The sequence below is a fragment of the Pseudophryne corroboree genome, chromosome 7 (assembly GCF_028390025.1).
Source record: "Pseudophryne corroboree isolate aPseCor3 chromosome 7, aPseCor3.hap2, whole genome shotgun sequence".
Classification (NCBI taxonomy): Eukaryota; Metazoa; Chordata; class Amphibia; order Anura; family Myobatrachidae; genus Pseudophryne; species Pseudophryne corroboree.
Window position 1 is genome coordinate 501,516,507 of NC_086450.1, and position 122,282 is coordinate 501,638,788.

General features: G+C 50.1%; 2 protein-coding genes and 1 long non-coding RNA gene across 6 annotated transcripts; 2 read left to right on the forward strand and 1 right to left on the reverse strand.

Moving 5' to 3' along the window:
- The first annotated feature begins 18,702 nt into the window (after window positions 1-18,702).
- MVP (major vault protein) lies at window positions 18,703-43,142 on the forward strand. Of its 4 annotated transcripts, none has more exons than XM_063935282.1 (17): window positions 18,703-18,783; window positions 23,729-23,881; window positions 24,073-24,268; window positions 28,380-28,500; window positions 28,576-28,707; window positions 30,247-30,341; window positions 35,747-35,983; window positions 36,476-36,601; window positions 36,714-36,872; window positions 39,384-39,622; window positions 39,708-39,905; window positions 40,882-41,026; window positions 41,116-41,327; window positions 41,453-41,569; window positions 41,928-42,054; window positions 42,147-42,335; window positions 42,452-43,142. In XM_063935282.1, exons 2-17 carry the CDS (start codon window positions 23,760-23,762, stop codon window positions 42,581-42,583), a joined length of 2,547 nt encoding a protein of 848 aa, XP_063791352.1. In that variant the 5' UTR covers window positions 18,703-18,783; window positions 23,729-23,759; the 3' UTR covers window positions 42,584-43,142. The 4 variants fall into 4 exon arrangements, with proteins under 4 accessions (XP_063791352.1, XP_063791350.1, XP_063791353.1 ...); XM_063935280.1 differs by lacking the exon at window positions 18,703-18,783 and adding an exon at window positions 18,808-18,943; XM_063935283.1 differs by lacking the exon at window positions 18,703-18,783 and adding an exon at window positions 18,808-18,943 and having other exon boundaries at window positions 23,748-23,881.
- A 2,080-nt stretch (window positions 43,143-45,222) lies between these two features.
- On the forward strand, window positions 45,223-68,529 carry LOC134945786 (uncharacterized). Its single transcript, XR_010182149.1, has 4 exons — window positions 45,223-45,333; window positions 45,647-45,821; window positions 63,098-63,207; window positions 68,432-68,529. It is a non-coding gene; the product is annotated as an uncharacterized LOC134945786 (long non-coding RNA).
- TLCD3B (TLC domain containing 3B) lies at window positions 63,577-120,648 on the reverse strand. Its single transcript, XM_063935284.1, has 5 exons — window positions 120,340-120,648; window positions 108,842-108,925; window positions 76,465-76,669; window positions 69,054-69,149; window positions 63,577-66,786 (listed from the first exon to the last, which is right to left on the reverse strand). The coding sequence occupies exons 1-5, from the start codon at window positions 120,462-120,464 to the stop codon at window positions 66,460-66,462; spliced, it is 837 nt and encodes a 278-aa protein (XP_063791354.1). The 5' UTR covers window positions 120,465-120,648; the 3' UTR covers window positions 63,577-66,459.
- Window positions 120,649-122,282: the final 1,634 nt, after the last annotated feature.

Here is a 122,282-nt window from a genome sequence, read left to right on the forward strand (position 1 = left end):
AAAGAAGCTGCACAATACAGCTAGTTCCCAGGAACAGAAGTCCTCCCCGGCTTCCTCTAAATCCGCCGCATGACGCTGGAGCTCCACAGGCGGAGCCAGGCCCGGTGGGGGCGCGTCTCCGAAATTTCAGCCACAAGTGGGTTCACTCACAGGTGGATCCCTGGGCTATAGAGATTGTGTCTCAGGGATACAAGCTGGAATTCGAAGTGATGCTCCCTCACCGTTACCTCAAATCGGCCCTGCCAGCTTCCCCCATAGAGAGGGAAATAGTGTTAGCAGCAATTCAAAAATTGTATCTCCAGCAGGTGGTGGTAAAGGTTCCCCTCCTTCAACAGGGAAGGGGTTACTATTCGACAATGTTTGTGGTACCGAAACCGGACGGTTCGGTCAGACCCATATTGAATTTAAAATCCCTGAACATATACCTGAAAAGGTTCAAGTTCAAGATGGAATCGCTCAGAGCGGTCATCGCAAGTCTGGAGGAAGGGGATTTTATGGTGTCTCTGGACATAAAGGATGCTTACCTTCATGTCCCCATTTATCCACCTCATCAGGAGTACCTCAGATTTGTGGTACAGGATTGTCATTACCAATTCCAGACGATGCCGTTTGGTCTGTCCACGGCACCGAGAATATTTACCAAGGTAATGGCAGGAATGACGGTGCTCCTGCGAAAGCAGGGAGTCACAATTATCCCATAACTTGACGATCTCCTCATAAAGGCGAGGTCCAGAGAGCAGTTGCTGATCAGCGCAGCACGCTCTCGGGAAGTGTTACAACAGCACGGCTGGATTCTGAATATTCCAAAGTCGCAGCTGATTCCTACGACGCGTCTGCCCTTCCTGGGCATGATTCTGGACACAGACCAGAAGAAGGTTTTTCTCCAGACGGAGAAGGCTCAGGAACTCATGACACTGGTCAGAGACCTCTTAAAACCAAAACAGGTGTCGGTGCATCACTGCACGCAAGTCCTGGGAAAGATGGTGGCGTCATACGAGGCCATTCCCTTCGGCAGGTTCCATGCGAGGACCTTTCAATGGGATCTGTTGGACAAGTGGTCCGGATCGCATCTACAGATGCATCGGCTGATCACCCTATCCCCCAGGGCCAGGGTGTCTCTTCTGTGGTGGCTGCAGAGTGCTCACCTTCTCGAGGGCCGCAGATTCGGCATTCAGGACTGGGTCCTGGTGACCACGGACGCAAGCCTCCGAGGGTGGGGGGCAGTCACACAGGGAAGAAATTTCCAGGGTCTATGGTCAAGTCAGGAGACTTGCCTTCACATCAATATCCTGGAACTAAGGGCCATATACAACGCCCTAAGTCAAGCGGAGACCCTGCTTCGCAACCAATCAGTGCTGATTCAATCAGACAACATCACCGCAGTGGCTCATGTAAACCGCCAAGGCGGCACAAGGAGCAGGGTGGCGATGGCGGAAGCCACCAGAATTCTTCGATGGGCGGAGAATCACGTATGAGCACTGTCAGCAGTGTTCATTCCGGGAGTGGACAACTGGGAAGCAGACTTCCTCAGCAGACACGACCTCCACCCGGGAGAGTGGGGACTTCATCAAGAAGTCTTCACGCAGATTGCAAGGCGATGGGAACTGCCACAGGTGGACATGATGGTATCCCGCCTCAACAAAAAGCTACAGAAGTATTGCGCCAGGTCAAGAGACCCTCAGGCGATAGCTGTAGACGCACTAGTGACACCTTGGGTGTTCCAGTCGGTTTATGTGTTTCCTCCTCTTCCTCTCATACCCAAGGTGCTGAGAATCATAAGAAAAAGGGGAGTGAGAACAATACTCATTGTTCCGCATTGGCCAAGAAGGACTTGGTATCCAGAGCTACAAGAAATGCTCACAGAGGACCCATGGCCTCTGCCTCTAAGACAGGATCTGTTACAACAGGGGCCCTGTCTGTTCCAAGACTTACCGTGGCTGCGTTTGACGGCATGGCGGTTGAACGCCGGATCCTAGCAGAAAAAGGCATTCCGGATGAGGTTATTCCTACGCTGATAAAGGCTAGGAAGGACGTGACGGCTAAACATTATCACCGTATATGGCGAAAATATGTTGCTTGGTGTGAGGCCAGGAATGCTCCTACGGAGGAATTCCAGCTGGGCCGTTTCCTTTACTTCCTACAGTCGGGAGTGACTTTGGGCCTAAAATTGGGGTCCATTAAGGTCCAGATTTCGGCCCTATCCAGTTTCTTTAAAAAAGAACTGGCTTCTCTTCCTGAAGTTCAGACGTTTGTAAAGGGAGTGCTGCATATTCAGCCCCCGTTTGTGCCTCCAGTGGCACCTTGGGATCTTAACGTGGTGTTGAGTTTCCTGAAATCACACTGGTTTGAGCCACTTAAAACCGTGGAGTTAAAATTTGTCACGTGGAAAGTAGTCATGCTATTGGCCTTAGCTTCGGCTAGACGTGTGTCAGAATTAGCGGCTTTGTCACATAAAAGCCCCTATCTGGTTTTCCATATGGACAGGGCAGAATTTCTGCCAAAAGTGGTGTCATCTTTTCATATGAACCAACCTATTGTGGTGCCTGTGGCTACTCGTGACTTGGAGGATTCCGAGTTACTGGATGTAGTCAGGGCTTTGAAGGTTTATGTAGCCAGAACGGCTAGAGTCAGGAAAACTGAGTCGCTGTTTATCCTGTATGCATCCAACAAGCTGGGTGCTCCTGCTTCAAAGCAAACTATTGCTTGCTGGATCTGTAACACGATTCAGCAGGCTCATTTTGCGGCTGGATTGCCGTTTCCAAAATCAGTAAAAGCCCACTCCACAAGGAAGGTGGGCTCTTCTTGGGCGGCTGCCCGAGGGGTCTCGGCATTACAGCTTTGCCGAGCAGCTACTTGGTCAGGTTCGAACACTTTTGCAAAGTTCTACAAGTTTGATACCCTGGCTGAGGAGGACCTTGAGTTCTCTCATTCGGTGCTGCCGAGTCATCCGCACTCTCCCGCCCGTTTGGGAGCTTTGGTATAATCCCCATGGTCCTTACTGAGTCTCCAGCATCCACTAGGACGTTAGAGAAAATAAGATTTTACTTACCGGTAAATCTATTTCTCGTAGTCCGTAGTGGATGCTGGGCTCCCGTCCCAAGTGCGGACTTCTTCTGCAAGACTTGTATATAGTTATTGCTTAAATAAGGGTTATGTTGTGGTTGCATCAGGGTTGATCTGATGCTCCGTTGTTGTTCATACTGTTAACTGGGTAAGTTTATCACGAGTTATACGGTGTGATTGGTGTGGCTGGTATGAGTCTTGCCCTGGATTCCAAAATCCTTTCCTTGTACTGTCAGCTCTTCCGGGCACAGTTTCTCTAACTGAGGTCTGGAGGAGGGGCATAGAGGGAGGAGCCAGAGCACACCAGTATCCTAATTCTTTCTCAAAGTGCCCTGTCTCCTGCGGAGCCCGTCTATTCCCCATGGTCCTTACGGAGTCCCCAGCATCGACTACGAGAAATAGATTTACCGGTAAGTAAAATCTTATTTTTTTTAATGGATTAAGCCACTTAATATTTATGTGAACACCAAGCACAGGCACGTCTGGGGTCACCTGAAAATAGTATATATTAAGTCCTGTGAAATAATGAGTTCTCTCTAGTAACAATGAAAAATCTCTGTGCAAACACTAAGTGCTATTAATATTATGTGAATCCTTGGTGCATAGTCACTGGGGTGTTTTACCAACCTTTTACACCTTTGGTTACATGTGAAGAGGATTGAAGGCCCCAAGTTTAAGCTTACCATACTATCCCTTTAAACCGGGACGCTCGTGTATTACACAGGTTCTGCGGCTGATTAAAACCAGATGACACGCAGGCTTGACGTCAGCCAGCCACAGAACCTGTGTAATTCATGAGTGTCCCGGTTTAAAGGGATAGTATGGTAAACCTACCCAAGCTTATCCGTGGTCCGACTGCTGCCGGCCAAGTTCCTGATCGCAATGATTCTGCAGCCCACAAATAAAGGAGTGTGAAATAAACTATAAATGATAACTATTCAGGCCTAAATGGCTGCATGCTCTCATATTTATAATGATTTTGTCTTTAAATTCGCACAACAGACATTTCATAGAAAACCATTAAAACTGTTTCCCGTTTATTCTAAAGCTCACGGTAGCACAGTGGTTTGCACTGTTTACATGGGTGTACTCCAGTTTCCTCACACACTCAAAAATCATCGGTAGGATTAATTGGCTGCTCACAAAATGAACCCCCCCCCCCCCCCCCCCAGTGCAGGGTTTCTCATACCCGTTCCTTCTGTAACCTTAGCAGCGCATGTTTTCCAGATCATCTAGCTGGAGCACAGGTGTGTGAATTGGCTAACACAATAGATCTACAGGTGACACTGATTGTTCCTGGGGATAACTTGAAAACATGCACTGTTACTCTGGGTACACACTAGATGATAAAAAGAACGTTTGCGGCCGATACAGACACATTGTTCGCGATATTGTGTAGTGTGTATGCACTATGTCGCTGACGATGTGGGCTCCCACACGGCATCAGCAACATCAGCCATGCATGTCCGACGTGCGATATTGCCAGCTAGGGCCAATCTGCTAAATGCAGTTCCCAGTAGGGAACTACAAGGACCAGGCAAAAGAGATGAGACCACCAGTTGTTAGGCGCAATACCTCCATTCCCGACAGCAGCCGCAACCTCCATACTTTTTTATGGGGGATGTGATACTGTAGGGTTTGCAAAGAATTCCGTAGTTTGGCCTCCCGCAGCTAACACCATCTGAAGATGGCATTTGTGCCGCTGTAGTCTATGGGCTGCACTTCACAAACTTAGCCAGCAGAGGCTTTCTCTGGAGCAGCAGTCCACACATGTGCATCAGTCTCAACACAGGTGTGAATAGCCTGCTGATGCGTTTTATAATAACTCAGAGCGTATCCTTCTGGAGTCATTGTCCCTGCGTGTGCGCTTTCATACATACCGTCGCTAATACCACACCCAGATTGCATTGCAGATTGATCAATAGGATCAATACGAGATACAACCATGAATCACACTTTGAACCACCACCTTAATTAATTGCAAGATTTATGCAACGCTACAATAAATACAAATAAAAAGACCATGCTTACACACTACAGCAGTGTTTGCCAACCACGGTCCAGGTTTTAAGGATAGCCACACTTAAGCACATAGGATATCAGTAGGACCTCAGTTATTTTGATTTAACTGTCTGTGCTCTAACAGGGATATCCTTAAAGCCTGTTGGTGTGCTTTGAGGACCGTGGTTGGGAAACACTGCTCTACAGGATTTAACTCTCCTAAAATACTTGCCGTATCTTTATGTACCTCCTGCGTCGCATTGTGTTCATTTAACCACCAACTCGGACATCTTTCTCCCATGCATCTGGAGAGGAAGTCATGGCCCTCATTCATTCCTGTCCCCTCACCACCTCCCCACTTGACCCTATCCCCTCCCGCCTCCTCCGCTACCTCTCTCCTTCTGCTTGTTCCTATCTTTCCCACCTTCTCAATCTCTCCCTCTCATCAGGCACTGTCCCCTCTGCCTTCAAGCATGCACTCATCTCTCCTATTCTTAAAAAACCTACCCTTGATCCAAACACTCTCTTCAACTACCGACCCATTTCTCTCCTCCCTTTTGCCTCCAAACTCCTTGAGCGTATTGTCTACAACCGCCTTACTTCCTTTCTTTCCTCACACTCACTGCTTGACCCATTCCAGTCTGGCTTCCGTCCTCTCCACTCCACTGAAACTGCCCTTACAAAAGTATGCAATGACCTCCATGCTGCTAAATCTAAGGGACACTACTCTCTACTTATTCTACTTGATCTCTCTGCTGCTTTTGACACTGTGGACCATCCTCTCCTACTGCAAATCCTTCACTCCATTGGTCTGCGTGACACTGCCCTCTCTTGGCTGTCTTCCTACCTCTCTGACCGTTCATTCTCTGTCTCCTCACATGACTCCACCTCCCCCTCACTTCCACTAACTGTAGGTGTACCCTAAGGTTCTGTCCTTGGTCCTCTTCTCTTCTCTCTCTATACGTCCTCACTAGGTAAGCTCATTAGCTCTTTTGGTTTCCAATATCATCTCTATGCTGATGACACCCAAATCCATCTTTCCTCTCCAGACCTCTCCCCTGCTCTCCTCACTCGTATCTCCAACTGTCTCTCTGCTACCTCTTCCTGGATGTCCCAGCGCTTTCTTAAACTTAACATGTCTAAGACAGAGCTGATCATCTTCCCTCCCTCCCGCATAACCTCACCTCCTACAATCTCATTATCTATTGATGGCACTACTATCTCCTCTAGCCCCCAAGTGCGCTGTCTTGGAGTAATCCTTGACTCCTCCCTCTCCTTCAAACCACACATTCAGCACCTCTCACAAACCTACCGTTTTCATCTAAAAAATATTTCCAGGATCAGACCCTTTCTAAACCCAGGATGGTCATCTCCAGACTGGACTACTGTAATCTCCTCCTGACTGGCATTCCTGACAAACACCTCTCTCCACTCCAATCTATCCTCAGTGCTGCTGCCCGGATCATCTTCCTCACCAAACGAACTACGTCTACCTCTCCTCTCTTACTAGACCTTCACTGGCTCCCCTTCCCTTTCAGAATCCATTTCAAGCTTCTTACACTTGCTTACAAAGCCGTCACCCACTCCTCTCCCATCTACATCTCTGATCTTATCTCCCTTTACACTCCCACCCGTCCTTTTCGCTCTGCTAATGCACGCCGACTCTCCTGCCTACGGATTACTTCCTCCCACTCCTACCTCCAAGATTTTTCGCGTGCTGCTCCACTTCTCTGGAATTCCCTACTTCAAACGGGCTCTTAAGACCCACTTCTTCACCAAACCCAGCCAAATCTCATCCTAACCCTCTGTTCCACGTTCTCTATCTACCCCATCTGTGTCACCCCTGTCTGTCTACCCCTCCCCTTTAGAATGTAAGCTCTCACGAGCAGGGCCCTCTTCCCTCATGTGCTTATCCTTTTTCTTACTTTAATAATCTTCAACTGCACCACATCCAGAAGTCTTCTGCCACCTGATACTTATTCCAGTGTCATCTGCTGATGTAACTGTTTATTTACCCTGTACTTGTCCTATACTGTCATCAACTGTAAGTTGCTGTTTTCCTGTTTGATTATTTCTGTTTGATTATTTATGTACTCTGTAATTGGGCGCTGCGGAACCCTTGTGGCGCCATATAAATAAAGGATAATAATAATAATTTGCTCCTCTATATGCAGTGTGCAAAGAAACGGTGTTCACTCTTTTTTTGCGCTGGTCACATATGCACTGAGATATAAAGTTTATAAAACGTTATTTTCTAGTTTTGAGCCAATGGACCATAAAATGAATATAATGTATAACTTTATAGATAAAATATCACACAATAAAGCATATGGCGAGTGAGGACAATGACAGTATTGAATAGGTATTCGAAATATTTGTCCTTTGGCAAATGTTTATCAATACATTATGCGTGGATTTTTTCTGTTTTAAAATAAAGTCTCATACCGCATGAAGGTTTAGGAGCCCACTGGTGGTATGTGTTGCAGGGTACCCAGGTATACCCTGCAAGGCTTCTCAGGCTTATACCCAATGCAGGAGGTGATGCGCTGGTAGTCCAGGAAAAAGGCACTGGCAGGTATAACCAACGAGTTTTGGGATAACATCCCTTTCTCAAGGCTGTGTCCTGTTGTGTGCCTGGTTTGTGCCACGTTGAGTATAGGGTTTAAACTGCTTTAGATTCCTATATCCAATGCAGGTGAAAATGGACAATCTCATGGTTAGTTTGTCAGATCAGTGCTAGGGATCACTCCATGGAAACTGGATGTTTTGGTGAGTCTTGTTTGCCATCCTGACAATATAGCAGTAAGTTGTTCTATCTGAGATACTTTGTGAGCATCATCTTGGAGATGCCAGTGTGAAATTGGTGTTAGAAGTGGGATCTGCACCTACGCTTCCAAACAACCAGGAGTTGTACCTGAGGCCAGACAGTTGGCTGTAGAAGGAGAGGTTGTTAAAAAGGATTCAGTTGGAGGTTATGGAGCAGTCCGTGTGGTACACCACAATCGTAATCATTCCGAATCCAGACAGGACCATTTGATTTTGCATTTTTGACATACATTTATTAGTGTTTAGTAATGAACAAGTGGAAATCCAGCCCGGGTAATTATTTAACTACCCTAGATTTGAGAAATGAGTATTAGTGCCTAATTAACTTTTTTTTCTTAACCATAACAATGACATGCAAGGGAAACACGCAAAAAGCACGATCCTTGTTGACCTGTCAATCCAACATGTAGTTACAGCAGTAGTTGTTTAACAGGTAAATCACTGTCAGAGTCATAGTTTGTTATATGTAATGAAAGAGCAATTTCCAGATACATTAGTTTGGTGGGCGGCTGCAGAATTTCAGGCCTTTGCTGCGTTCTGTTGGTCTCCAGTATGACTGGCCCTAGACTTCAGTGTATGGCGACTCCTGTAATGAGCTACCTCTAGTATGGGGTTTGGGGCTGTGTTGTCACGGGTCAGAGATGAAGTTTGTACCAGAGACGTAAACTACTGTACCATGGGGAGCAGCTATGGGAGAAAACGAGCGCTTGGTGACAAAACGCGCTGCAGTTATCACCTGCTGGGGGAGGGAAATAGCCGGTTGGCTGTGTAGTAGGCTGAATCAGGCCCAGTCTCCTGCCATTTATGCCTTAAAATTTGGATTTTTACCTGTCTAGACCTGTGAACTAAAATCAGTGTGAACTGCCATTATCACCCGCAATAGGTCAACGTTGATTTCTAACTGAATAGCAAAAAGTGGCGGAATGTTATGCAGTTCTCATGGCTTATTGAATCCGCCGCTTATACCACTTTCAGACATAAGACCTGGGAAATATACCCAGGAATTTCCTGGGTCTCAGTCTGAGAACCCGATCCACACTGCACCAAATACCCAGGAATTTTCCGAGTCTCAGTCTGAGACCCCGATCCACAGTGCACCAAATACCCAGGAGTTTCCCGGGTCTCATTCTGAGACCCTGATCCACAGTGCACCAAATACCCAGGAATTTCCCGGGTCTCAGTCTGAGACCCCCGATCCACAGTGCTCCAAATACCCAGGAATTTCCCGGGTCTCAGTCTGAGACCCCCGATCCACAGTGCACCAAATACCCAGGAATTTCCCGGGTCTCAGTCTGAGACCCCCGATCCACAGTGCACCAAATACCCAGGATTTTCCCTGGTTAGACGCGTTCACACTGAACCCGCGTGTGCCATGGAATTTGATGTGTATGTAAAGGGGACACCTTCGTGTATGAGATTCAGCCTTTGATATTGCATTCACACTAGAGTAATTTCTGTTAATGAATGAATGGGTTGTGATCACCTGAAGGATACACAGACAGGTGTGCGATCTCTCACACAGAAACCATCCAGCAAGCTGCTCTGTGATCCTGTAATATACAGATGAATGACGCCTGCAGCCTGTACGTGAACTGCAATGTGCCCAGTGAGTTAAATACACCTGGAAGGGACGTGCACAATGCAAATGATGGACAAAGAAGTCTCTGCTGTCCTGTCAGCACACACCCACAGCTTAGCAACGGTAGCACAAGGTGTGTCAGTATACACAAGCTTTAACCCTACCTGTCGCTCTGTTCAGCAAAGCTTTGTACTCATAGGTCAACTTCAGCTCACTCCCGAGTTTGGGCAGAAAGCCCAACCGCAAGGTGCCCCCTACACCCTGGTGAGGTGACTGGTGCTGATCAACCAATTAAATACAAGAGGGTATCTCCGGCAATGAGGAGGACACTTTATAGATCACAACTTCTATGTGACACATCTGCTATTAAAATGAGTCCCTTATGGACCCTACACACTGGCCGATAATCCTCAAAGATATGAACGATCTCGTTCATTAATGAACGAGATACCGTTCATATCTTTGAGTGTGGAGTCACCAGCGATGAACGATGCGCGGCCCAGCGCTCGTTAATCGCTGGTGCCCCGTCGGCTGTGCATGCAGGGCAATATGGACGATCTCGCCCATATTTGCCTGCACTTCAATGGAGCCGGGTGACGGGGGGAGTGAAGAAACTTCACTCCCCCCGTCACTGCTCCCCCCCCCCCACCATGTTTTCCCTCTAAATTCTACACACAGTACCCCATAATGACAACGTGAAAATGTTTTAAAAATTTATTGAAAATAAAAAAACTAAGAAATCACATGTGCATAAGTATTCACAGCCTTTTGGCATGAAGCTGAAAATTGAGCTCAGATGCATCCTGTTTCCACTGATCATCCTTGAGATGTTCCTACAGTTTAATTGGAGTCCACGTGTGGTAAATTCAGTTGTTTGGACATGATATGGAAAGGCACACACCTGTCTATTAGGGAGGCCAATCCCGGGATAGGGATCAGCGGGATCCCGGGATTTGGGCCCAAAAATGCCGGGATTCACGGGATTATACTGCGCATGTGCGGCGGGAGGGTGGGTGTGTAAGTAATAGTACTTACTAATATTAGTTGGGCGGCAGCCATGAACAAGTTGAACGTGGCGGCACTTCAAATGTAGCGCTGGCCGCCAGCCAATCAGAGCTGGCGGACCGGCAGCCAATCAGGGAAGCGGCAGCCAATCAGGAGCGACAGCTGCGGCCGCTTCCCTGATTGGCTGCCGGTCCACCAGCTCTGGTTGGCTGGCGGCCGGCGCTTCATTTAAAATGCCGCCGCGTTCAGTGTGTTAATGGTTGCCGTCCATCTAATAGTAAGTACTATTACTTACACCCACCCTCTCTCCCTCCCTCCGTGCATTCAGGGGTGCTCCCTACAGCCTTCCTCCCTCCCGCACCGCTACCAACCCTCCCTGCCGCGACCTACACCCTCCCTCCTGAGTCCCGCACAGCTACCTACACCCTCCCTACCTCCCGCACCGCTACCTACACCCTCCCTACCTCCCGCACCGCTACCTACACACTCCCTACCTCCCGCACCGCTACCTACACACTCCCTACCTCCCGCACCGCTACCTACACCCTCCCTACCCCCCGCACCGCTACCTACACCCTCCCTACCTCCTGCACCGCTACCTACACACTCCCTACCTCCCGCACCGCTACCTACACCCTCCTACCTCCCGCACCGCTACCTACACCCTCCCTACCTCCCGCTCCGCTACCTACACCCTCCCTCCAGCGCTGCTCCCTACAACTTTCTCTGATCCCTACTGCAATCCCGGGATTGACCGTTTTTCAATCCCGAATCCCGGGATTGAAAAAACGGCCCGGGATTGGCCTCCCTACTGTCTATATAAAGTCCCACACTTGACAGTGCATGTCTGAGCACAAACCAAGCATGAAGTCAAAGGAATTGTCTGTAGACCTCCGAGACTGGATTGTCTCGAGGCACAAATCTGGAGAAGGGTACAGAAAAATATCTGCTGCTTTGAAGGTCCCAATGAGCACAGTGGCCTCCATCATCCGTAAATGGAAGAAGTTCGGAACCACCAGGACTCTCCCTAGAGCTGGCCGGCCTCCTAAACTGAGTGATGGGGAGAAAGGCCCTAGTCAGGGAGGTGACCAAGAACTCGATGGTAACTCTATCAGAGCTACAGCATTCCTCTGTGGAGAGAGGAGAACCTTCCAGAAGGACAACCATCTCTCCCGCATTCCACCAATCAGGCCTGTATGGTAGAGTAGCCAGACGGAAGCCACTCCTTAGTAAAAAGTACATGGCAGCCCACCTGGAGTTTGCCAAAATGCACCTGTAGGACTCTCAGACCATGGGAACAAAAGAGATTGAACTCTTTGGCGTGAATGCCAGGCGTCATGTTTGGAGGAAACCACGCAACGCTCAACACCAGGCCGATACCATCCCTACAGTTACAGATGTTTTCAGCGGCAGGAACTGGGAGACTAGTCAGGATAGAGGGAAAGATGAATGCAGCAATGTACAGAGACATCCCGGATGAAAACCTGCTCCAGAGCGCTCTTGACCTCAGACTGGGGCGACGGTTCACTTTCAGCAGGACAATGACCCTAAGCACACAGCCAAGATATCAAAGGAGTGGCTTCAGGACAACTCTGTAAATGTGCTTGAGTGGCCCAGCCAGAGCCCAGACTTGAATCCGATTGAACATCTCTGGAGAGATCTGAAAATGGCTGTGCACTGACGCTTCCCATCCAACCTGATGGAGCTTGAGAGGTGATGCAAAGAGGAATGGGTGAAACTGGCCAAAGATAGGTGTGCCAAGCTTGTGGCATCATATTCAAAAAGACTTGAAGCTGTAATTGCTGCCAAAAGTGCATCAACAAAGCATTGAGCAAAGGCTGTGAATACTTATGTACATGTGATTTCTCCGTTTTTAATGTTTAATAAATTTGAAAAAATCTAAAAAAAAAACTTTTTTTACGTTGTCATTATGGGGTATTGTGTGTAGAATTTTGAGGGGAAAAAATAAATTTATTCCATATTGGAATAAGGCTGTGACATAACAAAATGTGGAAAAAATGAAGCACTGTGAATACTTTCTGGATGCACTGTATTTCTGTGTACTTCTGTATCCTCCTACCCTACAGGCCGCAACCTTTTCGTTCATTATTGAACGAGATAACGTTCATATCTTTGAGTGTAGAGTCACCAGCGATGAACGATGCGCGGCCCCGCGCTCGTTCATCGCTGATCTCCCGTCGGCTGTGCATGCAGGCCAATATGCACGATCTCGTCCATATTTGCCTGCACTTCAATGGAGCCGGGGGACTGGGGGAGTGAAGAAACTTCACTCCCCCCGTCACTGCCGCCGGGGTCGCCCGTCGTCCGTATCCGCCGTCGGGCAGATCGGCGGCGGATCTTTAAATGTTTAGGGCCCTTAACTCTCAAACAGCAATAATCAATAGTCAAATGATTTTATTAACTACAGTGCATCCAGAAAGTATTCACAGCGCTTCACTTTTTCCACATTTTGTTATGTTACAGCCTTATTACAAAATGGAATAAATTCTTGTTTTCCCTCTAAATTCTACACACAGTACCCCATAATGACAATGTGAAAAAAGTTTTTTTTTTTTGTAGATTTTTACAAATTTATTCAAAATAAAAAAAACTAAGAAATCACAAGAAATGCATAAGTATTCACAGCCTTTGGCATGAGGCTGAAAATTGAGCTCAGGTGCATCCTGTTTCCACTGATCATCCTTGTGATGTTCCTAAATCTTAATTGGAGTCCACCTGTGGTAAATTCAGTTGTTTGGACATGATATGGAAAGGCAAACACCTGTCTGTAGACCTCCGAGACTGGATTGTCTCGAGGCACAAATCTGGAGAAGGGTACAGAAAAATATCTGCTGCTTTGAAGGTCCCAATGAGCACAGTGGCCTCCATCATCCGTAAATGGAAGAAGTTCGGAAACCACCAGGACTCTCCCTAGAGCTGGCCGGCCTCCTAAACTGAGTGATGGGGAGAAGGGCCCTAGTCAGGGAGGTGACCAAGAACTCGATGGTCACTCTATCAGAGCTACAGCATTCCTCTGTGGAGAGAGGAGAACCTTCCAGAAGGACAACCATCTCTCCAGCATTCCACCAATCAGGCCTGTATGGTAGAGTAGCCAGACGGAAGCCACTCCTTAGTAAAAAGCACATGGCAGCCCGCCTGGAGTTTGCCAAAATGCACCTGAAGGACTCTCAGACCATGGGAAACAAAAGAGATTGAACTCTTTGGCGTGAATGCCAGGCGTCATGTTTGGAGGAAACCACGCACCGCTCAACACCAGGCTGATACCATCCCTACAGTTAAGCATGGTTGTGGCAGCATCAAGCTGCGGGGATGTTTTCAGCGGCAGGAACTGGGAGACTAGTCGGGATAGAGGGAAAGATGAATGCCGCAATGTACAGAGACATCCGGGATGAAAACCTGCTCCAGAGCGCTCTTGACCTCAGACTGGGGCGACGGTTCTCTTTCAGCAGGACAATGACTCTAAGCACACAGCCAAGATATCAAAGGAGTGGCTTCGGGACAACTCTGTGAATGTCCTTGAATGGCCCAGCCAGAGCCCAGACTTGAATCCGATTGAACATCTCTGGAGAGATCTGAAAATGGCTTTTCACCGACGCTTCCCATCCAACCTGATGAAGCTTGAGAGGTGCTGCAAAGAGGAATGGGCGAAACTGCCCAAAGATAGGTGTGCCAAGCTTGTGGCATCATATTCAAAAATACTTGAGGCTGTAATTGCTGCCAAAAGTGCATCAACAAAGCATTGAGCAAAGGCTGTGAATACTTATGTACATGTGATTTCTCAGTTTTAATGTTTAATAAATTTGAAAAAATCTAAAAAAAAAACTATTTTCACGTTGTCATTATGGGGTATTGTGTGTAGAATTTTGAGGGAAAAAATGAATTTAGTTCACATAACAAAATGTGGAAATATTGAAGCGATGTGAATACTTTCCGGATGCACTGTATTTCTGTGTACCTCTGTATCTTCCTACCCTACAGGCCGCAGCCTGCAGACCATCCCTCTTCCTGCAGCACTGCCGTTATTTCAGTTATACGGCTCATCAGTAACCATAGCAGGTGCACAGTGAGCATGGCTCCCACCGTCACACAGCGGAATGCTGTGCCTCTTACCCATCAGTCTCCCCGGCACTCCCTACCACAAACACCTCTGCTATAGGCATTAAATACACAGCCTGAAATGTGGCCAAACCTGATCTATTACTCCCAGCGATGGCCGACAATTACACTGAGCTGCAAAATCCACAGAGTAAGACATGGTCCAATCCCTGCAGCCCGAATTCAGATCCGCGTATTTCAGTTATACAATAACATTACTGACCACTTATTTTTATAACAGCAATCTCCTAGTCTGCAATTAACTGGAGTTAAAGGGTCAATTGTTTTTTAAACATCAGCTGACAAACTAAAGCCAGGCTGCGGTTATTGGCTTGGTTAATGATTGGTTAACCAGTTCAGCCTCGCTTGGTGTACTGGCGATGTTTGTATCCAAATGCTGGCTTGGTAATTCTGCATGGACGATTTTTGTTGGGAACCCGTGGTGACATCCCTGGTGGTACAAATGGGTGTGGTATTGAAAGTCGACAGTAACTAGGTCGACAATGTCTAGGTCGACCACTATTGGTCGACAGTAACTAGGTCGACAGGGTCTTTAGGTCGACATGTTCTAGGTCGACAGGTCAAAATGTCGACATGAGTTTTTAATGTTATTTTGGTGTCGTTTTCTTCGTACAGTGACCGGGAACCCCAATTAGTGCACCGCTTCGCTCGCCATGCTTCGGGCATGGTGCCTTCGCTCAGCTACCGCTTCGCTCGGCACAGAATACCGATCGTAGTCCACCTGGATCGTTAAGTATGAAAAGGTTAAAAAAAAGAAAAAAATTGTGAAAAACTCATGTCGACCTTTTGCCCTGTCGACCTAGAACACGTCGACCTAGAACACGTCGACCTAGACACCCTGTCGACCTAGTTACTGTCGACCAATAGTGGTCGACCTAGTTACTGTCGACTTTCAGTCCGGATCCCGTACAAATAATACAACCCCTCGCTAGTACGCGGTAAGTAACCAAACACTAAATTAGTCTTGGCTTTATGTACCCGTAAGGGAGCGATCTTGCAGTTTCCACCACACTGGCGATCCAATTTACCCATCTGTCCATGCCATCTGAGCGGGTGGAGATAAAGAAAAAAATGGCGGCAAAGACTCTCTGATGCTATGGTATAAACATCTGATTCTGGGAGGTGGGTTAGTCCAGCGAGCGCCAGAGTTGGACAACAGCAAGAAATTTGTCTGGATTGGATACCCGTTGACCTCTGGGTGTCTATTAGAAAGAGCTAACATGGGGATGGGGACTGTTTAGAAGTGAGGAAGGAGGACATATGTGTCCATAGTGGTGTGATATTAAGGCACCACCTAAAAAATGTGATAAGGGCCACCTTCCTCGTGACGTTGGTGCCAGCGTAGCTTCCAGATAGACGGGAACGTTTGGTGGGTTTAAAGGAACCTAGGTATAAGCAACGATCCACTTAAAGCTCTTTGTACATCTCAAGATGGAGTGTGCATAGGAAGTTACACCAGATCAATCTTCCAATGAGAGAGGCACCAACTTCCAACTCTGAAGTGCCTGAGGTTTGGCAGGGGGGAGAAGACCACAGAAGACCCAAAGCTGTAATTACCAACATTACAGTTTTTGAAAAAGGGGGATGGTTACTGTGCGTTGTGTTCATGGCTGCATCACGATGGGGGTGAGTAATGTCCCCCTGCATTATACCTATATCCCTCCCTCCGATAACTGGGCGTGGTTAGGGGTGGCACTGCGCCAATCTGGGGGTATAGTACTGCAGAATAAATATTTGCAGAGTTGTAGTTAGAGTATGTTGATAAATAGTCCCATGTTTCAATCTGGGCGCCCCAATAAGTTATTGCCTGGGTATCCCCTACACTGCACAAAAACCATGGGGTCCAGGGATGGGGAAGAGCCCTATAGAGATGCACACACGTGAAAGAGGAGGGTCTGTCTAATGACGTGGCCCCTTAGTACTGTAGTTATTGTGTGGCGGTCACTAGACAATGTTACACGTGTTATAGAAAATAATTTTCCAAATAAAGTCAGGAGGGCACTGTGCGCCTTATGACCCCATAATGACACCTGAAAACATGGGGGCACCCTTATTTGAAAGAGGGGTGTTATTATCTGGTAACCACCTGTGAACACCGGACAATATCATCCGGAGATATGGCAAAGATAACATATTCCATAGATGGGAAGAGAGCTCCTCGTCACCCCTATACTGGCCTGTACACACCTGGGGACATCCCTGTTTGGGAGAGGGAAGTTTGCCTCCTTAGTAACTATTGTGTGCGGGTGTAACGCGTGTAGGGTGTAGTGTGTGTGGGGTGTAGTGTGTGTGGGGTGTAACACGTGTGGGGTGTAACGCGTGTGGGGTGTAGTGTGTGGTAGTGTGTGGGGGGTGTAACACGTGTGGGGTGTAACATATGTTAGCTCTAATGCCTGTGGGTGTCAGTGATACAGATGGGATGTGACATAAGCACGGCAGAGGTGACACCCCCCCCCTGCAGCAGGGGTAAGGGACCTTCTCAGTGTAACGGCAGGGGTGACAGACCCCTCAGGAGGCACGGCAGGGATGGCAGACCGCTCAGGAGGCACGGCAGGGGTGACAGATCCCTCAGGAGGCACGGCAGGGGAGACAGACCGTTCAGGAGGCACGGCAGGGGTGACAGACCCCCTCAGGAGGCACGGCAGGGGTGACAGACCCCCTCAGGAGACACGGCATGGGTCACAGACCCCCTCAGAGGCACGACAGGGGTCACATGACAGACCCCTTCAGAGGCGTGGCAGGGGTGACAGACCCCGTCAGAGGCACGACAGGGGTCACATGACAGACCCTTTCAGAGGCGTGGCAGGGGTGACAGACCCAGTCAGAGGCACGGCAGGTGTCACAGACCCCCCTCAGAGGCACTGTAAAGTTGGGACAAGTGATAGCAGACACTGGCTCCTGCCTCCTATAATATGGTATCCGGATGATAGGTCGACAGACAGTCAATCACTATTGGGCGACATGCATTGGGTCGCTGTGGCCGGAGACCCTGTCAGCCACATGGACAATGGCAGCCATGGCACGTAAGGCGTAACCCTCCATCCCCGGCGCCATTTTTAAATAGACGAATTCGCGCTTGGTGCCATGTTTTAGAAATGCATGTTTAATAATGTGTTATATGTTACATCACTGCGCAGTGCGCAGTTGGAGAATGACTGCACGGTTATAGAACTGCATGGACAGAGCACTTATGAGAAAAGTGTGAGGTATTTTGCTTCTAAAAGGCCTTGACAATTGTTCTTGAGACATTTTTGCATAGAAAGCTGTACCCCCCCTGTGGTACTGTGTGTAGAATTGAGGTAAAAAGAGGAGGCCTGTGAGCCTCCAGGTGTATTATACCATTTTCACTCTGCTGTAAAATCTTGCTGTATTTCTGTTGCCCCTAGCAATAGGGAAGGGTCTTTTTCAACACTGTTTGGGCGAATAAAACATCTTCTGCCTCAAGACGACAGCTTCATCTTGTGACCTGCAGGGCTAGGCCAAACCTAGCTCCGTTCTTCGGCTGTCCAGGGTGCACCCAGCGTCTCCAAGCTCCGCCTTCCGCCTGCAAGCGACTATTGGGGATTCGTCAACACCACACAGGGGTGGTAAGACAGCGAGTCAACGCATACAGAGCAGACCCGTAGTTCCAGAGGCCACGGCAACAAGGAGTCTGGTGGTGGCAGCAGCGTGGTACACGCCCATGGCGCAGTGGGCGGAGTCAGTAACAGGCGGTTACTGATGGTAAGCGGAAATCCCCTATTTGACGGGTCCCGTGTGACCTAAATCTCCATTCTGTGACTGGGGACGGGACGCGAGGCGGTGAGGGCTTTCGTACGGAACCGTCTGGCTGCAGTCGCCGTGGGCCAAAGGTTGACACTGACAAAAGGTCGGCATGACAATGGTCGACCCAGGAAACAGTTGACATGAGTTTTAAAAGTTGACATGGGGATGCAGGGCACTAATTGGTGTTCCTGGTCATGTTACAGAGAAAACACCAATTTAAAAAAAAAAAAAAACCCGCATGTCAACCTTTTTGTCGACCTAGACACTATCGACGTTTTTCAGGTCGACCCATAACCCTGTGATATAATGTAGTGTATAGCGGGCTATGGCGGCTGCTCTCCGGTCGGTGGTGACATAGGGAGAGGCCGCCTCCTCCCCCCGCTGCTGCAGGCGCAGGACGTCGCCAGGTAATCGGGGCTGCGGCCTTCTCCAGTCCCCAGTGCAGCGGGCGGGGCGGCCCCTCAGTGAGAGCGGGCGGGGGCGGCTCAGTGCTGCGTACACTGTAGTACTAGGAAGTTACTGTCAGTGCCCGGCCTCCTCTCGCAGCTCCCGCACGCCGCCGCCTCTGTATGTATATAGGGGGTGTGATGTATGTAGTGTATGTATATAGGGGGTGTGATGTATGTACTGTATGTATATAGGGGGTGTGATGTATGTAGTGTATGTATATAGGGGGTGTATAAGAGCTGAGTAAGGTACATGGGAGTGTATAATGTATAGCAGGCATGTACTGTATGTATAATGGCTGTATCACCTATAGGTGGTGTGTGATGTGTGTGGTATAGCAGGGCATATACTGTACAGTGTAAGGGCTATATATAGTATAATAGGTGTATAATGGCTGTATAAGCTATAGGGGAGTGTATAATGTGTAAGCTATAGGAGGTGTACAATGTATAGGTTTATATAAGGGTTGCATAATGTATAAGCGGTGTATAATTTATAAGGCTATATAAGGAATAAGGGGTGTATAAGGTTTAAGAGGGTATTTTAATGTATAGGGGAGTGTATAATGTATAGGGGGTGTATAATGTGTAGCAGGGTATACAATGTATAGGGGGTGTATAATGTGTAGCAGGGTATATAATGTATAGGGGAGTGTATAATGTGTAGCAGTGTATATAATGTATAAGGGCTGTAGAGGTGAGTATAATGTATAAGAGCTGTATGGGGGGGTGTAATGTGTAGCAGGGTATATAATGTATAGGGAGTGTATAATGTGTAGCAGGGTATTATAATGTATAAGGGCTGCATCATTTATAGATATATATGGTATAGAAGAGTGTATAATGTGTAGCAGGGTACATAATGTATAAGGGCTGTATAGGGGAGTGTATAATGTGTAGCAGGGTATATAATGAATATGGGCTGTATAGGGGAGTGTATAATGTGTAGCAGGGTATTTAATGTATAGGGGGTGTATAATGTGTAGCAGGGTATTTAATGTATAGGGGGTGTATAATGTGTAGCAGGGTATTTAATGTATAGGGGGTGTATAATGTGTAGCAGGGTATATAATGTATAGGGGAGTGTATAATGTGTAGCAGTGTATATAATGTATAAGGGCTGTAGAGGGGAGTATAATGTATAAGAGCTGTATGGGGGGGTGTAATGTGTAGCAGGGTATATAATGTATAGGGGTGTATAATGTGTAGCAGGGTGTATCATGTATAAGGTCTGTATAGGGGGTGTATAATGTGTAGCAGGGTATATAATGTATAAGGGGTTTATAGGGGAGTGTATAATGTAGCAGGGTATATAATGGGTATCCGGACTCCAGGTCGACACACCTTAGGTCGACATGAACAAAGTCGACATGGAAAAAGGTCGACATGAGTTTTTCACAATTGTTTTCTTTTTTGGAACCTTTTCATACTTAACGATCCACGTGTACTACGATTGGAACGGTAATCTGTGCTGAGCGGAGTGGAGCGAAGGCACCATGCCCGAAGCATGGCGAGCGAAGCACTAATTGGGGTTCCCGGTCACACTACGAAGAAAACGACACCAAAAAAACATTAAAAACTCCTGTCGACCTTGTTCCTGTCGACATTTTGTACATGTCGACCTAAGGTGTGTCGACCAAGTGGCGTCGACCTAAGGTGTGTCAACCTTTTTGTTGTCGACCTGGAGTCCCAGACCCATATAATGTATAAGGGCTGTATAGAGGGTGTATAAGGAATAGCAGGGTATATAATGTATAGGGGAGTGTATATTGTGTAGCAGGGTATATATAATGTATAAGGGCTGTATAGGGGAGTGTATAATGTGTAACAGGGTATATAATGTATAAGGGCTGCACAATTTATAGATATATATGGTATAGCAGTGTGTATAATGTGGAAGTGCTGTGTGTGTGGTATATATGGGTATGTGTAAGTGTGTGAGCAGGGCCCTCTTACCTCTCTGTCTCTCTGTTATTACCCAGTCCTGTCTTATTACTGTTTTATTTGCCATTGTAAAGCGCAACGGAATATGCTAGTGCTATATAAGTAACTGTTACTAAAATGGCATACATGCCTGGTATATACTTTAAGAGTGGCTTGTGTAATGTATTGGGGTATATAGTGTATAGCAGGGTGTAAATGTACAGGGGGTGTATAGTGGTGTTTGTATAAGGTAATTAGTGTATAGGGGTGTATGTATAATGACATGGGGTATGTATTGGTTAGTGGGACGTATAATGTATAGGCGGGTGTATAATGTACAAGGAATTTATAGTGCATAATGATTAGTGTATAGGTGGTATACATTGTGCAGGTAATTCTACTGAGATAGGATATAAGGGGTTATAATGTATAAGGTGTAGGGAGCTCTGTAGAGATGGGCTGCAAGAACCTGTATAATCTGTAGGTGGTGAATTATATAATTTGTGGTATATAATGTACAGGGAGTTCTGCAGTAATGTGCTATAAGATGGCGTATAATGTATAGTGTATATAACATGCTCAGAGTCTGCAGGGATGGGCTGTAGGACGTGTTAAATGTTTTGGTGGTGTATTATATATATATATATATATATATATATATATATATATATATATATATATATATATATATATATATATATACATACATATAAAGGAATTATTCTGTGTGGTGTTGGTGATATATAATGTACCGGGAGTTCTGCAAGGAATAGTGTATAGTGAATCAGATTATAATGTTTAGGTGGCATATAACGTACAGGGAGTCTGATAAGATGGTGTATAATGTTTAGGTGTCCTATACCATGCAGGGGAATCTGCTGAGATGGTGTATAATGTATAGGAGGATTATAATATTTAGGTGGCATATAACGTGCAGGGATGGGCTATACAGGAGTGTATAATAACCCCCATCTCTGCCCATACGGGAAATGCTGCACCCTGAGAGGCCGGACGCAGAATCTGCTGTGTGGATTTCTCCTGAGCGTCCTGCAGCATCCTGATTACTCCCCCCGCAGCAGCCGCCGGGGTCAGATGACTAAGTGGTGACTCTGATGATCAGAATGTTACGTGGGGAGAGATCTGCTCTGTATAATCGATAGGACACTAGAATAATGTGTACTTAGCTTCTGCTCCTGTGTAGGTAGATGGGTGGGTTCCAGGTACTCCATGGAAGAGTGTTAGAGACAGCTAGTAGCGGGTGGGATTACCCTGACCCCCGCTGTGTATGTAACGCTGCAGGAGATGACCAGATACTCCTATAGGAAGGTGCTGAGCGTGCCAGGTGTATGTGTACCTGTGCTGGGGAAATGTCAGCTGTAGCGTATACTGACTGTGTAATGAATGTTGCTAGGTGTTCCCGGGGGCGGTTCTGCTGCCAGGTGACCTGATCCTGCTCTAGTATAAATGTAACACCTGGAGGCAGTGTAACGTCTGGGCAGGTGTGTCTCATTACACCTGACAGCACCTTCCGGATCTTGTCTTCATATTCATTGCTGTGTCATCCTCTGAGCGTCTGCTGGATCCTTCTGTGCCCCCTATCTTCTGATACTGTGAGTGCCATCCTGTGCAGTGCTACACCTCCTGCCCTGCCATCCTGTGCCCTGCTCCACCGCCATACAGTCCTGCACCTCCCGCCCTGCCATCCTGTGCCCTGCTCCACCGCCATACAGTCCTGCACCTCCTGCCCTGCCATCCTGTGCCCTGCTCCACCGCCATACAGTCCTGCACCTCCTGCCCTGCCATCCTGTGCAGTGCTACACCTCCCGCCCTGCCATCCTGTGCCCTGCTCCACCGCCATACAGTCCTGCACCTCCTGCCCTGCCATCCTGTGCCCTGCTCCACCGCCATACAGTCCTGCACCTCCTGCCCTGCCATCCTGTACCCTGACCCACTGCCATACCCTGTCCTGCCATCCTGTGTCCTGATCCACCGCCATACAGTCCTGCTACTCCTGCCCTGCCATCCTATGCCCTGATCATCCACCATACACTCCTGCACCTCCTGCCCTGCCATAGTGTGCCCTGATCCACCGCCATACCCTGCTCTGCCATCCTGTGCCCTGATCCACTGCCATACAGTCCGGTATCTCCTGCTTTGTCATCATGTGCCCTGATCCACCGCCATACCCTGCCCTGATCCACCGCCTTACAGTCCTACACATCCTGCCCTACCATCTGTACCCTGATCCACCGCCATACCCTGCCCTGCATCCTGTGCCCTGATCCAACGCCATACAGTCCTGCACCTCCTGCCCTGCCATCCGGTGCCCTGATCCACCGCCATACCCTGCCCTGCATCCTGTGCCCTGATTCACCGCCATACAGTCCTGCACATCCTGTACCCTGATCCACCGCCATACCCTGCCCTGCCACCTGATCCACCACCATACAGTCCTGCACCTCCTGCCCTGCCATGTTATGTTGTGCCATCCTGTACCCTGATCCACCACCGTACCCTGCCCTGTTGTCCTGTGCCCTGATCCACCGCCATACTCTGGTCCTGCACCTCCTGCCCTGCATCCTATGCTCTGCCATCCTGTGCCCTTGTCCACCGCCATACTCTGCCCTGCCATCCTGTGCCCTTGTCCACCGCCATACTCTGCCCTGCCATCCTGTGCCCTGATCCACCGCCATACTCTGCCCTGCCATCCTGTGCCCTGATCCACCACCATACTTTGCCCTGCCATCCTGTGCCCTGATCCACCGCCATACTCTGCCCTGATCCACCGCTGTAGAATCCTATGTCTCCTGCCCTGTCGGTCTCTGCTCTTCCTTGTCTCTCCTGTCCTGCGTCCTTTACCTCCTGCCCTGTGAGCGTCTGCTGTGTGAGTCTGCCCATTGCGCTGTGTGCGTCTGTATGTGCGTGCTGTGTGCTATAATACCGCTAGATGTGAATACTCAGTATCACTATACTCTGTGCTCAGTCTTTCTCCGACACTTCAGACCAGCTTGACAATGAGTGAGGAGTCGATCATCCGTATCCCGCCATACCACTACATCCATGTCCTGGACCAGAACAGCAACATCTCCCGCGTGGAGACCGGACCTAAGACCTACATTCGGCAGGACAATGAGAGGTGAGCCCCAATAACACGGCGTTGGTGCGGCTGCGACCCCAGCAATTGCCTCATCGAGGTACAAGGGGCAGAACTCTCTCTCTGCCGGTCGCCTGTGTGTCTTTACAAGCGTGCAATGCTCTGCGAGTAGAGTGATATAAGGATACAGAGCTCTGTATGTAAGGTGGACTTAATGTCGCAATGTTCTGCAGGGTCCTGTTCCATCCCGTCCGGATGGTAATGGTGCCGCCACGCCACTACTGTATCATTCAGAACCCGGTGGTCAGGGACGCCGCACGCAGCGCGCAGTTTGACGACATCGGACAAGCGAAACTGCGGCACGGTGACCAAGAGATCCGGCTGGCTCAGGATCCGTTCCCGCTGTATCCGGGGGAGGAGTTACAGCAGGTACGTCGCCGCGGTTTACCGTGTGCTTTGTATTAATGGAAAACGTCAGAGAATTCCTTGCTGGGTTTTTCTGTCCTTTATGGATAAAAGTGAAGAGTGAATTCCCTGCAGACCTGTGACCCTCGTGCTGCTGCTTCCACTGAATAAATCAGTACGGAGTATAACATTGCGCAAGCTAATAGCATTCATTTGCTGCAACACAGGCGTGGCTGGGAATCGGCACTCCACCGCTGTGACATAGTGTATAGCACCTGGTAATAAGACACACCTGTGCCTCCTCGTGTACATACCACAGTGTGGGCCTAATGCTGAGGTGAGAATAAAGGAAGAGCAAGTAACTGTGTACCTGGTGCAAACCTTCTGCACGCTACATGTGTTATGTTTGTATGCAGGGTAAATACTGGCTGCTTCTGTATGTAGCCCACATATGCTGAGCAGCAGTATTGTTACACAGCAATGTAGATCTGAGCTAGGACACGCCCCTCCCACATTTGCCCATGTTACATCTGCCCCACCTGCAGCACAGCATGGTGTTACCCCGGTGCACAGTTACTGGCTCTGAGCTAGGACACGCCCCTCCCACATCTAACTCTCTCTGCCCATGTTACATCTGCCCCACCTGCAGCGCAGCATGGTGCTACCCAGGTGCACAGTTACTGGGTCTGAGCTAGGACACACCCCTCCCACATCTAACTCTCTCTGCCCATATTACATCTGCCCCACCTGCAGCGCAGCATGGTGTTACCCCGGTGCACAGTTACTGGCTCTGAGCTAGGACACGCCCCTCCCACATCTAACTCTCTGCCCATGTTACATCTGCCCCACCTGCAGCGCAGCATGGTGTTACCCAGGTGCACAGTTACTGGCTCTGAGCTAGTACACACCCCTCCCACATCTAACTCTCTCTGCCCATGTTACATCTGCCCCACCTGCAGCGCAGCATGGTGTTACCCAGGTGCACAGTTACTGGCTCTTAGCTAGGACACGCCCCTCCCACATCTAACTCTCTGTCCATGTTACATCTGCCCCACCTGCAGCGCAGCATGGTGTTACCCAGGTGCACAGTTACTGGCTCTGAGCTAGTACACACCCCTCCCACATCTAACTCTCTCTGCCCATGTTACATCTGCCCCACCTGCAGCGCAGCATGGTGTTACCCAGGTGCACAGTTACTGGCTCTGAGCTAGGACACACCCCTCCCACATCTAACTCTCTCTGCCCATGTTACATCTGCCCCACCTGCAGCGCAGCATGGTGTTACCCAGGTGCACAGTTACTGGCTCTGAGCTAGGACACACCCCTCCCACATCTCTCTCTGCCCATGTTACATCTGCCCCACCTGCAGCGCAGCATGGTGCTACCCAGGTGCACAGTTACTGGCTCTGAGCTAGTACACACCCCTCCCACATCTAACTCTCTCTGCCCATGTTACATCTGCCCCACCTGCAGTGCAGCATGGTGTTACCCAGGTGCACAGTTACTGGCTCTGAGCTAGGACACACCCCTCCCACATCTAACTCTCTCTGTCCATGTTACATCTGCCCCACCTGCAGCACAGCATGGTGTTACCCAGGTGCACAGTTACTGGCTCTTAGCTAGGACACGCCCCTCCCACATCTAACTCTCTGTCCATGTTACATCTGCCCCACCTGCAGCGCAGCATGGTGTTACCCCGGTGCACAGTTACTGGCTCTGAGCTAGGACACACCCCATCCACATCTAACTCTCTCTGCCCATGTTACATCTGCCCCATCTGCAGTGCAGCATGGTGTTACCCAGGTGCACAGTTACTGGCTCTGAGGTAGAACACGCCCCTCCCACATCTAACTCTCTCTGCCCATGTTACATCTGCCCCACCTGCAGCGCAGCATGGTGTTACCCAGGTGCACAGTTACTGGCTCTTAGCTAGGACACGCCCCTCCCACATCTAACTCTCTGTCCATGTTACATCTGCCCCACCTGCAGCGCAGCATGGTGTTACCCAGGTGCACAGTTACTGGCTCTGAGCTAGGACACGCCCCTCCCACATCTAACTCTCTGCCCATGTTACATCTGCCCCACCTGCAGCACAGCATGGTGTTACCCAGGTGCACAGTTACTGGCTCTGAGCTAGGACACACCCCTCCCACATCTAACTCTCTCTGCCCATGTTACATCTGCCCCACCTGCAGCACAGCATGGTGTTACCCCGGTGCACAGTTACTGGCTCTGAGCTAGGACACACCCTCCCACATCTAACTCTCTCTGCCCATGTTACATCTGCCCCACCTGCAGCGCAGCATGGTGTTACCCCGGTGCACAGTTACTGGCTCTGAGCTAGGACACGCCCCTCCCACATCTAACTCTCTGCCCATGTTACATCTGCCCCACCTGCAGCGCAGCATGGTGTTACCCAGGTGCACAGTTACTGGCTCTGAGCTAGGACACACCCCTCCCACATCTCTCTCTGTCCATGTTACATCTGCCCCACCTGCAGCGCAGCATGGTGTTACCCAGGTGCACAGTTACCGGCTCTGAGCTAGGACACACCCCTCCCACATCTAACTCTCTCTGCCCATGTTACATCTGCCCCACCTGCAGCGCAGCATGGTGTTACCCAGGTGCACAGTTACTGGCTCTGAGCTAGGACACACCCCTCCCACATCTCTCTCTGCCCATGTTACATCTGCCCCACCTGCAGCGCAGCATGGTGCTACCCAGGTGCACAGTTACTGGCTCTGAGCTAGGACACACCCCTCCCACATCTAACTCTCTCTGTCCATGTTACATCTGCCCCACCTGCAGCACAGCATGGTGTTACCCAGGTGCACAGTTACTGGCTCTGAGCTAGGACACACCCCTCCCACATCTAACTCTCTCTGCCCATGTTACATCTGCCCCACCTGCAGCGCAGCATGGTGTTACCCAGGTGCACAGTTACTGGCTCTGAGCTAGGACACACCCCATCCACATCTAACTCTCTGTCCATGTTACATCTGCCCCACCTGCAGCGCAGCATGGTGTTACCCAGGTGCACAGTCACTGGCTCTGAGGTAGGACACACCCCATCCACATCTAACTCTCTCTGCCCATGTTACATCTGCCCCACCTGCAGCGCAGCATGGTGTTACCCCGGTGCACAGTTACTGGCTCTGAGCTAGGACACACCCCTCCCACATCTCTCTCTGCCCATGTTACATCTGCCCCACCTGCAGCACAGCATGGTGTTACCCAGGTGCACAGTTACTGGCTCTGAGCTAGGACACACCCCTCCCACATCTCTCTCTGCCCATGTTACATCTGCCCCACCTGCAGCGCAGCATGGTGTTACCCCGGTGCACAGTTACTGGCTCTGAGCTAGGACACGCCCCTCCCACATCTAACTCTCTGTCCATGTTACATCTGCCCCACCTGCAGCGCAGCATGGTGTTACCCCGGTGCACAGTTACTGGCTCTTTTTCGCTTTGCCCCCAGCTTAGAATAAGCCCCATAAAGTGTACAGCTCTTTATGGATTTTGCACCAGTCTGCCTAAAACCCGGCGCGTTCCTGCCTACTCTCCGCTATTAGTACGCCTGGCACGTGGAGAGGTGAAAGCCATCAGAAGCTGCCACTGGGCAAAAAAGTGCAAATGTCACATTTATGTCCGCCCTCCTAACACTTGCAAGTCGCCCCTTCCATTACGTACAGGAGTTTTCCGAATGCACCGCTAACTTTACTTTCATTTACTTTTCAGACTTAAATTAAAAGTGAGGGCACAACATTCCATTCTGCATTGCACACCAGGCAAAGTGCGCCTGACTAGATGGAAGTGCAAGGTCTGAGGTGTGCCCCATTAATGGTTTAGGGTGAGATCTGTTATCCACCAGCTCCGAACTGGTACAAAGTTTGCATTCTCTTTCCAGCACCTTCTATAGGTGAATCTACTCCTCCCAATGGCCAATACAAATGCGCCCATCTCGCTCAGTAGACCCGTGCACTGCGGTGGAAATCTAGGTGCATCAATTACTTTCTGCTCCTCGGCTGTTTTGCGCCTGTAGAAATGTTTTGAAGATAAATATGCCAGTGACGGAACCCTCTGATTATCAGTCTTGTGATGTCTGCTATCTCTTCCCCCCCTCCCGTTTGGCACAGGGCATTACCCCTCTGACGGTGGTCCTGGCTAACACCGCACTGCACCTGAAAGCTCTCCTGGACTTTGAGGATGACAATGAGAAGTTTGTGGCCGGAGACGAGTGGCTCTTCGAAGGACCAGGTGAGTAGTGTTCTAGACTGGACCATCCCTTCTCCATCATCCGCTGAGAGAGAACTGACGTCTGACCCCACCTAGGTACCTATATTCCCCGGAAGGAGGTGGAAGTCGTACAGACCATACAAGCGACTGTGATTCGGCATAACCAAGCAATCCGTCTGCGTGCCCGGAAGGAGTGCCAGGACCGAGAAGACCGTGCGCGGGTTACTGGTCAGTGTTTGGCTGTCTTTATAGAGTAGTTCTCTCTGTCCTTTTCCTCTTCTCTTATCCTCCTACCGATCCCAGTGTATCTTCTCCCTCTCTTTCCTTCTCACACTCTATAGCCCTCATGATCAGTCACCTCCCAATGGTTTCACAATATCTTTAAAGTTACGCTGCAGTCATTTTCAGGAAGTCTTGCAGGGCCGCCAATCCGGCGATGGTTGTATAACGATGCCCAGAAGTGGTTACAGATCTGGTTTTACTGGTATTTAGTAATTGAGATCTGCCACCTTTATATCAGTGATTTGCCCCCTAGGCAGCTTATGCCATGTGTAATATCTGACTGGGGGTAAATGTTATGGAGGCCGGAATGACAAAATAGGTGTGACCTGTGCGGTCATTGTCAGTCGTGGATGGGGAAAGTCCCAGTATGGGAATTATAGTGGAGGAAAGAGATATTATATGTGTCTAGTGATGTCAGCCAGGGACGGAGATAGGTCATGAAATATATTATTACTACTATTCTATATAATGTACACCCTACTGTAAATTATAAGGATATTAGAAGCTTTGTGGCCTTTTGGACGAGGCTCAGGGATTTTACACTGGTCAAGGATCCCCCGGTGACCTAACATTGGCCCTCATTCCGAGTTGATCGCTCGCTAGCTGCGTTTAGCAGCAGTGCGCAAGCTAGGCCGCCGCCCTCTGGTAGTGTATCTTAGCTTAGCAGAAGTGCGAACGAAAGCTTAGCAGAACTGCTCGTAAAAATTTTCATGCAGTTTCTGAGAAGCTCCAAACCTACTCCTACCTTGCAATCACTTCAGTCAGTTTAGTTCCTGCTTTGACGTCACAAACACGCCCTGCGTTCGGCCAGCCATACCCCGTTTCCCCAGGCACTCCTACGTTTTTGCCTGACACGCCTGCGTTTTTCAGCACACTCCCGGAAAACGGTCAGTTACCTCCCAGAAACACCCACTTCCTGTCAATCACTCACCGATCAACAGAGCAACAGAAAAGCGTCGCTCGACCTTGTGTAAAACTGCATAGTTTTGTGTGAAAGTACTTCGCGCGTGCGTACTGCGGCCCATACGCATGCGCAGAAATGCCGCTTTTTCAACTAATCGCCGCGCTGCGACCGAAAGCAGCTAGCGATCAACTCGGAATGAGGGCCTTTGGCAGTAGTGTACAGGAGGGGTGGCCCGTTATTCCTTATATGCACACGTTTCCCCTATGAGCACCGAACGGAGTGCACTAGTATATAGATGTTATTTACAGGAGTTTATACCTATATTAGAGTTTTGTGTATTTATACATTTATTATTGGTTATTATAAATGAGAGGGAAGCCAGGGAATATATGTAGCAGCCGTGTGAGTGTGAGGAACCATTTTGACCTAGAGGTGAATACGGTACAGACCCCCGTCCCCGTTTTGCATTCATATCTAATCGCTTGAAGCTGAAGTCGTTCCTCCCGCTCTCCTCCCCCGTCTCTCTCATTGTGCCCCGGGCGGATGAGAACTGACTTTTCCTACCCCTGTCTGTGTTGTAGGGGAGGAGTGGCTGGTCAAGAAGGTCGGGGCGTATCTTCCTGGAGTATACGAAGAGGTGGTGGATGTTGTGGACGCATTTGTCCTGACAGACAAGGTAACTGCCCAATGGTGGGGTGTAACCGATCGTTGTATGAAGGTCAGGGTCCTATGTAGTTGAGCATTCTGTTGGAGGCGGAGGGATAACGGGGCTTTCAGCTGAGACTAATAATCCTATTTATTATCGAAGACTTCAGAGCGAACTTCAAATACGATCACGGACCGTTGGCTGATAACGGTGGAAAATGGCGTCTGAAGTTCTCCGCTGTTTTTATATCACGTTCACCTTGTGATCTTTGGTATAAGTAGCGCTGGAAAAAAGTGGTGATACAACATATGTACAGATGCAGCCGCCGTCATCTATCCCGCGGCACGGGTACACGTGTCGCAGGTGTGACTTGCTACGTCGGGCTGTGACTATTCGCAGCCCCCATGCATTCCTATGGATGTGTGCGTGCCATAGTCGCAGGCACACTAGCCGATCCAGCTTTGCCGCAGAGAAGGGCATTCTGGGGCAGATTTATTAAGTCTGGGGAAGTGATAAAGTGGACTGAGATAAAGTACCAGCCAATCAGCTCCTAACTGCCATGTCACAGGCTGGGTTTGAAAAATGACAGTTGGGAGCTGATTGGCTGGTGCATTATCACCTTCCACTTTATCACTTCACCAGGCTTAATAAATCTACCCCAGAGTGCGTTACAGCTCGGAGTATCTACATGATCCCGATCGGATATAAGACTTCACTCGGCGCCGGTGTTTGTGTAGCTTTCTGCATCAGCATGGCCTGTTCAGCAGCACAGCACCGTACGCACTAGCAATCTCCATGTATGTGCGCATACCTAATCTGACACACGTGCGGATGCTTATTCGCTTTTTTTGGCGCATGCGCGGTTTGCAGAAATCTGATTTCCACTTGTGTCCGACACAAAATCAGGCCCTGACTGTTTAGGCTAAAGCCTCCCGAGGTGGGAGGAGAGAATCGCGGTGAATGCCTGGCACCGAGGCATCCGGGTAATAACCGGTTATTGTACCATATTGGTAGTTCCGTTTCTCCTAACTGCTGGAGGAACCGTCGCTACTGTATGCCCCCGTTACCCACCTCGGTAATAACGGAGACAGGTTAGTGAGTAATACAAAATAGGAGGTAGAAGCGGATAGACGTAGAAGGTGGTAAATGTTCTAGGAAGAATCATTCATTCACATCTCAAACAGTCAAAGGTGACAAAGACGTGTAATTACTTTACTGTGCCTTTATCTGCGGGAACCGTCACTTAGATTATACAGGCTGGTCATATACAAACGAATCTCCAGATAACATTATGTTCCCTTCCCGACCTATGCGCTGACACCTGCGCCGCCCGCGGACTGTCACAGTTTACATAAAGCACTTTTCTTGTTATTGTTATCAAGTCCCTATTAGACGGTGTGTGCGTAATTCCAGCTGCAACATACGGACGCAAATAGCTGCAGCGTTTCATTACGGTATTTTATTTTATACATTAATAATGTATTTAATACGAGAAACATGTATTCCCTAAGTCAGAGGCTCCCAAACTCACTCCCTAATGCTCTCTAAATGTCACGTCTGCGTGTACTGTAGCCACGTCCGCCCCAGGTATATAACATGAACTCCTAGACGCCTTCTGCATATTACTGACTGGTCATGTGACTGTTACAGCCGCTGGTGAATCACACTCGAGTCCCAAGTCCGATGGCTCGCCCTCATCCACCTCCATAATAGGACTGTGGACTCTCCAGCTGACTGTAAAGTAATTATTGTCCTGAACGGTAAAACACCCAGGAGACAATAAGGGAACTCCCCCCCCCTTCCCAGGCTTTCCGGAGATTCTACCTATTTCTAATCTGCCTATTGCAGGGACTGCGTGCGTTATCCAGCAGTGGAGCTACAATGTGTAATACTGGCCACGTGTTACAGTATATTAGCTGATACCCAGTGCCCTGAGAATACCCGCGATGCCCATTAATAATCTGAAATTCATCAGATCACTATTGGGCAAGCTGTTAATTGTGGTCAATAGATGCCTGTAATCACCTGACGGCTTTATAACAAGGCAGAGAAGTCGTCAGAATGGGGGCACAGAGCTGGGGCTATGCTAGCCTGCTGCCCGTCATTCGTCAAGGCAAACCTCTGTATATACCACCCACCGTCATGATATCCTCAGCAAATCTTACAGAAGAGGGCTCCTGTCACTGTTAGTATGGGCCCCTGCTGCCTTACAGAAGAGGGTTCCTGTAACTGTTAGTACGGGCCCCTGCTGCCTTACAGAAGAGGGCTCCTGGCACTGTTAGTATGGGGCCCTGCTGCCGTACAGAAGAGGGTTCCTGTCACTGTTAGTACGGGGCCCCTGCTGCCTTACAGAAGAGGGCTCCTGTCACTGTTAGTATGGGCCCCTGCTGCCTTACAGAAGAGGTCTCCTGGCACTGTTCGTACGGGCCCCTGCTGCCTTACAGAAGAGGGTTCCTGTAACTGTTAGTACGGGCCCCTGCTGCCTTACAGAAGAGGGCTCCTGTCACTGTTAGTACGGGCCCCTGCTGCCTTAAAGAAGAGGGCTCCTGGCACTGTTAGTATGGGGCCCTGCTGCCGTACAGAAGAGGGTTCCTGTCACTGTTAGTATGGGCCCCTGCTGCCTTACAGAAGAGGGCTCCTGTCACTGTTAGTATGGGCCCCTGCAGCCTTACAGAAGAGGGCTCCTGTCACTGTTAGTATGGGCCCCTGCTGCCTTACAGAAGAGGTCTCCTGGCACTGTTCGTACGGGCCCCTGCTGCCTTACAGAAGAGGGTTCCTGTAACTGTTAGTACGGGCCCCTGCTGCCTTACAGAAGAGGGCTCCTGTAACTGTTAGTACGGGCCCCTGCTGCCTTACAGAAGAGGGCTCCTGTCACTGTTAGTACGGGCCCCTGCTGCCTTAAAGAAGAGGGCTCCTGGCACTGTTAGTATGGGGCCCTGCTGCCGTACAGAAGAGGGTTCCTGTCACTGTTAGTACGGGGCCCCTGCTGCCTTACAGAAGAGGGCTCCTGTCACTGTTAGTACGGGGCCCCTGCTGCCTTACAGAAGAGGGCTCCTGTCACTGTTAGTATGGGGCCCTGCTGCCTTACAGAAGAGGGCTCCTGTCACTGTTAGTACGGGCCCCTGCTGCCTTACAGAAGAGGGCTCCTGGCACTGTTAGTATGGGGCCCTGCTGCCGTACAGAAGAGGGTTCCTGTCACTGTTAGTACGGGGCCCCTGCTGCCTTACAGAAGAGGGCTCCTGTCACTGTTAGTATGGGCCCCTGCTGCCTTACAGAAGAGGTCTCCTGGCACTGTTCGTACGGGCCCCTGCTGCCTTACAGAAGAGGGTTCCTGTAACTGTTAGTACGGGCCCCTGCTGCCTTACAGAAGAGGGCTCCTGTCACTGTTAGTACGGGCCCCTGCTGCCTTAAAGAAGAGGGCTCCTGGCACTGTTAGTATGGGGCCCTGCTGCCGTACAGAAGAGGGTTCCTGTCACTGTTAGTATGGGCCCCTGCTGCCTTACAGAAGAGGGCTCCTGTCACTGTTAGTATGGGCCCCTGCAGCCTTACAGAAGAGGGCTCCTGTCACTGTTAGTATGGGCCCCTGCTGCCTTACAGAAGAGGTCTCCTGGCACTGTTCGTACGGGCCCCTGCTGCCTTACAGAAGAGGGTTCCTGTAACTGTTAGTACGGGCCCCTGCTGCCTTACAGAAGAGGGCTCCTGTAACTGTTAGTACGGGCCCCTGCTGCCTTACAGAAGAGGGCTCCTGTCACTGTTAGTACGGGCCCCTGCTGCCTTAAAGAAGAGGGCTCCTGGCACTGTTAGTATGGGGCCCTGCTGCCGTACAGAAGAGGGTTCCTGTCACTGTTAGTACGGGGCCCCTGCTGCCTTACAGAAGAGGGCTCCTGTCACTGTTAGTACGGGGCCCCTGCTGCCTTACAGAAGAGGGCTCCTGTCACTGTTAGTATGGGGCCCTGCTGCCTTACAGAAGAGGGCTCCTGTCACTGTTAGTATGGGCCCCTGCTGCCTTACAGAAGAGGGCTCCTGTCACTGTTAGTACGGGGCCCCTGCTGCCTTACAGAAGAGGGCTCCTGTCACTGTTAGTACGGGGCCCTTGCTGCCTTACAGAAGAGGGCTCCTGTCACTGTTAGTATGGGCCCCTGCTGCCTTACAGAAGAGGGCTCCTGTCACTCTTAGTACGGGGCCCCTGCAGCCTTACAGAAGAGGGCTCCTGGCACTGTTAGTATGGGCCCCTGCTGCCTTACAGAAGAGGGCTCCTGTCACTGTTAGTACGGGGCCCCTGCAGGCTTACAGAAGAGGGCTCCTGGCACTGTTAGTATGGGCCCCTGCTGCCTTACAGAAGAGGGCTCCTGTCACTGTTAGTATGGGCCCCTGCAGCCTTACAGAAGAGGGCTCCTGTCACTGTTAGTATGGGCCCCTGCTGCCTTACAGAAGAGGTCTCCTGGCACTGTTCGTACGGGCCCCTGCTGCCTTACAGAAGAGGGCTCCTGTCACTGTTAGTACGGGCCCCTGCTGCCTTAAAGAAGCGGGCTCCTGGCACTGTTAGTACGGGGCCCCTGCTGCCTTACAGAAGAGGGGGGGTAATTCCAAGTTGATCGCAGCAGGATTTTTGTTAGCAATTGGGCAAAACCATGTGCACTGCAGGGGAGGCAGATATAACATGTGCAGAGAGAGTTAGATTTGGATGTGGTGTGTTCAATCTGCAATCTAATTTGCAGTGTAAAAATAAAGCAGCCAGTATTTACCCTGCACAGAAACAATATAACCCACCCAAATCTAACTCTTTCTGCACATGTTATATCTGCCCCCCCTGCAGTGCACATGGTTTTGCCCAATTGCTATCAAAAATCCTGCTGCGATCAACTTGGAATTACCCCCGAGAGCTCCTGTCACTGTTAGTACGGGGCCCTGCTGCCTTACAGAAGAGGGCTCCTGTCACTGTTAGTATGGGCCCCTGCTGCCTTATAGAAGAGGACTCCTGTCACTGTTAGTACGGGGCCCTGCTGCCGTACAGAAGAGGGCTCCTGTCACTGTTAGTAGGGGCCCCTGCTGCCTTACAGAAGAGGGCACTTGTCACTGTTAGTATGGGGCCCTGCTGCCTTACAGACGAGGGCTCCTAGCACTGTTAGTATGGGCCCCTGCTGCCTTACAGAAGAGGGCTCCTGTCACTGTTAGTATGGGCCCCTGCTGCCTTAAAGAAGAGGGCTCCTGGCACTGTTAGTATGGGTCCCTGCTGCCTTACAGAAGAGGGCTCCTGGCACTGTTAGTATGGGTCCCTGCTGCCTTACAGAAGAGGGTCCCAGTCACTATAAGCATGGGGTCCGGTGTGTATTTGGGGAGCTCCTCCTCCACCCCTTGCAGTAGACATTCCGTATGTTAGTTCCATACAGATCACTGAGTGTAGTGAAATCTCTGATGTATGACCTGTGTTGTAGAGAGCTCTGCACATCCGTGCCACCAAGACGTTCCGCGATGAGAAATCGAACCTGCGGCGCACAGGAGAGGAGTGGCTGATTACCATGGATGACACAGAGGCCTACATCCCCAATGTCTATGAGGAGGTGATGGGAATCGTGGATATTACCACTCTGAACAGCCGCCAGTACTGTGTAATCCTGGACCCCGTGGGGGCTGATGGAAAGCCTCAACTTGGACAGAAGAAAGTTGTAAAGGTAACGTGGGACCCCATTATCTGCTGCTTATAGAGTTCATGACAATGAACGCAGCCTTATCCCCAGGTCTGTGTCATCTACCCATTCCCTGCAATACCTCATGGCCCCAGCATTTACACGTAACACTGTATAAAATACTTATATTATGCTAGTGATTACAAATTACCATATAATGTGGAGGTCACAGCTTAGAGTATAAACTTTTATTTGTTCGGCCCAGCCTGGTTGTCTGGCCTTGTAGCTAGGCGGGCCAGCCCGGGTCACTGGCCTTGTAGCTAGGCGGCCCAGCCCGGGTCACTGGCCTTGTAGCTAGGCGGCCCAGCCCGGGTCACTGGTCTTGTAGGTAGGTGGCCCAGCCCGGGTCACTGGTCTTGTAGCTAGGCGGCCCAGCCCGGGTCACTGTCCTTGTAGGTAGGCGGCCCAGCCCGGGTCACTGGCCTTGTAGCTAGCCCAGGTCTTTTTGTTAAGATACATGTTTCTCTTTCTTTACAGGGAGAAAAGTCTTTCTTCCTCCAGCCTGGTGAGAGCCTGGAGTATGGAATCCAAGATGTCTACATACTGTCAGAGGAGGAGGGCCTGGTCCTGAGAGCCTTGCAAGTCCTAGAGGAGAAGGATGAGGTATGGAATAAGAACAGGAGACACAGCCCATGTAAAGTCGCACTTATATGATTTCTTTCCCGAGCATTTTCATTCCAGATTTCACTGATACTTTTCCTGTATCTGCTGCTAGGATGGGAATGAGGTGGAACGCAAACCTGGAGACCGCTGGATGATTAGGGGCCCACTAGAGTACGTTCCCTCAGTGGAGGTGGAGGTTGTAGTGAGGAGGCAGTCTATCCCCTTGGATGAAAATGAAGGGATATACGTACGAGACATCAAGACCGGGAAGGTATGACTGACGCACAGGCAGCCATCTATGACCTGTAGGTTACTGTGGGTGCAGCCAGTTCTCTCTACATAATTGTGGTTATGGATAAAGAGCATTGGCTAGCACCTGCTGGAAATGTCTGTCAGAAGATCAGTAAAGTCCCCAGTAGTCCGGGAAACGGAGCTGTGTGACTGGGTGATGGCTCAAGCTGTCAGCTGTTGTCACTCAGCGTGGCGGACCGGAATAGCACCCTGGGCGACCAGAATATAAAACTGATATCTGCGTGACTGTGACAGCTCCGGAATCACCCGTTGTAGCCCCCTCCTCCCCGTAAAAAGACCACGGCTAAACTTCTTTTAAATTAAATCCAAGTAAACATTTGGTTTAATTAGCAAACCTCTAAAGGATTCACATGATGCTTCTGCTCTGATGTTGTTCATGATCAAGTTGCTTTGTGGAGGAGAGGGAATAGCATCTGTTTATCCAGCGGAGATGAGACACTTTCAGTTGCTTGTTAAGTCTTCTCCGTCTTTATCAAGAGTACCACAGTGCAGAAATCACAGATTTCTACAGCGGTGCAGCCCCCGTATCCTGCTATGGCGGCACTGCTTGCATATCAAGCAATGAGGGGAAAAGCGATTCTTTTGGTTGATTGTGTATAACACATCAATACATATTCACTGGCACACTGCTCAATCAGATTAATGATGTCACTCGGGTGCTAAAAGGGAGGGGTAATGCTTGGTAAGAAGAACATTTTGGTATCCCTAATGCACACTGAGCAACATTTGAAATAACACTGCATAATAGCAAAATATACAGAGATCTTGGTTGCATATATTTGCAAATATAGGGTTTAAGCCCCCAGGCCAAAACGGCAAGGCGTCTGTTCCACTGGGGGTCCCTAACATTAGGTATGAGTCCGGGGCACGGGACCCTACAACGCCGGCACAGGCTGGCAACCCAGGGCAGCACACAGGTGAAAATTAGGAAATTAGTAAGGGTTAATTAAGAAGCACATAGGTGCTATGTAAGTGAGAGGTGTGATTAAAATAATACAAATATATATTTTATAAAAAGTGATAAGAAAAAACAGCCCAGCCACACCAGCAAGGGGGCACTGCGCCCCAACTCCCCCCCAAAAATAATTACAATGTGTCTGGGTCAGATAGCCCAGTGTAAGGCCACATGATAATGGCTCCTACAGCATCTGGAGTCAGCAATCTCTCCCAATGCTGACCCATCCATGCCTCTGTAGATTGCAATACACATTCACTGGCAAGCTGCTCAATCAGATTGTGATGTCACTCAGGTGATAAAAGGGAGGGGTAATTCTGGGTAAGAAGAATATTTTGGTATCCATAATGCACGCTGAGCAACATTTGAAATAACACTACATAATAGCAAAATATACAGAGATCTTTGTTGCTTATATTTGCAAATATAGGGTTTAAGCCCCCAGGCCAAACAGAAAGGCGTCTCTGTTTCACTGGGGGTCCCTAACACTAGGTATGAGTGTGCAGCGCAGGACCCTACCACACCGGCACACTCTGTATGAGCGGTTCTGGAATTTGATGAGCTTGCCTGAAGAGATGAGTTTTCAGGGAACGCTTGAAGGTTTGGAGACTAGAGGAGAGTCTTATTGTGCGTGGGCATGCCACAGAGTGGGTGCAGCCCGAATAAAGCCCTGCAGTTAAATATGCAGCATAAAGCGATGAAACGGAACGTGGCTTTGCACCAACATCCAGCATTGATAAATCTGCCCCTAGATCGCTGCCCTGACTGCCCGGCCCCCGAGCTTTGGCTGCTGTTTTTGAGCAATGCCTTTTTGTTTTCCTCTTTTATTACTGTGCGACCTGTATTCTCCCCTCCTGACTATTAATCCCAATATTACAAGTGGATAGAGAATGATGACATATTATTATAGACTTTTCACTGGTCATAATAAAAAAAAAAAAAGCCAATTCATGAACTTCTATTGCAAAGAAATGTCATTAAATAAGCCGGATTCATTCCTAACCTTACGAGTGTTGTCCCCACCTCAAATACAGCGTGTTCCCTGCTGATTTTGCATACAGCGCTATATTAAATGTCTTTTGGTGGGTAATTCATTTGAAGGTTTGGACAAAGATCCTACACAGAAACCTGCCAAAGAATAACTGTTTCCCGTCCAGTAAGGCTTTGGTTAATGGACGCAGCGGCAGACACACAAGTTGGAAGGGGTTTGGGCTAGGAGCAAGGCTTGTGCTGGTAGATACTCTACCCCACTCACATCTGATTTGCCATTGGGATTCCATATATGACACAACACACAGCACCACCTAGTGGCTGAATTATGGCGGCTTTTGGTTGTATTGTTGCTTTACTGTTTTCTTGTAAATGCGGCTACACTTGTGGATACATTTACTATAATAATGGATGTTGCAGTATAATGCATCAGTAAATTAGTACAAAATTAATGTTTTCAAGGTTTGGCAGCCTTGCTGCATCCGCATCCATCATGCCTCCATCCACTTCTTTCTCTCCTGCCAGGTGTGCGCGGTGGTAGGACACACTTACATGCTGACCCAGGACGAGGAGCTGTGGGAGAAGGACCTTCCCTCAAACGTGGAAGCACTGCTTGCCTCCGGGAAGGACCCCGTTGCAGACAGATCCAACCGGTCTGCCCAGATACAGGAGGCGCAGGAGCGGGATAAGACCAAGGCGGTCACCTACCGGGTGCCTCATAATGCTGCCGTCCAGGTGTACGACTACCGGGAGAAGAAGGCCAGGTCAGCTCCACCAACATTCACGGCCATGTGACATAATCACCAGCTCTAGTGATTATTAATTGCTAATGGTCTTCTCCTCCTCCAGGGTGGTGTTTGGCCCCGAGTTGGTGATTCTGGGGCCGGATGAGCAGTTCACAGTCCTCAGTCTCTCAGGTGGTAAACCGAAACGGTCTAATGTCATCAAAGCCATCTGCCTCCTCCTGGGGCCCGACTTCTGCACGGACCTGATCAATATAGAGACCGCGGACCACGCCAGGCTCCAGATACAGCTCTCCTACAACTGGTGAGAACCCTGGGGGTATTTCCACGTAATGTATGGAAACAAACTGCTCTACTCTAATTCTCTAAATGTTTATATACGTCCCTATTTATTTCATTGGTAAGTGCAATACCTTGGTTTGGCCACATAAAATAAAAGGTCCCAAGATACTCTAAGCTCTGAGTGATGTCCGTAACTTTATCAGCACTCGGTTAACCCACGTGACGTGGGTCTGACACAACTACCTGCCCTGTATACAGAAATGATTGCACGCCCAGTATCTCTCCCACTCACTATTCATTTCCAGTGTCTGCCATCACAGGCTGGATTTCAGGAGGGACACACTCCAAGTAGGAAGCTTCTGATCTCCTTACACAATTACACTTAACTGCTAGTTATCATTACCCAAATAATAATCTGTAGCACAGATATGCTGCATGGAGTAGCCGAATCCACGGGCAAAATGGATCCGATAAGAATCACAGAGACCATTCTTATAAATTGAAGTTTAATATGAAAAAGATACACACAATGCTTAAAGTATACACAAGAACAATTAATAAGAATGGCATACAAAGATCATCTTAGGCAAATAGTTTTCGTATACACAAAAATGAAAAAATTAACAGAAGTCTTGCTTACATAAATTTGCAGGGAAACACCGGAACATGGGGCAATTCCCAATGATTGGCTCCCCAGAATTGTACAAAGTTCTGCATGTCAGATATTATATCGGGGTGTCTGGTTGCCCTCCCTTTTAGGCTTTCTGTGTCCATGGAAATTAGCCTAGATCCTGTTTGCCAGCACCAAACCTCCTTAGGTCTTAGATGGGGAGTAAGCATGCTGTCACCAAGATGGTGGAGGGGTGGGAGAGGGGTGACACTCCCCAGGCCGTAGTCTCTGAAAGGGCAAGCCTGGAATGTATGACTCCATCATTTTACCATTATCTGTCTGTTGGATCTTGTGATGATCCTGAGTAGATTGTTTCTCCCACTCACAGGCATTTTGAAGTAAAGGATAAGACCGACGCGGCTGAGGCTTCAAAGATTTTCAGCGTTCCAGACTTTGTGGGCGACGCGTGCAAAGCCATCGCCTCCCGGATAAGAGGGGCTGTGGCTTCCGTGCAGTTTGATGACTTCCACAAGGTGGGTGTCTATAGACCGCCGCTCCTTGTAGACCCCCTAATTATCATTATTGTACCCCTAACGGCTGGTTGTACTTTCCTCTTCCGCAGAACTCCAACCGCATCATCTGCTCCGCTGTCTTTGGCTTTGACGAATCCGTGAAGATCCGAAACTCCTTCAAGTTCCCCCAGAATAACCTGATCATCACCAGCGTGGACATTCAGTCGGTGGAGCCGGTAGACCAACGCACTAGAGATGCTCTGCAGAAGAGTGTCCAGTTGGCCATTGAAATCACAACAAACTCCCAGGAGGCTACAGCGAGGTGAGAGGCACTAAGTCCTCCTGTGTTACAAGCCCTAGAGGGACTGTGTTAAGAAGGCAATAGGCCGGGCAATGTGCGTCTCATCTGTGAGTCTGTCTCTCACTGACCATTGCCTTTCCTTGCAGACATGAAGCTGAGCGCTTGGAGCAGGAAGCAAAGGGACGGCTAGAGAGACAGCGCATCACGGACCAGGCTGAGGCGGAGAGGGCCCGCAAGGAGCTGCTGGAACTGGAAGCCATGAGGTATATGGGTGTCCAGGATCTTTAAAATGATAACTATTTTTTTTTTCATTAATTTTTATTTTATTTTATTCTATTTATTTAAAATTCTCCTGAACTGCAAATCAGATAACGCCACCTAATGGCAGCTGGCGGTACTGCACCAAAGTAAACTGAGAAAGCAGATCGGATTTCAGGCAACCACGATTAGTTTATGGATAGTTAGAATTCTGTGATTTTAAGCAAAGCATGAAGAATATATTGTAAGTAAGTCTTGGAGAGGCTCCAAAAGGGACCATTTTTGTTCTACTTGTTTTATTTGAGGTTTGCTTCTCAACCATGAACTTCGGCCTCTGCATGTTATTTTCTCCTTTGTTCCCAGTACTGCGGTGGAAAGCACGGGAGCTGCAAAGGCCGAGGCCCAGTCTAAAGCAGAGGCAGCAAAGATCGAAGGTGAAGGCGCTGTCTTACAGGCCAAACTGCGCGCCGAAGCTCTAGCCATCGAGACGGTGAGAGAAGGACCACATGATGGAGCTGTATGAGTGACTAGGTCTTTGTGTGGATGTACCGTGACGCTCTCCTCTCTCTTTCCTTTGCGCAGGAGGCGGAGTTGCAACGACTGCGGCAGGCCCGAACTGAGGAGCTGAAATACCTACAAGAAAAGAACAAATTGGAAGTGTCGAAAGAGCAGGAAATCGCAGATATCGCAGTGAAGAAGTTCCGGGGGATGACAGAGGCCATTGGAACGGAAACTCTGAGGGACATTGCACTGGCTGGCCCTGAGCTGCAGGTGACTACCCACCAGGGAATTTCTCTCCCGCCCGACCCCCTACACATCGCTACTGCTTTGGTTCATGGTGGGGATTCTTTCTTCTTTTCTCATCTCTTTATCTTTTCTCCCCACAGGTAAAACTGCTGAAAGGTCTGGGAATTCAGTCCACTCTGATTACCGATGGCTCAACACCGATCAACCTCTTCAGTACAGCGACCGGTCTTCTGGGGATTCCCGCCAAGACACTGCTGGAGAAAGATGCATAGAAATGAAACCAATGATGCTCTCACCTGTATTACTATTTGGGCCCATTAGTCTGCAGTGTCACTCATTATCCTATTCACTGGTCTTCTGCATTGTCCAGCAGTGTCACTCATTATCCTGTTCTCTGCTCTTTTGCTCTGTCCAGCAGTGTCACTCATTATCCTGTTCTCTGCTCTTCTGCATTGTCCAGCAATGTCACTCATTATCCTGTGCTCTGCTCTTTTTCCTCTGTCCAGCAGTGTCACTCATTATCCTGTTCTCTGCCTTTTTGCTCTGTCCAGCACTGTCACTCATTATCCTATTCTCTGCTCTTTTGCTCTGTCCAGCAGTGTCACTCATTATCCTGTTCTCTGCCCTTTTGCTCTGTCCAGCAGTGTCACTCATTATCCTGTGGTCCATCATGCACTACTTACATGGCTGTCTTCAGATCTGTGTCTGTCTGTATCTGGTGTGCCTTACCTCTGCCCCTAGCCCAGCGAGGGGTATTATATAACCATAACCTGTATAAAAGACAAATCTGTGTCTGTGCTCAATAAACCTCAGGTTGTTTTTTATTTTCAACGACTTGTGTATAATTATTATTTCTTAGTATAATGCCTGCATATAACACATCGTTCAGGACAGGGAAAATAATCACCGTAATTAACTGAGAAGTAAGAAGGCGCTGCCTACGCCCAAAGGCTTACACTCTATATTGAAATATTCGTTTGATACATGTGGATAAGTGTCACATATTGTATAATGGTTTAAACAGATTTAAAGGGTGATGAGTGCTTGGTGGTATATATGATAGGGTTACGCAGCAGTATTGGTTTGGGGCTCAAAGGATTGTTTGAGTGTTCAAGGAGAACTAATGTAAGTTTTGTGTGAACTGTGTAGGGGACTGGTAATCGTGTAGTATAGATGGGGGTGTTAAGTCGGTGGTTCTGGAATTTGATAAGCTGACGGAAGCGGTGAGAAACCTTGAAGCCGTTGTAGGCTAGAGATATCTTATGTGAGGGTGGGAGTTCCTCGGGTGGTTGCAGGGTGAGAAAAGTCCTGTAACTGGGAATGGGAGCCAGGTAATGAGTGTGGGCGAAGAACTGTGTTGGAGATCTTATGAGACAATGGAAGAGATGTATGTACATTTTGTTACAGCAGTAGAATGTTTCGCATCTTAAATGTCTAATTTAAAACAGATTGTTGGGGTGAAAGCGCAGTTAAGGGGAAGACCAGTAGGAAGAGAAGTGCCACCGTGAATGTATGTATGTGTGTGTGGGGGGGGGGGGTTAAGTACCCCGTATTACCGGCGTGTCAGTAACATGGGTCAGCAGCGATGGCGAGAGAACTGCAGAGGATAATTTGCAGAGAAGTCATTGTAAAAGCCAAACACCTTTCATCCAAGAAGAGTGATCTAGAAGGAAAAGGGAAGCTGACCCAGGACCTAGAGCCTTGTGGTTCCCTGACTGGCAGGAACGTTGGATGATGACCTGAGAGAGCTTCTGTGTTTTAGCTTGGCCCTGTGTGGAATTGAGAACCTATGGTTATGACGGGCCGCTCTTTGTACGGGATAATTATAAGAGACTGTAAGCAGAAAGCATGAATGAACCGGGACTGTGGAATGGACAGTACATTAGCCGAAGTGGTAAACTCTTAAGTCTGGTGATTTATTTCCATGGCTCCGATTAGCCACGGGCCTCAGTGTTTGTTAACCCTAGACCAAGGCCATTGGGACATTTTTGGTGGATCTTCTCCAATGGGCAATGGGACCCAGTAGTCCATGAAGCTGCTTGCAGATGGTCCCTCCGGTAATCCTGGTGGGACATGTATAATGAGATGCCTGGTCACCGAGGGCTGCACACGAAGATAATATACAGTTGCTGTCCTATAATGAGTCGCACAGGGGAAGAAATATGTAGGAATTAATTGTTGGCATGTAGCTTTTGGTGGGCCAGGCGTCTGCCGCTACCTGTCCACCCCAGGCCACCGGTATTATCCGACTTTATTGACAAGTGTGACTGTCTCTCCATTGTAGAGAGCTAGAGCCACAGATATTTTAGGCAAATGATTCTGTATTGGAGAACTGCATACCGGGCCTCTGCCACTGATAACCAGCCTTACACCAAAAGCTACCGTATGTTGGATACTCCCTTCTAGAGCGTATCTAGCCGCTCATTAAATACAGGATTACAAAATAGTTTCCCTGCTAATATGCAGTTATCCTATGATCTGTGTGTTACGTCACTGTATAAACCTGTGTGATTGGTAGTCCAGTCCATAGATGACGGTGATGTCATAGAGTAAGCACGCAGACCCTCAGCCAGAAGACCAGGAGGAGACATGGAGGTTTGCGTTGTCTTCTGGGGATGGTTTGTTATGGGAGTTCTAGCGGCCAGAGGTAAAAATAAACCTATGGATATTGTGAATGTGGGGAAAAAGATGGACTTAATACGTATTACAGGCTCAGGGAGAGATGTAGTAAGCCTTAGAGAGTGATAAAGTACGAGCCAACCCCAGAGGACAGCGCAAACCTTCATCTCTCCTCCTGGTCTTCTGGATGAGGGTCTGTGTGCTAGTCTATGACATCACCGTCATCTATGGACTGGACTACCAATCACACAGGTTTATACAGCGTGATTGGTAGTCCAGTCCATAGTCGACGGTGATGTCATAGAGTAAGCACACAGACCCTCAGCCAGAAGACCAGGAGGAGAGATGGAGGTTTGCGCTGTCTTCTGGGGATGGTTCGTTATGGGAGTTCTAGTGGCCACAGGTAAAGACAAACCTATGGATATTGTGAATGTGGGGAAAAAGATGGACCTAATACGTATTACAGGCTCAGGGAGAGATGTAGTAAGCCTTAGAGAGTGATATAGTACGAGCCAACCAGCTGCTAACTGTCATTTTCTAACATGACAGTTAAGAGCTGATAGGCTGGTACTTTATCTGAGAGCACTTACCCGTAGCCCTATATAGTGCCACCTATTCAGTCAGCGGAGTGTTTGAGCGTCAGGTGTCCGTCACACCAGCTGGTTGGCACAATCCATTGCCATGTTATACAGTATATTCTCTCTGTATCTGAATAGTGTCGGTTACGCAGTCCTCTCATCTTCATCACTCCAGGCCAGGACCCACCCCCTGCTACCCCATACGCCCCGTCACTCAGCACCGCCCTCTTTTTCGATTACGCCGATAATGACGAGAACAGGACCATCGAAATCTCCAACCTCATCGGGGAACACTATGTGCCGGATGAAAGTGGTAATTAAATACGTGAAACCTTAAGAACAACAAAAAGAACATTCATATGCAGAGAATCAAATGATTGTATTTATATAATCCATCGATTTATACTTATTTTATTCTGTAAATGGACAATAAGGGGCACATTTACTAAGGTGTGAGTTTTTTTTTAGAAATGGTGATGTTGCCCGTAGCAACCAATCACATGCTATCTATTATCTTCTAGAAGCAGCTAGATAAATGTTAAGTAGAATATGATTGGTTGCTACTGTATGAGCAACATCACCAGTTCTAAAAAAAAAAAAACTCCCACCTTAGTAAATTTACCTCATAAGGTGTGAGTCCTCTTTCTCACCCAGAGTGATAAATGCAGCAGGAATAACCGTATTGGCTTTAAGGCAGGCATGTCCAAACTGCGGCCCCCCAGCTGTTGTGAAACTACATATCCCAGCATGCCCTGACACAGTTTTGCGGTCAGAGAATGCTAAAGCTGTGTAAGGGCATGCTGGGATGTGTAGTTTCTCAACAGCTGGGGGGCCGCAGTTTGGACATACCTGCTTTAAGGGCTGTGGGCTCCGTTCAGCAACAGCGCCGATATTGTCCCGAATATTTTCGGACAACACTGACACATTATTTTATTTTTTTTCTCCATTCTTTTCCCCGCTATTCAGTAATAAACTCAGGTACAACGTTTGTCTGAAAAGACTGCTCCTTCTCCTCACAGCATATGTATGTAGTGTATATATGTATACGCACTCAGGACGTGGGGGAGATGTACCAAGTAGTGAAAAGAGTGGAGAAGTGAGCCAGTGGAGAAGTGCCCATGGCAACCAATCAGCATTGAAGTAACATTTAAAATTTGCATACTATAAAATTATAGAGAGCTTCTGATTGGTTGCCATGGGCAACTTCTCCACTGGCTCACTTCTCCACTCTTATCACTGCTTAGTACATCTCTCCCTAAGGGGTAAATGTACAGTATGATCCTTCATTATGTGGAAGCGGTGGTATCGGCGCACTTTATGTGCACTTCTCCCCCATGTATGACGGCGGCAGTGTGTGCTCAGTGACAGTATCGGCGCTGCTATCTAAAAGGGGTCTGCACCGTTCCGGCTCTTACCAAATCCCCCAAGTCTGCACCAGTCACCATTAGAGTAAGGCTGAGGGAATAAGAATAGGACGGATGGACCTAACACTGCCACCATTGTCAAGCGTGTCACTGACGTGGCCATAGATGCTTAATATACAGAATTAAATGCCAGCGCCCCTTCTTAGCCTGTGTCACAGAGATAGATGTACCTAACAGACGGAGTGACTGCAGAGAATGACGTGGGTACTCCCAGTGACTGACCGTGTCCTCTGTTCTCCAGCTCTATTCAACAAACTCCTGAGACTTATCCTGATTGCGGCAGTTTTGTTGGCTGTCTTCTTCATTGTCTACCACATAGTCTGCAGAAGGTGGGTCCCTTCTGGTGCCCAATGTTCTCCTGTCCCTCTCCCAATAATACCTCACTATGAGTCGTCATGTGGTGACAAAATCCAATGTTCACCCTTCAGCTACTGTCTCCGCTGCTTCTTCTCTACTTTGTCCTCCTCCTAATATATTCTCCTTATTATACTATATTCTCATGCTATACTGTCCTGGTGTATCCTTACCACGATATACTGTCCTGGCGTATCCTTGCCACGCTATACTGTCCTGGCGTATCCTTACCACGCTATACTGTCCTGGCGTATCCTTGCCACGCTATACTGTCCTGGCGTATCCTTACCACGCTATACTGTCCTGGCGTATCCTTGCCACGCTATACTGTCCTGGCGTATCCTTGCCACGCTATACTGTCCTGGCGTATCCTTACCACGCTATACTGTCCTGGCGTATCCTTGCCACGCTATACTGTCCTGGCGTATCCTTGCCACGCTATACTGCCCTGGCGTATCCTTACCACGCTATACTGTCCTGGCGTATCCTTACCACGCTATACTGTCCTGGCGTATCCTTACTACGCTATACTGCCCTGGAGTATCCTTATGACGCTATATTGTCCTGGTGTATCCCTACCACGCTATACTTTTCTGGCGTATCCTTACCACGGTATATTGTCTTGGCGTATCCTTACCACGCTATATTGTCCTGGCGTATCCTTACCACGCTATACTGTCCTGGTGTATCCTTACCACGCTATACTGTCCTGGTGTATCCTTGCCACGCTATACTGTCCTGGCGTTTCCTTGCCACGCTATACTGTCCTGGCGTATCCTTACCACGCTATACTGTCCTGGCGTATCCTTACCACGCTATACTGTCCTGGCGTATCCTTGCCACGCTATACTGTCCTGGCGTATCCTTGCCACGCTATACTGCCCTGGAGTATCCTTGCCACGCTATACTGTCCTGGCGTATCCTTGCCACGCTATACTGCCCTGCCGTATCCTTGCCACGCTATACTGTCCTGGAGTATCCTTGCCACGCTATACTGCCCTGGAGTATCCTTGCCACGCTATACTGTCCTGGCGTATCCTTGCCACGCTATACTGTCCTGGAGTATCCTTGCCACGCTATACTGTCCTGGCGTATCCTTGCCACGCTATACTGTCCTGGCGTATCCTTGCCACGCTATACTGTCCTGGCGTATCCTTGCCACGCTATACTGTCCTGGCGTATCCTTACCACGCTATACTGTCCTGGCGTATCCTTACCACGCTATACTGTCCTGGCGTATCCTTGCCACGCTATACTGTCCTGGCTTATCCTTACCACGCTATACTGTCCTGGCGTATCCTTACCACGCTATGCTGCCCTGGAGTATCCTTATGACGCTATATTGTCCCGATGTATCCCTACCATGCTATACTTTTCTGGCGTATCCTTACCACGGTATATTGTCTTGGCGTATCCTTACCACGCTATATTGTCCTGGTGTATCCTTACCACGCTATACTGTCCTGGCGTATCCTTGCCACGCTATACTGTCCTGGCGTATCCTTGCCACGCTATACTGTCCTGGCGTATCCTTACCACGCTATACTGTCCTGGCGTATCCTTGCTACGCTATACTGCCCTGGCGTATCCTTACCACGCTATACTGTCCTGGCGTATCCTTACCACGCTATACTGTCCTGGCGTATCCTTACTACGCTATACTGCCCTGGAGTATCCTTATGACGCTATATTGTCCTGGTGTATCCCTACCACGCTATACTTTTCTGGCGTATCCTTACCACGGTATATTGTCTTGGCGTATCCTTACCACGCTATATTGTCCTGGTGTATCCTTACCACGCTATACTGTCCTGGTGTATCCTTACCACGCTATACTGTCCTGGTGTATCCTTGCCACGCTATACTGTCCTGGCATTTCCTTGCCACGCTATACTGTCCTGGCGTATCCTTACCACGCTATACTGTCCTGGCGTATCCTTACCACGCTATACTGTCCTGGCGTATCCTTGCCACGCTATACTGTCCTGGCGTATCCTTGCCACGCTATACTGCCCTGGAGTATCCTTGCCACGCTATACTGTCCTGGCGTATCCTTGCCACGCTATACTGCCCTGGCGTATCCTTGCCACGCTATACTGTCCTGGAGTATCCTTGCCACGCTATACTGTCCTGGCGTATCCTTGCCACGCTATACTGTCCTGGCGTATCCTTGCCACGCTATACTGTCCTGGCGTATCCTTGCCACGCTATACTGTCCTGGCGTATCCTTGCCACGCTATACTGCCCTGGAGTATCCTTGCCACGCTATACTGTCCTGGCGTATCCTTGCCACGCTATACTGTCCTGGCGTATCCTTGCCACGCTATACTGTCCTGGCGTATCCTTGCCACGCTATACTGTCCTGGCGTATCCTTACCACGCTATACTGTCCTGGCGTATCCTTGCCACGCTATACTGTCCTGGCGTATCCTTGCCACGCTATACTGTCCTGGCTTATCCTTACCACGCTATACTGTCCTGGCGTATCCTTACCACGCTATGCTGCCCTGGAGTATCCTTATGACGCTATATTGTCCCGGTGTATCCCTACCACGCTATACTTTTCTGGCGTATCCTTACCACGGTATATTGTCTTGGCGTATCCTTACCACGCTATATTGTCCTGGTGTATCCTTACCACGCTATACTGTCCTGGTGTATCCTTGCCACGCTATACTGTCCTGGAGTATCCTTGCCACGCTATACTGTCCTGGCGTATCCTTTCCACGCTATACTGTCCTGGCGTATCCTTGCCACGCTATACTGTCCTGGCGTATCCTTGCCACGCTATACTGTCCTGGCGTATCCTTACCACGCTATACTGTCCTGGCGTATCCTTACTACGCTATACTGTCCTGGCGTATCCTTACCACGCTATACTGCCCTGGCGTATCCTTGCCACGCTATACTGTCCTGGCGTATCCTTGCCACGCTATACTGTCCTGGCGTATCCTTGCCACGCTATACTGTCCTGGCGTATCCTTACCACGCTATACTGTCCTGGCGTATACTTACCACGCTATACTGTCCTGGCGTATCCTTGCCACGCTATACTGTCCTGGCGTATCCTTGCCACGCTATACTGTCCTGGCGTATCCTTGCCACGATATACTGTCCTGGCGTATCCTTACCACGCTATACTGTCCTGGCGTATCCTTGTCACGCTATACTGTCCTGGCGTATCCTTACCACGCTATACTGCCCTGGAGTATCCTTATGACGCTATATTGTCCTGGTGTATCCCTACCACACTATACTGTCCTGACGTATCCTTACCACGCTATACTGTCCTGGCGTATCCTTACCACGCTATACTTTTCTGGCGTATCCTTACCACGCTATATTGTCCTGGTGTATCCTTACCACGATATACTGTCCTGGCGTATCCTTGCCACGCTATACTGTCCTGGCGTATCCTTACCACGATATACTGTCCTGGCGTATCCTTACCACGCTATACTGTCCTGGCGTATCCTTGCCACACTATACTGTCCTGGCGTATCCTTGCCACGCTATACTGTCCTGGCGTATCCTTGCCACGCTATACTGTGCTGGCGTATCCTTGCCACGCTATACTGTCCTGGCGTATCCTTACCACGCTATACTGTCCTGGCGTATCCTTGCCACGCTATACTGTCCTGGCGTATCCTTGCCACGCTATACTGTCCTGGCTTATCCTTACCACGCTATACTGTCCTGGCGTATCCTTACCACGCTATGCTGCCCTGGAGTATCCTTATGACGCTATATTGTCCCGGTGTATCCCTACCACGCTATACTTTTCTGGCGTATCCTTACCACGGTATATTGTCTTGGCGTATCCTTACCACGCTATATTGTCCTGGTGTATCCTTACCACGCTATACTGTCCTGGTGTATCCTTGCCACGCTATACTGTCCTGGAGTATCCTTGCCACGCTATACTGTCCTGGCGTATCCTTTCCACGCTATACTGTCCTGGCGTATCCTTGCCACGCTATACTGTCCTGGCGTATCCTTGCCACGCTATACTGTCCTGGCGTATCCTTACCACGCTATACTGTCCTGGCGTATCCTTACTACGCTATACTGTCCTGGCGTATCCTTACCACGCTATACTGCCCTGGCGTATCCTTGCCACGCTATACTGTCCTGGCGTATCCTTGCCACGCTATACTGTCCTGGCGTATCCTTGCCACGCTATACTGTCCTGGCGTATCCTTACCACGCTATACTGTCCTGGCGTATACTTACCACGCTATACTGTCCTGGCGTATCCTTGCCACGCTATACTGTCCTGGCGTATCCTTGCCATGCTATACTGTCCTGGCGTATCCTTGCCACGATATACTGTCCTGGCGTATCCTTACCACGCTATACTGTCCTGGCGTATCCTTGTCACGCTATACTGTCCTGGCGTATCCTTACCACGCTATACTGCCCTGGAGTATCCTTATGACGCTATATTGTCCTGGTGTATCCCTACCACACTATACTGTCCTGACGTATCCTTACCACGCTATACTGTCCTGGCGTATCCTTACCACGCTATACTTTTCTGGCGTATCCTTACCACGCTATATTGTCCTGGTGTATCCTTACCACGATATACTGTCCTGGCGTATCCTTGCCACGCTATACTGTCCTGGCGTATCCTTACCACGATATACTGTCCTGGCGTATCCTTACCACGCTATACTGTCCTGGCGTATCCTTGCCACACTATACTGTCCTGGCGTATCCTTGCCACGCTATACTGTCCTGGCGTATCCTTGCCACGCTATACTGTGCTGGCGTATCCTTACCACGCTATACTGTCCTGGCGTATCCTTGCCACGCTATACTGTCCTGGCGTATCCTTGCCACGCTATACTGTCCTGGCGTATCCTTACCACGCTATTCTGCCCTGGAGTATCCTTACCACGCTGTACTGTCCTGGCGTATCCTTACCACGCTATACTGTCCTGGCGTATCCTTACCACGCTATACTGTCCTGGCATATCCTTGCCACGCTATACTGTCCTGGCGTATCCTTACCACGCTATATTGTCCTGGCATATACTTACCACGCTATACTGTCCTGGTGTATCCTTAAAATGCTATACTGTCCTGGCGTATCCTTACCACGCTATACTGTCCTGGCGTATCCTTTCCACGCTATACTGTCCTGGCGTATCCTTGCCACGCTATACTGTCCTGGCGTATCCTTGCCACGCTATACTGTCCTGGCGTATCCTTGTCACGCTATACTGCCCTGGAGTATCCTTGCCACGCTATACTGTCCTGGCGTATCCTTGTCACGCTATACTGTCCAGGCGTATCCTTGCCACGCTATACTGTCCTGGCGTATCCTTGCCACGCTATACTGTCCTGGCGTATACTTACCACGCTATACTGTCCTGGCGTATCCTTGCCACGCTATACTGTCCTGGCGTATCCTTGCCACGCTATACTGTCCTGGCGTATCCTTACCACGCTATACTGCCCTGGAGTATCCTTATGACGCTATATTGTCCTGGTGTATCCCTACCACGCTATACTTTTCTGGCGTATCCTTACCACGGTATATTGTCTTGGCGTATCCTTACCACGCTATATTGTCCTGGTGTATCCTTACCACGCTATACTGTCCTGGTGTATCCTTGCCACGCTATACTGTCCTGGCGTATCCTTGCCACGCTATACTGTCCTGGCGTATCCTTGCCACGCTATACTGTCCTGGCGTATCCTTGCCACGCTATACTGTCCTGGCGTATCCTTACCAAGCTATACTGTCCTGGCGTATCCTTACCACGCTATACTGTCCTGGCGTATCCTTACCACGCTATACTGCCCTGGCGTATCCTTGCCACGCTATACTGCCCTGGCGTATCCTTGCCACGCTATACTGTCCTGGCGTATCCTTGCCACGCTATACTGTCCTGGCGTATCCTTGCCACGCTATACTGTCCTGGCGTATCCTTGCCACGCTATACTGTCCTGGCGTATCCTTGCCACGCTATACTGTCCTGGCGTATCCTTGCCACGCTATACTGTCCTGGCGTATCCTTGCCACGCTATACTGTCCTGGCGTATCCTTGCCACGCTATACTGTCCTGGCGTATCCTTGTCACGCTATACTGCCCTGGAGTATCCTTGCCACGATATACTGTCCTGGCGTATCCTTGCCACGCTATACTGTCCTGGCGTATCCTTGCCACGCTATACTGTCCTGGCGTATCCTTGCCACGCTATACTGTCCTGGCGTATCCTTGCCACGCTATACTGTCCTGGCGTATACTTACCACGCTATACTGTCCTGGCGTATCCTTGCCACGCTATACTGTCCTGGCGTATCCTTGCCACGCTATACTGTCCTGGCGTATCCTTACCACGCTATACTGTCCTGGCGTATCCTTACCACGCTATACTGCCCTGGAGTATCCTTATGATGCTATATTGTCCTGGTGTATCCCTACCACGCTATACTTTTCTGGCGTATCCTTACCACGGTATATTGTCTTGGCGTATCCTTACCACGCTATATTGTCCTGGCGTATCCTTACCACGCTATACTGTCCTGGCGTATCCTTGCCACGCTATACTGTCCTGGCGTATCCTTGCCACGCTATACTGTCCTGGCGTATCATTGCCACGCTATACTGTCCTGGCGTATCCTTGCCACGCTATACTGTCCTGGCGTATCCTTACCACGCTATACTGTCCTGGCGTATCCTTACCACGCTATACTGTCCTGGCGTATCCTTGCCACGCTATACTGCCCTGGCGTATCCTTGCCACGCTATACTGCCCTGGCGTATCCTTGCCACGCTATACTGCCCTGGCGTATCCTTGCCACGCTATACTGTCCTGGCGTATCCTTGCCACGCTATACTGTCCTGGCGTATCCTTGCCACGCTATACTGTCCTGGCGTATCCTTACCACGCTATACTGTCCTGGCGTATCCTTACCACGATACACTGTCCTGGCGTATCCTTACCACGCTATACTGTCCTGTCGTATACTTGCCACGCTATACTGTCCTGGCGTATCCTTGCCACGCTATACTGTCCTGGCGTATCCTTGCCACGCTATACTGTCCTGGCGTATCCTTGCCACGCTATACTGTCCTGGCGTATCCTTACCACGCTATTCTGCCCTGGAGTATCCTTACCACGCTATACTGTCCTGGCGTATCCTTACCACGCTATACTGTCCTGGCGTATCCTTACCACGCTATACTGTCCTGGCGTATCCTTGCCACGCTATACTGTCCTGGCGTATCCTTACCACGCTATACTGTCCTGGCATATACTTACCACGCTATACTGTCCTGGTGTATCCTTAAAATGCTATACTGTCCTGGCGTATCCTTACCACGCTATACTGTCCTGGCGTATCCTTGCCACGCTATACTGTCCTGGCGTATCCTTGCCACGCTATACTGTCCTGGCGTATCCTTGCCACGCTATACTGTCCTGGCGTATCCTTGTCACGCTATACTGCCCTGGAGTATCCGTGCCACGCTATACTGTCCTGGCGTATCCTTGCCACGCTATACTGTCCTGGCGTATCCTTGCCACGCTATACTGTCCTGGCGTATCCTTGCCACGCTATACTGTCCTGGCGTATCCTTGCCACGCTATACTGTCCTGGCGTATCCTTGCCACGCTATACTGTCCTGGCGTATCCTTGCCACGCTATACTGTCCTGGCGTATCCTTACCACGCTATACTGCCCTGGCGTATCCTTGCCACGCTATACTGCCCTGGTGTATCCTTGCCACGCTATACTGCCCTGGCGTATCCTTGCCACGCTATACTGTCCTGGCGTATCCTTGCCACGCTATACTGTCCTGGCGTATCCTTACCACGCTATACTGTCCTGGCGTATCCTTGCCACGCTATACTGTCCTGGCGTATCCTTGCCACGCTATACTGTCCTGGCGTATCCTTGCCACGCTATACTGTCCTGGCGTATCCTTGCCACGCTATACTGTCCTGGCGTATCCTTGTCACGCTATACTGCCCTGGAGTATCCTTGCCACGATATACTGTCCTGGCGTATCCTTGCCACGCTATACTGTCCTGGCGTATCCTTGCCACGCTATACTGTCCTGGCGTATCCTTGCCACGCTATACTGTCCTGGCGTATCCTTGCCACGCTATACTGTCCTGGCGTATCCTTGCCACGCTATACTGTCCTGGCGTATACTTACCACGCTATACTGTCCTGGCGTATCCTTGCCACGCTATACTGTCCTGGCGTATCCTTGCCACGCTATACTGTCCTGGCGTATCCTTACCACGCTATACTGTCCTGGCGTATCCTTACCACGCTATACTGCCCTGGAGTATCCTTATGATGCTATATTGTCCTGGTGTATCCCTACCACGCTATACTTTTCTGGCGTATCCTTACCACGGTATATTGTCTTGGCGTATCCTTACCACGCTATATTGTCCTGGCGTATCCTTACCACGCTATATTGTCCTGGCGTATCCTTGCCACGCTATACTGTCCTGGCGTATCCTTGCCACGCTATACTGTCCTGGCGTATCATTGCCACGCTATACTGTCCTGGCGTATCCTTGCCACGCTATACTGTCCTGGCGTATCCTTACCACGCTATACTGTCCTGGCGTATCCTTGCCACGCTATACTGTCCTGGCGTATCCTTGCCACGCTATACTGCCCTGGCGTATCCTTGCCACGCTATACTGCCCTGGCGTATCCTTGCCACGCTATACTGCCCTGGCGTATCCTTGCCACGCTATACTGTCCTGGCGTATCCTTGCCACGCTATACTGTCCTGGCGTATCCTTGCCACGCTATACTGTCCTGGCGTATCCTTGCCACGCTATACTGTCCTGGCGTATCCTTACCACGCTATACTGTCCTGGCGTATCCTTACCACGATATACTGTCCTGGCGTATCCTTACCACGCTATACTGTCCTGGCGTATACTTGCCACGCTATACTGTCCTGGCGTATCCTTGCCACGCTATACTGTCCTGGCGTATCCTTGCCACGCTATACTGTCCTGGCGTATCCTTGCCACGCTATACTGTCCTGGCGTATCCTTACCACGCTATACTGCCCTGGAGTATCCTTATGACGCTATATTGTCCTGGTGTATCCCTACCACGCTATACTTTTCTGGCGTATCCTTACCACGGTATATTGTCTTGGCGTATCCTTACCACGCTATATTGTCCTGGTGTATCCTTACCACGCTATACTGTCCTGGTGTATCCTTGCCACGCTATACTGTCCTGGCGTATCCTTGCCACGCTATACTGTCCTGGCGTATCCTTGCCACGCTATACTGTCCTGGCGTATCCTTGCCACGCTATACTGTCCTGGCGTATCCTTACCAAGCTATACTGTCCTGGCGTATCCTTACCACGCTATACTGTCCTGGCGTTTCCTTACCACGCTATACTGCCCTGGCGTATCCTTGCCACGCTATACTGCCCTGGCGTATCCTTGCCACGCTATACTGTCCTGGCGTATCCTTGCCACGCTATACTGTCCTGGCGTATCCTTGCCACGCTATACTGTCCTGGCGTATCCTTACCACGCTATACTGTCCTGGCGTATCCTTGCCACGCTATACTGTCCTGGCGTATCCTTGCCACGCTATACTGTCCTGGCGTATCCTTGCCACGCTATACTGTCCTGGCGTATCCTTGTCACGCTATACTGCCCTGGAGTATCCTTGCCACGATATACTGTCCTGGCGTATCCTTGCCACGCTATACTGTCCTGGCGTATCCTTGCCACGCTATACTGTCCTGGCGTATCCTTGCCACGCTATACTGTCCTGGCGTATCCTTGCCACGCTATACTGTCCTGGCGTATCCTTACCACGCTATACTGTCCTGGCGTATCCTTGCCACGCTATACTGTCCTGGCGTATCCTTGCCACGCTATACTGTCCTGGCGTATCCTTACCACGCTATACTGTCCTGGCGTATCCTTACCACGCTATACTGCCCTGGAGTATCCTTATGATGCTATATTGTCCTGGTGTATCCCTACCACGCTATACTTTTCTGGCGTATCCTTACCACGGTATATTGTCTTGGCGTATCCTTACCACGCTATATTGTCCTGGCGTATCCTTACCACGCTATACTGTCCTGGCGTATCCTTGCCACGCTATACTGTCCTGGCGTATCCTTGCCACGCTATACTGTCCTGGCGTATCATTGCCACGCTATACTGTCCTGGCGTATCCTTGCCACGCTATACTGTCCTGGCGTATCCTTGCCACGCTATACTGTCCTGGCGTATCCTTGCCACGCTATACTGTCCTGGCGTATCCTTGCCACGCTATACTGCCCTGGCGTATCCTTGCCACGCTATACTGCCCTGGCGTATCCTTGCCACGCTATACTGCCCTGGCGTATCCTTGCCACGCTATACTGTCCTGGCGTATCCTTGCCACGCTATACTGTCCTGGCGTATCCTTGCCACGCTATACTGTCCTGGCGTATCCTTGCCACGCTATACTGTCCTGGCGTATCCTTGCCACGCTATACTGTCCTGGCGTATCCTTACCACGCTATACTGTCCTGGCGTATCCTTACCACGATATACTGTCCTGGCGTATCCTTACCACGCTATACTGTCCTGGCGTATACTTGCCACGCTATACTGTCCTGGCGTATCCTTGCCACGCTATACTGTCCTGGCGTATCCTTGCCACGCTATACTGTCCTGGCGTATCCTTGCCACGCTATACTGTCCTGGCGTATCCTTACCACGCTATTCTGCCCTGGAGTATCCTTACCACGCTATACTGTCCTGGCGTATCCTTACCACGCTATACTGTCCTGGCGTATCCTTACCACGCTATACTGTCCTGGCGTATCCTTGCCACGCTATACTGTCCTGGCGTATCCTTACCACGCTATACTGTCCTGGCATATACTTACCACGCTATACTGTCCTGGTGTATCCTTAAAATGCTATACTGTCCTGGCGTATCCTTACCACGCTATACTGTCCTGGCGTATCCTTGCCACGCTATACTGTCCTGGCTTATCCTTGCCACGCTATACTGTCCTGGCGTATCCTTGCCACGCTATACTGTCCTGGCGTATCCTTGTCACGCTATACTGCCCTGGAGTATCCTTGCCACGCTATACTGTCCTGGCGTATCCTTGCCACGCTATACTGTCCTGGCGTATCCTTGCCACGCTATACTGTCCTGGCGTATCCTTGCCACGCTATACTGTCCTGGCGTATCCTTGCCATGCTATACTGTCCTGGCGTATCCTTGCCACGCTATACTGTCCTGGCGTATACTTACCACGCTATACTGTACTGGCGTATCCTTGCCACGCTATACTGTCCTGGCGTATCCTTGCCACGCTATACTGTCCTGGCGTATCCTTACCACGCTATACTGCCCTGGAGTATCCTTATGACGCTATATTGTCCTGGTGTATCCCTACCACGCTATACTTTTCTGGCGTATCCTTACCACGGTATATTGTCTTGGCGTATCCTTACCACGCTATATTGTCCTGGCGTATCCTTACCACGCTATACTGTCCTGGTGTATCCTTGCCACGCTATACTGTGCTGGCGTATCCTTGCCACGCTATACTGTCCTGGCATATCCTTGCCACGCTATACTGTCCTGGCGTATCCTTACCACGCTATACTGTCCTGGCGTATCCTTACCACGCTATACTGTCCTGGCGTATCCTTACCACGCTATACTGCCCTGGCGTATCCTTGCCACACTAGACTGCCCTGGCGTATCCTTGCCACGCTATACTGTCCTGGCGTATCCTTGCCACGCTATACTGTCCTGGCGTATCCTTGCCACGCTATACTGTCCTGGCGTATCCTTACCACGCTATACTGTCCTGGCGTATCCTTACCACGCTATACTGTCCTGGCGTATCCTTACCACGCTATACTGTCCTGGCGTATCCTTGCCACGCTATACTGTCCTGGCGTATCCTTGCCACGCTATACTGTCCTGGCGTATCCTTGCCACGATATACTGTCCTGGCGTATCCTTACCACGCTATACTGTCCTGGCGTATCCTTGCCACGCTATACTGTCCTGGCGTATCCTTACCACGCTATACTGTCCTGGCGTATCCTTACCACGCTATACTTTTCTGGCGTATCCTTGCCACGCTATACTGTCCTGGCGTATCCTTACCACGCTATACTGTCCTGGCGTATCCTTACCACGCTATACTGTCCTGGCGTATCCTTGCCACGCTATACTGTCCTGGCGTATCCTTACCACGCTATATTGCCCCGGCATATCCTTACCACGCTATATTGTCCTGGTGTATCCTTACCACGCTATACTGTCCTGGCGTATCCTTACCCCGCTATATTGTCCTGGCGTATCCTTACCACGCTATACTGTCCTGGGGTATCATTACCACGCTATACTGTCCTGGCGTATCCTTACCACGCTATACTGTCCTGGCGTATCCTTACCACGCTATACTGCCCTGGCGTATCCTTGCCACGCTATACTGTCCTGGCGTATCCTTGCCACGCTATACTGTCCTGGCGTATCCTTGCCACGCTATACTGTCCTGGCGTATCCTTGCCACGCTATACTGTCCTGGCGTATCCTTACCACGCTATACCGTCCTGGCGTATCCTTACCACGCTATACCGTCCTGGCGTATCCTTACCACGCTATACTGTCCTGGTGCATCCTTACCACGCTATACTGTCCTGGCGTATCCTTACCACGCTATACTGTCCTGGCATATACTTACCACGCTATACTGTCCTGGTGTATCCTTAAAATGCTATACTGTCCTGGCGTATCCTTACCACGCTATACTGTCCTGGCGTATCCTTGCCACGCTATACTGTCCTGGCATATCCTTACTATGCTATACTGTCCTGGCGTATCCTTACCACGCTATACTGTCCTGGCGTATCCTTACCACGCTATATTGCCCCGGCATATCCTTACCACGCTATATTGTCCTGGTGTATCCTTACCACGCTATACTGTCCTGGCGTATCCTTACCCCGCTATATTGTCCTGGCGTATCCTTACCACGCTATACTGTCCTGGGGTATCCTTACCACGCTATACTGTCCTGGCGTATCCTTACCACGCTATACTGTCCTGGCGTATCCTTACCACGCTATACTGTCCTGGGGTATCCTTACCACGCTATATTGTCCTGGCATATCCTTACCACGCTATACTGCCCTGGCGTATCCTTACCACGCTATATTGTCCTGGCGTATCCTCACCACGGTATACTGTCCTGGCGTATCCTCACCACGCTATACTGACCTGGCATATCCTGTGTCTCTGTTCCTCCACTCATCACTAGTGTCTCGGCTCCTCCACCCATCACTAATGCCTACGCTGCTCCACCTGTCCACTTGTTTTTTTTGTCATTGGCTTTCTCCTCCATGCCTCAGTTGCTGTATGTCTCTGGTCATCCACCCGTAACTTGTGTCACATTTCATCAATTGTTTCTTCTCTTTTTGTTCCTTCTATTGGGTCTCATATCTCTTGTTCCTCTCTCTTTTTGTCTTTTGCACTTACAATCTCTCAATGGGTCTCCACTTCTCCACCCATCAGTAGTGTCTCTTCTTCTACACCTATTACTAGTGTCTCCACTCCTCCACCCATCACTAGTGTCTCCGCTCCTCCACCTATTACTAGGGTCTCCTCTCTTCCACCCATCAGTAGTGTCTCCACTCCTCCACCCATCACTAGTGTCTCTTCTCCTCCACCTATCACTAGTGTCTCCGCTCCTCCACCCATCACTAGTGTCTCTTCTCCTATACCCATCACTAGTGTCTCCGTTCCTCCAGCTATTACTAGGGTCTCCACTCCTCCACCCATCAGTAGTGTCTCTACTCCACCTATCACTAGTGTCTCTGCTCCTCCACCTATCACTAGTGTGTCTGCTCCACCACACATCACTAATGTCTCTGCTCCTCCACCCATCAGTAGTGTCTCTTCTCCTCCTACCACTAGTGTCTCCACTCCTCCACCCTTCAGTAGTGTCTCTTTTCCTACACCTATCAATAGTGTCTCCACTCCTCCAACCATCAGTAGTGTCTCTTCTCCACCTATCACTAGTGTCTCCGCTCCTCCACCTATCACTAGTGTGTCTGCTCCTCCACCCATCACTAATGTCTCTGCTCCTCCACCCATCAGTAGTGTCTCTTCTCCTCCTACCACTAGTGTCTCCACTCCTCCACCCTTCAGTAGTGTCTCTTTTCCTACACCTATCAATAGTGTCTCCACTCCTCCAACCATCAGTAGTGTCTCTTTTCCTACACCCATTACTAGGGTCTCCACTCCACCCATTACTAGTGTCTCCACTCCTCCACCCATCAATAGTGTCTGCTCCTCCACCCATTACTAGGGTCTCCACTCCACCACCCATCAGTAGTGTCTCTCCTCCTCCACCTATCATTAGTGTCTCCACCTCTCCACCCATCACTAGTGTGTCCGCTCCTCCACACATCACTTGTGTCTCCGCTCCTCCACCCATCACTAGTGTCTCCGCTCCTCGACCCATCACTAGTGTCTCTGCTCCTCCACCCATCACTAGGGTCTCTGCTACTCCACCTATTACTAGGGTCTTCGCTCCTCCACCCATCAATAGTTTCTCTGCTCCTCCACCCATCATTAGTGTCTCAGCTCCTCCACCCATCACTAGGGCCTCTGCTCCTCCACCCATCAATAGTTTCTCTGCTCCTCCACCCATCATTAGTGTCTCAGCTCCTCCACCCATCACTAGGGCCTCTGCTCCTCCACCCATCAATAGTGTCTCTGCTCCTTCACCCATCAATAGTGTCTCTGCTCCTTTACCCATCAATAGTGTCTCTGCTCCTCCACATATCAATAGTGTCTCTGCTTCTCCACCCATCACTAGTGTCTCCACTCCTCCACACATCACTAGTGTCTCCACTCCTCCACCCATTACTAATGTCTCTGTTCCTCCACACATCACTAGTGTCTCCGCTCCTCCACCCACCACTAGTGTCTCCACTCCTCCACCCATTACTAGGGTCTCCACTCCTTCACCCATTACTAGGGTCTCCACTCCTTCACCCATCAATAGTGTCTCCGCTCCTCCACCCATTACAAGGGTCTCCACTCCTCCAGCCATCAGTAGTCTCTTCTCCTCCACCTATCACTAGTGTCTCCACCTCTCCACCCATCACTAGTGTGTCCGCTCCTCCACACATCACTTGTGTCTCCGCTCCTCCACACATCACTTGTGTCTCCGCTCCTCCACACATCACTAGTGTCTCCACTCCTCCACCCATTCCTAGGTTCTTCACTCCTCCAGCCATCAATAGTGTCTCTGCTCCTCCACCCATTACTAGGGTCTTCACTCTGCCAGCCATCAATAGTGTATCCGCTCCTCCACCCATCAGTAGCGTCTCCGCTCCTATACCCATCAGTAGTGTCTCCGCTCCTCCACCCATCACTAGAGTCGCAGCTCCCCCATCCACCAATAGTGTCTCTGCTCCTCCACGCATCAATAGTGTCTCTGCTCCACCACACATCACTAGTGTCTCCGCTCCTCCACCCATCACTAGAGTCTCCGCTCCTCCACCCGTCACTAGTGCCTCCGCTGCTCCACCTGTCCACTTTTCTTTCCTCTTATTGGCTAGTGTCTCTGTCCTCCATGCCTCAGTTGTTGTATGTCTCCGGTCATCCAGCCATCACTTGTGTCATGTTTCATCAATTCTTTCTTCTCTTTGTGTTCTGTCTCTTCGGTCTCATATCTCTTGTTCATCTCTTCTTTTGTCTCTCACTGTTTATTGTCAAACAAATTTTAACTTTGTGCTTATTTAATCACCTGCAGGTTTTGCATTTTCGGATTATGAAGACACCTGATCCAGGTCTGATAGTCAATGAACTGTTACTGCAGTAATCAGCCATCACCGAATATTTATAGGGAGACACTGGCCTAAAGTAAGTACCATAGATAGAGGACATAGATATGTGTAGAGACCGGCCTAGGACAGCAAATAGATTCAGATCTGCTAGAGGCGAATACAGACCCCTTGAGGGCTTTGAAGTGGGTGAGAAATCTAAGTTCCATCCCCTTTTATATTGAGACACACGCCTGTCATGTGACAGTCCTAGCAATCGACACAGCATAATCAAGGGGCCGTCAGAATCATCAATGACCGCTCATCTGAGACCTGTGATTGGTTGATAGTTCTTGTGATGATATGCCGCCCACACACCGGGTGATTATTTATTTATATGAATAATGTTACCGGCTGCCTCGTCAATGTCACGTCAGTACAGGAAATGAATGATGTTCCACAAATCCTCTTTGGATTGCGTTTAATCTTTTTAATACCTTTTTACAAGTATTATAAATTGCAGTACATTTACTAACATGTCGCTCTGCTGAAACGTATTTACATTCAGTTTAAAAAGAAAAAAAAGAGTGGAATAAATTAATAAATTAACATAAATAAAACAGTGACCGGGCATCTGTGGGTCTAGCGGAGACTGTAAAAGGGGGGAACTTAAACAGAAATATATGTGTCTATATAGGCTGAGCTAAATTATCAGAACCTTACGCAAACCCTGAAATAGCAGCAACTTATACAAAATATATATATATTTTATTTGTGAGTTATTGTTCTAATTTGGGACTTTCCTGTTATTTACAGTAACACTTACCTGGACCATTCAAATCTTTCATTTGTTGCTCAAATTATTTATCACCTCTGAACAGAGATGGTCCGATATATACACTACTCTGAGACCAATACACAGCTGTGTGTCAACTATTGACGGAGGAGTCAGCCATATATGGTATATGGGCTGGAACTTGGGCCTAGTGATTCACTAAGAGCTGGTGACATCGACGGTGCCCCGTGCCTCAGTGAGGTCACTCTGGGGTTAGCGCTCTCGTGAAAAATGGTCCAGGAAACAAAATGGCTGCCTCCGCTGTGAATAGGGGACAGTCACGGCCTTAAAATTAATAAATAACAGGTTGTGACCTTCACCCGAACAAGCAAAGGTCTCTTACTAAGGGGGAAGTGTATCAAACTTTCGAGAGAGAGAGAGAGAGAGAGAGATAAAGTACCAACAAGTCAGCTCCTAACTGCCGTGTTAAAGGCTGTGTTTGAAAAACCACAGGAGCTGATTGTCTGGTTCTTTATCTTTCTCCACTTTATCTCTCTCCAAGGTTTGATACATCTCCCAAACGGTTTATAGTGACAGCCTAGACATAGCTGCAAGGGGTGTAAAGCACAGATGTCCGTACAAAGCTATGGGGGGGTTCCAAAGGTTCTGGTCAAGGAAAACGCTGCTTGCTGATTGGCTAATATCTGGCCATGCTTAACCCTTAAGTGTGCAGCTTTGCGCAATTATTTTTGCTTAGTTTATAATAGCCATTCCTTTAGAGTAGGCGTCTGGGCAGTTAGACTTAACTCCTAACATGCTGCTGCCCAAAACTCTCCCAAAATCTAAAGGGAGGGATGCAGGGGGCATTATCCCCTCACCCACATCACGAATGGGAGGTAGAGAGCAGAAGGAAGGATGCGATAATGGTTTATTTCAGCCACCCCAAGTTCATGTGTAACCCCTGCAAAAGGGTAAAACAGCTACTTGTGTTGTATGACCAGAGCTGTACCACCATCACCCCCATGTGGTCACTGTGAGTACTGCAGAATGCACCCATATGAAAGCTAGCACCATCTTCTGTGTTACTAGAAGGGGCCTTCAGTGGCTGTGGGCTACATGGTGGGCTTGCAAGTATTTCAGATCAGGCGGGTTATCACTGCGTGCATTGGTTTACAGAGAAATAGCTACTCATTGTGTATTGCACAATAACACTGGCCTACGTGACACCGGGGGGCTCATTTAGAGGCGGACGCACTGCGCTTCCGACGTACATGGCAAAAGATGCGCATGAAATGAAGCGTACCCGCGTCGGATACAGCTGGCAATGGATCCATCTTGAAAAGAAGCGCGTACAGACGCTGCACAACAGCGAAGGTGAAACGCTGCAATGGTGTGGGGACGTGGCTGGACGGCGTTAGTAGTCGCGTTACCCCATTCGTTCACAATATAATAACGTAATGCAGAGAATTTCATCCTGACACTAATAAATAATCGCATCCTCAGTATAAAATGTAACGAAAATACAAACACAAATACAAAACATAAATACAAATTAAATAATTAAATACAAACATAATGTAGTTTTCCCCTTTCGAAATAAAATAGGGATCTCCTTTACCTGCAGTAGTCTAAACGGAAATGTCAAGTAATACGAATAAGCGTCCGCAAGGTAATATATAGTAGCCGTGACGCTAATAATGTAAGCACTATCAGCTGGAGGGGTCCGTACGCGTGGAGTCAAGCTACTACAGCGCTGCAGACAGCCACCATCGTGGCGTACAGCTACCCCACCCCCCCTCCCCTTACTGCCCTGCAAATGCTTGGACACGCCCTACGATTTTCCAACCACGCCCAGAAAACGGTCAGTTGACACCCACAAACGCCTTCTTCCTGTCAATCTCCTTGCGATCCGCTGTGCGAATGGATTCTTCGTAAAAACCCATCGCCCAGCAACGATCCGCTTTGTACCCGTAGGATGCGCCTGCGCATTGCGGTGCATACGCATGCGCAGTTCTGACCTGATCGCAGCGCTGCAAAAAAAAAACGCTAGCGTGTGATCAGGTCTGAATGACCCCCCCCCCCCCCCCTTAGGTGCATAAGCGCAGAGCAAAAATTTACATCTTCCATAAAAAAGAAACAAAAAGAAACAAAAACATTTTGTGCGTCCACTTCTTAAATGAGCCCCGGAGTGTGTTGCAGAAACTCCTCTGTGGGGGTGAGTGACAGTGACACTTAGTGGTCACCATGAGCACTGCAGGGAATACATTTTTAGTATGACATAGCGGTAGCTGTGTGTGCATCAATAATACTGTTGCGTCGTGGGTGGGACCCTGGTCAGGGTACACAGAGAGGTAATGATGTCTTCCTACCTCTCTCTCCCTCCTCTCCAAGAGAGACCTCCTGTGGACCTCCTAAGCAGTGCATTACAAGGTGCCTTTATAGCCTCCATTAAGAAGGCACAGTCTTTAATGCTGCGGCGTCGGCGGCGGCCTCACTGGGTCTCAGTTTTAGGGATAGGCTCTCTGGATCCAGATGGGTGAGGGCATAGGAAGTAAGGGGGGGTGGGGGGGATAAATGTCACTGTGAGCAGTCCTGGTCTTTGGCTGAGGGGCTTTCAGGGACTGGATGTCCGTTCTTAGGCCGCTGGCTCATCCTAGACTGCTGGAACAAGCTGTAAGCTCTTCGGCAAATCAGGTAAAACCAGTAGACCTGGGGCGCCATGAGGATGGCGGCTCCGAAGTTGTACTCTGGAGAAAGGTTGAATGGGACTCTGTACAGAGGTAGTCCTACCCGCTGGCCGTACACCCAGTACATGTAGGGGAACAGCAGGAGACGGCAGCAGAAAAAGGTTCCCAGCATGAGGACACCATTGACACGGTGTAGGAGCGTGTGCTGCTTCTTGTACTACAGGGAGAGACGGGGGACAGAGAGACGGGAGGGGGAGGGGGGGAGGGCGGTGGGTGAAAAGAGACATTAATGCTTCACAATCAGGTATCAAAATCTAGCGCTATCCTTCCATGTGACTGTATAAACCGCAGTGTAATATAACAAATCTCCACAAATTCCACATGGTAAATACTATCACCCCACAATATATAACAAGAAAAAAAGAAAGTAAGCCACCCACCTTTATTAGTCAGTTGCAAATAAATAAAAACAGTATATAATACACAATCAGGGCCGTCTTAACAGCATTGTAGGCCCTGGGCAAAGCAATGCACTGGGACCCACACATAACATACCCCACCCGCAGCCCCGAGCTGTCTCTTCACATGCTTCCATACAGTGGCTGGCTGTCAGCACTCTGATTGGTGGCTAGCTCCAGCCATCCACCAATAACATGCTGACAGCTAATCACTGACTGGCTACAGGCCCGGGAGGCAGGTAGAGAATACTGCACTCTGATTGGTGGTTATCTCCAGCCATCCACCAATCACATGCTGACAGCCAATCACTGACTGGCTACAGGCCGGGAGGCAGGTAGAGAATGCTGCACTCTGATTGGTGGCTAGCTCCAGCCATCCACCAATCACATGCTGACAGCCAGTCACTGACTGGCTACAGGCCGGGAGGCAGGTAGAGAATGCTGCACTCTGATTGGTGGCTAGCTCCAGCACAATATATAAAGTACACGGCCGATGTCTAAAAATACTTACAGAAAGCTCTAGAACTGGATGAAACATGACATAAGGATGACTATCCAATAAGGACAGAGGGGCAGATTCAGCGGTGGACACTACGGCACGGCGGATGTGCCTTTGTACGCAGATGCTGTGCTAACATATGCAAAGGCCGCAGGAGGCATCTGCAGTAGCAAGACGCCCACTGCCGGCTTCTGTGTACAAGGACGCAGCATCGGATCACCTGCGTGACCATCGTACATCTCGGTGACCCTTAGGTTATTCAGGATGTCCAGCAAAATCATGCTGCCGACATGCCCCCATTTTCTGGGGCGCTTCCTGTCGGCACTCCCTCACCGCCATCAAATGCCGGCAGCAGGGCGATCATGCTGCAGCGTTTGGGGCACCGCGAGCGACATCGCAGCCCCAGATTTGCGCATGGCCAGCGCGGCTCCTACGTTTACGCAAATCTAAAAACATCGGAGGCTTATGTAAATATCGGGTTTACGCCCATCACTGAATCAGGCTTGTAATTAGCAGCAATGAAATGGTTAATTGCAGGAAAGAGAGGCAGCCAGGAACAGGCGTCAGTATCTAGTGTTGAAGGATGAAGATAAAGTCGCTAGAGATAAGGTACCAGCCAATCAACTCCCAACTGTCATGAAAAATGACAGTTAGGAGCTGATTGGCTGGTGCTTTATCTACGCCCACTTTATCTCCATCCAAGTGCTTAATAAATAGACCCCTTAAACCCTTTTAAATCCATTAGAGGCGTATGTGCGCTGGTTTACAATTAGATGCCGGCGGCTATTCCTGCTTAATAGTCAGTATGTTGTTTATTGCGCAGGACCGGCCGCAACAATGACGGCAGTCGCACCCCCCATTGTGTAAATGGCCAAGTAACCTATTATTAAAAAATATCCTTCTAGGGAAAGGAGGAGGAAGACACAAATGGATTGTATCTCCGCTCTCGGAGGAGGAAGCATCAGGCGGTTGCCAATAAAATCATTTCTTTTCTATTACTCAACATTAATTGTACATGAATAACTGACCCAACATCGTGAAGTCGGGGAATGAGAAATGCTATTCCGCCATCGTAGGTGAGAAACATTGCGTAGCGAAATATATATGTCCGGATTCAGAGTTGGGCGCACTGCCAATGTTGCAAGTGGTGGAGCGTGTTTTGGCTACTGCGCGTAAATTTGTGTCCGTGCGGAATTTCCGACGCACGCAAGGAGAAGTATAGTGAGAATGTAGTGGGCGTTCCTGGACGCTGGCAGTGGGAGTCTCAGGCCTTGCACAGTCATACGCACAGGTGTATACCAGGGAAGGACTCTGAAGCGCCATTTGTCACAGATGGGCGGCCGCCAACAGACGCAGCTGCCGCCACTTCTGCTTCCACCCCCGAACTAGCCCCGTAGTTACCATTTGCAGCCCGTATAATGGAATGCTGCGCAGAAGATTCTGTATTAACGTCTATACTGAAATGTGACGCTAATGTCTCTGCAATGAACCACCGTGCTCAGGGGAGGGGTCCGCAGTCACACTCACCTGGATGAGCACTTTGCCCAGGCAAACAAATGGGGTGCTGATCTCCGCCATCAGCATGCACCCCAAGAAGAAGTCCCCCTTCCCTTCTCTCCAGAGCTGCAAGAGAATCAGAAATAAAATCTCAGTCCCATATTAAAGTAGGGATAACAGGTTAAAGTTCTCAGTCACACCAGACAGCAGCCTAATAACCAGAAGCTGCCTAGGCTCCGTGCTACTGTGCAGGTGTCTGTATTACTTGTTGGGGGAGGTAAGCAGTGGAGGCATGGAAGTGTACAGCTGAATGCCAGCCAATCCGGTGCCAGCCCATAAAAGTTCCCACCCCTGCGGAGACTCCCTGATAATACAGTCATTATTATCAAGGCACAGCCTCACTCTGCTCCAACTCCTCCTCTTGCAACCTTCAGCTCCTCTGCCATTGGAGGAAATCAAGGAGCTTGGTAGGTGCCTGATTTTGCATTGCACAGAGAATATAATTGGCCTTAGCGGTGGGTGTTGCACGATATCATTTAAAATTAGAATAGAAGTGTTGTTTTGCTGCAGAGCTAAAGGGCTTGCACAGCCCTGTCATGTAAGCATTAAGTGGTTGACGTGGCATGCTGACATTTGGAGAACCACAACAGCCAGCATGCTTTGGCATCCCTGGTTTGCTGCGATCTGTAATCTACTGTAAAAAACACTATAGAAATCTTTATCGATATAAAAACCCACATACACATTCCGTCATTTATCAACTTATAGTTCACCTGATTACAAATGTGAGCTATTCTGTGTATGATGCCTCTTTCCAAGTAGCATTTACGATCCCGGCTACACAAAGAAAACCTCTCAGGACATTGAGAGACTTGTTCCAAGTGGAGCCGCTATGCAAATGACTGTTCCAAAGTCGTCATTGTTTCAAAGTGGCTTCAATTTGGTTGCCTCTACTTGGAGCAATGCCATTCTATTTGCATACAATGACGGCATAACCTGTCATTTGCTACGGGCTCCTTTGGAGCAAGTTTAGTGGTGTTAGAAGTGGGGATTTTTGTTTGTTTTTTAGCAAATTGCAGATGATACTTGGAATGACGAGAACCCCCCAACTGGGGACACCGTACTTTTCGTCTTCACTATATGCATGCTACCAGTAGTAGGATAAAAGACGTAACTGTACTGCTCTTTAAATCAACATATGTTGCAACTAATATTATTAAGCATAAAATGCATCCCACAAAATACCATATGTGCACAGAACTCTACATAGGTAGCCAAGTGAGGGGTTATTTCAGCATGCATTTTATGTTTGTGATTATACGTCAATTGCACCTAAATAATATGGGAATATTTATGTAAGGAGAAGACACATTACATGTACTTTGCAATGCAGAGCTGTGCTTTGCAATGGTGTTAGAAGATACAAGAAACAGGTGGAGAACTACATCATCCAATCATGGTGGACTCCAGGTGACCCGTTGTACCTTAGGCAATTGTTGGAATAATAAGAATTTACTTACCGATAATTCTATTTCTCGTAGTCCGTAGTGGATGCTGGGGACTCCGTCAGGACCATGGGGAATAGCGGCTCCGCAGGAGACAGGGCACAAAAATAAAGCTTTAGGATCAGGTGGTGTGTACTGGCTCCTCCCCCTATGACCCTCCTCCAAGCCTCAGTTAGGATACTGTGCCCGGACGAGCGTACACAATAAGGAAGGATATTGAACCCCGGGTAAGACTCATACCAGCCACACCAATCACACCGTATAACTTGTGTTCTGAACCCAGTTAACAGTATGACAAACGTAGGAGCCTCTGAACAGACGGCTCACAACAAATAACAACCCGATTTTTTTGTAACAATAACTATGTACAAGTATTGCAGACAATCCGCACTTGGGATGGGCGCCCAGCATCCACTACGGACTACGAGAAATAGAATTATCGGTAAGTAAATTCTTATTTTCTCTAACGTCCTAAGTGGATGCTGGGGACTCCGTCAGGACCATGGGGATTATACCAAAGCTCCCAAACGGGCGGGAGAGTGCGGATGACTCTGCAGCACCGAATGAGAGAACTCAAGGTCCTCCTCAGCCAGGGTATCAAATTTGTAGAATTTTGCAAACGTGTTTGCCCCTGACCAAGTAGCAGCTCGGCAGAGTTGTAATGCCGAGACTCCCCAGGCAGCCGCCCAGGATGAGCCCACTTTCCTTGTGGAATGGGCCTTGACAGATTTAGGTTGTGGCAAGCCTGCCACAGAATGTGCAAGTTGAATTGTGCTACAAATCCAACGAGCAATCGTCTGCTTAGAAGCAGGAGCACCCATCTTGTTGGGTGCATACAATATAAGCAGTGAGTCAGACTTTCTGACTCCCGCCGTTCTTGAAATATATATTTTCAATGCCCGGACCACGTCCAACAACTTGGAATCCTCCAACTCGTTAGTAGCCGCAGGCACCACAATAGGCTGGTTCAGATGAAACGCTGACACCACCTTAGGCAGAAAATGAGGACGCGTCCGCAGTTCTGCCCTGTCCGTATGGAAAATCAGATATGGGCTCTTATATGATAAAGCCGCCAATTCTGATACTCTCCTGGCTGAAGCCAGGGCCAGTAGCATGGTTACTTTCCATGTAAGATACTTCAGCTCCACCGATTTGAGCGGCTCAAACCAATGGGATTTGAGAAAATCCAAGACTACATTAAGATCCCACGGTGCCACTGGGGGCACAACCGGGGGCTGTATATGTAGTACTCCTTTTACAAAAGTCTGGACTTCAGGAACTGAAGCCAATTCTTTTTGGAAGAAAATCGACAGGGCCGAAATTTGAACCTTAATGGACCCCAATTTGAGGCCCATAGACAATCCTGTTTGCAGGAAATGTAGGAATCGACCCAGTTGAAATTCCTCCGTGGGGGCCTTCCTGGCCTCACACCACGCAACATATTTTCTCCAAATGCGGTGATAATGTTGTGCAGTCACCTCCTTCCTGGCTTTTACCAGTGTAGGAATGACCTCTTCCGGAATGCCTTTTTCCTTTAGAATTCGGCGTTCAACCGCCATGCCGTCAAACGCAGCCGCGGTAAGTCTTGGAATAGACACGGTCCCTGCTGAAGCAGGTCCCGTCTTAGAGGTAGAGGCCACGGATCCTCCGTGAGCATCTCTTGAAGTTCCGGGTACCAAGTTCTTCTTGGCCAATCCGGAGCCACTAGTATCGTTCTTACTCCCTTTTGCCGTATAATTCTCAGTACTTTTGGTATGAGAGGCAGAGGAGGGAACACATACACTGACTGGAACACCCACGGTGTTACCAGAGCGTCCACAGCTATTGCCTGAGGATCCCTTGACCTGGCGCAATACCTGTCCAGTTTTTTGTTGAGGCGGGACGCCATCATATCCACCATTGGTTTTTCCCAACGGTTCACAATCATGTGGAAGACTTCTGGATGAAGTCCCCACTCTCCCGGGTGTAGATCGTGTCTGCTGAGGAAGTCTGCTTCCCAGTTGTCCACTCCCGGAATGAATACTGCTGACAGTGCTATCACATGCTCTTCCGCCCAGCGAAGAATCCTTGCAGCTTCTGCCATTGCTGTCCTGCTTCTTGTGCCGCCCTGTCTGTTTACGTGGGCGACTGCCGTGATGTTGTCCGACTGGATCAACACCGGCTGACCCTGAAGCAGGGGTTTTGCCAGACTTAGAGCATTGTAAATCGCTCTTAGCTCCAGTATATTTATGTGAAGAGACATCTCCAGGCTTGACCATACTCCCTGGAAATTTCTTCCTTGTGTGACCGCTCCCCAGCCTCTCAGACTGGCATCCGTGGTCACCAGGACCCAGTCCTGTATGCCGAATCTGCGGCCCTCTAACAGATGAGCACTCTGCAACCACCACAGAAGAGACACCCTTGTCCGTGGCGATAAGGTTATCCGCTGATGCATCTGCAGATGCGATCCGGACCATTTGTCCAGCAGATCCCACTGAAAAGTTCGTGCGTGGAATCTGCCGAATGGAATCGCTTCGTAAGAAGCCACCATCTTTCCCAGGACTCTTGTGCATTGATGCACAGACACTGTCCCTGGTTTTAGGAGGTTCCTGACAAGTTCGGATAACTCCCTGGCTTTCTCCTCCGGAAGAAACACCTTTTTCTGAACCGTGTCCAGAATCATTCCCAGGAACAGCAGACGTGTCGTCGGGGTCAACTGAGATTTTGGAAAATTCAGAATCCACCCGTGTTGTTGCAGCACTAGTTGGGTCAGTGCTACTCCGTCTTCCAGCTGTTCTCTGGACCTTGCCCTTATCAGGAGATCGTCCAAGTAAGGGATAATTAATACGCCTCTTCTTCGTAGAAGGATCATCATTTCGGCCATTACCTTGGTAAAGACCCGAGGTGCCGTGGACAATCCAAACGGCAGCGTCTGAAACTGATAATGACAGTTTTGCACCACGAACCTGAGGTACCCTTGATGTGAAGGGCAAATTGGGACATGCAGGTAAGCATCCTTTATGTCCAGGGACACCATAAAGTCCCCTTCTTCCAGATTCGCTATCACTGCTCTGAGTGACTCCATCTTGAACTTGAATTTTTGTATGTACAGGTTCAAAGACTTCAGATGTAGAATAGGTCTTACCGAGCCGTCCGGCTTCGGTACCACAAATAGCGTGGAGTAATACCCCTTTCCCTGTTGTAGGAGGGGTACCTTGACTATCACCTGCTGAGAAAACAGCTTGTGAATGGCTTCCAATACCGTCGCCCTGTCTGAGGGAGACGTTGGCAAAGCAGACTTTAGGAACCGGCGAGGGGGAGACTTCTCGAATTCCAACCTGTAACCCTGAGATACTACCTGCAGAATCCAGGGGTCCACCTGTGAGCAAGCCCACTGTGCGCTGAAATTCTTGAGTCGACCCCCCACCGCTCCTGAGTCCGCTTGTAAGGCCCCAGCGTCATGCTGAGGGCTTTGCAGAACCCTGGGAGGGCTTCTGTTCCTGGGCAGGGGCTGCTTGCTGCCCTCTCTTACCCCTTCCTCTGCCCCGAGGCAGATATGACTGTCCTTTTGTCCGCTTGTTCTTATAGGACCGAAAGGACTGCGGCTGAAAAGACGGTGTCTTTTTCTGTTGGGAGGGGGTCTGAGGTAAAAAAGTGGATTTTCCGGCAGTTGCCGTGGCCACCAGATCCGATAGACCGACGCCAAATAATTCCTCCCCTTTATACGGCAATACTTCCATATGTCGTTTGGAATCCGCATCACCTGACCACTGTCGCGTCCATAAACTCCTTCTGGCAGATATGGACATCGCATTTACTCTCGATGCCAGAGTGCAAATATCTCTCTGCGCATCTCGCATATAAAGGAAAGCATCCTTTAATTGCTCTATAGTCAATAAAATACTGTCCCTATCCAGGGTATCAATATTTTCAGTCAGGGAATCCAACCAGACGACCCCAGCACTGCACATCCAGGCTGAGGCGATGGCTGGTCGCAGTATAACACCAGTATGTGTGTATATACTTTTTAGGGTAGTTTCCAGTCTCCTATCCGCTGGATCCTTGAGGGCGGCCGTATCAGGAGACGGTAACGCCACTTGTTTTGATAAGCGTGTGAGCGCCTTATCCACCCTAGGGGGTGTTTCCCAGCGCGCCCTAACCTCTGGCGGGAAAGGGTATAATGCTAATATCTTTTTTGAAATTAGCATTTTTCTATCTGGGTTAACCCACGCTTCATCACATACATCATTTAATTCCTCTGATTCAGGAAAAACTACAGGTAGTTTTTTCACCCCCCACATAATACCCCTTTTTGTGGTACTTGTAGTGTCAGAGATATGCAAAGCCTCCTTCATTGCCGTGATCATATAACGTGTGGCCCTACTTGAAAATACGTTTGTTTCATCACCGTCGACACTAGATTCAGTGTCTGTGTCTGGGTCTGTGTCGACCGACTGAGGTAAAGGGCGTTTTACAGCCCCTGAAGGTGTCTGAGACGCCTGGACAGGTACTAACTGGTTTGCCGGCCGTCTCATGTCGTCAACTGATTTTTGTAATGTGCTGACATTATCACGTAATTCCATAAACAAAGCCATCCATTCCGGTGTCGACTCCCTGGGGGGTGACATCACCATTATCGGCAATTGCTCTGCCTCCACGCCAACATCGTCCTCATACATGTCGACACACACGTACCGACACACAGCAGACACACAGGGAATGCTCTTATCGAAGACAGGACCCCACTAGCCCTTTGGGGAGACAGAGGGAGAGTTTGCCAGCACACACCCAAGCGCTATAATATATATGGGAACAACCTTATATAAGTGTTGTTCCTTATAGCAGCTTAAATATATCCAATATATCGCCAAAAAATGCCCCCCCTCTCTGTTTTACCCTGTTTCTGTAGTGCAGTGCAGGGGAGAGTCCTGGGAGCCTTCCTCACAGCGGAGCTGAGCAGGAAAATGGCGCTGTGTGCTGAGGAGAATAAGCCCCGCCCCCTATTTCGGCGGGCTTTCCTCCCGTAGATTTAGATGACTGGCATGGGTTAAATACATACATATAGCCTTAATGGCTATATGTGATGTATTCTTTTGCCATAAGGTATTAAAATATTGCTGCCCAGGGCGCCCCCAGCAGCGCCCTGCACCCTCCGTGACCGCTTGGTGTGAAGTGTGTGACAACAATGGCGCACAGCTGCAGTGCAGTGCGCTACCTTCATGAAGACTGAAGAGCCTTCTGCCGCCTGTTTCCGGACCTTCAATCTTCAGCATCTGTAAGGGGGGTCGGCGGCGCGGCTCCGGGACGAACCCCAGGGTGAGACCTGTGTTCCGACTCCCTCTGGAGCTAATGGTGTCCAGTAGCCTAAGAATCCAATCCATCCTGCACGCAGGTGAGTTGAAATTCTCTCCCCTAAGTCCCTCGATGCAGTGAGCCTGTTGCCAGCAGGACTCACTGAAAATAAAAAACCTAAAAAACTTTTCTAAGCAGCTCTTTAAGAGAGCCACCTAGATTGCACTCTGCTCGGACGGGCACAAAAACCTAACTGAGGCTTGGAGGAGGGTCATAGGGGGAGGAGCCAGTACACACCACCTGATCCTAAAGCTTTATTTTTGTGCCCTGTCTCCTGCGGAGCCGCTATTCCCCATGGTCCTGATGGAGTCCCCAGCATCCACTTAGGACGTTAGAGAAAAATGTTATACTTCAATACAGTATCATAGTGGCTGTGTAAGTGGCTGTGAATACACAACTAGCTGTGTACGTGTGTGACTCTATATGCATAGAAGTGTGCGACTGGCTGCACATACACAATTAGATGTCTATGTGGGTGAGATGTGTAAATAATTTGGCTATCAGTCCTGGTCACCATTAACCATTATGTGGTTCAAACCAATCTAAGACTAGACTGTAATCTGACTTGTGTTGGCTTCAGTCACTGCCCTCAGACCAGAACTTACCACGGAAACAGGAAAGCAGACGGCCACCATGAAGACATGGTGCAGTACCATCAGGAACTCCTTGCGCAGGTAGGCCTTGATGAGTGTCCAGCCTCCTGTGTGGCCTTTAACTTTATGCTTGTGCCAGTAGCAGAGGTACATGGCGTACACATCATATATAAAGTATGGAACAGCAAAGCGGGTGTAGGTGGCAGCCAGCCAGTGCCTGAGGATGAGAGAGGCAAGATAGCCATAAAGGGGGAGAATTGTTCAGCAACTTCCTGTGGTGGAGACAACAGGTTTGAGAAGGTAGAACAATGGAGGGGAGAATGTTGGAGACAACAGATGTGAGAAGGTGGAGCAATGGAGGGGAGAATGGTGGAGACAACAGATGGAAAAAGGTAGAGCAATGGAGGGGAAAATGGTGGAGACAACAGATATGAGAAGGTGGAGCAAAGGAGGGGAGTATGGTTGTGACAACGGTGGGAAAAGGTAGAGCACTAGAGCTGAGAATGGAAGAGACAACATGTGGGAGAAGGTAGACGACTAGTGTGGAGAATGGTGGAGACAACAGGTGGGAGAAAGTAGAGCAGTAGCAGGAAGATTGGTGGATACAACAGGTGGAAGATTGTAGAGCACTAGCAGGGAGAATAGGGGAGAACATAGGTGTGAGAAGGTAGAGCACTAGTGGGAAGAATTGTGGATTAAACCGGTGGGAGAAGGTAGAGCACTAGTGGGGAGAATGGTGGAGACAAGAGGTGGGAGAAGGTAGAGCACTAGTGGGGTGAATGGCGGAGACAAGAGGTGGGAGAAGGTAGAGCAATAGAGGAGAGAATGGTGGAGAACCATAGGTGGGAAAGAAAAGTGCAATAGACGGGAGAATGGTGGAGACAACAGATGTGAGAAGATGGAGCAGTAAATATGAAGAATGGTGGAGACAACAGGTGGGAAAAGGTAGAGCACTAGAGGCGAGAATGGAAAAGACAACAGGTGGAAGAAGTACGGGGAGGTCATAGATAAGGGCATGGTAGAGGTGATTAATAGAGGGCCAAATTGTGAAGGGAAAAAAAGGTTTGGGGAATGGTAAATATATGGAAGTTAGGAAACCAGCAGACTGCTAACTTGTGCAGCAAGTCGTGGATAGGTGCCTAGTAGTGTGTAGGACCTCGTTTAGCAAAGTGCAGCAACTGGATGTGACATCGTTTTCATAAGTGAACAGAAGACCTCTGGAGAGCTGTTGACCCATGCTGCCTGGATAGCTTCCCACAGCATCCTGATATTCGTAGGTACAGAATCTTGAGTGCGAATGGACCTCTCCACCAAGTCCCATGAATGCTCAATTGGATTCATGTTGAGCAAAAGTGGTGGCCACACCATTTGTCTGAACTCTCCAGAATGCTCCTCGTACCAGTTCTGCACAACTTGGGGCTGAGGACACGGTGCATTATCCAGCTGGAAAATTCCATCGTTGTGGGGGTACATGAAGGCTGCAAATGGTTGTCTAGCAATGCAACGTAGTGGTTACCAGTCAATGTGGTGTTCAGGCAGACCCAACCCATGCCACGTGAACACACCCTTGTTGAGAACTGGGGTCCATGGTCCCAAGGGGTCTCCATCACCCAAACCCTACCATCAGCCCAAAACAACTGGAACCATGACTCATTGGACCCTGTCCTCCAGGGTCCAATTAGTGATGTCACAAGTCTGGTGTCGTAGTGTTAACGGGCACTCTGGTGGGTCTACTGCATGATAGAGAAACAATGAAGGGGAACTTAGAGCAACAGAGGAGGGTGATGGAGTAATAGAGGGGTGATAATAGAGCAACAGAGGGGGAATAACAGAGCAGCACAGAGGCAATGACATATATATGTATATATGTATATATATATATATATATATATATATATATGGTATGGGGACAGAAGATGATGCAACACTTCAGGAGAAGATTGTAGAGTTAATAGAGAGATACATTTATATGATCATACCAGAGAGGATGATAAAGCAAATGGAGAGTAGTACAGGGACAGAACATTTGTTAATAAGGATTATAGAGGGGCAGATGATAGATAAGCAGGAAGGGCATATCAGATATTAACAGAAGGGATACTGAATTGGGTGATAGGGTAATAGAAGTATAGAAGTAAGAGATACAATAAAGCGTAGGGCGATGATGATAGCATAATTTATGGAGATATAAAAGATAGGGGTTTGATAGTACAGTAGAAGAAGATAAGATAAAGTGCCTGATTCTGAGTCGGCTGCAGTGTAGAAGTCTTTTCTTTGTCCCCATGTGTCGCACAGCGCATGGGTCCACAATCCGTACGCACAGAACTGGAGTTGCAATTGAGATGCACCGTCTAAGATTTTAGTTTTTTTAAATGAATTGAGCGTTACAGGGCGGTATAGACACTAACAGTGGGCGTCTCAGCACTTGCACATGCAGACACACGGCTGTACACCAGGGGGGGTTTGGGGGCTGTAGCGGTATTACAGTGTCTATAGATGCTCACAGTGGGCGTCTCAGCACATGCAGACATGCGGCTGTACACCAGGGGGGGGGGGGGGGGGTAGCGGTATTACAGCGTCTATAGATGCTCACAGTGGGAGTATCAGCACTTGCACATGCAGACACACGGCTGTACACCAGGGGAGGGCGTGTAGCGGTATTACAGCGTCTCAGCACTTGCACATGCAGACACACGGCTGTACACCAGGGGGGGGGGGGCTGTAGCGGTATTACAGTGTCTATAGATGCTCACAGTGGGAGTATCAGCACTTGCACATGCAGACACACGGCTGTACACCAGGGCAGGGCGTGTAGCGGTATTACAGCGTCTCAGCACTTGCACATGCAGACACGCGGCTGTACACCAGGGGGGGGGTGTAGCGGTATTACAGCGTCTATAGATGCTCACAGTGGGAGTATCAGCTCTTGCACATGCAGACACACGGCTGTACACCAGGGGGGGCGTGTATCCACAGGCGTGCGCAGAGACTGACTGGCGGGTGCCGCTCCGGACTTCCCCCCCTCCACGGCATTATAATGTTCTCTCACCTCCCCTGTCCTGGATATAAACTGCTCACCTGGGCGGCCCAGGTGAGCGGACCAGGTGAGCAGTCTATATCCAGGACAGGGGAGGTGAGAGAACACTATAATGCCGTGGAGGGGGCGAAGTCCGGAGCGGCACCCGCCAGTCAGTCTCTGCGCACGCCTGTGCGTGTATCTGTATTACAGAGTCTATAGATCAGAGGTTCTCAAACTCGGTCCTCAGGACCCCACACAGTGCATGTTTTGCAGGTAACCCAGCAGGTGCGCAGGTGTATTAATTACTCACTGACACATTTTAAAAGGTCCACAGGTGGAGCTAATTATTTCACTTGCGATTCTGTGAGGAGACCTGCAAAACATGCACTGTGTGGGCCCCCGAGGACCGAGTTTGAGAACCTCTGCTATAGATGCTCACAGTGGGAGTATCAGCCTTGCACATGCAGACACACGGCTGTACACCAGGGGGGGCGTGTAGCGGTATTACAGCGTCTATAGATTCTCACAGTGGGAGTATCAGCCTTGCACATGCAGACACACGGCTGTACACCAGGGGGGGCGTGTAGCGGTATTACAGCGTCTATAGATGCTCACAGTGGGAGTATCAGCTCTTGCACATGCAGACACACGGCTGTACACCAGGGGGGGGCGTGTAGCGGTATTACAGCGTCTATAGATGCTCACAGTGGGAGTATCAGCTCTTGCACATGCAGACACACGGCTGTACACCAGGGGGGGGCGTGTAGCGGTATTACAGCGTCTATAGATGCTCACAGTGGGAGTATCAGTCCTTACACATGCAGACACACGTCTGTACACCAGGGGGGGGGGGGGGTTTGGCGTGTAGCGGGGGGGGGGGGGGGGGTGTAGCGGTATTACAGTGTCTGTAGACGCTCACAGTGGGGTCTCAGCCCTTGCACATGCAGACACACGGCTGTACACCAGGGGAGGGCCTGTAGCGGTATTATAGCGTCTCTCAGCCCTTGCACATGCAGACACACGGCTGTACACCAGAGGAGGGCCTGTAGCGGTATTACAGCGTCTCTCAGCCCTTGCACATGCAGACACATGGCTGTACACCAGAGGAGGGCCTGTAGCGGTATTATAGCGTCTCTCAGCCCTTGCACATGCAGACGCACGGCTGTACACCAGAGGAGGGCCTGTAGCGGTATTATAGCGTCTCTCAGCCCTTGCACATGCAGACACACGGCTGTACACCAGGGGAGGGCCTGTAGCGGTATTATAGCGTCTCTCAGCCCTTGCACATGCAGACACACGGCTGTACACCAGGGGAGGGCCTGTAGCGGTATTATAGCGTCTCTCAGCCCTTGCACATGCAGACACACGGCTGTACACCAGGGGAGGGCCTGTAGCGGTATTATAGCGTCTCTCAGCCCTTGCACATGCAGACACACGGCTGTACACCAGAGGAGGGCCTGTAGCGGTATTACAGCGTCTCTCAGCCCTTGCACATGCAGACGCACGGCTGTACACCAGAGGAGGGCCTGTAGCGGTATTACAGCGTCTCTCAGCCCTTGCACATGCAGACACATGGCTGTACACCAGAGGAGGGCCTGTAGCGGTATTACAGCGTCTCTCAGCCCTTGCACATGCAGACACACGGCTGTACACCAGGGGAGGGCCTGTAGCGGTATTATAGCGTCTCTCAGTCCTTGCACATGCAGACACACGGCTGTACACCAGGGGAGGGCCTGTAGCGGTATTATAGCGTCTCTCAGCCCTTGCACATGCAGACACACGGCTGTACACCAGAGGAGGGCCTGTAGCGGTATTACAGCGTCTCTCAGCCCTTGCACATGCAGACGTACGGCTGTACACCAGAGGAGGGCCTGTAGCGGTATTACAGCGTCTCTCAGTCCTTGCACATGCAGACACATGGCTGTACACCAGAGGAGGGCCTGTAGCGGTATTATAGCGTCTCTCAGCCCTTGCACATGCAGACACACGGCTGTACACCAGAGGAGGGCCTGTAGCGGTATTATAGCGTCTCTCAGCCCTTGCACATGCAGACACACGGCTGTACACCAGAGGAGGGCCTGTAGCGGTATTACAGCGTCTCTCAGTCCTTGCACATGCAGACACACGGCTGTACACCATGGGAGGGTGTGTAGCGGTATTACAGCGTCTCTCAGCCCTTGCACATGCAGACACATGGCTGTACACCAGGGGAGGGCCTGTAGCGGTATTATAGCGTCTCTCAGTCCTTGCACATGCAGACGCACGGCTGTACACCAGGGGAGGGCCTGTAGTGGTATTTGCATAAGGTCGCAGAAGCAATACCGACAAAAGACGCACACACAGGCGCTGCTGCATCTGATTTAGAACCAGGCCTAATGACTAACAATGCAGGCAGATGCCGTCAGATAGGTAATGGCGGAATCACACTGACGGATGGAGACCGAAAAGACGAAGGAGAAAAACATATTGAGTTATTTACAGAGAATTACTGAATTAACCCCTCCCTCGCTGCACGGACCTCCAACCACTAATCCATTAACCCTTTCCATACATACACACTGAAGGCCACCACCTTACTCCCTGTAGCTGCGGGTTACAGCTCTTTAACCCATGCAGAGCCAGAGGCCTTGCTGTAATTCCCCTATAGCAGGCTCCTGTCTGTCTCTAATGCCAGCCCACGTGGGCCAGGCCAGTATGTGCAGACTGTACGTGAGGTGAAACTCATATAACCGTGCCAATTAGACAGATGCCAGGACGAGTTAATCTCTCTCCTATAGTCTCTTCTAATCTCCATCTGGCCGGGCGGTGCTGCAGGGCAGGAGCTGGGGAGAGTGGTAATCTCTTTTAAACTTATTAATTCTTACAAATAAAAGAGATTACAAGATGGAGGGAGGAGCTGACCTTCAGCTGTCTGGTCTGCAGCTAATGCCTACACCTGATGGGTCATGGCTGCCAGTGCCTAGCAGAGGGTCTGACCCATCACACATTAACTACTACTCCCTGCAGAGACACACACGCTGGTACCATACACTGCCCACACCATGCACACACTTCCCATGCCAAGCACCCATACACTGCCCACACCCGGCACACACCTCCCATGCCAAGCAACCATACACTGCCCACACCCCCGGCACACACCTCCCATGCCAGGAACCCATACACTGCCCACACCCCCGGCACACACCTCCCATGCCAAGCAACCATACACTGCCCACACCCCCGGCACACACATCCCATGCCAAGCAACCATACACTGCCCACACCCCCGGCACACACATCCCATGCCAAGCACCCATACACTGCCCACACCCCCGGCACACACCTCCCATGCCAAGCACCCATACACTGCCCACACCCCCGGCATACACCTCCCATGCCAAGCACCCATACACTGCCCACACCCACGGCACACAGCTCCCATGCCAAGCACTCATACACTGCCCACACCCCCGGCACATACCTCCATGCCAAACACCCATACACTGCCCACACCCGGCACATACCTCCCATACCAAGCACCCATACACTGCCCACACCTCCCATGCCAAGCACCCATACACTGCCCACACCCGGCACATACCTCCCATACCAAGCACCCATACACTGCCCACACCCCCGGCACACACCTCCCATGCCAAGCACCCATACACTGCCCACACCATCCATGCCAAGCACCCATACACTGCCCACACCCCAGGCACATACCTCCCATGCCAAGCACCCATACACTGCCCACACCCGGCACATACCTCCCATACCAAGCACCCATACACTGCCCACACCCCCGGCACACACCTCCCATGCCAAGCACCCATACACTGCCCACACCCCAGGCACATACCTCCCATGCCAAGCACCCATACACTGCCCACACCCCAGGCACATACCTCCCATGCCAAGCACCCATACACTGCCCACACCCCAGGCACATACCTCCCATGCCAAGCACCCATACACTGCCCACACCCCAGGCACATACCTCCCATACCAAGCACCCATACACTGCCCACACCCACCACACCCCTCCCATGCAAGCACCCATACACTGCCCACACCCACCACACACCTCCCATACCAAGCACCCATACACTGCCCACACCTCCCATGCCAAGCACCCATACACTGCCCACACCCGGCACATACCTCCCATACCAAGCACCCATACACTGCCCACACCCCATGTACACACCTTCCATGCCAAGCACCCATACACTGCCCACACCATCCATGCCAAGCACCCATACACTCCCCACACCCACGGCACACACCTCCCATGCCAAGCACCCATACACTGCCCACACCCCCGGCACACACCTCCCATGCCAAGCACCCATACACTGCCCACACCCGGCACACACCTCCCATGCCAAGCAACAATACACTGCCCACACCCGGCACACACCTCCCATGCCAAGCAACCATACACTGCCCACACCCCCGACACACACCTCCCATGCCAAGCACCCATACACTGCCCACACCCCCGGCACACACCTCCCATGCCAAGCACCCATACACTGCCCACACCCCCGGCACACACCTCCCATGCCAAGCACCCATACACTGCCCACACCCCCGGCACACACCTCCCATGCCAAGCACCCATACACTGCCCACACCCCCGGCACACACCTCCCATGCCAAGCACCCATACACTGCCCACACCCCCGGCACACACCTCCCATGCCAAGCACCCATACACTGCCCACACCCCCGGCACACACCTCCCATGACAAGCACTCATACACTGCCCACACCATCCATGTCAAGCACCCATACACTCCCCACACCCCCGGCACACACCTCCCATGCCAAGCACCCATACACTGCCCACACCCGGCACACACCTCCCATGCCAAGCAACCATACACTGCCCACACCCCCGACACACACCTCCCATGCCAAGCACCCATACACTGCCCACACCCCCGGCACACACCTCCCATGCCAAGCAACCATACACTGCCCACACCCCCGGCACACACATCCCATGCCAAGCACCCATACACTGCCCACACCCCCGGCACACACCTCCCATGCCAAGCACCCATACACTGCCCACACCCCCGGCACACACCTCCCATGCCAAGCACCCATACACTGCCCACACCCCCGGCACATACCTCCCATGCCAAGCACCCATACACTGCCCACACCCCCGGCACACACCTCCCATGCCAAGAACCCATACACTGCCCACACCCACCACACACCTCCCATGCCAAGCGCCCATACACTGCCCACACCCAGCACACACCTCCCATGCCAAGCACCCATACACTGCCCACACCCGGCACATACCTCCCATACCAAGCACCCATACACTGCCCACACCCCCGGCACACACCTCCCATGCCAAGCACCCATACACTGCCCACACCATCCATGCCAAGCACCCATACACTCCCCACACCCCCGGCACACACCTCCCATGCCTAGCACCCATACACTGCCCACACCCGGCACACACCTCCCATGCCAAGCACCCATACACTGCCCACACCCCAGCACATACCTCCCATGCCAAGCACCCATACACTGCCCACACCCCCCGACACACACCTCCCATTCCAAGCACCCATACACTGCCCACACCTCCCATGCCAAGCACCCATACACTGCCCACACCCCAGGCACATACCTCCCATTCCAAGCACCCATACACTGCCCACACCCCAGGCACACACCTCCCATGCCAAGCAACCATACACTGCCCACACCCCCGGCACACACCTCCCATGCCAAGCACCCATACACTGCCCACACCATCCATGCCAAGCACCCATACACTCCCCACACCCCCGGCACACACCTCCCATGCCAAGCACCCATACACTGCCCACACCCCCGGCACACACCTCCCATGCCAAGCACCCATACACTGCCCACACCCCCGGCACACACCTCCCATGCCAAGCAACCATACACTGCCCACACCCCCGGCACACACATCCCATGCCAAGCACCCATACACTGCCCATACCCCCGGCACACACCTCCCATGCCAAGCACCCATACACTGCCCACACCCCCGGCACACACCTCCCATGCCAAGCACCCATACACTGCCCACACCCCCGGCACATACCTCCCATGCCAAGCACCCATACACTGCCCACACCCCCGGCACACACCTCCCATGCCAAGAACCCATACACTGCCCACACCCACCACACACCTCCCATGCCAAGCGCCCATACACTGCCCACACCCAGCACACACCTCCCATGCCAAGCACCCATACACTGCCCACACCCGGCACATACCTCCCATACCAAGCACCCATACACTGCCCACACCCCCGGCACACACCTCCCATGCCAAGCACCCATACACTGCCCACACCATCCATGCCAAGCACCCATACACTCCCCACACCCCCGGCACACACCTCCCATGCCTAGCACCCATACACTGCCCACACCCGGCACACACCTCCCATGCCAAGCACCCATACACTGCCCACACCCCAGCACATACCTCCCATGCCAAGCACCCATACACTGCCCACACCCCCCGACACACACCTCCCATTCCAAGCACCCATACACTGCCCACACCTCCCATGCCAAGCACCCATACACTGCCCACACCCCAGGCACATACCTCCCATGCCTAACACCCATACACTGCCCACACCCCAGGCACATACCTCTCATTCCAAGCACCCATACACTGCCCACACCCCAGGCACACACCTCCTATGCCAAGCAACCATACACTGCCCACACCCCCGGCACACACCTCCCATGCCAAGCACCCATACACTGCCCACACCATCCATGCCAAGCACCCATACACTCCCCACACCCCCGGCACACACCTCCCATGCCAAGCACCCATACACTGCCCACACCCCCGGCACACACCTCCCATGCCAAGCACCCATACACTGCCCACACCCCCGGCACACACCTCCCATGCCAAACACCCATGCACTGCCCACACCCCCAGCACACACCTCCATGCCAAACACCCATACACTGCCCACACCCCCGTCACACACCTCCCATGACAAGCACCCATACACTGCCCACACCCCCGGACCACACCTCCCATGCCAAGCACCCAACACTGCCCACACCCCCAGCACACACCTCCCATGCCAAACACCCATACACTGCCCACACCCCCGGCACACACCTCCATGCCAAACACCCATACACTGCCCACACCCCCGACACACACCTCCATGCCAAATATCCATACACTGCCCACACCCCCGGCACATACCTCCCATGCCAAGCACCCATACACTGCCCACACCCCCGGTACACACCTCCCATGCCAAGCACCCATACACTGCCCACACCCCCGGCACACACCTCCATGCCAAACACCCATACACTGCCCACACCCCCAGCACACACCTCCCATGCCAAGCACCCATACACTGCCCACACCCCCGGCACACACCTCCCATGCCAAGCACCCATACACTGCCCACACCCCCGGCACACACCTCCCATGCCAAGCACCCATACACTGCCCACACCCCCGAGAGACACCTCCCATGCCAAGCACCCATACACTGCCCACACTCCCGGCACACACCTCCATGCCAAACACCCATACACTGCCCATACCCCCAGCACATACCTCCCATGCCAAGCACCCATACACTGCCCACACCCCCGGCACACACCTCCCATGCCAAGCACCCATACACTGCCCACACCCCCGGCACACACCTCCATGCCAAACACCCATACACTGCCCACACCCCCAGCACACACCTCCCATGACAAGCACCCATACACTGCCCACACCCCCGGCACACACCTCCCATGCCAAGCACCCATACACTGCCCACACCCCCGACACATACCTCCCATGCCAAGCACCCATACACTGCCCACACCCCCGGCACACACCTCCATGCCAAACACCCATACACTGCCCACACACCTCCCATGACAAGCACCCATACACTGCCCACACCCCCGACACACACCTCCCATGCCAAGCACCCATACACTGCCCACACCCCCGACACATACCTCCCATGCCAAGCACCCATACACTGCCCACACCCCCGGCACACACCTCCATGCCAAACACCCATACACTGCCCACACCCCTGGCACACACCTCCATGCCAAACACCCATACACTGCCCACACCCCCGGCACACACCTCCCATGACAAGCACCCATACACTGCCCACACCCGGCACACACCTCCATGCCAAACACCCATACACTGCCCATACCCCCAGCACATACCTCCCATGCCAAGCACCCATACACTGCCCACACCCCCGGCACACACCTCCCATGCCAAGCACCCATACACTGCCCACACCCCCGGCACACACCTCCCATGCCAAGCACCCATACACTGCCCACACCCCCGGCACACACCTCCCATGCCAAGCACCCATACACTGCCCACACCCCCGGCACACACCTCCCATGCCAAACACCCATACACTGCCCACAGCCCCGGCACACACCTCCCATGACAAGCACCCATACACTGCCCACACCCCCGGCACACACCTCCCATGCCAAGCACCCATACACTGCCCACACCCAGCACACACATCCATGCCAAACACCCATACACTGCCCACACCCCCGGCACACACCTCCCATGCCAAGCACCCATACACTGCCCACACCCCCGGCACACACCTCCCATGCCAAGCACCCATACACTGCCCACACCCCCGGCACACACCTCCCATGCCAAGCACCCAACACTGCCCACACCCCCAGCACACACCTCCATGCCAAACACCCATACACTGCCCACACCCCCGGCACACACCTCCCATGACAAGCACCCATACACTGCCCACACCTCCCATGCCAAACACCCATACACTGCCCACACCCCAGGCACACACCTCCCATGACAAGCACCCATACACTGCCTACACCCCCGGCACACACCTCCCATGACAAGCACCCATACACTGCCTACACCCCCGGCACACACCTCCCATGCCAAGCACCCATACACTGCCCACACCCCTGGCACACACCTCCCATGCCAAGCACCCATACACTGCCCACACCCCCGGCACACACCTCCATGCCAAACACCCATACACTGTCCACACCCAGCACACACCTCCCATGCCAAACACCCATACACTGCCCACACCCCCGGCACACACCTCCCATGACAAGCACCCATACACTGCCCACACCCCCGGCACACACCTCCCATGCCAAGCACCCAACACTGCCCACACCCCCAGCACACACCTACATGCCAAACACCCATACACTGCCCACACCCCCGGCACACACCTCCCATGCCAAACACCCATACACTGCCCACACCCCAGGCACACACCTCCCATGACAAGCACCCATACACTGCCTACACCCCTGGCACACACCTCCCATTCCAAGCACCCATACACTGCCCACACCCCTGGCACACACCTCCCATGCCAAGCACCCATACACTGCCCACACCCCCGGCACACACCTCCATGCCAAACACCCATACACTGCCCACACCCAGCACACACCTCCCATGCCAAGCACCGATACACTGCCCACACCCCCGGAACACACCTCCCATGCCTAACACCCATACACTGCCCACACCCAGCACACACCTCCCATGCCAAGCACCCATACACTGCCCACACCCCCGGCACACACTTCCCATGCCAAGCACCCATACACTGCCCACACCCCCGGCACACACCTCTCATTCCAAGCACCCATACACTGCCCACACCCCTGGCACACACTTCCCATGCTAAGCACCCATACACTGCCCACACCCAGCACACACCTCCCATGCCAAGCACCCATACACTGCCCACACCCGGTACACACCTCCCATGCCAAGCACCCATACACTGCCCACACCCCCGACACACACCTCCCATGCCAAGCACCCATACACTGCCCACACCCCCGGCACACACCTCCTATGCCAAGCACCAATACACTGCCCACACCCCCGGCACACACCTCCCATTCCAAGCACCCATACACTGCCCACACCCGGCACACACCTCCCATTCCAAACACCCATACACTGCCCACACCCGGCACACACCTCCAATGCCAAGCACCCATACACTGCCCACACCCCCGGCACACACCTCCCATTGCCAAGCACCCATAAAATGCCCACACCCACCACACACCTCCCATGCCAAGCACCCATACAATGCCCACACCCACCACACACCTCCAATGCCAAGCACCCATACACTGCCCACACCCCCGGCACACACCTCCCATGCCAAGCACCCATACACTGCCCACACCCGGCACATACCTCCCATGCCAAGCACTCATACACTGCCCACACTCAGCACACACCTCCCATGCCAGGCACCCATACACTGCCCACACCCAGCACACACCTCCCATGCCAAGCACCCATACACTGCGCATACCCCCGGCACATACCTCCCATGCCAAGCACCCTTACACTGCCCACACCTGGCACATACCTCCCATGCCAAGCACCCATACACTGCCCACACCCCCGGCACACACCTCCCATGCCAAGCACCCATACACTGCCCACACCCGGCACACACCTCCCATGCCAAGCACCCATACACTGCCCACACCCCCGGCACACACCTCCCATGCCAAGCACCCATATACTGCCCACACCCCCGGCACACACCTCCCATTCCAAGCACCCATACACTGCCCATACCCCAGGCACACACCTCCTATGCCAAGCACCCATACACTGCCCACACCCCTGGCACACACCTCCTATGCCAAGCACCCATACACTGCCCACACCCCAGGCACACACCTCCTATGCCAAGCACCCATACACTGCCCACACCCCCGGCACACACCTCCCATGCCAAGCACCCATACACTGCCCACACCCCTGGCACACACCTCTTATGCCAAGCACCCATACACTGCCCACACCCCAGGCACACTTCCAGTATAATACTCTCTCACATACAGTAGCTGAGCCAAAACTGACTGTACCTTGGTGAAAATTGTGTGTACACTTAATCTAACACAGCACAGTACAAAGCAATGCAGGTCCCACCACATCCATATACTACAGGCCCACATCCAGTTACATTATGTCTGCTGTAGGGTGTAATAGATGTATTATGGTCATGGTCAGTGGTCAGGTCATGTTGGGGGTGTAGTGTCCTATGTCTGTATAGGGTGTAATAGATGTATTATGGTCACGGCCAGTGGTCAGGTCATGTTGGGGGTGTAGTGTCCTATGTCTGTATAGGGTGTAATAGATGTATTATGGTCAGTGGTCAGGTTATGTTGGGGGTGTAGTGTCCTATGTCTGTATACGGTGTAATAGATGTATTATGGTAATGGCCAGTGGTCAGGTCATGTTGGGGTGCAGTGTCCTATGTCTGTATACGGTGTAATAGATGTATTATGGTCAGTGGTCAGGTTATGTTGGGGGTGTAGTGTCCTATGTCTGTATACGGTGTAATAGATGTATTATGGTCAGTGGTCAGGTTATGTTGGGGGTGTAGTGTCCTATGTCTGTATAGGGTATAATAGATGTATTATGGTCAGTGGTCAGGTCATGTTGGGGGTGTAGTGTCCTATGCCTGTATAGGGTATAATAGATGTATTATGGTCAGTGGTCAGGTTATGTTGGGGGTGTAGTGTCCTATGCCTGTATAGGGTGTAATAGATGTATTATGGTCATGTCCAGTGGTCAGGTCATGTTGGGGTGTAGTGTCCTATGTCTGTATAGTGTGTAATAGATGTATTATGGTCAGTGGTCAGGTCATGTTGGGGTGTAGTGTCCTATGCCTGTATAGGGTATAATAGATGTATTATGGTCAGTGGTCAGGTCATGTTGGGGTGTAGTGTCCTATGCCTGTATAGGGTATAATAGATGTATTATGGTCAGTGGTCAGGTCATGTTGGGGTGTAGTGTCCTATGTCTGTATAGGGTGTAATAGATGTATTATGGTCAGTGGTCAGGTCATGTTGGGGTGTAGCGTCCTATGTCTGTATAGGGTGTAATAGATGTATTATGGTCAGTGGTCAGGTCATGTTGGGGGTGTAGTGTCCTATGTCTGTATAGGGTATAATAGATGTATTATGGTCATGGCCAGTGGTCAGGTCATGTTAGGGGTGTAGTGTCCTATGCCTGTATAGGGTATAATAGATGTATTATGGTCAGTGGTCAGGTCATGTTGGGGTGTAGTGTCCTATGCCTGTATAGGGTATAATAGATGTATTATGGTCAGTGGTCAGGTCATGTTGGGGGTGTAGTGTCCTATGCCTGTATAGGGTATAATAGATGTATTATGGTCAGTGGTCAGGTCATGTTGGGGGTGTAGTGTCCTATGCCTGTATAGGGTATAATAGATGTATTATGGTCAGTGGTCAGGTTATGTTGGGGGTGTAGCGTCCTATGTCTGTATAGGGTGTAATAGATGTATTATGGTCATGGCCAGTGGTCAGGTCATGTTGGGGTGTAGTGTCCTATGTCTGTATAGGGTGTAATAGATGTATTATGGTCATGTCCAGTGGTCAGGTCATGTTGGGGTGTAGTGTCCTATGTCTGTATAGGGTGTAATAGATGTATTATGGCCAGTGGTCAGGTCATGTTGGGGGGTGTAGTGTCCTATGTCTGTATAGGGTGTAATAGATGTATTATGGCCAGTGGTAAGGTCATGTTGGGGGTGTAGTGCCCTATGTCTGTATAGGGTGTAATAGATGTATTATGGCCAGCGGTCAGGTCATGTTGGGCGTGCAGCGTTCTATGGGGGTAATTCAGACTGGATCGCTGCAGCGGACTAGCACATCTATGATCGGATCTGAATTACATCCTATTTCTGTTTCACAAATCAGGTATAGATTAATTAGCTCAATAGCAAAATGTCTCTGTTAAATTGATGCAAATATGAGCAATTCTGGGCAAGCCCGCTAAAACTTTAGGAAGGCCGTGATACCAGGGGAGTGGCCAGGTGGGAGTATGGCCACGCCCTCAACGTGTCCTGCAGATTTATTTGGTAAATCTTTCATGTCTACTATTAAAATAGCTTTGAAATGACCAGACGTAACGTGTGCAGGTGTTTGGCTCTTGTTGGGGTTTTTTTTTTTAAAGCTGAAACTGGATTTTATTCTGCGCGCACATTCTGCATGTGCTGATCAGCCTCTCGCCGTGTGGGGTGTGAGGCAACCTTGTGATGTCAAGGACCGGAATAATTAATGCAATCTCCAAAAAATAATAAAATTTAAAAAAATTCAGACCATTCTGTACAGATGTGATGCTAAAATCTTCTTTCAGTTTTATCTCATTAGACTGTTGCATATTTCGAGAGGTCTAAAATGTATCACTAGATAACTGTAGCGGAGGTTGCTGTTACATAGATAGATCTTTGTATATAATCTATTACAGGTATAGGGCCTAATTCAGACCTGATCGTAGCAGCAAATTTGTTAGCAGTTGGGCAAAACCATGTGCACTGCAGGTGGGGTAGATGTAACATGTGCAGAGAGAGTTAGATTTTGGGTGGGGTGTGTTCAAACTGAAATCAAAATTGAAGTGTAAAAATAAAGCAGCCAGTATTTACCCTGCACAGATACAAAATAACCCACCCAAATCTAACGCTCTCTGCACATGTTACATCTGCCACACCTGCAGTGCACATGGATTTGCCCATCTGCTAACAAATTTGTTGCCACGATCAGGTCTGAATTAGGCCCATAGTGTAGGAGAAGTTGCCCTTAGCAACCACTCAGCTGAAACCTAAGGGGTCGTGGCCATGGCTTATGGGGCGTAGAGCGAGTTACGCCCCCGTGTCTTTGTATACCAGGCGGCCAATCAGAGCACCAGAAGGCAGAGCTACTCTTCAGCCCCGGTCTCCCTGTGTGGCCGGCCCGGCCCATCACAACATCTGCCATACGAGCCAGGCGGGCAGTCCAGCCCTGGTGCAGCAATGTGTTCAGTGTAGGGTAGGGAGGGCGCTATAGAGCTCTGGGGATACTGTACTGATGGTTTCCCATAGTCTGAACACTCTCCATATCCCTGCACAAGTCTGCACTACTATATTATTGTGTATGCAATGTATATAGCACCACCACTTTAGGGATGCAGTCATATGGTCAACGTTCATATTGTCAACACCACAATGTCAACAGGATGGCGACACTGTCGAAATGTCGATAGGCAACATGTCATCCTCAGAACGTGAAAATCCTGACATACTGAGAATGTTGAAATTGGGGTTAGGGTGGGGGAAGAGGGTAAGGGTAAGGCTGCAGTAGCAGAAGGTTAGGCACTAAGGGGAGGTTAGGGTTAGGCTACACGGGAATTAGGCTGCGGCAAAGGAAGGTTAGTGTAAGGCAATAAGGGGAGGTTAGAGTTATGCTAGGGGGGTTAAGGTTAGGCTACACAGGGTTAGGCTGCGGCAGAGGAGGGTTAGGGTAAGGCAATAAGGGGAGGTTAGAGTTAGGCTACATGGGGGTTAGGCTGCAGCAGAAGAGAGTTAGGGTAAGGCAATAAGGGGAGGTTAGAGTTAGGCTAGGGGGGTTAGGGTATGGCTACACGGCGGTTAGGTTGCAGCAGAGGAGGGTTAGGGTAAGGCAATTAGGGGGTTAGGCTACACAGTGGTTAGGTTGCAGCAGAGGAGGGTTAGGGTAAGGCAATAAGGGGAGGTTAGAGTTGGGCTTGGGGGGTTAGGGTTAGGCTACACGGGGGTTAGGCTGCAGCAGAAGAGAGTTAGGGTAAGGCAATAAGCTGAGGTTAGGGTTAGGCTGGGGGGGGTTAGGGTAAAGAGCTAGGGAAAGGTTAGGGTTAGGCTGTGAGGAGGTGAGGGTTAGACTACAGGGGGTTTAGGCTGCAGCAGGCAGAGGAGGGTTAGGGCCAGGCACTAAGTGGAGGCTAGGTTGTGAGAAGGGGGGGGGGGGGGGGGGGGGGGGGTTAGGGCTAAGCACTAGGGCAGGCCTGGCCAACCTGTGGCTCTCCAGATGTTGTGAAACTACACATCCCAGCATGCCCTGCCATGGTTTTAGCATTCCTTAATAGCAAAACTGTGGCAAAGCATGATGGCACTTGTAGTTTTACAACAGCTGGAGAGCCACAGGTTGGCCAGGCCTGCACTAGGGGATGGTTAGGGTAAGGCTATGGTGGAGGAGGAGAGATTATGGTTAGGCTATGGTGGTTTTAGGGTTAAGCAATAAAAGGAGGTTAGAGTTAGGATGTGGGGGGTTAGGGTTAAGCACTAAGGGGAGGTAAGGGTGAGCTACAATGGAGGAGTGGAGGTTAGGGTGAGCTACGATGGAGGAGTGGAGGTTAGGGTGAGCTACGATGGAAGAGTGGAGGTTAGAGTGAGCTACGATAGAGGAGTAGAGGTTAGGGTGAGCTACGATGGAGGAGTGGAGGTTAGGGTGAGCTACGACGGAGGAGTGGAGGTAAGGGTGAGCTACGATGGAGGAGTGGAGGTTAGGGTGAGCTACGATGGAGGAGTGGAGGTTAGGGTGAGCTACGATGGAGGAGTGGAGGTTAGGGTGAGCTACGATGGGGGAGTGGAGGTTAGGGTGAGCTACGATGGAGGAGTGGAGGTTAGGGTGAGCTACGATGGAGGAGTGGAGGTTAGAGTGAGCTACGATGGAGGAGTGGAGGTTAGGGTGAGCTACGATAGAGGAGTGGAGGTTAGGGTGAGCTACGAAGGAGGAGTGGAGGTTAGGGTGAGCTACGACGGAGGAGTGAAGGTAAGGGTGAGCTACGACGGAGGAGTGGAGGTTAGGGTGAGCTACGACGGAGGAGTGGAGTTTAGGGTGAGCTACGACGGAGGAATGGAGGTTAGGGTGAGCTACGACGGAGGAGTGGAGGTTAGGGTGAGCTACGACGGAGGAGTGGAGGTTAGGGTGAGCTACGATGGAGGAGTGGAGGTTAGGGTGAGCTACGACGGAGGAGTGGAGGTTAGGGTGAGCTACGACGGAGGAGTGGAGGTTAGGGTGAGCTACGATGGAGGAGTGGAGGTTAGGGTGAGCTACGATGGAGGAGTGGAGGTTAGGGTGAGCTACGATGGAGGAGTGGAGGTTAGGGTGAGCTACGATGGAGGAGTGGAGGTTAGGGTGAGCTACGATGGAGGAGTGGAGGTAAGGGTGAGCTACGATGGAGGAGTGGAGGTTAGGGTGAGCTACGATGGAGGAGTGGAGGTTAGGGTGAGCTACAATGGAGGAGTGGAAGTTAGGGTTGGTTTTATTTGGGGGGGGGGGGCTAGGGTAAGGCTATGATGGAGGAGGAGAGGCTAGGGTTAGGCTATGGGGGTTAGGGTTATGCACTCTGCCTAATGTCTCAGACGGTCCTGCTGCACACGTGTCCGCCGGTACACAGAAGCCAACGTTGCTGCCAGGAGAAGTATATCACTGCTAGATCACAAGGGACTGTTTGCCGACATTTCAACAGGTCCAGAAGATGAATGTCGACCTTATACACCACACCCACACTTTACGCAGTGTTGTACAGAGAATATCTGTCATTCATGTCAGTCCCTGTCTCATTGGAACTTACTGTCTAAGGGCCTAATTGAAGGTTGATTGCAAAACAACATTTTCCTCTAATGGGTAAAACCATGTCCACTGCAGGTGGGGCAGATGTAACATGTGCAGAGAGAGTTAGATTTGGGTGGGGTGTATTCAAACTGAAATTAAATTGCAGTGTAAAAATAAAGCAGCCAGTATTTACCCTGCTCAGAAACAATACAACCCACCCAAATATAACTCTCTCTGCACATGTTACATCTGCCGCCCCCCCCCCCCCTGCAGTGCACATGGTTTTGCCAATTTAAGGAAAGTGTTGTTTTGCAATCAACCTTGAATTAGGTCCTAAATCCCCTAGCATTTAAGTACATACACATTAGGGTAAGATTTGTCAGATTCCAGCTAACCTACCAGTATGATTTTGGGGTGTGGCTGGAGACCCATGTACAGGGTCATCACAATGTTGGGCACACTGGGCCCCACGACTCTAGGGGCCTTCAAGCAGGGGTGGGGGGCAGGCTAGGCCATGGTGTATCTACCCCCTGGGCTGGTGCCTCCGGAGCTTCTTGGGAGCAGATAGATTGAGAATGGTACACACAACATACATTCTCTACCTGACAGTGAATCTGCCTGATTGGTGGATGGCTGGATCTATCTATCCACCAATAAGAGTGCAGTATTGTGTACCTGCCTCCCAGCCTGCAGCCAGACAGTGAATAGCTGTCAGCATGGTGGATGACTGCACACACTCACCTAATCCTTACACACTCGCCTTATCTTTCCACGAGACTGCACACACTCACCATATCTGCACACACTCACCTTATCCTTACACAAGACTACACACACTCACCTTATCCTTACATGTATCTTTATCCTTCCACCCTAGTCTCCTACACCTCCTCCTCTGTCTCCCCTCCATCCCCTTCCCCCTCCTTTCCTGTTACCCCACTTTAATTTACCTCTGCCCCATGGTCCTGCTACCCAACAACTCAGCCCTGCCCCCTTTCTCCATTCCCTGTCACCTCCCCATACCCCCATCCACATCACACTGATCTCCCTCCCTGCCCACCTCCTGCAGTTTCCCCTCCCAGCTCAGGCACCCGCACCATCACTACTCTCTCATCATCCCTGCCCTCAAAGTTAATCTCACCTCATCGCTACAGCAACCCTGAAAATCTCATTCACATCTCTCCCACAAACTCATACCCCCTATCCTGTGCCCTCTGGAATGCCAGATCTGTTTGTAACAAACTGGTCCCCACTCATGACCTTTTCATTTCCAACTCCCTACACCTACTAGCCATTACTGAAACTTGGATTACGCCCTCTGACACTACTTCTCCTGCTGCTCTCTCTGCTGGGGGCCTCACATTCACACACACACCCCGACCTGGGGGTCGCCATGGGGGTGGTGTTGGGGTCCTTTTACCTTCTAGTTACTCCTACCAACTCATACCACCAGAACCATCCCTTACATTCTCTACATTTGAGGTCCACGCCATACGCCTCTTCCAACCAGTCCATCTTAGAGTAGCTGTCATTTACCGCCCCCCTGGCACTGCTTCCAAATTCATCGACAACTTTGCTTCCTGGCTTCCTCACTTCCTCTCTTCTGACATTCCCTCCATTATCCTAGGCGATTTCAACATCCCTATTGACATCCCCACACAATCCCCTGCCTCTAAACTCCTTAACCTCACCTCTTAACTTGGTCTCTCCCAGTGGACCTCCTCACCCTCCCATGTGAATGGGAGCTCACTGGATCTGGTCTTCACTCACCGCTGTGATATTTCTGATTTTTCCAACTCCCCATTTCCCCTCTCTGACCACCACCTGCTCTCCTTTAACCTATCTCTCTCGACTTCCCCATCTCTACCTCCTAAGGCTACCATCACTGAGCGTAACATTGAAGCTATTGACACCACATTCCTTTCCTCCCTGTTTGATTCACTTCTCTCTCCTATTCTCTTTCTCTCATGCCCTGAACAAGCCACTTCCACATACAATGCATCCCTTACTTCTGCTCTTGACTCTGTTGCTCCACCAACCACTATTCACCCTCGCAAATTAACACCTCAACCCTGGCACACCAAATGCACCAGATATCTGCAAAAATGCTCACGTACTGCTGAGCGACACTGGAGGAAATCACGCTCTAAGGCAGACTTCCTCCATTTCAAACTTATGCTCTCATCCTTCAGTGCTGCCCTTTCTCTTGCTCAACAGTCATACTTCAAGAACCTCATCTCCTCCCAGTCTTCCAACCCCCGGCGCCTCTTTGCCACTCTCAACTCACTCCTCTGCCCACCTCCACCTCGTCTCCCTTCCTCACTCTCTGCTCTTGACTTTGCCACTTACTTCACATCCAAAATTGACTCCATACGTCAGGACATCACATCACACCAGACCATCAGTAACCAGCTTTCTCCCATCCCTTACCAACCCTCCCCATCCCTCGCACCTACTCTGAGCTCTTTCTCCCATGCATCTGGAGAGGAAGTCATGGCCCTCATTCGTTCCTGTCCCCTCACCACCTCCCCACTTGACCCTATCCCCTCCCGCCTCCTCCGCTACCTCTTTCCTTCTGCTTGTTCCCATCTTTCCCACCTTCTCAATCTGTCCCTCTCATCAGGCACTGTCCCCTCTGCCTTCAAGCATGCACTCATCTCTACTATTCTTAAAAAACCTACACTTGATCCAAACACTCTCTCCAACTACCGACCCATCTCTCTCCTCCTTTTTGCCTCCAAACTCCTTGAGCGTATTGTCTACAACCGCCTTACTTCCTTTCTTTCCTCACACTCACTGCTTGACCCATTCCAGTCTGGCTTCCGTCCTCTCCACTCCACTGAAACTGCCCTTACAAAAGTATGCAATGACCTCCATGCTGCTAAATCTAAGCAACACTACTCTATACTTATTCTACTTGATCTCTCTGCTGCTTTTGACACTGTGGACCATCCTCTCCTACTGCAAATTCTTCACTCCATTGGTCTGCGTGACACTGCCCTCTCTTGGCTGTCCTCCTACCTTTCTGACCGTTCTTTCTCTGTCTCCTCTCATGACTCCACCTCCCCTCACTTCCACTAACTGTAGGGATACCCCAAGGTTCTGTCCTTGGTCCTCTTCTCTTCTCTCTCTATACGTCCTCACTAGGTAAGCTCATTAGTTCTTTTGGTTTCCAATATCATCTCTATGCTGATGACACCCAAATCTATCTTTCCTCTCCAGACCTCTCCCCTGCTCTCCTCACTCGTATCTCCAACTGTCTCTCTGCTACCTCTTCCTGGATGTCCCAGCGCTTTCTTAAACTTAACATGTCTAAGACAGAGCTGATCATCTTTCCTCCCTCCCGCATAACCTCACCTCCTACAATCTCATTATCTATTGATGGCACTACTATCTCCTCTAGCCCCCAAGTGCGCTGTCTTGGAGTAATCCTTGACTCCTCCCTCTCCTTCAAACCACACATTCAGCACCTCTCACAATCCTGCCATTTTCATCTAAAAAATATTTCCAGGATCAAACCCTTTCTGACCCAGGATGCTACTAAGACTCTTATCCACTCACTGGTCATCTCCAGACTGGACTACTGTAATCTGCTCCTGACTGGCATTCCTGACAAATACCTCTCTCCACTCCAATCTATCCTCAATGCTGCTGCCCGGCTCATCTTCCTCACCAAACGCACTACATCCACCTCTCCTCTCTTACTAGACCTGCACTGGCTTCCCTTCCCTTTCAGAATCCATTTCAAGCTTCTCACACTCGCTTACAAAGCCCTCACCCACTCCTCTCCCATCTACATCTCTGACCTTATCTCCCTTTACACTCCCACCCGTCCTCTTCGCTCTGCTAATGCACGCCGACTCTCCTGCCTACGGATTACTTCCTCCCACTCCTACCTCCAAGATTTTTCTCGTGCTGCACCACTTCTTTGGAATTCCCTACCTCTCCCCCTCAGACTCTCCACCTCTCTACAAAACTTCAAACGATCTCTCAAGACCCACTTCTTCACCAAACCCAGCCAAATCTCATCCTAACCCTCTGTTCTACGCTCTCTATGTACCCCATCTGTGTCACCCCTGTCTGTCTACCCCTCCCCTTTAGAATGTAAGCTCTCACGAGCAGGGCCCTCTTCCCTCATGTGTTTATCCTTTTCTTACTTTAATAATCTTCAACTGCTCCACATCCAGCAGTCTTCTGCCACCTGATACTTATTCCAGTGTCATCTGCTGCTGTAGTTATGTTTATTTACCCTGTACTTGTCCTATAAGTTGCTGTTTTCCTGTTTGATTATTTGTTTATGTATGCTGTAATTGGGCGCTGCGGAACCCTTGTGGCGCCATATAAAATAAGAATTTACTTACCGATAATTCTATTTCTCGTAGTCCGTAGTGGATGCTGGGAACTCCGTAAGGACCATGGGGAATAGCGGCTCCGCAGGAGACTGGGCACAAAAGTAAAGCTTTAAGACTACCTGGTGTGCACTGGCTCCTCCCCCTATGACCCTCCTCCAAGCCTCAGTTAGGATACTGTGCCCGGACGAGCGTACACAATAAGGAAGGATTTTGAATCCCGGGTAAGACTCATACCAGCCACACCAATCACACCGTACAACCTGTGATCTGAACCCAGTTAACAGCATGATAACAGAGGAGCCTCTGAAAAGATGGCTCACAACAATAATAACCCGATTTTTGTAACAATAACTATGTACAAGTATTGCAGACAATCCGCACTTGGGATGGGCGCCCAGCATCCACTACGGACTACGAGAAATAGAATATTCGGTAAGTAAATTCTTATTTTCTCTAACGTCCTAGTGGATGCTGGGAACTCCGTAAGGACCATGGGGATTATACCAAAGCTCCCAAACGGGCGGGAGAGTGCGGATGACTCTGCAGCACCGAATGAGAGAACTCCAGGTCCTCCTCAGCCAGGGTATCAAATTTGTAGAATTTAGCAAACGTGTTTGCCCCTGACCAAGTAGCTGCTCGGCAAAGTTGTAAAGCCGAGACCCCTCGGGCAGCCGCCCAAGATGAGCCCACCTTCCTTGTGGAATGGGCTTTTACAGATTTTGGCTGTGGCAGGCCTGCCACAGAATGTGCAAGCTGAATTGTACTACAAATCCAACGAGCAATAGTCTGCTTAGAAGCAGGAGCACCCAGCTTGTTGGGTGCATACAGGATAAACAGCGAGTCAGATTTTCTGACTCCAGCCGTCCTGGAAACATATATTTTCAGGGCCCTGACTACGTCCAGCAACTTGGAGTCCTCCAAGTCCCTAGTAGCCGCAGGTACCACAATAGGCTGGTTCAGGTGAAACGCTGAAACCACCTTAGGGAGAAATTGAGGACGAGTCCTCAATTCTGCCCTGTCCGTATGAAAAATCAGGTAAGGGCTTTTATAGGATAAGGCCGCCAATTCTGACACACGCCTGGCCGAAGCCAGGGCCAACAGCATTACCACTTTCCATGTGAGATATTTTAAGTCCACAGTGGTGAGTGGTTCAAACCAATGTGATTTTAGGAACCCCAAAACTACATTGAGATCCCAAGGTGCCACTGGAGGCACAAAAGGAGGCTGTATATGCAGTACCCCCTTGACAAACGTCTGAACTTCAGGAACTGAAGCCAGTTCTTTCTGGAAGAAAAGCGACAGGGCCGAAATTTGAACCTTAATGGACCCTAATTTTAGGCCCATAGACAGTCCTGTTTGCAGGAAACGACCCAGTTGAAATTCCTCTGTAGGGGCCTTCCTGGCCTCGCACCACGCAACATATTTACGCCAAATACGGTGATAATGCTGTACGGTGACATCCTTCCTGGCTTTGATCAGGGTAGGGATGACTTCATCCGGAATGCCTTTTTCCTTCAGGATCCGGCGTTCAACCGCCATGCCGTCAAACGCAGCCGCGGTAAGTCTTGGAACAGACAGGGTCCCTGCTGGAGCAGGTCCCTTCTTAGAGGTAGAGGCCACGGGTCCTCTGTGAGCATCTCTTGAAGTTCCGGGTACCAAGTCCTTCTTGGCCAATCCGGAGCCACGAGTATAGTCCTTACTCCTCTCCTTCTTATGATTCTCAGTACCTTGGGTATGAGAGGCAGAGGAGGGAACACATACACTGACTGGTACACCCACGGTGTTACCAGAGCGTCCACAGCTATTGCCTGAGGGTCCCTTGACCTGGCGCAATACCTGTCTAGTTTTTTGTTGAGGCGGGACGCCATCATGTCCACCTTTGGTTTTTCCCAACGGTTCACAATCATGTGGAAGACTTCTGGGTGAAGTCCCCACTCTCCCGGGTGGAGGTCGTGTCTGCTGAGGAAGTCTGCTTCCCAGTTGTCCACTCCCGGAATGAACACTGCTGACAGTGCTATCACATGATTTTCCGCCCAGCGAAGAATCCTTGCAACTTCTGACATTGCCCTCCTGCTTCTTGTGCCGCCCTGTCTGTTTACGTGGGCGACTGCCGTGATGTTGTCTGACTGGATCAGCACCGGCTGACCTTGAAGCAGAGGTCTTGCTAGGCTTAGAGCATTGTAGATGGCCCTTAGCTCCAGGATATTTATGTGAAGTGATGTCTCCAGGCTTGACCACAAGCCCTGGAAATTTCTTCCCTGTGTGACTGCTCCCCAGCCTCTCAGGCTGGCATCCGTGGTCACCAGGACCCAGTCCTGAATGCCGAATCTGCGGCCCTCTAGAAGATGAGCACTCTGCAACCACCACAGGAGAGACACCCTTGTCCTTGGTGACAAGAGTATCCGCTGATGCATCTGAAGATGCGACCCGGACCATTTGTCTAGCAGATCCCACTGGAAGGTTCTTGCGTGGAATCTGCCGAATGGGATTGCTTCGTAAGAAGCCACCATCTTTCCCAGGACCCTTGTGCATTGATGCACTGACACTTGGCCTGGTTTTAGGAGATTTCTGACTAGTCCGGATAACTCCCTGGCTTTCTCCTCCGGGAGAAACACCTTTTTCTGGACTGTGTCCAGGATCATCCCTAGGAATAGAAGTCGTGTCGTCGGGATCAGCTGCGATTTTGGAATATTGAGAATCCAACCGTGCTGGCGCAGCACTATCTGAGATAGTGCTACCCCGACTTCCAACTGTTCCCTGGATCTTGCCCTTATCAGGAGATCGTCCAAGTAAGGGATAACTAAAACTCCCTTCCTTCGAAGGAGTATCATCATTTCGGCCATTACCTTGGTAAAGACCCGGGGTGCCGTGGACAATCCAAACGGCAGCGTCTGAAACTGATAGTGACAGTTCTGTACCACAAACCTGAGGTACCCTTGGTGAGAAGGGTAAATTGGGACATGTAGGTAAGCATCTTTGATGTCCAGAGACACCATATAGTCCCCTTCTTCCAGGTTTGCAATCACTGCTCTGAGTGACTCCATCTTGAATTTGAACCTTTGTATGTAAGTGTTCAAGGATTTTAGGTTTAAAATTGGTCTCACCGAGCCGTCCGGCTTCGGTACCACAAATAGTGTGGAATAGTACCCCTTTTCCTGTTGTAGGAGGGGTACCTTGATTATCACCTGCTGGGAATACAGCTTGTGAATGGCTTCCAATACTGCCTCCCTGTCTGAGGGAGACGTCGGTAAAGCAGACTTTAGAAAACGGCGAGGGGGAGACGTCTCGAATTCCAATTTGTACCCCTGAGATACCACCTGAAGGATCCAGGGGTCCACTTGCGAGTGGGCCCACTGCGCACTGAACTTCTTGAGACGGGCCCCCACCGTGCCCGAGTCCGCTTGTAAAGCCCCAGCGTCATGCTGAGGACTTTGCGGAGGCGGGAGAGGGCTTTTGTTCCTGGGAACTGGCTGTTTGTTGCAGCCTTTTTCCTCTCCCTCTGCCACGGGGCAGAAATGAGGCGCCTTTTGCCCGCTTGCCCTTATGGGGCCGAAAGGACTGCGCCTGATAATACGGCGTCTTCTTAGGTTGAGAAGCTACCTGGGGTAAAAATGTGGATTTTCCAGCAGTTGCCGTGGCTACCAGGTCTGATAGACCTACCCCAAATAACTCCTCCCCCTTATAAGGCAATACTTCCATGTGCCTTTTAGAATCCGCATCACCTGACCACTGCCGCGTCCATAAACCTCTTCTTGCAGAAATGGACAGCGCGCTAACTCTTGATGCCAGTCGGCAAATATCCCTCTGTGCATCACGCATATATAGAAATGCATCCTTCAAATGCTCTATAGTCAGTAATATACTGTCCCTATCTAGGGTATCAATATTTTCAGTCAGGGAATCCGACCACGCCAGGCCCGCACTGCACATCCAGGCTGAGGCGATTGCTGGTCGCAGTATAACACCCGTGTGAGTGTATATACATTTTAGGATATTCTCCAGCTTTCTATCGGCAGGTTCCTTTAGGGCGGCCGTATCAGGAGAGGGTAGTGCTACCTGTTTAGACAAGCGTGTGAGCGCTTTATCCACCCTCGGGGGTGTTTCCCAACGTGCTCTATCCTCTGGCGGGAAAGGGTATGATGCCAATAACCTTTTAGGAATTATCCGTTTTTTATCGGGGGAAACCCACGCCTCATCACACACTTCATTTAATTCCTCGGATACAGGAAAAACTACAGGCAGTTTTTTCTCACCAAACATAATACCCTTTTTAGTGGTACTTGTATTATCAGAGATATGCAATACATTTTTCATTGCTTCAATCATGTAACGTGTGGCCCTAGTGGAAGTCACGTTTGTCTCCTCATCATCGACACTGGAGTCAGTATCCGTGTCTGTGTCTGCCATTTGAGGTAACGGGCGTTTTAAAGCCCCTGATGGCGTTTGAGACCCCTGGACAGGCACAGGCTGAGTAGCCGGCTGTCTCATGTCGTCAACTGTCTGTCGTAAAGAGCTGACACTGTCACGCAATTCCTTCCATAAGCTCATCCACTCAGGTGTCGACTCCCTAGGGGGTGACAACTCTATAATAGGCAATTGCTCCGCCTCCATCTCATTTTCCTGCTCAAACATGTCGACACAATCGTACCGACACACCGCACACACACAGGGAATGCTCTGATAGAGGACAGGACCCCACTAGCCCTTTGGGGAGACAGAGGGAGAGTATGCCAGCACACACCAGAGCGCTATATATAGACAGGAATACCACTATAAAATGTGCTTTTCCCTTCATAGCTGCTGTTAGTATTAAAACTGCGCCAAATTAGTGCCCCCCTCTCTTTTTTACCCTTTTCTGTAGTGCAGGACTGCAGGGGAGAGTCAGGGAGACGTCCTTCCAGCGGAGCTGTGATGGAAAATGGCGCCGTGTGCTGAGGAGATAGGCTCCGCCCCCTTCTCGGTGGCCTTTTCTCCCGCTTTTTGGTGAGTTCTGGCAGGGGTTAAAATACATCCATATAGCCCTGGGGGTTATATGTGGTGTATTTATGCCAGCCAAGGTGTTTACATTGCTGCTCAGGGCGCCCCCCCCTAGCGCCCTGCACCCTCAGTGACCGAAGTGTGAAGTGTGCCTGAGTAACAATGGCGCACAGCTGCAGTGCTGTGCGCTACCTTGTTGAAGACTGATGTCTTCTGCCGCCGATTTTTCCGGACCTCTTCTTGCTTCTGGCTCTGTAAGGGGGCCGGCGGCGCGGCTCTGGGACCGAGCTCCGAGGCTGGGCCTGTGTTCGGTCCCTCTGGAGCTAATGGTGTCCAGTAGCCTAAGAAGCCCAAGCTGGCTGCAAGCAGGCAGGTTCGCTTCTTCTCCCCTTAGTCCCTCGATGCAGTGAGCCTGTTGCCAGCAGGTCTCACTGAAAATAAAAAACCTAAAACTAAACTTTCACTAAGAAGCTCAGGAGAGCCCCTAGTGTGCACCCTTCTCGGCCGGGCACAAAAATCTAACTGAGGCTTGGAGGAGGGTCATAGGGGGAGGAGCCAGTGCACACCAGGTAGTCCTAAAGCTTTACTTTTGTGCCCAGTCTCCTGCGGAGCCGCTATTCCCCATGGTCCTTACGGAGTTCCCAGCATCCACTAGGACGTCAGAGAAATAAAGGATAATAATAATAATAATACATAAGACTACACACACTCACCTTATCCTTACACACTCACCTTACCCTTCCACAAGTCTGCACGCACTCACCTTATCCTTACACAAGACTGCACACACTGACCTTATCCTTGGTGGTCATTCCGAGTTGATCGCACGTAGCAACTTTTTGCTGCTCGTGCGATCAACCTGACGCCGCCTATGGGGGAGTGTATTTCTGCATTGCAGGGATGCGATCGCTTGTGCAGCCCTGCTATGCTAAAAAAGTTTCCTGCAAAACAAGATCAGGGTCAGACCTACTTACCCTGTGTGACGGATCCAGCGACGAAGGACCCGAGATTGACGTCAGACATCCGCCCTCCAAAAGCCTGGACATGCCTGCGTTCGCCTCACCACGCCTGTAGAACGGTGAGTAGACGCCCCGGAACGCCTCCCTGCTGTCAATCTTCTAGCGATCGCCGATGCGATCACTTTCAGCGCTGCCGGCGTTGCATTGCGGCAGGTGCAGTCCCGACCCGTTCGCACCGCAGCGAAGAACCGCTGCGTGCAAACGGGACGGAATGACGCACTCACCTTATCCTTACACAAGACTGCACGCGTTCACCTTATCCTTCCACAATCACCTAATCCTTACACAAGACTGCATACACTCACCTTATCCTTCCACAAGTCTGCACACACTCACCTTATCCTTACACACTCACCATATCCTCACACAAGTCTGCACGCACTCACCTTATCCTTACACAAGACTGCACGCATTCACATTATCCTTCCACAATCACCTAATCCTTACACAAGACTGCATACACTCACCTTATCCTTCCACAAGTCTGCATACACTCACCTTATCCTTCCACAAGTCTGCATACACTCACCTTATCCTTCCACAAGTCTGCATACACTCACCTTATCCTTCCACAAGTCTGCATACACTCACCTTATCCTTCCACAAGTCTGCATACACTCACCTTATCCTTCCACAAGTCTGCACACAATCACCTAAATCTTACACAAGACTGCATACACTCACCTTATCCTTCCACAAGTCTGCACACAATCACCTAATCCTTACACAAGACTGCATACACTCACCTTATCCTTCCACAAGTCTGCATACACTCACCTTATCCTTCCACAAGTCTGCATACACTCACCTTATCCTTCCACAAGTCTGCACACACTCACCTTATCCTTACACAAGACTGCACACACTCACCTTATCCTTACACACTCACCATATCCTCACACAAGTCTGCACACACTCACCTTATCCTTACACTCACCCGTGCAAACGGGACGGAATTACGCACTCACCTTATCCTTACACAAGACTGCACGCGTTCACTTTATCCTTCCACAATTACCTAATCCTTACACAAGACTGCATACACTCACCTTATCCTTCCACAAGTCTGCACATACTCATCTTATCCTTACACAAGACTGCACACACTCACCTTATCCTTACACACTCACCATATCCTCACACAAGTCTGCACGCACTCACCTTATCCTTACACAAGACTGCACGCACTCACCTTATCCTTACACAAGTCTGCACGCACTCACCTTATCCTTACACAAGTGTGCATACACTCACCTTATCCTTCCACAAGTCTGCATACACTCACCTTATCATTCCACAAGTCTGCACACACTCACCTTATCCTTACACAAGACTGCACACACTCACCTTATCCTTACACACTCACCATATCCTTACACAAGACTGCACACACTCTCCTTATCCTTACACACTCACCATATCCTTACACAAGTCTGCACGCACTCACCTTATCCTTACACAAGATTGCACACACTCACCTTATCCTTCCACAATCACCTAATCCTTACACAAGACTGCATACACTCACCTTATCCTTCCACAAGTCTGCATACACTCACCTTATCCTTCCACAAGTCTGCACACACTCACCTTATCCTTACACACTCACCATATCCTTACACAAGTCTGCACGCACTCACCTTATCCTTACACAAGACTGCACACACTCACCTTATCCTTCCACAAGTCTGCACGCACTCACCTTATCCTTCCACAATCACCTAATCCTTACACAAGACTGCATACACTCACCTTATCCTTCCACAAGTCTGCACACACTCACCTTATCCTTACACAAGACTGCACACACTCACCTTATCCTTACACACTCACCATATCCTTACACAAGTCTGCACGCACTCACCTTATCCTTACACAAGACTGCACGCACTCACCTTATCCTTACACAAGTCTGCACGCACTCACCTTATCCTTACACACTTACCATATCCTTACACAAGTGTGCACACACTCACCTTATCCTTACACAAGACTGCACGCACTCACCTTATCCTTACACAAGTCTGCACGCACTCACCTTATCCTTACACAAGTCTGCACGCACTCACCTTATCCTTACACACTTACCATATCCTTACACAAGTGTGCACACACTCACCTTATCCTTACTCAAGTTTGCACACACTCACGCACACACAGACGCACATGCACTATATGCAATATACAGTATTCCTGGCCCTACATCACATATCACCTATAAAACACAAACAAAAGGTAACTGAATAAAAATGCATAAAACACACAATTTGCCCAGCCTACAGACTGTACAGAGACAGCCGGTAATTGCCCCCGGTCACCCTGTGTAACGGCAATGCTCAGAGACACCAGTGTCACACAATGCCAGTGCACGCTCAGCGCTGTCACCGGATTAGTCCCCAGACACAGACCGCGAGGTGACTCTCCCTGCAGACACCTCTCCTCCGTACACTACATCAGATTCTATACATATTTAATGGCTCCTTATGTTCTCTGGCTGCCAGGCAGCCTATCAGCTGGTCTGTTCCCTGCCAGGCAGCTTACCCTCACATGTACCCTGCAGGTCATACATACCGGTCCTCAATGACATCCCTGCAGGAAGAGGCCACTATATACCCGGCTGTAGATGCCAACACAGCTTGTATGGAGGAGACCAGTCTGCAGGGGGAAGAAGATAGGAAGAGACACTGAATGCAGGCTGTCACAGGGGCTGAGGCAGCCTATTACTGCAACTATATATATATATACACATACACACACACATGCTACATGTAGGTACAAGCAATATATTAATCAGTGCAACATAGCGCTCACTGCAACACACGTGTCACTGCAACATATATGAGACCACAATATACAAATAGCCTCAATATATATTCGGAACTGTGATATACAGAGAACGGCACTATACAGGTCAATGCAATACAACAGTATCTACAATATACAGGTAATCACAATACACAGGTAACAGTAAAATGAACAGAAATGCTATATATACATTCAACATGAGTAAAATAGCTTCCCTTGAAATACACAAGTAACAGATCCCATACAGGGACACAATATCAAAGTATAAACATGTCGGCAAACTGCAATGCGGGCCGCATCAGCGACGGGGTCTGAATGACCCCCATAGCTAATAGGTAGCCCTTACTAAGGGGGTAATTCAGATCTGATCGTAGCACCAAATTTGTTAGCAGTTGGGCAAAACTATGGGGGTCATTCTGACCCGTTCGCACGCTGCAGTTTGACGCAGCGGTGCGAATGGGTCGGAACTGCGCATGCCCGGCGGCCACATTGCGCAGAGAGAGTTAGATTTGGGTGGGTTATATTGTTTCTGTGCAGGGTAAATACTGGCTGCTTTATTTTTACACTGCAATTTAGATTTCGGTTTGAACACACCCCAACCAAATCTAACTCTCTCTGCACATGTTACATAGGCCCTACCAGCACTGCACACGGGGGGGGGTCATACCGAGTTGATCGCTCGCTAGCTAGTTTTAGCAGCCGTGCAAACGCTATGCCGCCGCCCACTGGGGAGTGTATTTTAGCTTAGCAGAAGTGCGAACGCTTGTGCAGCCGAGCTCTGCAAAAACAGTTTGTGCAGTTTCTGAGTAGCTCTGAACCTACTCAGCGCTTGCGATCACTTCAGCCTATTCCTGTCCGGATTTGACGTCATACACCCGCCCAGCGAACACCCAGCCACGCCTGCGTTTTTTCAGACACGCCTGCGTTTTTACAAACACTCCCTGAAAACAGTCAGTTGACACCCAGTTACGCCCCTTTCCTGTCAATCTTCTTGCGGCCGTCAGAGCGACTGAAAACTTCACTAGAACCTGTGCTAAACAACAAATGCCTTTGCACCCGTACGTTGCGCGTGTGCATTGCGGAGCATACGCATGCGCAGAAATGCCCATTTTTAGCCTGAACGCTGCGCTACGAACAACGGCAGCTAGCGATCAACTCGGAATGACCCCCATGATTTTGCCCAACTGCTAACAAATTTGCTGCTGCGATCAGGTCTGAATTACCCCTATGTTTGCCATTTTCTGTACTAATGGGTGAAATTCTGACAGGGTGCGGAGGGTATTTTAGAGGATGGGGACAGCACGGGAGAAATCCTGAAGGTGCGAGGAGGCATCCCTGGAAGACAGAAGAGAGCTGGAGCGAGTGTGCGGTCAGGTGAGGCTGAAGGGTTTAGGGAGGAGAAGAGTGGCCGAGGACTGAGTAGGAGTGAGAATAGTCTACTCTGGACGGAATTCAGATTTTCACGTAAATCCGATGGTTTCCGTACAAATACAATAGTTGTGTATAACGCTCGCAGCCCCACGTAAGCTGCAGCGTAATTGAAATGTTGCGGCGTATGGGGGTGGCACCCGGCACCGTTCTTCAAAACGGGATGATGTCGCCGTGTTGAAGGTGTGATGGGACCTGAGTCTGCATCGTTGGGATACAGACTTACTGCACCTGGGTGTCCGGATCTGACGGCCAGCCTAAACTTCCTCTGACGCAGCACTCTGACCTCGCAGGAGGCGTCTATCTCCTACACTCCTCCGGCTGCTGTCGCATTTTACTCACACGGAATTGCGTAGCCGCTTCCTGGCAGCTGTGCAATTCCTTACAGTCATGAATTGGGCCCTGTGTATGGCACAGAGAGCCAGTCGTTCGGCTTGCAGAGAGGTGGCAGCAGAAGAGGAGTGGCTGGAGAAGACAATGAGGCGGACAGCAGAGTTAAGGACTGAAGAGGGTGAGTTCCGGAGGCCAGAGAAGAGTACATTACAGTAATCCTGGGGTGAGATGATGAAGGCATGAAAAAGGGTCTCAGTGTCTACCAAAGAGAGAAATGGCCTGATTCTGTAAATATCCCGGAGGTGGTTGTGGAAGCATTGGAGTGTGTGGGGAGAACGATAGGAGAAATGAGTCCCAGATTTGGTCCCACTCTGGGTTCAGCCATCTTTGTACCTCCCAAGTGTCTTGATGTAGGTGGGGCAGCTCCGGATTTGAGGGCTCTGTCCCTCCAACATGATTGGTCCAGAAGGTAGTGGGGCGTGACCTATCTACTACCGTTCTGCATAGCATTCAAAATGTGTTTTTAGTGACTGGGCACAAGACGTCAGAAATGCTTGGCAAGCTCCTGTGGCGCGTGGCCATGCCCCCCTTCTCATTGGCCACTCCCACTTCAGAACCAGGCAGGGCACACTGGGCAGATGCCCAGGGTCCCACAATTTTAGGTCCTTAGGGGCAGGTGGTGGTCACATAATCAGAGTGACCAGGCAGCAATCTCATTTGTTAATTGGTTCCTGTAAGTGGGTGGGTAGGGTGCCCCAGTGCATTGCGGGTAGGGGCCCCAGTGCAGTGCTTTACCCAGGGCCTACAATGCTGTTAAGACGGCCCTGGCACTACGTGCTGACAGCAGAATGTTGAAGGGCGGAAGAGGTGTGAATCTATAAATAAAAATGAACTCCGTGTGGACGCGGCCTTTGCAAAGTATTAATCTTATGGGAAGAAATAAGGAGATTTGAAATACACTGATGGCCGGAGAACCGGAGGCAGCAGCAGTGGTGCATTGTGGGTGTTATACAGATGTGCAAGCACGGGGGCTGCATCCACTGTGCAAGGGCTCAATATAGCATGCAAGGTTTCCTACGTGTTGTGTATGTCATGTAATATGTTGGCTAAAGGCACGGTCAGAGTAACCCTAAAAAATCCTGTGTTTGTCCTTAAGGGACCACATTTTATCATGAATGGCATTGGTGCGGAGCAGGTATCAGACATGACAGTGGGTGAATCTTGGGGGTAATTCTGAGTTGATCGCAGCAGCAAGTTTGTTAGCAATTGGGCAAAACCATGTGCACTGCAGGGGGGGCAGATATAACATGTGCAGAGAGAGTCAGATTTGGGTGGGTTATTTTGTTTCTGTGCAGGGTAAATACTGTCTGCTTTATTTTTACACTGCAATTTAAATTTCAGTTTGAATACACCCCACCCAAATCTAACTCTCTCTGCACATGTTATATATGCCCCACCAGCAGTGCACATGGTTTTGCCCAACTGCTAACAAAATTGCTGCTGCGATCAACTCAGAATTAGGACCCTTATTCTCATGGGTGTAAGGTACTGCGAGGGGGGGGGGGGGATGTATAAAACTTTCTACAGGGAGCAAGTGCAGAAGTTACCCATTTCAATCAGCTTCCAGCTGTCATTTACCAAGGGCAGTCTATAGACTGAGAGCGAGTAGAGCAACGTCTTACACCTCTCATCTCTAGAATGTGTGACACATCTCCCCCCTCAGTATAATACAGAGCGGTGTGATGTGCACGCCACACACAACAGTGACAAACATGACACTTATACAGCCTCCTGCAGGGCAGCACAGCCAGGCTTGGTAACGTCATCCGCACAGCTGACATTACTGGGAGATGTTCCGTATGCAATTCTATAATTTACTGCAAAGGTCACTGATGATGTATACGGCTGGCGTCCCAGCCAGCTGCAGCATCTCCTCCCCACCTCCGTCAGCTGAATACAGGCCAGGTAGCCAGGTGCCCTGACAGGGACTGTCACAGCCTAGAGATCTACACAGTGTGTGAGGAGTGATCCCGTCAGGGGCCTGACGTAGGGTTTTACGCACCTGGCCCGCTGATGTTCCAGCTTTGTATGCATGAGGGGAAAATAGTGTTTGTTGGCCTGTATGTGGAGTTATATGCATCAATGTGGCCAGACCACCTCCCATTCCCTATACACAGCTCCATAGATGCCATTATCATCATCAGGGTGCACCAGCCATCATCTGCCCACACACGGCGGAGGCAGCCATTTTGTAGGCTGAACGAGTAGCCATGAGGAACTAGTGACATCGCTGAGGGAAGGCTTGGGAGGCGACAAACAGGAACAGGACGATTTGTACTAATTTCGGTGAGCTGGGTCCATAATCCCTTTAAGGCCTAATTTGTAGGGGATCCGGTCTGAAGATCGACAGTGTCTAGGTCAACAATGTTTAGGTCGACCACTATAGGTCAACAGTCACTAGGTCGACATGGATGGAAGGTCGACAGGGTTTCTAGGTCGACATGTGCTAGGTCGACAGGTCTAAAGGTCGACATGAGTTTTGCACATTTTTTTTTTTTGTGGATTTTTTCATACTTAACGATCCACGTGGACTACGATTGGAACGGTAAAGTGTGCCGAGCGAAGCGGTAGCGGAGCGAAGGCACCATGCCCGAAGCATGGCGAGCAAAGCGAGCCATGCGAGGGGACGCGGTGCACTAATTTGGGATCCCGGTCACTCTACGAAGAAAACTACACAAAAAAAAAAAAAAAAATTCCTCATGTCGACCTTTAGACCTGTCGACCTAGCACATGTCGACCTAGAAACCCTGTCGACCTTCCATCCATGTCGACCTATTGACTGTCGACCTATAGTGGTCGACCTAAACATTGTCGACCTAGATACTGTCGATAAAACGAACCACACCCAATTTGTAGCACATGGCAATTCGCTGTATCCTAGAGCAACCAATTAACAGTGGACTTTGGCAAATTTATTAAAAATAAAAAACTAAGAAATCACATGTACATAAGTATTCACAGCCTTTGCCCAATACTTTGTTGATGCACTTTTGGCAGCAATTACAGCCTCAAGTCTTTTTGAATACTATGCCACAAGCTTGACACACCTATCTTTGGGCTGTTTCGGCCATCCCTCTTTGCATCACCTCTCAAGCTCCATCAGGTTGGAGGGGAAGCGTTGGTGCACAGCCATTTTCAGATCTCTCCAGAGATGTTGAATCAGATTCAAGTCTGGGCTCTGGCTGGGCCACTCAAGGACATTCACAGAGTTGTCCTGAAGCCACTCCTTTGATATCTTGGCTGTGTGCTTAGGGGCGTTGTCCTGCTGAAAGATGAACCGTCGCCCCAGTCTGAGGTCAAGACCGCTCTGGAGCAGATATTCATCCAGGATGTCTCTGTACATTGCTGTATTCATCTTTCCCTCTATCCTGACTAGTCTCCCAGTCCTGCCGCTGAAAAACAGCCGCACAGCATGATGTTGCCACCACCATGCTTCACTGTAGGGATGGTATTGGCCTGGTGATGAGCGGTGCGTGGTTTCCTCCAAACATAACTCCTGGCATTCACGCCAAAGAGTTCAGTCTTTGTCTCATCAGACCAGATAATTTTGTTTCTCATGGTCTGAGAGTCCTTCTGGTGAATTTTGGCAAAAAACTGGTGGGCTGCCATGTGCTTTTTACTAAGGAGTGGCTTCCGTCTGGCAACTCTACCATACAGGCCTGATTGGTGGATTGCTGCAGAGATGGTTGTCCTTCTGGAAGGTTCTCCTCTCTCCACAGAGGAATGCTGTAGCTCTGACAGAGTGACCATCGGGTTCTTGGTCACCTCCCTGGCTAGGGCCCTTCTCCCCTGATCGCTCAGTTTAGACGGCCGGCCAGCTCTAGAAAGAGTCCTGGTGGTTCCGAACTTCTTCCATTTACGAATGATGGAGGTCACTCTGCTCATTGGGACCTTCAAAGCAGCAGATATTTTTCTATACCCTTCCCCAGATTTGTGCCTCGAGACAATCCTGTTTCGGAGCTCTGCAGACAATTCCTTTGACTTCATGCATGGTTTGTGCTCAGACATGCACTGTCAAGTGTGGGACCTTATATAGACAGGTGTGTGCCTTTCCAAATCATGTCCAATCAACTGAGTTTACCACAGGTGGATTCCAATTAAGCTGTAGGAACATCTCAAGGATGATCAGTGGAAACAGGATGCACCTGAGATTAATTTTGAGCTTCATGGCAAAGGCTGTGAGTACTTATGTACATGTGATTGCTTAGCTTTTTATTTTTAATAAATTTGCAAAATCTCAAAAAAACTTTTTTCACGCTGTCATTATGGGGTATGGTGTGTAGAATTTTGAGGGGAAAAATTAATTTATTCCAGTTTGGAATAAGGCTGTAACATAACAAAATGTGGAAAACGTGAAGCGCTGTGAATATTTTCCGCATGCACTGTAAATCAAATCAATATTTGTTGTGACCACCCTTTGCCTTCAAACAGCATCAATTCTTCTAGGTACACTTGCACACAGTCAGGGATTTTGTAGGATTATAGTCAGGTGTACGATTAACCAGACATACTAAACAGGTGATAATGATGATCATTTTCATATGTAGGTTGAAACACATCATTAACTGAAACAGAAACAGCTGTGTAGGAGGCTTAAAACTGAGTGAGGAACAGCCAAACTCTGCTACAAAGGTGAGATTGTGGAAGACAGTTTCATGTCACAGGTCATACACCATGGCAAGACTGAGCACAGCAACAAGACACAAGGAAGTTATACGTCATCAGCAAGGTCTCTCCCAGGCTAAGATTTCAAAGCAGACTGGGGTTTCAAGATGTGCTGTTCAAGCTCTTTTGAAGAAGCCCAAAGAAAAGGGCAACGTTGAGGACCGTAGACGCAGTGGTTCGGCCAAGGAAACAGTCAGATGAAAGACACATCATGCTTACTTCCCTTCGAAATAAGAAGATGTCCATATATGCTACCAGCTCAGAACTGGCAGAAACCAGTGGGACCCAGCTAAAACCATCTACTATTTGGAGAAGTCTGGCCAGAAGTGGTCTTCATGGAAGAATTGCGGCCAAAAAGCCATACCTTTGACGTGGAAACAAGGCCAAGTTACTCAACTATGCACAAAAACATAGGAACTGAGGTGTACAAAAATGTCAGCAGGTGCTGATGAGTCAAATTGTTTAATATTGGCTGTAACAGAAGGCGGTTTGTTTGCTGAAGGGCTGGAGAGCGGTACAGTAATGAGTGTCTGCAGGCAACAGTGAAGAATGGTGGAGGTTCCTTGCAAGGTTGGGGCTGCATTTCAGCAAATGGAGTTGGGGATTTGGTCAGGATTAAAGGTGTCCTTAATGCTGAGAAATACAGGCAGGTATATATCCATCATGCAATACCATCAGGGAGGCTTCTGATTGGCTCCAAAGTTATTCTGCAGCAGGACAACGGCCCCAAACATACAGCCAATGTCATTAAGAACTATCTTCAGTATAAAGAAGAACAAGGAGTCCTGGAAGGCCATGATATGGCTCCCACAGGGCCCTGATCTCAACATAATCAAGTCTGTCTGGGATTACACAAAGAGACAGAAGGATTTGAGCTAGCCTACTCATCCACAGAAGATCTATGGTTAGTTCTCCAAGATGTCTTGAACAACCTCCCTGCCGAGTTCCTTAAAAACTGTGAGCAAGTGTACCTAGAAAAACTGATGCTTGTAGGCAAAGGGCGGTCACACCAAATATTGATTTGATTTAGATTTCTCTTCTGTTCATTCACTTTGCATTTTATTAATTGATAAAAACAAACTATTAAAACTTCTATTTTTGCAACATTTTTTCCACATCTGATAAAAGTTTTACACAATACTAATACTTTATATTCTGTACTGTATATGTGATAATTTGTGTCACTGTATCGCTGTACTATATATACTGTATCACACACATAGTACATACAGTATATTTAGTACAGTGGCACAATGTATCACACACATAGTACAGTATATATAGTACAGTAAGTAACACAATGTATCACACACATAATACATACAGTATATATATTGTACAGTGACACAATGTATCACACACACACAGTACATACAGTACATATAGTACAGTAACACAATGTAACACACACAGTGCATACAGTATATATTGTACAGTGACAAAATGTATCACACACAGTACAGTATATATAATATAGTAACACAATGTCTCACACACACACACACACACACACACACACACTACATATAGTAAATATAGTACAGTGATACATTGTATGAGACACAGCATACAGTATATGCATTCAAGTTGGCGGCTGCCGGGATCCCGGCAATCAGGTTACCGACACTGGAATCCCGGACACCCCGTGAAATACCGGTGATCGCAATCCCAACCGCAGTCCGGCATACCCACTCGGGTGGTGGTCCATGCCACCACCCAAGGGTGAATATATAACCCTGTCGGTCACCACCGAACCCGAAGCATGGCGAGTACAGCAAGCCCGCGAGGGTTCACGCTGCGCTCGCCGCCGGTATTGCAGCTGTTGGGATCCCAACGTCGGTCTCGTGACTACCGGAATCCCGACAGCCGTGATATCATACTGAATCCCAGTATATAGTACAGTGACACAACGTATCACACAGCTTATATAGTACAGTGATATAATGTATGAGGGGATGCGGTTCATATACCGCCTGTCAGGATCCCGGCGTTCAGAATACAGACGCCAGAATCCTGACAGCGGGGAAATGCCGGCGGTCTGAATCCCAATCGCAGCTCGGTATTCCCACTGAGATGGTGGGTCCACGCCGCCACCTGGTGGGAACATAATCTGTGGCGAGCGAAGCGACCCACCGCGCCCGAGGGATGGCAAGTGCAGCGAGCCGCGAGGGGACTCACTGCCAGTCTCCCGTATATATCCCTGTATATGACACCGTATATACAGCACAGTGACACAACAAATGAGACACTGTATACACAGCACAGTGACACAATAAATGAGACACTATATACACAGCACAGTGACACAATAAATGAGACACTTATATACACAGCACAGTGACACAATAAATGAGACACTATATACACAGCACAGTGACACAATGTATCACACAGAGCAGATATAGCACAGTGACACAACGTATCACACACACAGCATAGTGACACAATGTATCACACACACACACACACACACACACACAAAAACACACACACACACACACACACACAGCACAGTGACACAATGTAACACACAGCACAGTGACACAATGTATGACACATACAGCACAGTGACACAATGTATCACACACAGCACAGTGACACAATGTATCACACACACACACACACACACACACACACACACACACACACACACACAGCACAGTGACACAATGTATGATACAGAGCACAGTGACAAAATGTATGACACACAGCACAGTGACACAATGTATCATACACACAGCACAGTGACACAATGTATCATACACACAGCACAGTGACACAATGTATCACTCTCTCTCTCTCTCTCTCTCTCACACACACACACACACACACACACACACACACACACACACACACACACACACACACACACACACACACAGCACAGTGACACAATGTAACACACAGCACAGTGACACAATGTATGACATACAGCACAGTGACACAATGTATGACACATACAGCACAGTGACACAATGTATCACACACAGCACAGTGACACAATGTATCACACACACAGCACAGTGACACAATGTATGACACAGCACAGTGACACAATGTATCATACATACAGAACAGTGACAATGTATGACACAGCACAGTGACACAATGTAACACACAGCACAGTGACACAGTGTATGATACACACAGCACAGTGACACAATGTAACACACAGCACAGTGACACAGTGTATGATACACACAGCACAGTGACACAATGTATCGCACACAGCACAGTGACACAGTGTATGATACACACAGCACAGTGACACAATGTAACACACACACAGCACAGTGACACAGTGTATGATACACAGCACAGTGACACAATGTAACACACAGCACAGTGACACAGTGTATGACACACAGCACAGTGACACAATGTAACACACACACACACACACACACACACACAGCACAGTGACACAATGTATGATACACACAGCACAGTGACACAATGTATGACACACAGCACGGTGACACAATGTATGATACACACAGCACGGTGACACAATGTATGACACACATCACAGTGATACAATGGATGACACACAGCACAGTGACACAATGTATCACACACAGCAGTGACACATCACACACACACACACACACACACACACACCACAGTGATACAATGTATGACACACACACACACACACACACACACACACACACACACACACACACAGCACAGTGATACAATGTATGATACACACAGCACAGTGACACAATGTATCGCACACACAGCACAGTCACACAATGTATCGCACACACAGCACAGTGACACAATGTATCGCACACACAGCACAGTGACACGATGTAACACACAGCACAGTGACACAATGTATGATACACACAGCACAGTGACACAATGTATGACACACACAGCACAGTGACACAATGTAACACACACACACACACACACACACACACACACACACACACAGCACAGTGACACAATGTATGACACACAGCACAGTGACACAATGTATGACACACACAGCACAGTGACACAATGTATGACACACAGCACAGTGACACAATGTATGACACACACAGCACAGTGACACAATGTAACACACACAGCACACACACAGCAGTGACACAATGTATGACACACAGCACAGTTATACAATGTAACATACAGCACAGTGACACAATGTATGACACACACAGCACAGTGACACAATGTATGACACACACAGCACAGTGACACAATGTATGATACACACAGCACAGTGACACAATGTATGATACACAGCACAGTGTTACAATGTATGATACACACAGCACAGTGACACAATGTATGATACACAGCACAGTGATACAATGTATGATACACACAGCACAGTGACACAATGTATGATACACAGCACAGTGATACAATGTATGATACACGCAGCACAGTGACACAATGTATGATACACAGCACAGTGACACAATGTATGACACACACAGCACAGTGACACAATGCATGATACACACAGCACAGTGACACAATGTATGATACACAGCACAGTGATACAATGCATGATACACACAGCACAGTGACACAATGTATGATACACAGCACAGTGATACAATGTATGATACACACAGCACAGTGACACAATGTATGATACACAGCACAGTGACACAATGTATGACACACACAGCACAGTGACACAATGCATGATACACACAGCACAGTGACACAATGTATGCAGTACACCTCGCTGACACCATGCCTGGGGATAAGCCGCAGTATCAGCCCCGTCCGCCCCCTCTGCCCCCGGGTACCTGGCGGACACTATGACGGTGTTGGATTCCTCCCCACGGAAGAGCCGCAGCCTCCGCAGTCCGGCCTTGGAGAGGAGGAAGAGGCCCGGGAAGAAGAGGCTGCCGGCCGCCAGGACATGGACCATTGCGGCAGCGGAGAGGATGGAGGAGAGATCCGGGGGAGGGGGCGCATCAGCCAGACAGACAAAGGCGGCAGCGGGGAGGGGGCTGTGTGCTGCTGCTGGTACCCTGCTCAGGGATGCTGCTGCTCTACTCTCCCCCCCGCAGCCAGGCACACAGGGCAGGGGAGGAGGGGTTACACGGGCTGGGTGTACTGCTGCCAGCCCCCCTCCTAATCCGGGATCACCCTATCCCAGGGGTCATCCTCATTATATCACCCTATCCCCGGGGTCATCCTCATTATATCACCCTCTCCCCGGGGTCATCCTCATTATATCACCCTATCCCCGGGGTCATCCTCATTATATCACCCTATCCCCGGTGTCATCCTCATTATATCACCCTATCCCAGGGGTCATCCTCATTATATCACCCTATCCCCGGGGTCATCCTCATTATATCACCTTATCCCCGGGGTCATCCTCATTATATCACCCTATCCCCGAGGTCAGCCTCATTATATCACCTTATCCCAGGGGTCATCCTCATTATATCACCCTATCCCCGGGGTCATCCTCATTATATCACCCTCTATCTCACCCTATCCCAGGGGTCATCCTCATTATATCACCCTATCCCCGAGGTCAGCCTCATTATATCACCTTATCCCAGGGGTCATCCTCATTATATCACCCTATCCCCGGGGTCATCCTCATTATATCACCCTCTATCTCACCCTATCCCAGGGGTCATCCTCATTATATCACCCTATCCCCGAGGTCAGCCTCATTATATCACCTTATCCCCGGGGTCATCCTCATTATATCACCCTATCCCCGGGGTCATCCTCATTATATCACCCTCTATCTCACCCTATCCCAGGGGTCATCCTCATTATATCACCCTATCCCAGGGGTCATCCTCATTATATCACCCTCTATCTCACCCTATCCCAGGGGTCATCCTCATTATATCACCCTATCCCAGGGGTCATCCTCATTATATCACCCTATCCCCGGGGTCATCCTCATTATATCACCCTCTATCTCACCCTATCCCAGGGGTCATCCTCATTATATCACCCTATCCCCGAGGTCAGCCTCATTATATCACCTTATCCCAGGGGGTCATCCTCATTATATCACCCTATCCCCGGGGTCATCCTCATTATATCACCCTCTATCTAACCCTATCCCAGGGGTCATCCTCATTATATCACCCTATCCCCGAGGTCAGCCTCATTATATCACCTTATCCCCGGGGTCATCCTCATTATATCACCCTATCCCCGGGGTCATCCTCATTATATCACCCTCTATCTCACCCTATCCCAGGGGTCATCCTCATTATATCACCCTATCCCCGGGGTCATCCTCATTATATCACCCTATCCCAGGGGTCATCCTCATTATATCACCCTATCCCCGGGGTCATCCTCATTATATCACCCTATCCCAGGGTCATCCTCATTATATCGCACACCCCGGGGTCATCCTCATTATATCGCACACCCCGGGGTCATCCTCATTATATCGCACACCCTGGGCCATCCTCATTATATCACACACCCCGGGGTCATCCTCATATCACACACCCCGGGGTCATCCTCATTATATCACACACCTTGGGTCATCCTCATTATAATATTACCCTACCCCCGGGGTCATCCTCATTGTATCAAACACCCTGGGGTCATCCTCATTATATCACCCTATCCACGGGGTCATCCTCATTATATCACCCTATCCCCGGGGTCATCCTCATTATATCACCCTATCCCCGGGGTCATCCTCATTATATCACCCTATCCCTGGGGTAATCCTCATTATATCACCCTATCCACG

Coding starts and splice junctions, on each gene's coding strand:
- MVP (XM_063935282.1), top strand. CDS start 23,760: ATGAGTGAGGAGTCGATCATCCGTATCCCGCCATACCACTACATCCAT. Junction 41,027..41,115: donor AGTTTGATGACTTCCACAAG/GTGGGTGTCTAT, acceptor CCTCTTCCGCAG/AACTCCAACCGCATCATCTG. Junction 41,328..41,452: donor TCCCAGGAGGCTACAGCGAG/GTGAGAGGCACT, acceptor CTTTCCTTGCAG/ACATGAAGCTGAGCGCTTGG.
- TLCD3B (XM_063935284.1), bottom strand. CDS start 120,464: ATGGTCCATGTCCTGGCGGCCGGCAGCCTCTTCTTCCCGGGCCTCTTC. Junction 108,926..120,339: donor ACCGTCATAGTGTCCGCCAG/GTACCCGGGGGC, acceptor TTCCCCCTGCAG/ACTGGTCTCCTCCATACAAG. Junction 66,787..69,053: donor TGGGCAAAGTGCTCATCCAG/GTGAGTGTGACT, acceptor CTCTCCCTGTAG/TACAAGAAGCAGCACACGCT.